Here is a 144,179-nt window from a genome sequence, read left to right as displayed (position 1 = left end):
ATGTTACTGGTCTTATTATGAACAATTCATCCATGCATATTGGCTATTTTATTTAAAAATAATAATAATAATAATTGACCCAATGAAATGGCTTAATGATCACAGTTTTCTGTCCTGTATTTCTTATTGAAACAGGAAGTTTGGGCAGGACATATCAAAGGGCACCTCCCTTTTAAATATTCAGTAGACTTTAGTTTGGGGCAGTGGTGGCTCAGCAGTTAAGGCTCTGGGTTACTGATCAGATGGTTGGGGGTTCAAGCCCCAGCACCACCAAGATGCCACTGTTGGGCCCTTGACCCTATCTGCTCCAGGGGCACTGTATCATGGCCAACCCTGCACTCTGACCCCAGCTTGGCTGGGATATGTGAAAAAAAAAAAAAGAATTTCACTGTATATGTGCAAATGTATAATGTGTGATAAATAAATATAATTATAGTTACGTTAAAGCTATGAACCATGAATTGCTACTTGCTTGTCTGTGTCAAGTGGTATTAGGATGAGGGTCATTCTATTTCTAGAGAGAATTTGATCGAACAAAAACCTGTGTAGTGCAACATGAGTCATCAATATTTTTGTTCCGGTTTTCCTGGAATAGAAAGACTGTAAATTTTAAACGCATATATCTGCTCAGTTAATTTGCTCAACTTTTAGGATTCAAAGCTAATGTGGACTAAAAGCCACAAACTCCCATTTTGATTTTTATATAGGAAATCAAATTTAATTCATTTTTTGCTGAAAATCTTCCCCTCCATTTGTGGTTGATGTACTCTCATTGTATGGAAAAGAGTGACTCCATGTTTCTTCAAAGTATCTCCTTTTTGTTCCAGCAAAAGAAAGAAAATAAGACAGGTTTAAAATTATATGAGGGTGAGTAAATGATGATAGAATTTTCATTTTTGATGAACAAATCATTTAAAACTGTATGTGGCCTTGTTTATTAGTCCCCAATCACAAAAATCAACATGGGTTGTATATACACCACACTGTTCTTTTCTAGTTTGGACTTCACCACCAACAACAATTGTGATTTCAGATGTTCTCCTACCATTCTTTGCCTGCCCATTTAAAAACTCACACAGTCCCCCCACCCCACCCCCCCCAAAAAAAAAAAACATTTACCCTCATGTGCTTCGCAGCTTAGCAGACAGCCCCGAATTTCTGTTTGGAATCAATAGCTACTGTCAATATAATATTTAAGGCCTATTCATGGAGTAACTGGCAAAGAATAAAAGGGCTTCTGCTGCTAGCATCTGCTGGAGAAGGATGTGGTCCTGTGCCTGCTCCTCCTCTCCTGCCTCTGTGCAAATAGCACAACATAGGAGACAGTTGTTTCTGGCTGCCCCTATGCCTATCATGGCTGTCAAGAGAAATCCCATGAATTATGACTCTTCCAGATGTAAGAGATTTCTAAGTTGACTTGAACAGCCTGCGGTTTGTGGTGAGAGACAGACAGAGAGTGAGAGCAAGGAAGAGCACAAATCTGTCATTTTGTACCACGTACGCAAAGACGAAATGGACAATATAGATTAAAAGAAAAGGAAAGAAAAAACACTCAGTGTGATAAATTGTCTTTATATTGTTTCTTAAAATAATTTTATGACAGAATGATAATATTTATATTTTTCTTTCTTTCTTTCCCTGTTCATTAAAGGGATAGTTCACCCAAAAAATAAAAATTATCTCGTCATTTACTCACCCTCATGCCATCCCAGATGTGTATGACTTTCTTCAGCAGAACACAAACAAAGATATTTAGAAGAATATCTCAACTCTGTTGGTCCTCACAATGCAAGGGAATGGTGATCAGAACTTTGTAGCTCCAAAAATCATAAGGAAACATACAAATTATCTATATGACCCCAGTGTATAAATCTATATCTTCAGAAGCAATATAATAGATGTGGATGAGAAACAGAACAATATTTAAGTCCTTTTTAACTCTAAATCTCCACTTTCACTTTAAGTTTCACTTTTACATCTGAAAGTCTCATGTAGTGCCTGTTTAGATTCACTTTCACATCTGAAGGTTAAAGTGGAGAGTTAGAGTAAAAAAGGACATAAATATTGTTGTGTTTCTCACCCACACCTATTATATTGCTTCTGAAGACATGTATTTAAACACTGGAGCCTTATGGATTACTTTTTTGTTTCCTTTATGTGATTTTTTTAGCTACAAAGATCTCACCATTCACTTGCATTGTATGGACCTACAGAGCTGAGATATTTTTCAGAAATCTTTGTTTGTGTTCTGCTGAAGAAAGAAAGTCATACACATCTGGGATGGCATGAAAGTGAGTAAATGGTTAGCGAAAGTTCATTTTTGCATAAACTGTCCCTTTAATTTATACATTTTCAATCAATTTGAGTCTCTTTTAACACACTTAACTTAAATCTAAATATGACTAAAAACTTTGCTGTTTAGTCAGAGGTGCTAATAAAGACTTTTAGTCGGGACAGTTTATTTGAAATTATCAAAGCATTAGGTTCACTAATGTATCAGTTTAAAAATAAAAATCAATAAATGAAACCTTATCTCACTCTCGTTGGAAACACTTCTGGCTGGGTATGTTTTCCTCGCTCTGCTTTTAAATGGTAATGCAGTTTGCCATCACTAACACCTTCTCTGTAATTGCTGATTGCCCTGCTCTGAGCTGAATGCACATATTACATATGCTCCAACTTGACGAGAAGAAGGGAGATAATAAGTACCCTTTTTGTTTGATGTTTCTTTTTCTCTAAGTTTTTAATATAGAAATTGAGGAATATGTGTCTCTCGATGCTTTTAACCTCCCAAGAAAGAAATAAAAAAAATATTCTCCAACTTATTCCCTCACAACCCACACATACACATGCACACTATGATCATTGTAACCTTTACAAGCACCTGGACATTATTATTATTTCTCATACCAACTGCCACACAAGACATTGCTGATCCACCTGTCTCAGTCTGCCTTAAACACTCTTAATGATAGGCTTAACATTGGTTTACCCTCACCGTCTCCATTTCCTGCATGGAAATGAAATGAGTTAAATGAGCTTAGTTAGTACCTGCATGTCTACTTTAACATCTGTGAGCGATTGTAATGTGTTCATCTGATCAGGGATCAGGCTGACACAATCTCGAGCAGGGTCAGAAATTACTGGGGGTTTGGGTCAAAAATGCCCCCCAAATTCAAAATGTGGGGGCCAAAAATACCCCCTTAAAGCTGCACTACTGAAGATTTTTTGGTTAAAAATAAACAAAATGCCATGGGGGTTTGCCCATGTCGCCCATGTCGCCCATGTCGCCCATGCCTAAATCCGCCACTGTTGAGGAGAGTCCCCTGTTCTTTTTGTAAAAACACTTTGAATGTAGTGTCAGAAATTTGAAACTTAATGAAAATAGCATGTAATGATTCCGGCTTTGAACATCTCCGAGTCATGATCACATGCAATGTCCAGGAAAGCTCAAATCTTGAGGTTCATCGGCGCAGAAGAGCAGTGCCGAAACACAAATCGTGTAAAGTTTTAGTCTGCAAATTGCTTGCAATTTTACCTTTCAACCACAGATGTCGCTAGAGAGCACAGAGTTCCTTTGTGCAGCTTTAATGAATTCCTCTTTTTGTTTGTATCATCTGATATATTTTATTCTAGGCCTAGTTAAATCTATTGCCGTTCAAGAATTAGTTGATTCTGATTTAATTTTATAGGTAAAAAAATGAATAATTCAAGTTGAAAATTTCTTTTAATAAATAGATTAAAGTACTTTTCAAAGGGTGACATGTAAATTTTGGGGTGAACAAATCCTTTAAAAACAGCGATGGCAGGGGGGAAGAATGGAATAAAAAGAGAGAGTTTAAGATGGTGGCAAGTAGTGAGAAATGCCATATTGGGAAATGGTGGACATGTTTGACGGGCGATTACTGCTTTCATTAAATCTAAGCTTAATGTAGAATGTCAGTAATCTTCACCTTCATTACAGGTGTCACTTCTGTCATTGTGTGTGTGTGTGTGTGTGTGTGTGTGTGTGTGTGTGTTTGTTTGTTTGTTTTTTTACACCAATAGTAACAAGCATGTTTCTCAGAACTGTTTAATAAACTGTATTTACCAGCAACATATCCTGAAGCTGTGGTAGTAAATCTCTTTGTTTTGTGAATTGGAGAATTACTGATGCACAGCCCTCCATTGGAGCTCAAATCTGGCGTGCCCTTGAAAAACTTAACTAAATCAACTGGATTGTCCACTGGCTCAGCTGTGGAAATGTTTCTGACACTCAGAAATTCAGATCCATTAGCATTCCGATGGCAGCATTAACTTTAAGGCACAATCTGCACTGCTTTCAAGTTGAAATGGGAACCCTGAACTGAAAAGCAGACAGTTTTGTTTAGCATTAGTGGTACTGCCAGAAAACTCACACTCTTCCTCTGGTCTTTCCTTTACACATATCTGCACTTTCTCCACCTCAGATGGCAAAAAAAAAAAAAAACTCTTAAAAATTTTGGAATTTACAAGGTGACAAAAAATGACATTGCATTATAGTTTAAGCATGTGCCTTTGTATTGTTAGAAACTTTCTAAATGGACTTTTGGGAAATTGAGCCAAGACTGCAGGATAAAGAGTCTCCTCGTGTTTCTGAGACATAGACATTTTTTGTTAGTTAACAAAATGTTCCCACAAAAATGATCTTGGTTAAAAAAAAAAAAAACAATCATAAAAATTAAATTAGATAAATCAAGTACTTTCAAAATTATTATTATTAATTTTTTTATTTCTGAAACTAGGTGGATATAATAGAAAAACAGCACAATTCGTGGAAAAATGCTAAATCAATTACACAAATTTTTTCAACCCAGATTCTCACACAAATTGTTTGCCATCTCCTGGCGGTGGTCCTCCTGTCTCTCTTTATTCTTAACTGCGCTTTCATTATCCCACAGTTAATTACAATCTTGCATAATGTGAGATTGACTTCATGGCAACACTTAAGGCTTTCTTTGAACTATTTTCCCCTGCTTATATCCTGTTACTCTGCTTTTCTGATCTGTTAATGAGTCTGAACACAATTAGCCCACCATTTTGACATCTTAATTGCTGCTATTTGATCTCGGAGATCGGGTTACCTCACAGATGCAGCACTTAGCTTGATCTTATAGATTATTGCCCCCGGAAGTTTCTTCCGTTAAATGTAGCGAACAGGTTGAGAAATAGTGAATCTTTAGCCTCCTTATTGCTTTTCGTCTCTTTTCACTTTGTTTAGGATTATCCTGCATGTATTCAACCTCTAGCAGAGTATTCTGGCATTTTTTTGTGTCTTTCGGCTCCTTTTTGGCACCGTCAGAGTTTTGCTTTGTTGTCATGGTGCTGAGCCATCACAGTTGTCTTGGCAACATGTGTCAGTTTTCACAGAGAGTGTACAAATGTCATGCAAGAAAGCAACCATTTGAAATTTAAAGTCTCCGCTGCTAGGAGTTTGCATTCGCTGACATCCGCTTTGCCACATCAGATTTTCGGCACAACTTCCAACTACCATCACCTCTACATAAAATAACACAATGTTAACACAATGATAGTTTTTCTGTCATGGTTGGGACTTTCCATCGATTACTTATGTTTTTATATTGAAAGGATAGTTCACCCCAAAATGAAAATTCTCTCATGATTTATTCACCCACCTGGCATCCCAGATGCATGTGACTTTTTTCTTCTGCAGAACACAAATTTAGGTTTTTAAAATAATATCTAAGCTCTGTATGTCCTCACAATGCAAGTAAATGGGTACCAAAATCCACATAAAGGGAGCATAAAAGTAGTCCATAAGACTCCAGTGGTTAAATCCATGTGTTCAGACATTATATGATAGGTGTGGGTGAGAAACAGATCAATATTTAAGTCATTTTTTTTTTTATTATAAATTCTCCTCCCTGCCCAGTAGGGGGTGATATGCACAAATAACAGAAAGGAGACAGAAGGAGAACGTGAAAGTGAAAGTGAAGTGGAGCTTGACTGAGCAGGGAGGAGAATTTAATAGTAAAAAAAGGACTTAAATATTGATCCGTTTCTCACCCACACCTATCATATTTCTTCTGAAGACATGGATTTAACCACCAGAGTCGTCTGGGTTACTTTTATGATGCCCTTATGTAAATTTTGGAGCTTTAAAGTTTTGACACCCATTCACTTGCATTTTATGGACCTACAGAACTGAGATATTCTTTTAAAAATCTTCATTTGTGTTCAGCAGAAGAAAGAAAGTCATACACATCTGGAATGGCATGAGGGTGAGTAAATGATGAGAGAATTTTCATTTTTGGGTGAACTGTTCCTTTAAGCTAATGATATTTTCTATCCCCTATCCTACCCTACCCCAATGTAACCATCATGCAAACCTTTTTGCATTTTAAGATTTTAAAATCCAGATTCAGTACAAGTTATGATCAACTGACAAAATCTGTAGCATATTGTTTATAACCACAGAAAATTATTTAGACTTGTCCCTTGTTTATTAAAAAAATAAAAATAAAGCAAAAATCAAGGTTACATTAATGCGCATACAATGGAAGTAAAAGGGGGCAAGTCCATAAACATCAAAATACATACTTCCAAAGGTGTATCCACAAGACATTAACATTATACATGTTAACATGATTTTAGTGTGATAAAATGGCTTACAAGATTTACGGCATTACATCATCGTGGCAACAAAGTTAAGTAATACTGGATATAACTTAACACTGATAAGGTTAGTAAAAGATTTTATCACAGTAAAATCATGTTAACACCCAAGTGTCTAATGTTCATGTCATGTGGCTATACTTTTGAAACAATGTGTATTTCCATGTTTATGGACTGGCCCCATTCACTTCCATTGTAAGCTTCTTGCCGTTTCAAGGTTCTTTCCTTTTTTCTTTAAATAAGCAAGCAATTTAAATAATAATAATAATAATTATAATAAAACATTATTTGGTATGTTAACTATGCTCTTTTCTTTGTGGTGACCATTTCAGATTTTACTATCCTTGAACGGACATTGCCCCCCCCCCCCCCCCCCACACACACACCTGTCCTGAAAGTGTGCCATGGTTTATCTACAAATTACTAAAAGTGTTACTACCGTTTTCTCAGTAAATTACTGTTAATTTTTCTTTTCTAATATTCAGAATATTTTTCATTTAATAAGTGCCAAATGTTTATATGAAATGTGTACAGAACCAGCAAAACTAAAAAATCAATTTTGTCAACTTTCTTTTAATTTTTGCTTTTTTGCTTTAAAATTTCAGAAGGTATGTGGCAATGTTTGGCACCCAACCATGATGTAAGTAATTATTTTCAGATTGAAGCCAAGATTCATCGAGCATGTCCAGCTAACGCCTCCACTAAAGAACCGAACATGTAAATATTGCACACCTCCTGCACTTCCTTTCTTCCTTCAACACAAATACAGTGTGGAAACTTTCAAGCAGCCTCACCGATTTTACATACTTTAATGCTTTTTGGTTTATCTCATATTTACAATGTGAATCGGAATTTATTATAAAATAAATTAAAGTTTTTCATCTGAAATGCCACAGGGTTTGTCATGTGTGTGATAGCTTGACTTACTGATTGTGGAGCACGGTGTGCCCAATTTCAAAGAGAAGAGTAGCAGTCGCCATGTAACTTCAGAGAATTCATTTGACTCGGTAAGGCCCTTCATGAGAAACATATGTCTATATACTACTTCAGGTAATGTGATCTGTCTCCTTTTGTAATGAAAGGGACCTGTACTATCCACACACACATGTACATGCTGACACACAAACACACAACCATAAAAGTGTTTCCTCCATACAAAAAGAGAAATAATTTCTATCTTTGCTTTTTGTTCCTCAGTGGGATGAAATCTAGAGAATTTTTTCAGCTCTGCCACTGTTCTCTGTACTCTAGTTGTGTATGTGTGTATTTTTTTGTTTGCTTTGGAGTGGCCTGACACACAGTTAGCTGTCTGCATTGTACACATTTCTATCCGATGTGTCGATGCGGTACAGTGTATCAGAGAAACACTTGTGCTAATTTATCAGCACATGGTGTTGACTGACAATCCATCTGCCCGAAGGCTGTGGGAAATGAAAGGGAGGGATTGAGAGGCAACGTTTGAGAGAAAAAGTAGAGGGTGACAGGTCCGAGGAATGGTGAGAAAAGACATGAGGATGAGTTAGCATGTGGACACTCTCAAGAGGGCGGTTATGTGTTTTTTATTTTTTCTCTCACCCTCATTTCTACCCCCAGAACAACTGGGACAGTGGTCAGTTTACAAGGCCTGATTGAGTTTCAGCACTAGTTCAAAAGAGAGTGGGTCATCTTTTATTTTCAGTGGGGTGCTGTGCTCATAACAAGAAGTGATTGTAAATGATATTTCTGTGTGGTATGCTAACTCATAAATTAGTTTTATATTATCCTAAAGGTGTTTTCGCACACAGTCCTCTTTAAAAGATCCCTCTTTAAAAATCCTGATCCCTTTATTTAGACCAAAAAAAGAGTGAAATTGAACTCAGTTCTCTTTGCATTCACACTTTCTCTGGTCTTGAAAGTGGACTTGAGTCTCATTTTGGTTCATTTTTAGTTGTGACTGGGTCTCAGTCCACTTTCAAGACTCACTATTGTTTTCTAGAATCCCAATCACTACAATTTTATTTTATTTTGTTTTGTTTTAATAATAATAATAATAATAATAATAATAATAATAATAATGTACAATAAAGACATTTCTGTTGCATTCATTTTTTTGTAACTTTTTCAGAAGTTGTGAAGTTAAACCTTTGAGCCTTCATTTTTTGCATAAAACTGAATGAAAATGCTTGAGTACCATCATATTTGGAATTGTGCAAATAAAGTAAACCAAACACAACTTTGAATAGGAATAGGCTTGAATTTAAAACCAAAGTGTAATATGTGAAATGCTTCTGTGGTTATGTAGATGCAGTAGTCCCTTTCTGTGTGTAAATGTTCCTGTGTGTGTGTGTGTGTGTGTGTGTGTGTGTGTGTGTGTGTGTGTGTGTGTGTGTGTGTGTGTGTGTGTGTGTGTGTGTGAAAGTGAGGCAGTGGAGCTTGATACACTCCATGTTTAGAGGTCGAGGTGACAGGATGGCAACCTACTCTGTCATGCTCTCTCTCCCCCTCAGATGTCTGTGCTCTCTCTGTCTCTCTCTCTCTCTCTCTCTCTCTCTCTCTCTCTCTCTCTCTCTCTCTCTCTCTCTCTCTCTCTCTCTCTCTGCTTCTTTGGTCTGTAGAATAGATGCTGGTGAAAGATATAAATCCTGTCTTTTGCATGTGCATCTCTCCTCACCTGTCCCTGCAATTCAAATGAGAAAGGGACAGACAGAGAGGGTTACAGACCGGCTTGCTCTGTTGGCAAAATGCTTTTCCCAGAGCAAACGGTCATATGTCTGAGGAGAACAAAATTGAACTTTTTTATCAAGTGAAACACTTTTGGTGGGTAAAACTTTTTTTAATCTGTTTGTCATTTATCCAGAAAGCAAGTCTCCTCTATGTATTTTTATTATTCGCTTTTTGTGGGGGGATTTTTTGAGGTGAAAATGTGTCACAATACCTTTAAGCCTAAAAAAAAAACAAATAAACAAAAGCAAGCGCAGAGGGAGGCAGGGCGAGAGTGTGTGTACAGGTAAAATATTTGAATCTGTAAATGAGGGAACATGTTGTGACAGTTGATGTTAGATGCAGACTCTCTGTCCTAAAAGGGTGACGACTCTGCTTCATTTGGGTTTCCAAACCCTGTATGATAACATAGAGTGGGATTAAAAAAATGTGCAGGTGAGGCCGCATACAATAGCAGTCCCTGTCACTGCACCCCCTTATTAAGATAAATATTGCGATGGGGGGATTTTCAGCAGCGACTCGGTAAAAGGGACAGACACATTTATCTTCCCTCTGTTGGTGTTTTGGGTTTGTTGGGGAAATAGGTTTAAGTCCCTTTAACTCACCCCAATGTATGGAAATGTATGTGCATTTTTAAAGTGGGAGCTAGATTTATTTTCCCTCTTCACATCCGAGTAGAGAACTGATAGACCAGCAGATGGCATGATAGATGGACATATACATATAGAGACAAACAGACAGCAGCACACATGTGGTCCCTATATAGGCCCCTTCCTTCCTGCAGCATCCCTACCCACCTTTAACATAATCCATATTTTTACATAATGCTGCTCCTCTGGGCCACAGAGATAAAGATTATATAGGCCTGCATATACATGGAAGGAAACTGTTTAATAGGAGAATAAGAAGAGATTCCATCTGTTCATCTTTTTCTCTATCAGTTCGCACAGGAATTGTCAAAGATCTTAAGATCTCTAGGGGTTTACTGCTTTGTATTTTTTTGCCTGTTTTGTTCTCCAAAAAATTAGTAGAAAAACAGAATGCTAATTATTCACCGAAAGTTGATTTTACGTTTGTAATTAAAATCTATTAAACCATTAGGGAGATTCAGAGATCAGACATGTATATTGGGTTTATGTAGATATTGGTATAAATTTGCAAATATTGTTTACCAACTGAAGTCAGAAATATTTTTCAAGTGAATTAATTGGAAACCATTGAAAAGCTATTGTGAGAATAATATTATTGCATTAACATCCAAAATTGATCAACTGAAATCAGAATGCAGTAGTTTAATGGTAATGTACTACAGGCTTTTTACACCACATCTCTTTTAAAATTGTAAAAGCAGTTCTATATTTTCTTTACCCAAAACTAAAAATGTGTTTTTAAAAAAATCTGTCTTTGAAAAATAATATGCCATGTTTTTTTTTTTTTTATTTAATTTGTTTTGTTTGAAAAGCAGGATCATAAAGCAAATATGTTTTCATAGGAAATTCTTGCCACCTTCTAGCTTTGCATTCATTCCTGATGCATCTTGAACAAACTAGTTTAATCTTTTTGCTTACGGTGGGAATTATTTTCTGTTTTATTTATTTATTTGTTGTTTTTCATTTCTAGGCAGATACGTAGATTTGGGTATTGTGTCACAGCTATCCAATTTTCTGCCCTCCATTTCCACTAAAGTAAGACACATGATGTCACAATACATGAACAGTAAGACCAACGGAAAATGCACAGGATTTTTGCTCTCCGTCAGCAAAGATTGACAAAAGAATCACCTTTTCTCCGTTTAGGCTAGGAGGAAATCTGCAACACGGCAGAACAGCCTTCTATAACCAAATGTAGTGCTTTGGATTTGTTTAGCATAAGGTGCACACACGACTTAATCCCTTTTCCAAATGTTTATAGGCTGGTGACAGTGTGGAGGTTTGTGGGTGAACTAGCATCAGTGCGCTCAAAGGTCCTCAGAAATGACCTGCAGTCAGCCAATTGAGGATATCCTTGAACTTGACTGAGGCAGAGATAGGGAGGGAAATGACAGGGCTGGAGAAAAACAAAGGCAGCCCGGGCCTCAGCTACCCAGAGCCTCAGCATCTGCCCCCCTCTGCAGGGTCGGGGGCGAGTCCCCCGGGAAAGAGCTATGGGCTGGGGAACCTCGTAGGTTAAACCAGGGAGGGTGTAGCACAGTCCACCCTCAGCACTCTGTATGTAGAAGGCTAAAGCCACTTCAGGTCTCCCTCCCAACTACATACTGTACACCCACACTTTTAAAGCCATCTGTCCGGCCAAGACCAGCAGAATGTGCTTTTAATAGCCACAGAAAAGGACTGTCAGAACAGCGGCTAATTGGCCATCTAAGAAATCCAAAGGTCTTCCTTGCAAATTGGTGAAAAGCATCTGACCTAAATTGGATAGGACCACTTTAGGCACACTTGTATCCATTTTACAAAAGCTTAAGTTATAGACAAAAAAGAGAATAAAATATGTGTATAATTGTGACTTATTTTAGCAACTGTTACCATGCATGTTTTTGACATGAGTGGAAGGAACTCTAGGTAAAGAATTTCAAGGCAACACATCATATTCTGTGTATTTTATTGTTGCTGAAGCCTCATGTATTTTAATACTGGTAAAGTCCCAGCTGGATTCCAATTAAAAACAGGTTTTCCGCTGCCCTGAGGGAGAACAGCTAATTATTCTGTTGTGATGGAGGGGGGTATATTAGCTATACACACCTAATATACAGAACACTTTCATCTTTTGTGTTCTTTATTCAATTTTAATAGTGTTAGCTCAAAATAATTGCTTAATTAGAGTAAGTGGGTAGAGACAGAATGCTTCTGTCTGTGAGGAGAAACCTGGAACTATAGATGGGCTCTGTGGATTTAATATAGCTAAAGCCTGATAGGCACACTAACCTTGAGAATGTGGAACGCAATTTGCCTTGTTTTGGGGGGAATTGTGGAGTTTGGTTGTGTTGTGTGAGCTAGAGTACCGCCAAAAATCTGGGACCACATTGAAAATCTAGGATTAAAATTTTAATTTAAACCTGGAAGTAAACAAAGTTTACAAAAAAATCAAAACAAAGACATTTGATACACTGACCATGTTAACTCATTTGTTGAAGAACACAAGATGCTCTTTGGAACATCTCAAATCATCAGGTCAACAGGTATTGCACAATTTTTCAATTTAGCTTTTTACTCAAATGGTTATATTGATAATATAATTTGTATTGAAAAAACAGACCTTTTGTGGCCCATAGTTTATCACCATTTAGGTTCCTCCTTTGATGTCATCCATATCTTAATGTATAGAAAATTAATGAAAACTCAAGTAGACATTTCGTAGTCCTAAAACATTTGCCCTATTAAAAAGAATGCTTGCAGATATGAACGTTAGCTTAAAACAGACCATCTGAGATGCAAAAACAGAATAATTGCTTGTCCAGCCAATTGAGTGTTATACAATATGTAATATATAGGTATTTTGCACAGCCTCCAGCCACCAAGATGTTTTCAATTTAGCATGGCTCCCCGATCATGATATCACATTCTTTGAGCTGTTCCAGATCAGGATGGCCACAGCCATCCGAGGTGATCACCTCACCCAACTCAAAGGCTTTCTTAGGGAAGAGTAATTCCACAGTTGCTGAGGTACTGAAAAATCAATCTGCAAAAATACCCCAGGGTCATGTCTTTGGTCGTATGATTTGTGTGAAATGTCGTATATTAAATATAAGTTCGACATTCAGCCACACACTGTAAAAACTGCTCTTTCCCCCACAGCCGCATTTTAGGTCAAAGCAAATGTTCACAAAGGGTACAGAACTCTTACACCATCATTCACACACACCAACACACACTCCATCTTTCCAATCTTAGAATGGGAGGAGGGTAAGGACAAAAAATGACACACAGCTGCATTTCATTTGCAAATGCGAGCAAAACTTTTTCTTTCATTTGCTTTTGCCGATTTTTCTTCCTTCCTCTTTTCCCAAGAACACTTCTCAGGATACAGAGCAATTCGCTCCAAATTGATGTTCTTCCTTTCCCTACACCTCTGTCTTATCTGGTACGGGTTTCATCTGCCATGCAATAAGAAAAGGACAAAGCTTGTAACTAATTCATAAAGTCCAGCCATCTCCTGAGAGGTACCGGAAAGAGAACGCTGTCTCTAGGGATGTCAGAAAGCCAGTCAAGCCAGCAATCCTGCTGTCCATTCGACTCTATGAGATATGACAGAAGAGCTACAAAGCAAGGACAATTGATGTTTTCCTTTTTTTTCTGTTGACGTGTTGTTTGTTTTTGGAGCATGCTTCTTTTTTTTTTTTTTCAGAAAGTTTGCTCGAGGCGATCATAAAAGCCAGTGTTTTGGATGCTGTTGCCATTCTCAAGAAAGTATGTGCAAATCTATTAACCTCATATGCTGAACGTTATATATTAAATATATGTTCAACATTCAGCCACACACAGCAAATGCTTGATAAAGCAATCTGCCTTATATCCCGAATGATTATTTAGTGTTCAGGATGCAAGAGTTAGCTTTTCATATTTGAACCAGGGTAGTTCGGTTTTGTTTGTTGATTTACATAAATATAAATAAACTAATGGATTTGCCCTCAGAGCCTTGGGTTGTAATCGTTGCTAATATCAATTAATTGACTTGCATGCATTTGTCTAAAGCATACAGAAATTGGTAAACATACAGAGGACATTTTACCAATGCAGATCCCCGTGTAATGAGACTTTTCATTGGTCGTAGACAGCAGGCTTGCTGATTTATCAATTTAACCTTGAAGATGTTCTCAAACAGGTATCTACATTCTTGCATTGAGGCTTTGAATACATTCTAAGTGAATACATGCATAGAAAAAGTAAAATTTCAAAGCACAACCCAAACACATTAGCAGACTTTGTTGATGTAGGTGAGGAACAGCGTATCGTTCATATGTGTATGGGAGGAGATGAAACCCATCATCAATTATTTGTTCTAAATTGTATTGCTCCCTACTACTAGTCTTTAATCTTTCATTAGAGCTGCACACAACGTCTAAATTCAAACTAGCTTAATCAATCCCTACGTTGAGGACTTTGATGAGTGTGTTTTGCTGGATTTTGATCCTTCTTTATGCATTTATGAGCATTTTGAGGATGGGGAAAACACAAAAATGCACCAGAGGCATGTGTGTTGTGAGCACATCCAAGAATCCATAATGGATCAGACAAGAAGCTCATTATGAAGATTTGCCTTGGGTCAGCCTCTCGGTAGCACAGGATGGCGAATCTTGAACAATGGTTGGTCTTAAAAGGAAGAAGGATCAAAGGGCCCAAACAGGCCATCACAATCCAATTGAAATGTTTTCTGGGTATCATAAGGAGGTAATGGATGGATGTGCAGTAAACAAAAAGTGGTGGCCATTTTGAATGCAGCCCAAATTATAGTGTGCTGAAGACTAGATGGAAAATTCACATTGCAGACTTTTGCAGTTCTCAGCTGTGCTTTGTGCTCGTCCTTAAACTGGTCATTATAGACACCCAAATGCATTTGGCACACATTCATAATGAGCCTAAAATATATTTTACTCTCTGTTTCAGTCACAGAGATTTGTGCATAATAGGTATAATTTCAATAGTTTGGATGCAATGTGTCCAAAAAAATCTTTTAGAAAATGGCACAGATGCTTTGCTACTCAAAGGAAACATTTAAAGGGATAGTAGAAACAATTCTGAAAAAATTCTGACTTCCTTTCTAACATGGAACATATAAGTAGATGTTTGGCAGTATGTTAATCTCAGTCACCATTTACTGTCATGCATCTTTTGTTCCATACAATGTAAGTGAATGGTGACAGAGGCTGTCATTCTTACTTAAATCTCCTTTTACTGCATGTCCCACAAAAAAAAAAAACAAAAACAAAAAAAAAATAGGGGTTTGGAACAACATGATGGTGAGCAAATTATTTAAAAAATATATTTCTGGGTGAACTATCCCTTTAATGTCATGGTTTGACACTGTCATTTTGTGTCCCATCCAGTGGTGGGATCTCTACCGAAGTAAGATTTCCAGTGCCAGGGGTTTCGGTTAGACTGATGGACAGTGGGGAGGTCATCCTGCCCCCTTCAGCCCCATATTTGTCCACCTCTCACACCAATGATGAACCTGTGCTTATGCATATAGACAGCATGTCAGCCACTTGCAACATCAACCTGTACAATGGCGTTGTAGGACAAGACAGGTACTAGAAGTGTGTTTATGACATGCATTCAAAGAAAGTAGTATATTTGACCTCGTTTCTGCTGTCATAAATGCTTACAAACCTTTTTTCATTTGACAGTCTGAAATTGCTGCAATTAGATATTTTGTTTTTCATATTTGTTCTTCTCTCTGCTTGTAACATTAAAGTAATAGTTCACCCGAGAAACATCTCCTTTTATGCTCCATGGAAGAAATATAGTCATACAGGTTTGGAACGATATGCAGGTGAGTATATGATGACAGAATTTTTATTTTTGGGTGAACTATCCCTTTAATATTAACTCATGTTATTGAAACCCATCCAGTCCAGACCCAGAACTGGAGGACATGATGACTATGTGAGGATAGAGCCTCTAATAGCAGCATCTCAGATGCAATTCTCTGTTCTTACCATACCATTTTGTACAAGTACATCCAGTGCATCTGAGAAAGACTGAGACAATTTCATCCAACTATTATTTCCAGAATCCCATTTTTCAAGAAAAGACTTGACTGCAAAATTTGTGCCTTTTGCTTTATCGTCATTTCTGTTCATGTTCTGATTTATATAGTTATATATACTTACATAGTAAATTTTGCACTATTCTCTATGCAAATCATTATTGTATTTTTGAGGTAGTTAAGACATTACCAGATAAACAAAAGCATTTAAATGGATAGTTCACCCAAAAATGAACATTCTCTCATCACTTACCTACCCTCATGACAACCCAGATGTGTATGACTTTCTTTCTTCAGCAGAACACAAACAAAGATTTTTAGAAGAGTAAATCAGCTCTGTAGGTCCATACAATGCAATTGAATGGTGATCAGATCATTGTAGCACCAAAGATCATATAAAGGAAACATAGAAGTAATCCATAAGACTCCCATGGTTAAATAAAAAGTGAAAGTGAAGATTTAGTGTAAAAATTGACATAAATATTGTTTTATTTCTCACCCACACCTATTATATCGCTTCTGAAGATATGGATTTAAACACTGGAGTCATATGGATTACTTTTATGTTTTCTTTATGTGATTTTTGGAGCCACAAAGGCCTGGTCACCATTCACTTGCATTTTATGGTCCTACAACACTGATATATTTTTCTAAAAATCTTTGTTTGTGTTCTGCTGAAGAAAGAAAGGCATACACATCTGGGATGGCATGAGGGTGAGTAAATGATGAGAGAATTTAAATTTTTGGGTGAACTATCCCTTTAAGGGCCCCATAAACTAAACTAAACTAAAATAAAATAAAATATGAGTATAATAATATGATGATGGTACTCATGTATGATGTCCTAGTTAGGAAAATAAATGCAAAATTAGAGTAATTTTCTAAGCATCACACCAATGACAATGGTGTGAGTAAATGAAATCAAACGAACACAAAATACATCTGTCGGTACCAGTCACATTCGTGGACATTCTAAAAATATTAAATAATTGTCATTTAGGTGATACAGATGAAATTGGATCATTCCTGTTGCTTGTAATTGCTTCTGTTTGTGGGAAGCACACATCTTGCAATATGCATAATTATTACCACTCTTTGGATTTAGTAGCTCTATACTATGTGACCCTGCAAAACACACAGAGAGAGAGAGAGAGAGATTGAGAGAGAGACTCGTCACACTCAGTCATTCCTCCTGTGAAGTGTTGTTCCTCTTTATAGCGGGCCTGAGCACATTGATTTTACTATAGTTTGGCATTACCTGCAGTAACTAATGTGCAGGGGTTTACCCTTTGGAAGCAGCTGGACTCTGCGCATTAATTCGGATCCCCTATTTGAGTACGCAACAGCATATGCCGTCTTTTGTCTATTATCCTTCTCGTCTGTTATTCCCAAATATTGACATCAGCCGTTTTTATTAGCGCTAACCGCTCACTAGCCTCCCAGCCTCATGCACAGCTCTGTTTCCTGCTATTGATTGGCTTCTTCAAGCCAGCAGGTAGCTGTCCTCTTAGGCTGTCCTGAGGAATCACTTCCAATGACTTTATATGCACAATTTACATGGTGCACTTTAAAGAGAATATTATCCTCAATCCAAGTTGTTGCCCCCTTTTCCCCCCAACCTGGTCAATATCCCACAATGCAGTTTTGTGCCTTGTCATGTGCTCGTTATTAAAAACAACAGAAATCGACATTTCAGCAATATGTCTCTCATAAAATGATTGTAGTGCAGACAGGCTGTACCCCTCACGTGTTATTATAACAGAGGGCTTGCGATGTGTTAAATACAATGTGACCAAGCGTCTGAAGTAATCTGTATTTTCAATTACGCTCAAACAGGCAACAGACAACAAAGAAACTTTCATTTTAGAATATGAAGTGAAAATAAAAGGCAGAAAACATTTCAGCTGGCACTGTATAATGTTTAACATGCCAAATATGGCATTTGGTTTTTTTCTTTCCTCTCTGGGGTTTAAACTGGTTCACATTAAAATGTTCAAAGTTTTTTCAGACAAAGGTCAAAAGTATAACATAATTATACTGCAAAACGGAGCTATAGGAAACATTTGCTTCAAATCCAGCTGATTTTAGAATACACTGCCTTCAGCAGTGGAGCAGTATGCATCTTCTGGTCAAAGCAAATTTTATGGAAAGAAACAATTATCATCTGAATGTATATCTTGTTAACGGTATGTCAAATAACAGGCAAGAGTTTGTTTAATTTATTCGGCTTTCATTAACCCCTGTAATTTAGGTTTGTTGAAGCTGGCTCCTGGGGGGAGTTTTGCTTATGGCTGAGTCAGCCAGTGCAAAACACACAAGCCTACCTGTAAAGAGTAGCTGCGGCTTATACCACACACACACACACACACACACACACACATACACACAGCTAAAAGCACTAGTTCAACTACCTTAAATACCTCTCAGCTGTTAGCGAATTTAAAATCAAGCTGGGTGACATGAACAAAATGAGTGGACACCGCAAACAAATAGCAAAGAATGACTTGTAATATCCACAAATGCCAGTGATAACTGTCTTATACGCTTCACCGGACTATCTTAAGAGATTTTTGTTAAAAAAATATTTGCTCTAGTGCTCATAAACAAGTTTCTCATTTCTTGCTCTCCCCTGAGCTGAAATGTAGGCTGTCACAAAAGGTGCATTCATGGAAAAAAAAGAGAAGAATCCCCTCACCCGGATCCTCAGTGGCAGGAGATGAGCTGCTCGGTTCCAGAATGAAATTATTTTTAAATGCAGCTTATACATTTTACATGACCTGTGCTTCTTACTCCTCTCTCTCTCTCTATCTCTCTCTCTCTCTGCTTCCTCTTTTTTCCCTTTGAAGAGCACAAATGGTGGAGTCAGGATGTGAACTGAAAGTTACCCGCTCTGGCCTGCTTGTACTGCATACCCGAGCCCACCTGAAACCCCTGATCTGCTGATTTACCCCTGTAAAACCTGTCCATGGCAGACTGATCAGCCCCCCCTCTCTTGAAAGGACTCAAGGCTGCCCTGCAGAAAAGACAGGACTGGCAGTTGACGCTGCAGACACACTAAGGCAGGTGTGGTAGATGAACGGCTTGTGTGTTTGTGTTGGAATATTGCGATTTGCTTTCTGTGGAGTGTAGCTTGTGCCATTTCTGTTTGTCTAGGGTTCTCAGTCCCGATACCGTGAGTGTGTGTCGTTCTCTCTCTTGCTCATACTCTCTCTCTCCCTACAGTCTCCCACTGAGTGTGTGCGTGCGTGCGTGCATGCGTGCGTGTGTCTGGGCTTTAATGCCAGCAGGATAAAAAGAAGGCTTTGCAGACTAAGGTTTGATGCGCTGTTTGTCTTGGTTTGCTTCTCGCTGAGTATTGTGGGGTGGTTCTTTTGGATTTATCTGCCTTTCCTCTGTTCCCTCCTGTCGAGGGAGGAAGAGGAGACAGAATGCAGTCCTGGGACATTTAATCTTTAGGGAATTTCATGCTAGTTAGTGCTTGTCATCAATGGAGTCATATGTAAAATACTGCTGCAGCTCTTTATTGCTCATTCCAAATGTTTCGGACAAATTCGAGGCCAAATTTCCTTGTCTGTTTCCAAATGTTGTGCAGTTAATGTAATGTGTCACACCGTTATCTGCTTGTTCAGGAGATAAAAATGCTTTCACTCTTGTGGGAGACTTCAAGTAGAAGATTTTGGGGCTTTTGTGCCTTGTATCTGTGACGTTTATACAGAACATATGTGTTCGCGTGTGCGGGTTAGTGTTGTTTACATGTGCCTTCAGTGCGTGTGTAGAATTTCGACTTCTGCAGAATTTCCCCGGATCTCTTTTTGCTGTTTTTGCTGGGGGTTTTTTTTGTTTTGTTTTGTTTTTTTAATGCCATTGAATTTAAGGGAAGTAATCAAACCCATCAGGTCAGTGAGGTCTCAGTCCAGTGACAGGCATACAGACAGGGGCATTCATTTCTAGAGCACAGCTGCTTCCACACCCTGACACACTCTGACACTTCTCCCAAGGTTATTTTTCTCCATTAACCAACATCATATGGAGTTTTGTGCTCCTTGCCACAGTTGCCTTCACCTTGCTCACTGGGGTTCTAAATACAATTATTATTTAAAAAAAATAAATAAATAATAAAAAATGATACACAATTTACAATCATATATAATCAAACTACACAATGATGACTCTAAGACTTTATAGATATTACAGTTTCATTTTTTGTTAATGCATGATTTCCTGTAAAGCTGCTTTGAAGCGATGCATGTTGTGAAAAGCGCTATACAAATAAAAATGACTTGACTTGACTACCGCCTTAGTCCAAACCATACACATTTAAATCCTTGTCCAAACATATTTTAATGTGGTTCATATATTTTTAGGCTAGGTCAGACTGTATGACGTTATTGAAGTTTATGAACTGACAGATGGCTTTTTTCGTTTGAAAAATTATTTATTTGCCTAAATTCATCTTACAGCCAGCACATTAAATAAATTAATCAATGACAAAAAAAATATGTTAATTTAAAACCCCAAAACTGAAGTATAAACACCACAACAACAGTTTAAGAAATTGTTTGCACCATTTCATATTCGTATGAAATTCAATTTAATTTACATAGAAAATCATTTGTTAAATAGAATAATCCCCCCCCCCCCCCTTCTGTTTTGACTCTTAGGCCTTCATAAGTGAGCTTTAATATTTTGACAAGCTGTTCAATCAGATGTTTTAAGAACATTAAATGTGGCAGGCTGTCTGTTCCCCAGGTTTCTATGAAATTGTGTGTATTCTTTCTTTCGTGACCCATTTTCCTTTGTTCTGTGTAAGAATGTAACCAAGACACACATAACCCCTCCTGAATGATGTCGAGAAGGATTAGACCAGGACCGGGCCCTGACAGACATGTTCAGAGAAGAGTGAAAGTCGGCTATTCTAGACTTCCCTTCCACCTCTGTGTTCTATCCGCATGATTATTTTGATTATACGTAGTTATCACCTCATTGTAATCATATTTATTGATCTTGATCTTTTTTTTCTTTTTCATTTTTTGTGCAATTTTACAACTTCGTTGCCATGACGATGTAATGTCAACAAACACTAAAACTACCATAAAATTACAATTTAAACAACTTTACAGCTCAAATAAAACACAAGTTTTAACAGAATAAATAATGCAAGTGCTTTTATAAAATTATAAGCTTCACATTTCTGCCTTTAAACCCTCCAAAAATTGTCCCCATTTACTTCCATAGTAAGTGCCTCACTGTAACCTCAATGTTTGTTTTTGTTTTTTTAGAGAAAAGGAAGCACGAGTCGAAATACATTTTTGTGGTAATCAACAATATGCCATACATGCTGTCAATTGAGCTTTACTTGTATTGAACCCGGAATATTCCTTTTATTGTCCTTTTTTGATTTGTGTGTACAGTGTATTAGTCATTGTATGCTTATTATACACATATTAAATATGTATTTAAATACTTTTGGGAAGCTGACATGTCCTGTTGTGTGTAATGCTATAATCCACCTATACCTCCACCAAAACTTTTTTAAACAGAATTGTGCTATTTATTTATAATTATCATGCATGCACTTTTGATGTCCGCATATTAAATGTGAGACTACATTGAATATTTGTACTTTGTACACACCATAGGATCTTCATTTAAAATGAACTAATGAAGGCAAACTGGTTATTAAAATTAAGCCATAACACCTTAATTGCGCACTTTCCCTTATACATTCATAATCATTTTGACCTAAAAATTGTATCTTGATGTTGATTAAGAAAAAAGCGCATGGATATGTTACGTGTGAGCTATCCATATATTTGTGCGTACATTTACAGTATATGCATGTCAATATGTGTATGTGTCTGTTATTATTATGTGTGTGCATTTGTGAGAGTGTGTGAACGCACAAACGCATGCATACATTAGTGCATGTGCATGTGTAAGCATGCAAGTGCATGTATGAAAAATGTATATGATGCACTCCACTTCCTACAGACAATAGGTTCTCTCTCGCTCAGCTCTCTGTATCCTTTCATCTCTCTCTCTCTCTCTCTCTCCAAGACACAATCTGCACCACAAGCTCTGTTCTGAGCCTGAGCAGGTTGATGTCAGTTTAAAAATGACTGTAATAAAAGTGACCATGAAGATGGATCTTGTGATTTTGCGTTTCTAATCAGTCATCTGTGAAGAGGACTTTTGCTTTGATTCAGCAGTGCCCTGACAGGTCAGATTGATAGTGTACAGGGAATAAAAAAAAGAAGAAGTAGAAGAAGGAGAGGGAGAAGAAAAGTTTATTAACTGTCTTTCCATTAAAGTTGGGAATCTGGCTCTGTGGCCAGTGAGACAGGCACGATTTAAGCAGAAACCTCTCTCAGGTGAGAGGAGAGGGAGTCTCATTGTCCAGGCTCACTCCTCACATGTCTGCACCAGCAGATTAGACTCAAATTATCTCCTCTGCAGCCCTGGTGGTGAGAGAGAGAACCCCCTCACAGTGCAAGTGTGACTGCTTGCATGCATATGGAGCATGAATGTAATCTTATGGCCGGTTAGCAAGACTATGCGAAACAAACACTCACTAACCAAATGCCTCTGCTGCGTCATACAGTGCCATAATCTGCTTCCGTTACCTTGTCGTTGTTGCATGAAAATGAACTATTTAGTAATATTCCTTATTTTAAGCACATTGTGTATTTTTTTCCTCTATGCATATACAGTAAATCCTACTTAATCTACAGGCTAGACACAATTAGGGAAATAAATATTGTAATAAATACGTTTAAACTAAATAATTCTGAAAACATGCATGAAAGACAGCGCTGGCAGGAATAGATGCATCGCAAATTAATTCAAATCGCACAATGTGTTTTGTGCATCTGACATATCATAGGAAGAAATCAAAGCACAGAAACTGCTCGCTTTAGAAACCCCAGCGAAGGCTGTCAGCACCTCCTCAACATCAGAGCTTTCAAACAAAGCTCACGGACGGGTGCTTACCTTATGCATGACAATCCAACGACCTCCTTTAACCAATCCACAGTTACCTTCATATACACCTCCATCGTAAAGAAGAGACACACAGATTTGATCCCAAGTGTCCTCAGTACTGGTACTGGTGAAATATCCAGCCTTTTTCTGAGACACCAAGGAGTCATTCTCAGCTGTCTGACCCACGGGTGCATTTTAAATGTGAAAAAGCTTAGAGAAGCCTGAGAGTCTTCTCCATGGGGTTCAGAGCCCCCAATTCACTGTCCTCACAGCTACATACAATCCTGCTACAACCACCTAGTATAGTAAAGATTTACTAGGAAATATATAAATAATTGGCTTAATTGATGCTACAGGTTTGTTTTGAGCAGTGTTTCTGATGGCAGAAGCTTCAGGCCTGTTAAATATGATGTTACAGGCTATTATCTAAAAATCAATCACAGAGCTTAACTGATTATTGCAATCAATATGCACTTTGTCTGGCTAATCAGTAGATCTGGCACTTAGACATACTGTATGCTAATTGTTTATAAATATGTAATATGGATATTTTCTATTTTCACTGACCTGTTGTGATTTTTGATTTTGGGGTTTAATATCAGTTTCCTCTTGTATAGTATTTAGCTTTTTATTTTAAACATATTTCAGTTACCTTTTACATGGAAATTCAGAAAATTGTGGTCAAAGAGTTCCTTGCTGCAGATGCAGCTCCATTAAGGTGCTCATGCGTAATGTGTCCTGACATTTTGGTTTTGACTGAGTGCATTTAATTGAGTGTGTCATATGGGTGTTACACAACAAGGATAAACATTGGATTTAAATGTGTATGTCTTTGACTATTCAAATGAGTCATTGTTTTGACAGATTAGTTCATTTGTTGGCTAATTGGAATGTAATTTTCTTAAGTATGTTTTTTTGTTTATAGGATTAATTATGAAAATTCACACAAAGAGTTCAACACACACACACACACACACACACACACATGTTGGTGCGGCTATCCTTATGAGGATTCTCCATAGACATAATGATTTTTATACTGTACAAACCTATAGATTATATCCCCTAAACCTAACCCTCACAAAAAACGTTCTGCATTTTTACATTTAAAAAAAAATGTAGTATGTTTTTTAAGTGATTTTAATTATGGCAACACTAGAAATGTCCACATAAACCACATTTATTGCATAATACCCTTGTAATTACCAGTTTGTAACCTAAAACAATTTCCTACCCAAACCCGCCAACACACACACACACACACACACAATTTCTCTTGTTTCTCACAAGGATGAAGCATATACATACATATACACAAACAAATATGAATAATTGTTGTATGTGATTTTGCATTTTAATTCTTTTCATTTTTGTTGTGCTTTCTGACTTTTGTCATCAATCGTTTTTATTTTATTTTATAACACAAGGATAAAAAATAACGTAACATCACATTAATTTACCAATATATACAGTAACTGATAAAAGTGAATTTAACATATGAGTATCAGGCAGTAGGATTTAAAAGTCATATTTTATCACATGTAATCCCAGTAATGTTTTTCCAGTATTGAAACTAAATAGAGTTTGTTCTTTTACAAAAGGAAAATTGAAGCTGCTTGACCAAGTTGACTGTGTTATCATCCAGTTTGGCTGATGGGTTTAGAATCTGCCATGTTGCCATGGTTTTGCTCTCTTGCCTTTCCTGTGCTGACCAAAGGTAACCAGGAAATCCGCTAAATAGAATGCACCACTGTGTATGGGGGAGAAGGCAGTTAATAACCCCTAAAGATGCAGAAGAAAACATCTAGCCATGTTAAAGACTCATTTGAACTGGGAAAGCTGGAAATGCAATTATCTAGCACACAAAAAGACAAATAATTTAATAAAGTTCATAAGAAGGAAAGCATGGTTTCTTCTCTTGTTTAGAGCAATAGACATAACCCAGTGAAATACAATATACACTCTCCTGAACAGGGGCGATGGCTTTAACTGATATGTGTTCTGAATGATTCTGGTTTTAGTGTGTTTAAGTGCAGACTGCTCAGTAGGTGCTCTGGTCCTGAGGGCTTAAACCATGTCATAGCGAGGGTGGCTTTTCAGAAGTAATATTCACCACAAACAGCAGGGCCAGTTATATTTCTTCTAATTAATTAGTTCATTATTGATCATTTTATTGATTATAAAATTTGTATTATAATGATTTTGCATGTAAAACAACAATCCTTTATTAACAATTCTCAGTTTAAAAGTAATAATAATGACTATAATAATAATAATAATAATAATAATAATAATAATATATTAAAAAAGCTCCTTTATGCCCATCCTAACAAAAGAACAAAGAATAGAGGTGCATCCCTAAATTACATATAAAGCGTGCCTTTTATAACGCACTTTTTTTTACACCCAAAATTATTATAAAATTTTAAGAATTTGCCTTTATCTAATAAACAAAGAAGGTGGCTTTACATTAAGGTGCTCAATAGATGGATAATCGATGGATTGCGCTATAGGATAGATAGCTGGAGATGCAACTCCTGCCCGTTTGTCTATTAAAGAGGGATCAACAATGAACACCTCCGCACCACGAGGGGCAAAGGGCCAAGTGGGAGGGGGCAGTGGGGGTGAATGGACTCAAAGAGAGGACCAAGTGGGTCTCTGAGAGTGGAGTTTAGTGCACATTTCCCGAGGAGATCGACCAGCCATCTGAAGTCACTTTTCAACCGACCATTTTCCCCTCTCAAACGTCTCGCTAAATAGTCCACAGTCACTCTCATTGATTTTCTTTATCAAATAAACAGAATGGCACCGCGGGCCGGGCCGCCTCCCTCATCTGTGATCCCGGGACCCATCAGCTGGGAATTTACCACATTTTAACAATCCCCACACAAACATAAGAATGAACATAACTGTTGTCTGTCGTTAAAAATCTATAGTTTCAGCGTAGAACGGCTGATATGCCAGTTATGTTACAATGTTTTTTGCATGATCAGTAACGCTTAAATAGATCATTGATTATTTGATATCTTTATTTAAAACAGAAATTTAGTAAGTAGCGTTTTTATTTTGAACCTTTTTAGTGGCCTAATTGTTTACATTTTATACTATACTTTTGCATCTGGAAATGCTTTTTATTATAAATGTAATCGCTTATTTCTGTTCTCACTGCTCTCTGCCACTTCATTCTGTTTCCCATGAAAGGTGCAAGCCGTGCTGATACCGGTCTCATGTTGTATATGGATTTTCGTTTATATAATCGATCGAAACGTCCCAATACATTGATCGAAAGTCCAGTGTTTTACAAACAAGCATTTGTGAATCTCGATTTTACGTTGGAAGTGATTTTACCATGACGTTGTTTACTGGTCTTTTGGCAAAACGAGCTTTGATTTGTTCTTAAACAATAAAGCAAAGAGAATGACATATTAACAATGAACGCGCAAAGCATTGTGCTCTCCAGTTCTTACTCTGTCAGAAAATAGTAAGAACGATCTAATTGTTCAAATCTTTCTGAATTGCCATCTGAAGATGATTGCGGTATATGAAATTTAAGTTAGATAAGTCCGTGTTGAGGGAGGCAGCACCCAATCCCCAACTTATTTCCCATTTTCTGTCCCAGCATCACCGCGCTCCGCTCTTTTCAATGACAATGTGCCAAATCTAGGCATTTCAAAAGAGTTTCCATATGCTATAAGCGGAGCATCAGAGAGACAGAGGACACCGGGATACCCTTATACCAAAGGTAGGCGCTTTTCTTTTCTTTTCAGCTGGGTTTATAATCAAGAGAATATATTATAGCCTATATGCTAAAGCAAATATAATGGTGTTTATTTTATTTTATTTTATTTAATGTTTTAAAACCGATTGCACATGTAATGTGTCGTTTTATTATAACTACCTTTAAAAGACAAAAGAGACTTGATCGGATACAGATTACGAAGGATTTTGATTTATGGTAGATTTTAAGCCTTTTCTTTTTTGTTGTTTTGGGAGAACTTCTGTTTCCACTGTGGGACATGTATGAAACATATGGGTTTGAAATGTATTTGTCGCTCTGTCCTTTAGGAGAAATCACAACGGAATATATGGACTTTAAAACATTTTTTTCTTGTTACATGGTTGATTATTTAGTGGCTATTCTTTGTTGTTGTTATTGTTTACTCAGTCAAAGTGTGATCGATTTTTGTGAGCACTTTGCCTTGAACTTTATTTATCAAATAATCAAATTTTAAACGACTTTATAGCTAATCAGTTGTGCTTTAAATGCGTGTTAGTTCTGAGTGTTTGACTGTATGTTCATATATACAGATTGTATTTTACTGTCTTCCACCACCTTTATTATTATTATTATTATTATTATTTATGCATGTGTGAGAGATGAGATTTTTGCTGTGTTTTGTTTTGAACTGAGGCTTAGTTCTCTGTTGGTGAAGTATTTTTGGGGGGTTCTGTGTTGTGCGACTATAAAGGGTCAGTTACTGTCAAAACCTAACCTTTCAGACCCCAGAGGGCGCCAGGCGGTTTGGCCAAACCTTTCTTTTCTGGGGCAGGACAGTCATTTACTCATTCAACACGACCAAACAGCCGAAAAAGCAACGTATACCCTCTAGTCATTGTTTGACATAATACGTTTTAAAAAGACAATTATAAGAAATCACAGGTCGCGAATTGTGTGATGATTGCTTTATTGACATTTTACTGAAATCAATATTCATGCAGTTTTTGAAACGTCCCATAGACAACACTTCAAAAATGTCACAAATAAATAAATAAATACAATAAAATAAAATAAAGAGCGAACAACACATTATATTGCTGAATTGCTGAAAACGATGATATTACATTGAAAAAAGATAAAGGAAAAAGAAAAAAGAAAAAAAAACTACAAATGATTGAAGCTTGCCATATTAGTCTACACCACTGGGTAAAATACAATACCTTTTTTTTTTTTTTTTTTAAACACATTGCAAGAAAGTTTTTTTTTTTTTTTTTTTGATTAAATTGATAAGAAAATAATGAGAGATAGAAAGAAAAACAGCAGAAAGTGGAGGGTGGAGGTGTGCAGATTTGAAAGTGCTAAGACTAAGATGAGCACTATCAGCTTTGCAGCTCCGAGGTACTTTTAAGATTTCACAGTGAAAAACAGTTAAAACGAGAGCAAAACTCTGCTATATCTAAGCAAATGTGGCATACAAATGTATCCTTCAAAGTATACTTGCATAAGAGGTGAGACCTTTAAATCAATAGTGTTAAAGTCCTCCGCGGCGCAGCAGCAGATATACGGTCGTCTGTTGAATATATGTGAAATAACCTTTACTCCGGCGCATTTGCTTTGCGTTTATATGAAGGTAAAATCTGAAGCTGGCGGTGTCCTGCTCGTCTGGTTCTTTCTGTTCACTCGTTCATCCAACCGAAACACCACTTGGGTCTGGCAGGAACGATTTCCCCGAGGACTAGAAACAGTGGATCAGGGTTGAAGAAGTAACGCCTCTGTTGACCACCTCTCGCCCATCCTCACCCACTGTATCCAAGACATGCCAATCCAAGGGCTCTTGTTTTACTGCAAACACAGCTCTGGTATAGCATCCTTATCGTGCGGTCCGGAACCAGAGCCCCATTTAATTCAACCCCTTCGATTTTTTTTTTTTTTTTTCATAAAGGAGAGCCGATCTCTTGATTTTCTTCACGATTATCATCTTGTTGGGTCTCCTTTCAATGGCGTCATTTTAAGAAACAACACCAGCAGGTCAATCGGAGTATTTGCATAAGGGTTAAATATGAACTAAATGCCTGATGAGTGCAATATAAGGATGTAAAGTTCATTAGCCATATGGGAAGTCTTTTTTACTTGTATTTTTACAGTAGTGGACTTTAATTCCACCTTGGCCTTTCTGCCCAAAGGAAAGCTTTTGTGTGAAGCCTGTCTAAAGGTGCTATTATCAACACATATTCTGCGAATAATTAATTCCTTTAAATTTACAACAGCATAATATTGTTGTACGCTACACAAAATATAATATTACAAATGATCGGTTTCATCAAACAGCTGATATGTTTTTAGAAGCAAAATAATGTTCGCAAGCTGCACGTTCTATTACAATGCAAAGAAATAACCTAAAGTCATTTTTAAATGCATAAACTTTGAAAAGTTTTGTACCTTAAATCTGGTCAACTATTTTACATTTTAAATGTGTCAAGGGGATATTATTGGGCGATACATGTACACTAATCATGCTCTTTTCATGTTATGTATTTTTTTTATTTACATTGCATTCAGTGTTGTCGACTGAAAGACTGCATTAACAAAAATAGATTTTTTTTTAGTGTTGTGTAGTGTTGTTTATTCATTAAATTACACCCTAATAATGTTGTTAGATATTATTTGTAATGTACACTATAGAATATTCACTACACTGCTAACGGATGTAGCCTAATTGTAATAACGCTGTCCAAATACATATTATAATTGTTTAAAATCTGTACGTTTTCATACATCGAGGCACCTGTGCAGATTTGTTATTTCTTTCTTACAAAAACGCATTTCCCTAAGAAAGCAAAGCTAAAAGTCTGATATTAAGGCCGACTGCATCAAAACAGAATCAAACTGATGTTGTCCTGTAATAACAGCATGATAACGTCCTAGAGTCTCATCCTCTAACAAGATGTCTTAATCATTTATGCATATATTTTATTTGGTAGGAATAACCAGATTTGATCACATGTATAACTTCTTGAAATAACGTAAAATAAATAAATGTTTTTTTTTTTTTTATTATTATTTATAAATATCTCTTATTGTCCCACCAATGGTTCTAGGCCTGTAACAGGATGTCTTGCCCACCGAAAAATATTTCCCCCCTATTAGATCATTTTAAGAATCTGGCCCATACAGCCTATCGGCTCTCCAAGTTGAAACAGCGCGTCATTTGCAATGTGGAGGCTGTTGATCACCTCACTAATTACGTATCTCTCTTTCTGCCTAGCGCTTCCTCTCTCTCCCTCTCTCGCGCACTCACTACCCCCCCCCCCCCCCCCCCCCCGCTCTCTCTCTCTCTCTCTCTCATTCCCAGAGTGCATATCGAGAATAGACACACAAAGACATGCGCACTCAACTTAATCAGCCATTTTTTTAAACAGGGCTAAAACGATAATAATTAGCAGAATAAAGACATATCGGATTTTCATTTCCTTTCCTCCTTTCCCTTACCCCTCCACAACCGAAACTGCAAGGCAGTCGTCGACACATCTTTTACACAACCGGACCCAAAGGATCGACTCATACTCTTTCCCACTATAGCATTTACCTTTTTTCCAATAAAGTTGGCGGATTATTGTTATACATATATATATATATATGTTATTGTTATACATATATATATATATTTATATATATATATATATATAAATATTTATATTTTTTTTTTCTTTCTTTTTTATCATATTTTGTTACCTACTTTCGCTATCATTGGATGTGATTTTCTTCAAAAACGCAAATATCGAGAGAACAAGCGGAGGGGACTGCGGGGGAAGAAAGTAAGTTTTTTTCTTCAACAACTTTTATTGAGTAGTTGGTGTTAAATTTAGGTCGAGTATCGATTTTCTTTCGCGCGAGACCGGCCGAATCTGCGATATTCCACTCTCGGATTACGGCTTTATGTGATATCATTTCGACAAATGTCAGCGTAAACATTTTCCTCTCAGTTTGAAAAACTGTCGTTCTGCTGGACTGTCAGGCGATACACCGTAACAGGCGGTGTTATCACACCGTACCCCCCTAAAGCCTCCTTTCTCCTCCTTTGGAAGTAACCCGTCCTATATGTGAAGTTCCGATATATTTTACGGTGTTATTCGCCGATACTGACTAAACGTGGTCAGCTGTTGTGCACGCCTCAGGAGTTGGATTCGCCTTTTCACAGCAGTCGCTAAACAGCAGGGGTTTCTTACGTTTGAACAAATAGTCTATTATATGACTAAAACAAGAAACCGTGCATTAAATAATAACCATTGCTCAGGTAAGGTAAACATCCCCTACTAAGAAACGAGAAGGGTAATCTACATTTTATCCGCGACGTCGGCGGCTAGACACCACCTCGCTCCGGACCGATGTTTTAAGTAATTATCTTAAGACATACACAAGAAGGTGTAGCCTACAGTTCATCCCGTTTAATTTAATTAGAAGATGCGTCCTGGTACATTTTTACTGTTACCTGCGACGTGTAAAAGAGATTCTCCACGCTGCGGCTCGGATGATGGTAACGATAGGAGGGACTGAACTGTAACCGCAGCCGAGGGTCCCTTCTGCCAGATCCCGGAGTCCTTCATGTCTGTGGCAGACGTAGAAAAATGGAATGAAAAGGACCGAGACGATTCATGTTTTCATCAAAAACCCATTCCGCGTTTAAACTACCTCTGTCGTCTTGCCCGTAAGTTGCCTTGTCTTCTCCCTTCATTCCCTTCATTTTTTTTTTTATTTTTTTTATGAGTGAATTGTCTCCGAGTTTATAGAAGGATACGGTGGGAAGTCGGTAGATTCTTAAAGTTCAGAGTTTTCTTTCTTATTTTTTCCCCTTTTTTGTGTGAAACGTTAACATTGGCATTGAAGAGCGTGGCATGTGTGGTGAGCGCTTGGCTTTTGGGTTGATGGTGTGTGTGAGACAGAGTCTTGGCTCCGATTGGAACGCGACAGTGACAAGGGCATCGATCGCTTCCATTGAGAGCACAGAAGAAAAAAAAAACGCAGGCAGTGGGGAGGCAGAGCACAGAGCCGCGGTGTGTATCGCTGTGTGTCTGCGGTCTCAGCTCTCTATTCCAACAAAATCGCCAGATTTTCACTGCTTGGATCACTGTATTTATAGGATTTAAATTTATTTTGGGGCTTACTCTCTACTGTTGGCAGTATGCGTGCTTGTTTCTTAAATTGAGGGGCTTTTGATTATTTTCTTCATTAGACAAAGTGGATTTGTTTGCTTTTTGTAGTAATGCTATCCTTTGTGGATACCTGGATTTGTGTGCAAATTGGAATTGGATCGGGCATCTGTACAGCTTTTCTCTCTAAGGACAACAATTTTGTGCAACATTTTTGTTTTTATAAATGTAATATTTTTCCACTGTATTATTATAATAATTATTATTATGTTTTTATATTGCATGTAAACAAAGGCACTGCTTTCTGTATTTAAATCATATTAAACTCCTTTTTTTTCTACTCAAATTATTTGTGTTTTTATTAGTGCATAAATGGTTGTGTGTTCCTGTTAGCAATTGTGCTATTTGGCAACAACAGTTAGCTGCAAGAATCATATTTTTAGTATACATTATTATTTAAGGATCAGTTACAGGATGTGTCTACAATCTACAGTCACATAGGGATACAGCAAACTAAGGATGATAAATGTTGTGCAGTTAGTTACCAGTGTATGTCATTGTATTGTTAATTTAAATGCAGTTTAAATTTGTGTTTTTATGCAACGCATGTTTTATGATCGTAAGTGTTAAGTGTTTTGTTTCTTTTTAATATAAGAGTGTTTTTCAGATGTTTTGCCTTTTTGAATCCACATAATTTCATAGAGTGTGCAGATTGATTCCAGGCTGCTCTGAATATTGTGAAGCCAATGAGAGAAGCTTTTAATAACTCTTGAGACTCAGACATGTTCTGCAGTAAGATTGGCTGAGGCTTCTTCTAGGGTTGACAAAGTGTCATTTCCATGAAGCAAAATTGCCTACTGCCTATATGATATTAATGTGCAAATCAATATTTCAGGGATTAAATTTCCCTTCTTCATTTCTTTATGGTTTCTACCTCAATGAGTCTCAAGTCTAATAGAAGAGGCTGGATGATTTAAACTCTGCCTCTGCAGCGTGGCTAGCTACAAGCCTATCACAGCGTTTTGCTGTTCACTACCAAAACTCCTATGGCAACGCGCAGGGGTTGACTGCCACTGCTTTGTGACATTAAGACACCCAATTTGGCTAAAAGGCAGTGAGATGACTGCATGTTTGGGTGAATGCTAATACGTGGTTATCCCAGTATTGATAGTTGTAAAAGAGAAGCCCTGTTCAAATACACACACACTCACATTGGCAAGCCGATGTTTGCATACACATGCACAGACACACAGGCATATGCGCGCACACACAGATACACGCACACACACATGTTGGTGCGGCTATCCATATGAGGATTCTCCATAGACTTAATGATTTTTATACTGTACGAACTATAGATTCTATCCCCTAACCCTAAACCTAACCCTCACAAAAAAACTTAGTTTAGTATTTTTTTAAAGCAATTTGAATTATGGGGACTCTAGAAAGGTCCTCATAAACCACATTTATAGCATAATACCCTTGTCATTACCAGTTTGTTACCTAAAATAATTTCCTCGTAAACCACCCAAACCCACCCACACTCACACACACACACACACACACACACACACAATATATATGCACATATTTTGACAGTGTCCATCATTAAAAATCAAAAGACAATCATCAATGTTGGAATCAGTTTCACCTCATAGATTGCAATAGAACATTTTATTCCTTAAAGGCCTTGTTCGGGGGCAAATAGAAAATACAGTTTCTATTTTAGAATGTGGCAATATGAACCATCTAGAGCATCAAGAGCTTCAATCCATGGGAGCATGGCTTGTTATTACGTTGCAGTCATGGAAATTCATTGTTGGTCAGGAAAGCTGAAAAGGAGCAGGGGAGATTTTTTTTTTCTTTAACCCTGATATTATCATAGTCCTCCGAGCTTTTTGCTGTCTATCATTAGGTTTTGTTTTTTAATTTGTTATTTATCATGCACCATCTGGACTATTCTTTTCAGAGTGGTTTTTTTCCATTTGGTCTGATCTTAAACCTTTGAACAGACCAATTTTATTTCGCCTGCACCGAAGAAAAAAATGTACATGGTGCAGGACAAAGGCCTTTTAAATCTGGCTGCGACTGTAAGATTTCCTTTAAGAGTCCCTGTCTATTACTATTTTAAAAGCTCAGTGTCGTTGGGGTGTTATATTGTCAATCTTTTATTTTATCATTTTCTAACTAAGTGTTTTAAGGTTTGTTGTACACAGACTTTTGAATCTTACCACAAGAATGATTTATGCGATCACAAAAAAAGTCAACACTGCCAGATACTGTAGCTAGTTGCAAAACAGATTATTATGCTCTTATTTGCTGGTGCTTGTTGTGGTTTCCCAAACACAGTGTTTAAAAACCTCCTGTGCATGTGTGTGTGATTGTACTCCTCATGAATGCCATAGACGGCATTGAAAAAATTGTCACATTGTACTTAGAGGAACTGTAGGACTTTTGTTGTCGGCCCAATTGAATCTGGTTCGGAGGATGCAGTACTTGGCCTGGGACGCAGAGCAGTGGGTGGAAAGCTGAGAAGTCAGGAGCTGGCTTAATGTATTAAGGGTGGCCTTTTTGTGTCAGCCCCGAGGCATTTCTGAGGCAGCAAGAGCCTCCCCTGCTTAGAGGCTTTCTGAAGGGTTAAACACTTGGATGGGGTTCAAGCTCCACTGTGCCTAGGGAAAGTGCATGCATGTTTCATGTAATTACTTAATTTTATTAACATATGCAAATTGTTAACTCAAAGGTTTGTTCAACTGGTGGAGATCAGCTGAGCACAAATGGCTCATTGTTTCTGGGACAAATAATGGATTTCGAGTTGGATGGTGGAAACGCATAACCAGCTATCTAATTTAAGTCGTACCATGGCAAAATTTCATTAGTAGCCATGGAGATGGGGTTAATTGTGCTGACTAATGGCCCTGACTACGTTGGCCCCCCAAAACAGAAAAAAACATGCCGATTTACTTAATGCGCCTCACAATAACACTTGTTTAGACATGTTTCCCTTATGTGGGAATTTGCATATGCAAATCCAGGGTCTTCCTGATCCCGTTCGTCATGCCAGGCTGTCGACGAGGAAAGGGAGAGCAAAGGCTGTTGCTGTTTTCACCACAGAATAGACAGCATTATTCAGGCCGACAACATTCTTTCATAATTTGTTTCTGATTAATAGACCAGACTGAGGCCTTTTCTGTTCGGGCTTTTAGCAATGAGAAGGTCAGGTCAGAAAGAGTTTCCACAGCAACTAAAGATCTATTCTTTTCCCTTTGGCTAATTAAATCACATTCTTAAAGCCTTTCCACTTATTTTGAAGGAAGCAGAAGAGGAAAAAAATACTGTCTCAGATAATTTCTAGTTTCCTTCAGCTATAGATGGGGAAAGCCTGGTGCCGTGCTAGTTCTCCTGCAGTAATCCTGTTTTTTGACAGAAATGTAAACTGATATAATTGCTTTTCAGGAAAGGGAATGCAGGGTTCGTACAAGTGTAAAAAGCATCAGAAAAGGATTAGCTTTTTATTTTGCATAATGCACAGCGGCTTTGAATGGGACACTGAATGGTTGACTGAGTGACTTAGATGAAAGCGAGATGGAAACAGTGCCTTCTCTCCCTTTATTTCTAGGCCCTGGTTGTCCCCAAAGATGTTTGACGAGGTCTTGAGACAACAGGCCCGTGCTTCATATTCCTGAAGCCTCCCAAGATGCCTACAGATTTTGTCATCATGTGAAGTAATATGTATGATAATGGCCTCTCTCTCAACTGGTAAATAGCAGCCCCTATGCTTTATTCAGCGGCTTTCAGGCACACTAAGAGAGTATTCTGCAAAGATGAGATTTCTTTTTTTCTTTTGCTTGCTTTTTTCGCAGTGGTCTCAATTTAAACAGTAAAAGGTTTTGATTGTGAATGATAGATATGTGTATACTTCTTTCTAGTTCATGAGAAACATTTCAGTCAAGTGTTTCAAAACTTTTGACCGGTAGTGTATATATATATACCCTTTTGTTGTTTCTAGCAAAACATTCAAATCTTGAACTTTTTTGTGTGTGTGAAAAATGGAAGACTAAATACAGCATTCAAATATTATAGATGAGATGTTTTAGAGGATGGTCTAACTCTTTTTAGTTTTTGTTTTGGAGGGAATGGTTACGTGAGCACTACATGCTTTCAAGATCTCAGTGTTACTGACATCATAACACGAGCTGCCACGATAGTAATTTTCCAGTGTTTTCTTGCATTCTGTAAGGCTTTGATCATCTTTCACTGACCTTTTAGAGACTATAACCCTATATCCTTTCATATGCAAATGTTAAAGGAAAAGGAATTGTAGTTGGGATAAGTGCTCACAGGTTATCATGAACAAAACGATTATTCTTCTTTTCTTTTTGGCCTGTTTTTCTAACAGTTCCAAGGGTGAAAAGGAAGTGTAGCTTTGAGTCAATTGTGAAAGGTGGCGGTGTCACTCTTTTTAACCTCGTCACTAAAGAAAAGGATACACCGTGGATGACGGTTCACGTCTGTGCATTTCAAACAGGGCTCACAGTCAGACATGTCATGCTTTAGCGTCTGATTGGATCAGGCGTGTACTGACAAGCTCAACCAGATTTTGATGTGGGCCCGGTTGCCAAGTGAAACTTGAATGCAGTGGATTGTCCTTTACACCCCCCTGTCCACCCCCACTGTCCCTTCGAGATGTGTTCTCTTCACTCCGCAGCTTGGATGTAGTTAAAACATCTCATCATTTGTAAGGAGGCAAGGAGGCAACTTACACACGATTTCCTCGATGTGTGAGAACACATGACTGATGAGGACACGAACATTTCAAACAATTGTAAGGGTTGTTATGGGAAGGACTTGTTATCGTGAGGAAATGTAATTTTTGTCCTCATTGAGAACTTTCATTTTTGTGCGCAGTTATCTAAATGTTTTTGTTGCTCTTGGTTCTCTGCCATTCAGGATTATATTACTTTTACTGTCAGCTTGTGTCTCATCGGAGAAGGGGATTTTTCCCCTTCTTATTCTCAGGCCTTCTTTGGTTTTGTGACGCCTTCTCTACAGGATATTAAAAAGAGGGAAAAAAGAATATGGAAATCCAACTAAAGCAGCGCTTATGCATCTGTTAGAAAAAAGCAGTGATTTATGGAAATCAACAGGATGGACTGCATGTGTTAAAACATCGGTCTTGTGTTGTGCACAAAATATAAGAGAATCTCTGAGCTTTTTTAAGCAACAATTCAGGTTGGAAAAGACATCTTGTGTATATAAACGTAGCTGTGTTTATTTAATCTGGCAGAATTGTACACCCGCTCCTGGGTTGGCAAGTATGCTGGCCGGGTTGTGACGAAGCAGTCTTTGCGATCCAAGCAAAACTTGTGTTGTGGAGTTTTTGGGTACATGTTTAGTCACCATTGCAGAGGTCCCTGCTTAATGATGTTTTTCAGCTGTGTCTGTTTATTTGCAATGGGTATGTAAAAATAAGTTCATCTTATCTGAAAGGATTTACTGGAGCCGTGAAGAAAAATATTTTCATTTACGGGTACACGTTTGACATTAAGTCTGTCTTACGTTTCAAAGTAGCAAAATATTTTATGCTGGAATCTTCAGGAAGCTGAAATTTTCCTACCATGAGATAATGTAATTTGTGTCTCTATAGATCACAGTATTGCTGTAAAGCAATCGATTGGACGTTAAAGGGTTACCACCTCCTTGACAAAGGATCGTGCCAAGATTTGAAAAGGGATGGTTATGTGAAGTGCCAACTGTGAAGTGATTTGTTTCATGGATGTAACAGTCCAAGTACAGTTATACGTTTTCTCTTCTTAATAGCGAGCAAAGGTCGACCTCAGTGATCACATTCTAAAACCATGTAGATGCACTATTCAGACAGATGTACACTCAGAGAAATCATATGCCAATCATTGCCAATCTAAGGTAATCTAAGCTGGATAACAAGCCCATTAGTCGTAAAGAGAGAGATGAGACCATAATTGAATATGTATGACCACTAGGGCTTTATGTAAACAGATAAATGAGAGCCTGCCCTCATGAATATTCATGCAGCTCATCTGGCCCTGTGATGAGGATATTAACATGGCTGTTCCACCTGTGTGTGTATTATGTGTATGTGAAGTAAAGAGCAGTTTTCCAGACATGACACTGGCCCACTGTTTGTGTTAGTGCAGAGGCTGAGCAAAGCTGCAACAGTCCCCAGAGAAGTATTTGGTTAATACTAGACTTCGCATATCCTGTCTCGCTCTGGTCTGGCATCTGCATTGGAATCATCTTTAATTATTTGCTTTAAAGGGGGTTAGACTTTCCATCAGTGCAGATGAGCGACTGGGACTGAAGGCTGGTTTTGTGTGGGTTCTCAGTGTCCTGGTGTGGGTCATCTGCTCTTTAGTTTTAATGACGAGTAGAAGGAACAAGATTAAATGTGCGACCCGCAGAGCTCGCATCAAAAAAATCGTATCCATAAAATACAAAAAAGACCAAAGTATCACATTTGTCTTGTCCAATTTTTGCTGTATTTTTGGCTTTTGAAGTAACAAAAATGTTCTGCCTCACCTTGTCCTCTTTAGAAATGTATTTTAGTTTTACGGAGACAATAGGCTGCCCAGCTTGCATACCCTTAACAGTTTAAGTTATGGACGATTAAAGAAAGTATTGAAAGTGTAATAAAAAAGATCTATGGAAACGGTTTGAAAAAACCATTATGTAAAATTGGGGTCCTTTGGGGTTTTTCATATAAAATCAAATCAGAGACCTTTGCAAAGACCAAGTGATGCATGCAAACGATGGAATGGAGAGCTGTTAAATCTGATGAAGAATGGGGGGAGACAGGCTTAAAGATTATTTGAAAAAGCAAAGATTATTTTCCATTAATGCCATAGTCTGTGAGGTTTGTTGAAACAAATGTATATGTGCCATTTCATGTGCTTGCATCTGGACTTTGTATTTCAAAACACTCCCTTACCACAGCTTTATGCTTATTACTGCATGGCATTTGATAGCAAAACAAATAATTCTTTCCCCTGACTGTTACTATTCAGAGCTGTTGGTATAATGTGTTTTATTTGCTTTAATTAGTTGGCAGTTATGCTGATCTAGAGCTTGTTTTCTCTTTTATGTTGTCATTGACCTTAAAATACCCCCAGTGTCTTGTTGAGGACTTAGTGATCTGAAAAGCATAACGTGTGTGTGGCCTCACTTATGCAGCGCTCTGATAATGTTGCAGCCGGGCCAAACTGACCCATATAGGCTTTCAAATGGCAAAAGTGGCAATAATCACAGACTCTTTTAATATTTCTCTTCATTAGCGCTGCTTACATATACTTTTCGGTCTCTTGCCCTTTTCATCTAAGAAATAAAAAATGTTTGGCTCTCTTATACCATGCAATTAAATTAATGATTTTTTAATGAGTTAAAAAAAGGATTAATCATTTTAGTATGTGTGTCATTTTGTCTGTTGATTGCAGGGAGCGCTCCCAGACTGCCAGATTCGTTGAAATTAACTTTGAAAATTGAATCGGTAGTTTGCGTGACATTCTGTTTATTTGATAAAGGAATATTGCAGCCCTAATTTCGACTCATTCTAATTACATCTGACAGTTGTTTGTTTGGAATGAAATCCAATTAAAGTGTACACTTTTCAAGCGGAATACTCTGGTTCCTTTCTTAAAGAAATAATGACCCCATGATGGCACTGAAAACAAATGTTTTTTTGTGGTCATAGAGGGGTAAACTCGCAACAGCTGTCAGAACAGAGTTTGTTTAAAACGTTTGTTTAAATGCACGCAGGGATACCTGGCCTGTGATTATGTTTATAATACTAGATAATTACAGGACCGAGAAGCTGGATGTATCGTCTTTACTGAGCAGCTTGAACTTTAAACTTTTATTGTTACTCAGGGAAAATGACAGCACATAAAGGTCAAAATCTGTGAATGAAAAATGGGCTCTAGTTGGAAATGGCGACTGTTTACCACTCCTGGCCTACACGTTCGAGTGTCAAAACATTCATCAGCTTAAAGTTAGTTAAGAGGGGAAGACCATTGAAATATAACACCTGTCCAACAGGCTTAATGGGGTATATTTTTAGACACATGTGTTTAATTTCTGCTTGTTTTTTCAGAGGTGTAATATGTCTGGCCAGTGTTTTTGTGTTTATGTGTGTATTTACTACTCTCACAATAGGGTATCTATAATGGTACCTACTTATGTCTAGACTATAGAGGCTATGTTCTTACAGGCCTTAATTACAAACATAGCAAATAAATAAAGCATTTGATTGGTTCATTTGAAGCACTAATAAGTTAGTACCACTTTTTCAGACAACATCTCAAGGATTGTCTTGTATGGTTTTTAATTTCACTTTATATATTCCCTTTATTTCTTTTTTTATTTTGGATTGTATTGGAAGTGAGCAGTGCCAAACAGATGTGCGTAAAACTGCAATTTATGTAACTGTTAAGCACTTTCATATTGAATGTATTGTACTCCACAAGAACATGTTTGACCAGTAGATTAATATTTATTTAGCACAGGGAAATCAAGGGATTAGTTAGTCATCATTTTAACTCTAATCCTGCTCTGCAAAAACTAGAGAAATAGGGTGATTACTGAACACTGACTGGCAAAGCTACAATTAGATTCTCTGCTTTCTTGTTGAGAATAAAAAAAAAAAAAAACAGAGACACACACAAAGAAAAAGCTCAAACTTTTTCCCCTCCTGCGAAAAAAAGCAGAAAGCAAACATATTCGCGCTTGTGCGGACAGCAGAAAGATCACGAGATGAATTTATGTCAAGCCAGTGAATCAGAGAAAACGACTTTTTATTTTAGTCAGTGCCTCTTTTGAGAAATGTGCGTATAGCCTTTGTGTCTACAGATTTCAGAGTCTCTGAGTGTGTTTACTCATTTTTTTTTCTGTCAGCATCTGTGCATGTTTTCATTTGTTTGTGTGTCATTTGTATACTGTGTGAGTGTGGAAACAATACATCTGCTTTATTAATTAAGCCATAAGACTTGCCAGGGGAATTGGCAAAGTTAGGGTTAGTATATACAGTTTGCAAGTATAATGAACTTATTTGCATCTGGGTTATTTCTCTTTGCAAAATACAAACAACAATGATGGCTGATGTGTCTCAGGTGGGAAGGCATGCATTGTTTTAATTACACCCCTCTCTGTGACACTCTCTAACCCGATCTGAGTTAAAATGCAGTTAACTGGTGAAGTTAACTTTGCAAAGCTGTCCACTGAGTGCAGATCGGCAGCAAAGGAGAGGTGGAGTTAAAGGGATGATCTGCCATCACGTGGACATGGGCACCAGAGAGAAAAGATGCGAAACCAGATGTGGGGTGAAAAAAAGGCTAAAGAGGAAGACTAGTGGGGAACCTGCCAGCATACGTTCCCCTCCCCCCACCCCTTCTCTTTTTCACAGTTGAAAAAGAATGTTAATGATTTTTTTGGCCCCCCTGTCCCACCCCCCCTGCACTCCTCCAGAGACACAGCCTCATTGTTTGTTGCGAGGACCTTTTCTTTCAAACTTAATTACCTTCTCCCCTTTTTGGTGACTTGGACTGAAAGTTTGCACTGTGTCAGGAGAGGTCGTCACACATTCTTTTTACGGTACTTTTCATTAATCCTGGGTGTGCAGGCATTTCTCTCTGTGCTGGGAAGGTAGGGGAGGGCAATGGAAGAGCCTCCGCACGATCCGCAGGAAGCTTAAAGCTGGTTAATGCAGTATAATAGTCTGGACATAGACTGGCCTTTGTTTGTGCGGTTCATTTCGAATCAGGCGTAATTAACTCCAGAGGGTTTCCAGATTGCCAGCAAAGAGAAACTGCAGCCTTCTCTGCTTTGAATTGAAGAAAGACATTAGCTATGTAGATTATGTTTCTTTTTGATACTGGCCGTTCTGTTAAAAGTTTTCAAATGGGAGAGGGAGTTGTATAAACCCAAGCAAGACCAAGGCATAGCATACTCTTTTTTTTTTTCTTCTTCTTCTTCTTCTTCTTCTTCTTCTTCTTCTTCTTCCCATTTAAAGGGTCTTAAGCAAAATCAAAGTAACTTCTCTCCAGGACTTTTTAGTTTAAATTTCAAATCTATCTATGATACTTTTTTGGCTCTTGAACTTCTTTTTTCTCAAACCTTTAAAGATTCGTGAGTTTCACAGTTAAAAGAATTCTCTTCTCAAAATTAAGAATTTTTGTACTTTGAATTGTGTGATTCCAGGTAATTTGTCCAACAAGATTCCACAGCTAAATAGATGTTGTTTTGCTGATGTGGATTTGCCACACCCGGCAGTAATGATATGGTGTGTATTGAAAATGAGGCCTTTAAATGTGGTTATGGCACAGGGGAGAACTCCTCTCCTGCCTCTACTGTTACACCTCTGGGCATTGACAGGGTTGGGAAAAGCCTTTGTGAAAAAAGGGTCATGCAAAACTACTTTTATTCTACTCTCTTTCTCCCTCTTCCCGCTTTTTGGACTTAAACAAGAAAGAATTAGGCCTCCCGATGTCCTCGGAGGCCAGAGAAGCTCTTGATGTTTGTATAATACCACTTTGATGGATTTTTCATCAGTACTTTCTACATGGCAACAAATAAACAAGTATAATTAGACTTGTGAAGGCCCATTCATGGCTTTGTTAGGATTAGATATATGTGCAGTTTGCATGCTGTGACTCTCCTTTGTCTTTCCCTAACTCACTATGACATTTTGATCGAGGATTTTTTTTGTTGAGAAAAGCCCTGGCAGAGACTGGGGTGACCTTTCCTAAATCAAATTTAATTCAGAGATGTTGTACTTATTTTTCCTTTTATTTGTCCTGTCGTAGTCCAGTTGCACTACAATAAACTACACACATTTGCTTGCTAAGGTTTAACATTTGTCTACATCCCCCCCCCCCCCCCAAAAAAAAAAGAAAAAAGAAAGAAAGCCTTAAATAGGAAAACTGTTTAGGGTAGAAAGGGTGAGTGAAATTCTTTTTCTTAGGGGGGGTGTGGGTTGGATCTGGGGGGAGTCTCCTGGCTCTTTTTCCCAAGAACTCTACACTCTGGCAAACATAGCATTCCTACTCTATTATTCTTGTCTCTTGATCAGATCACATTCTTTTTAATCACTTCACAGGCAGAGTCTTTGCAGAGCACCAAGAGAAATGCAGAGACAGTCTTAATTAAAAAACAGAGGTAGAAACACTGTTTGCCATCTTTTTTTTCGAATGGCAACGGGAGCCATTTCCATGCAATGAGATCTGTCCTCGTTTTGAGAGAGCGCTCTACCGGTTACAAGAAAAATATCTTAGTATTTGTTTTCTTTTTTCTGTAGTTTTTGTCTAGTAGACTGAATAGAAGGGAGAAAGTAAGACAAGAGAGAAAAGCTGTTTCACAGTTGAGTTACAACATGTTGGAGGAATCATAGAATAGTTTATAGATTTGGTGCACATTGCTCAAAAAGGTGTTAACAGGGGAAAAAAGCAGACAAAAGAACATTGAGCCCCTTTTTAAGGAAATGTATGTACTTTAGACTAGCTTCTTTCTTCTAGGGTGGATAGAGAGTATGTTAACTATTGAGATTGTCTTTTCTGTTACTGCTTTGAAGAGATGCCTGCTTGTAATTCTTTAAAAAGATGGCCAATGATGTAAAACAGTCATTCTTATGGGTTCGTCAGACATCTTGAGTGCTTGAAGATGTCTTGATAAACACAGTGACTTGCTGTAGTAAACAGTGATTTTTCAAGAAGAAATTGTTGGTCACATTTAAGTTGCCAGGCTTCACCGCTGATTGTCAATGAAATGTCGTCTGATGTGGAATATCAATATGAAAGCTGGAGGTGCTCTCAGTATCCCTGTATACTTGCCTCGTATCAAAACAAGCGTAGCTCTGAGCTGTTTAGCTCTTTTGTGGCTTGCTTTATAATTCATAACCATGTAATGATTCACGTGCATAGCCAAAAATTTTAAGACATATGCATATCCAGAGGAGGCATCTCACAGCACTTCAACTGTCAAGGAATACATAATTAATTTCAAACTGTGCTTTTTATGTCTGGGCCCACATTACACTCTAAGGCACAAAATATTTGCATAAATTAAATTTTAAAGGACGTTTCTGCCATGTAAAAATATGAAGAAAAAAAATAAATAAATAAGTAAGCTGGCAGAATAATTACATCTTCCATAATGTATTTGATACGTTTTAAAGGCTGAATCCTGACAGAAACAAATTACAGACAGCCGCTGACAAGGTAGACACATGAGGGGTAGTGTGTGTGTGTTTGTGAAGGTTGCTAGTTTTATGATGTGCGGTGGATTTTGTGTTAAATTCGCTGGAATGTTGTGTGCGGCTCACACACTCACCCAGCTCCAACAGGCCCTAAAGGCACAGCTGCTGGCTTTGTGATGTGCCTTGTGATCTTACACCAGGAGATGCAGAAATTATCACTGGAGAACATTGTAATCTAGCCCTCACTTCACTGCCAAACGTGTGTTTTTGGAGATGCAGATTCCTCTCGCCTTGCATAAATGACCCCCCTGTCCCACTTCTCCACTTCACACACACACCTTTTTCTTTTTAGTGTTTTCAGTGTTTGTGTTAAGCTAATGGTAATAGGTGGTCATTTTGCACTAATTACCAAGCAAATTTGCTCTCGGAGCATTTAGGATTTCAGGTCTTTATTTTCACAGCAGTCCATTGTGCAAATAACCCACAACTGTTCATCACAAAATTGTATTTTCTGTTTATTAATTAGGTAGTGTATCCTGTATTTTGTAGTAGATGTGATTATTCTTATTCTATATATCTCTGTTTTCCCTAGCAGGCTTGCTGCCAATATTACACTTGATTTGAGTATAGGAAAAAACAGAATTTATATCATTCACTTGTCTAATAACCAAAAGATCTCCTCTGCAAATGTATTTAGCCAGCAGTTGTTTTAAATTAATCCCCAAATCGCTTTGTATTGCAGCAAAAGGTATCTCATGAATTTTTTTTTTTTTTTTTTTTTTTTTTTTGCACATAGCTAGGTGGAGAATGCATGGCTTTAATTGGTGTTTAACTTTGAATCATCTTTCACCCTCATTCACATTTGGAAGAAAATGTGCTTTTCAAATTGCATCTTGTTCAATAACCTATTATCAGATTTCCTTTATTCTTGAGAATAATTAGAAAGTAAAGCATGGCGCAGGAGACAGGGCAACAGTTTTTAAATTCTGAACCCGTCTTGAGTGTATCTCATTTAAATTGAAAGCACAGCAGTTGTGAACCCGTCATTATTGGCCTTTACCACAAATCTGGTACCTACCTGTTTTGCACACACTGCTATCACCCTGTAATGCTGGAAATTTGGAGCATCTGGGTTTCTAGCTAGTTTCTTAACAGGCCTCACTCGCCGACACTATACATGGTAGATGGATTCCACTCTGTTTTAATATCCAGGCCTATGTGTCGAGTCCCAGTCTTGGAATCTGCATTACCAGTTGGGGAAATAAATTGTCTCTGGTCCCATAATGGCAGAGAAGAAATATGATTGAAGGGTTTACATAAGCAAGGTGTGCATATGATTTGTGAAAGGCAGAAGAGACCCTGATTGAGACAGGAATGGTTGGGAGATGGGAAGCCATCCAGGAAAGATAACATTGCAGTGGTATTTCAAATGGTTTGATTTATGTGCTAGGATTTTTTTGTGAATTGCCAATGATAAAAAGATGAAAAACAAAGAGAGAGAGAGAGAGAGAGAGAGAGAGAGAGAGAGAAAAGAAAGACATTGCAAGATGGCTTTCGTGGGATGACTGGACTGGGTGTGCTAAATATTTATTTGAGTTTGGGGTGATTGTCAGAGAGGCCAAAGTGTGGGTTAGAATTTGGATGGCTACTTAATCAGGGTTTGTTAGATACCTGCTGGGGAATCTTTAAGAGGGAATATTTAGAGTATGCTGATTTACTGAGTAACAGAGGAACCAAAGAGATACTGCCTCTTTCTGCCAAAGTGATCATGATTTGAAATTGGTAGGCTGTCTCACTTGTCTTTACTTATTGTAATTATGTTGCAGTAATAAAGAGGCTCACAGACACTTTTGTGTGGATTGATTTTGACTGCATTGGCTGTTCTAGTTGTTAAAAGCTTATATTAAAAGTGTCTATTATTTTAGTGTATTTCCTAAATTTGTTTTCTAAGAAACATGTATTTAAATGTTTTTTTATTATTTTTTTTTATTTATGCAGGTCCCTAACAGGCTGGATGAAATGAGATCCCCATGTAGCGATTACCATGGAAACTCGTGACTCCCCTTCTCTCTCAAGGCAGGAAAATGGGCAGCAGATTTCAAAGCTACGTCAGACGACACATCTTGATAATGAGGTGCCAGAGAAAGTCCCTGGGATGGAGCCTGACAAGGAAAACAGCCCTACGGACGACAACCTGAGGACGGAGGAGAGCCGGAGAGAGATTGTATTGGGACTGAGCACAGAGAATGCAGTAGGTGCTGCCACTAAAGAAATTCCCTGCAACGAATGTGCCACTTCATTCTCGAGTTTACAAAAATACATGGAACACCACTGCCCAAACGCTCGCCTTCCTCTTCTGAAGGATGAAAATGAGAGTGAGGTCAGTGACCTCGAGGACAGCGATGTCGAGAACCTGACAGGAGACATAGTTTACCAGCCCGATGGCTCAGCTTTTATTCTTGAGGACTCCAAAGAAGGTGGCCAGAACGCCCAGTCGGGGGTCAAAAGCCTCTTTTCCCCAGCACTGTTTTCAAACTACCAAATTGATGCTGGGGAAAAGACTGAGCAGTCTGCCACAGCCCCCATGTCCTTTTATCCACAAGTGGTCAATACCTTTCACATTGCTTCATCCCTCGGGAAACCATTTATCGCCAATCAGTCTTTCCCAAATACCTCAGCATTAGCAGGAGATGGTCCTGTGTTGCACAGTTTCCGTGTCTACGATCTCCGACACAAGAGTGAAAAAGACTATCTTACCATTGATGGCTCAGCCAAAAACTCCTGTGTGTCCAAAGATGTTCCAAACAATGTGGACTTGTCTAAATTTGATGGGTGCATTAGTGATGGGAAAAGAAAACCTATTCTGATGTGTTTCTTGTGCAAATTGTCTTTTGGTTATAGTAGGTCATTTGTAACCCATGCTGTGCATGATCATCGGATGACCCTCAATGAGCAGGAGCAGAAGCTCCTTAGTAATAAATATGTCTCTGCCATCATACAGGGCATTGGTAAAGACAAAGAACCTCTTATAAGCTTTCTGGAACCAAAAAAAAACAATTCTGTGTTACCCCACTTTTCTACTGCAAACTTCATGGGCCCTGATCCAGGCATTTGCAGCCTGTGGAATACCTTTCACATGGACAATGGTGATTCCCTGCAGGCTGGTTTTGCCTTCCTGAAAGGAAGTGCCAGTTTGGCATCTTCTGCAGACCAGTCACCCAGGAGTGCCCAGATGCCAAAGGCTGAACTGAACCTTGGGGACGTGGTCACCTCGGCACTTAAGTCCCCCGTTAGCTCCGCGTCTCTCCAGCACTCTTCGCCCGGGGCTGGGTGCAGGGATCAGGAGAGCAACTGTGAACGGCAGAAGGACATTAGCACTTTGCATGCGAATGGCGAGCTCCCCATCAAAAGTGAGCCCAGAGATGTCACTGATGCTGAGGAGGATGATGACATGTATTCAAATGAGCTTGATGATGATGGTGTTGGTGAACTAGGGGATAATACCAGTAGCAAAGATTTCTCTCTCTTAAACCAAAGCATTTCTCCTTTATCGTCCAATGTGCTAAAATTTACTGAAAGGGGCACTACTTCCTCTGTGACTGTCGCCAATGACCTAGAGAAGACAAAGCAAGCTGCTGCCATTTTGGACTACAGCAATGATTCTACTAGTGGAGCCAGCAAAGATGGCTGTGACTCCAATGGCGGCAGAGATGGCACACCACCATCTCTTCCTCTTGACCTAATGCGACGGGACGATGAGAGCCCAGGCCCACTGCACCAGCATGCTGCCACGCCCAGCACCCCTGGCACCCCCGGCCCAGGAGAGGGCTCTCCTGGAAGCGGGATCGAATGCCCCAAATGTGACACTGTCTTAGGTTCCTCTCGTTCACTCGGTGGTCATATGACCATGATGCACTCACGGAACTCCTGCAAGACGCTAAAATGCCCTAAATGCAATTGGCACTACAAGTACCAGCAGACCCTGGATGCCCACATGAAGGAGAAGCACCCAGAGTCTGGAGGCTCTTGTGTTTATTGTCGCACGGGTCAGCCTCACCCTCGACTAGCTCGAGGCGAGAGCTACACCTGTGGCTACAAACCTTTCCGCTGTGAGGTGTGCAACTACTCTACAACTACCAAAGGCAACCTTAGCATACACATGCAGTCAGACAAGCACCTCAACAATGTGCAGACACTGCAGAATGGAGGAACGGAAGCCATCTACAACCACACCGCTCCTGTCTCGAACACCAGCCTGAGTGGATGTGGCACGCCCTCGCCATCCAAACCAAAACAGAAGCCCACGTGGCGATGCGAGGTCTGCGACTATGAGACCAACGTAGCACGCAACTTGCGCATTCACATGACAAGCGAGAAACACATGCACAACATGATGCTTCTACAGCAGAACATGAAGCAGATCCAGCACAACCTACATCTGGGCTTGGCACCAGCTGAGGCAGAGCTCTACCAGTACTACCTGGCCCAGAACATCGGCCTCAGTGGGATGAAACTAGAGAACCCTTCAGACCCACAGATGATGATCAGCCCATTCCAGCTTGACCCTAGCACTGCCGCAGCTCTGGCTCCTGGTCATGGTGAGTAGTTTTCTCTTGGACATGCTTGTCACTCACTTTCTTTTGTTCTCTCTCTCTCACACTGGCTCTCATCTTTTCACTCCTGCCATTATTATATCCTGTTCTCAACCAGTTGTATGATTTTTTTAGAAATATTATGAGCTGCTGAGTTAGAATTATTCTTAACATCTCTTTCCTAATTTTTAAAGTCAGCTTAATACTCTGCTCTATCCAGAAAAAAATTATAATCTAAACATGGACTATAAAGAGCAGATTGCCCGTAGGCTCTGTGTTATTACAATGCCCCAACACACAACACTAGCAGCAGAAACTTTACTCTCACTAAGTTGGCTCAGAACAAATACATCCTCCCTGTATCTGTTTTTGAAAACTTATACCCTTGTGCATTCAACCCATGGATATTTACCTCCATACTAAATATAGGCTGACACATATACATTGGCATGTCAAGAAATATTGTTTCCAGAAATAACATTGCCTTTTATCCAACAGGCAACTTAACTTAGAAATGTTGTGTCTAACAAAATGCTGTATTTGTACCTTGACTTGATCTTGTGTAATTATTAAATTAAAAGCTTTTTACCAGTAGGTTGAGGGTATGGAAAATTATCTATCTCACTTGTAAAAGTACAGAGATCAAAGCACTAAAAAACAATTAGCTGACCTTTTTTTATTATTATTATTTTACTATTAAGGCAGGATCTTTTTATATCACGTCTTTAAAGAAAGAACAAAAAAGTGTGAAAACTCTGGATACAAACTCTGGAATGCCTGGTAGGAGTAATTAAAGCTATCTGATGAGGGAGTTTAGAAATTGAAAGGGATGATTGTAATTGATCCCGATTCAGTCCTATTATAGCTTTTTATAGTTAAGGTTTATTAAAAGCCACACACCTTACTGGGGCTTTATTTGATTAAATCCTTTTGTATGGGTGCCCTGCACCAGTCTCTCAGCTCTTTTTAAATTTTATTTAATAAAAAACTATTTTCTCTTTTTCTCCTCCCTGTGACTCTCTGCCCCACCTCTTCCCTTCTCCCTCTCTCTCTCCCTGTGTCTTTCTTTCTCTCTCTCTGCCCCTGCAGTAAATAATGAGCTGCCTGCCGAGCTGTGTCTTGCGAGTGGTCAGCTAATGGGTGATGACCTGTCCATCCTCTCTGCTGGGGAGCTGTCACCTTGCATCAGTGACCCGCTGCTGAAACTCTTCCAGTGTGCAGTGTGCAACAAATTCAGCTCCGACAGCCTGGAGGCCCTGAGCGGGCACGTGACGGCCGAACGATCACTTCCGGAAGAGGAGTGGAGGGCTGTGATGGGAGATGTCTACCAATGCAAGCTGTGCAACTACAACACGCAGCTCAAGGCTAATTTCCAACTCCACTGCAAGACCGACAAGCACATGCAGAAGTATCAGCTGGTGGCCCACATCAAGGAAGGTGGCAAAGCCAACCAGTGGCGTCTCAAGTGCATTGCCATTGGCAATCCTGTGCACCTGAAGTGCAACGCCTGCGACTACTACAGCAACAGTGTGGAGAAGCTGAGATTGCATGCGACCAACCAGAGGCACGAAGCTGCTCTGAAAGTCTACAAGGTCAGTACTGCTTTACTTTATATCATAATGTGTCATGACACACATTCCTAATTCTGTATGTTCTTTGTGTCAAATTTGTATTCAGTTTGTTTTATCTTACATGTATTGCATTCTACAGTATCTATTTCTTCACTATTTAAAAATGTTAATTGGATAGAAGAGACAGCTGAGATGGACAGCTGATTCAGTAAAAAGATTGTAAACAAAGAACATTTGTTTTCTCGCACCTTGGTTTTATTATGGTGTCAGATGTCATTAGGGCAGCTGTAAATTTGATTTGCCCTTCCATGCTCGCCCTTTTCCCAGTTTCCCTCTGTCTCTTTCCTGAAAAGATTCTAAAGACAGGAATATGCCAGTCAGCCTGTTTACATGATGCCTTTCAGAAATCAAACTTAATTGAATTTATGTCAGAAATATCAATATTTTTAACAGTGAAGTTGGCTGGTGTTGTAGCGGTTCACTGAATTTTCACCACCGAGAAAAGCTGCTCTGTCATCTAGCAAGCAACAACAAACATCATGTGAACAGCTGACAATTTCTGAATGTGTGACTGTGTGTGTTTTTGAATGTTTTTCACATGCATGTGTAAGAATGGGAGAATGTCTCGGTTGTTTTTAAATCACCCTGTGTTTAGTAGTTTTGTAATGCGCACAAGTCATGTTTAGATGTTCCAGACATTCTTATTTTGATTTCCGGGTCATATTTTGTTCCTTTGTTCCAGGCCTGGGGCAGATAACTGATCCACAGTGATGGGGCGGAGGGGGGTTGAACAGAGGCCACTGCAGCCTCATCCTGTTCTTAAGTGCATTTGGGTGTTGACTTACTGGACTGGTGTGATTGCCTGAAACAATAATACTAACATCCTGAAATCATAGACCAGCATCACATCCCAGACACATTAGTGGACTCCTCTGGATAAACTGTATTAACTTAATGAGGATCTATTGACCAGCATTAGTCACTTTTGAATTGTGTGTGCTCGTAAGCCAGTCTCGGTTGTTTATTTAGAAAAGTGAATTTAGCAGCTGACAATGGCGAGACTGCATGCAAATTTGGCAGACCTGCAATGATAACAATAATAAAAACAACTCATTACTTTGACCCATATTAATGTGTGATCGTTCCGAGAGGCTTTTTAAAAGGAATGAACAACTATCTTACACTGTGGACTCCACTATAAAGATTAGAATAGAACCAAAATACTTAAAGCCCTCCAAGAATAATAAATGATACATTTCTCCTTCTTAAAAGAAAGAGACTTTGAACAGCTCCATGTTATTAATGTATTCAGACAGTGTTAGAAATACGGAGCAAGTAACCAAACAACAAAGAACAAATCCTCCAACGGGTGAAGTCAGCATGAGGCAAATGAAGGGCTAAAAGAATTGCATGTGGTATTTGGAGGCCTGGCATTATAGACACAGTCCATGGGAATGTTTTGAAATCCTTAGCAGTTTAGAAAGGGGTGGGGGGTCAAGGGGCTTGGCTAATTCTCTAAGCAAATAAAAAAGCTCCATGGCAACAAAGAGCATTTTGAATCATGTTGAAAGACAATTAGATTAAAGATTAGAAGGTGAGAAAGGCCTAGCTTAGCTATTATCTTAGTAAGTCTTGCCCTTACGTATTTGTTTGATCACGTGCACGTGTGAATGGGTCATTGCCTAATTGATTATTGAGATGATTGTATCTGTTCAATCTGTAAACCAATTTGAAACGTTCAATTGAAGTTAACCTGTATTTTTAGATTACATTATTTTCCCAAACTAAGAAACATATTTTATGCTTACACAGTCCTCAGTTCTTTTCTAGAACAGCAGGTGGCTTTTTGGGAATATGTAGGATTAAAATTGTGTTGAAATTTCAGGTTAATTCAACGGTAAATCCTGAACCAGCGTGACAATTGTGTAGCTTCCTTTGAAGCTTGAAAGTGAATGATCTTGTCAAAGAGAGAGAGAGAGAGAGAGAGAGAGAGAGAGAGAGAGAGAGAGATAATCTAATGAAATCTGTTGTTTGTAGGGCTTTTATATGAACTGCCCTTAAGTTCTTGTGAAGGTAAAAAATATTAGCGCTCAAATGGACAGATTGTTTTTAGCTCACACTTTAAAAAGTCTCAGAACAGGTGATAGCGCTCAATTTTGATTGAGAGAGAGGGGTGTCCATTTGACACAGAGGGGGTGAGGGGGTTCGGTCTGGCTCTCTCATCTCCTTGCACCCCCACCTTTACCCACGGAGAGAGGGAAATCTGTTCTGCAGATGCAGCTTCTAATGCTTTTGGCAGAAATGAGGCCATTTCACTCATGTATATTTGGTAGTAAATGTTGTGAGAAAAAAAAAAGAAAAGGAAAAAAAAGGTTTCTTTATTTGACCAGAAAAACACCTTGTCTTTAATGTTTTGAAGGTGAAAGGGTAGCATACTAAAGAACAAAGTATTGATGACCTTTCCATATGAGTATGGAACATAAGTATTTTTATGACCAAAAATGATTGAGGAGACAAACAAAAAGCATATTCAGTATTTTTATTGCAGCTTTGTTCCTATGATTTTCAGAGAAAATACAGATTGCAGATTTTGCAGACTTTAAGAAAAGACCTAAATTACATTAGCAGTGCAATGTTTCGTTCTTCTCAAAGAGTACTGTGTGTAAATGTTCAAAAAGCTTCACATTAGAGGCCGAGGACATGGCTTCAGAGGTTTTAAAGCTCCCAAGCCCACACCTTAAACAGCCTTACATTTTTTTTCACCATTATGAAATAATACTGCTATTAAAATAAATACAGTGGACATACTTGGCTTCTAATTGTGTTTGGCTTTACCTTATAGTAATGATGTATTGTCGTGGTACAATTATCATTAATAAACACTCAATAAACGCAGATATTGCAGAGTGTAAATCTGTCAAGGCCATTCGAAGGCGGCGTAACACTTGATTAAGAAATGGTGAGAAATGTGTGTTGCTCCAAAGAGCCGATTTGCGCTGGGCACTCGGGTCATTTGAAGCCAAGAATGTTCATGGTCAGTGTGTTAGAAAGCCTGCAGAAACGCAAATAATGACCCGCACCTGTTCACCAGGTGGTCCTCACATATTGCTCCTCTTCTTTCTCCTACTCTCTCTCCTTTCCCATCTCTCTGTTTCCTTCTTTCTTTATACTTCCTCTCTCTGGAGGCTTGTGTGCAGAACACAAGGATGTCCAGTGTCTATCCCCCAGTTGCACGTCAGGAGCTATGAATTGCTTAATTACAACAGCCAGTCCCCTCCCAGGGCATTTGTCATCAGTCAAGCAGAATTTTCTGTCTGTCTAGAGTCCAACACCATTTCCATATTTCTATTTTCCTCCTCCTCTTTTTCTCCTTTTCTCTTTTCTCCCCGTTTAGAGCCACATAGGCATAATGCACCTCTCTCTGGTGGAAGTAGGCGGGGAGATGGAGCCTCTGTGACTGGCTTTACTTGGCCTTGTCCCCAGGGAGAGACAGATAGCCCATCTCATTATCCATGATATGAATGGCAACACCATTGGTCGGGGCAGGGAAATGAGAGGGGAAATTAAAAGAGGGGGCCAGCAAAAGGAGGGAGGAGGAGAGAATGTGAGAGAGATGAGACTGGAATTTCAGATTTATCAAAAACGTGTTTTTTCCCCAACCCTTTTTAAAAAATTTTCCCCAAACTCCTTTTTTCCCTGTTTATGCTTTTATTCTCATTCAGAAGGTCAGCATATCCTCCTCATCTCTTTCTTTCTCCTTCCTTTTCTCTTCCTCTTCTCTCAGTCTGTCTTTCAAAACCAAAATGGCAGCCGGTTGATGGGCACATTATTATGTTGGTGGTTATAGCACATTCATTACTGAAGGTCAGCCTCTCTTCGTATTTGAAAATCAAATGCCCCATATATATGCAGCTCAAATTATTGTCTGTCATTTCACACGATCTGATAGTAAAATGGACAGGAGATTGAGTTGAGGGTATTTGCATAAAAAGCCATTGTGGTATAGAAGAACAGAGAGGATCCATTAAGCAAGCAACCTTCCGATTGCATCATCATCATTGTTGTCAGTTAGCACACATTATTATTATTATTATTATTATTATTATTTGCCAATTATAATTAAAAGAGACAGTAGAGATGGAGAAGGAAAGGATTGGGACAAGGCACAGGCCTGTATCTCCCACACCTCTATCTCCCACATGAGCACCATGATCTTCTAGGTCACAGTTCTGACTCTGTGAAGTGCCTTAAAAATATGTAATTTTGACTGGTTTGGATTGTCTTTGACATCTAGTAAGTAGTAATTTTTTGACTGACATAAACATCTATATATTTTATTAGAGTATATATTTGTATCATTTTGCTTCTAGGATCTTTAAAATTTGACACTACACTGCATAATAGGCTGTGTCAATTCTTCAAACATTGAAAAAAAAATAGATAGAAAGACCAAAAGAAATAGAAAAAGCAGACATTGCCTGGTCTCAGCTGTTTGTAAACAAGAGCGGGACCGCCGCATTGCTGAAGGACTTTGCTCGGGTCCAAACAGCATTATATCAGCTTCACTTTACAAATGCAAACAAAACCACAGCCTCACAAATGCATCAGTTTATCCACTTACTCTCTGCAGGCATAAAAGTATGTCAGCACTCTCTCAGCCTACCGCTCTGACCCAACAGAGGGGCCAGATTATTCAGACGCTCTCGTCTTTCACCTGCACGTGGATTACAATGGGAATCTTTCAGGGGAGGGTGTGAGGGGGAAGGGGTATAATTAAAGCATACAGACAGATGAGTGTGGGTGCAAACACAAAGCTTAGGCTTCAGCTAGGCCCTGCTGTCATTAATCCTCATAGATATTAATAGGTATTTCTCCCATCGTGCCCTCCCCACTTGTAAGCAGATGGTCATCTCCACACCGGCCCTGCAGAACTAACGTTTGCTGATGGACAACTTACAGCATTGTGTTAAAGTGTGGCGCCCCAGACACCCCTCTCTGGTTGGATCTCTCCTGCTTTCTTTTTTCCTTCCTGTTTTCTTTCTTTCTTTCTTTCCTGTTAGATGGGTGGGGGCCACCATACGAGGATGCTCTGATATTAATAACCAGATGTGATCTTCCTGTTAGCCCTGGCTCAGAGTTGCCGGCCAGGTCAGCCCATTTGTCTGTGTGCAGGCACTGTGAAGTCTATTGAGGCTGACAGGTATGGGAACCGTAGCAGGGGAAACAAGACTTACAGAGCCCCAAAAGGGAGCATGGCACTCCCAGGAACAAAGAGTGGCAGGAGTTTGTCATTTTTAACCACTTTTCTTTCTTTCCTCTTTCTTTTTTTTTTATCCTTTTTTCACTGCTCCCCCTCTACCCATCCATTTCTCATGGGATTTGGGCCCAGCTGAACAAAGGATGACTCACAGTTCTCTGATAAGGCCAGCCGTGGAAGGACTTGAATTGCAATAATATGATATTCTTGGTGAAATAGCTGGCTGAAGGTAATTAGCTGTGTTTTAACTCTCCAGACAGATGGAGAGCAAACATATGACTTTGTCTGGAAAGCATTATTGAACAATAAATGTATGCCTGAACATCACATGTTCTCTTGAGGTCTTGCCTGTAACTCAGTGGAGATTTTTCTTTCAATGCTAACCTTTATTTTCACAGTCATTTTATTTAAGAGTACACGTGCAGCCAACGATCATGCTTTAAAAAATTTAAAAATAGAATCCAGAAAATTATTAGGGCTGGTCAACAATTAATGGCAAAGAGAGAGTTGCAGAAAGGATTGGAATTAAGATCAATATTGATGTGCATCTTTTAATAAGAGCCCCGGCCATGAACAGATGCCCGAGTGAAGACAGAGCTGCAGTCATGGTTGGCAGTTTTTGCTCACATTAACAGACCTGAATGCAAGAAAGCATTCCTCAAGTAATTGATTTTAAACATTAGGTGCTCACTGAATAGATAAGTAGAGTGTGATATTCGATTACAGAGCAAATAACTCATTTAACCTCCTGTTCTTTCCTGGCCAGGATTTCCAACACAATACGATTTACCTCCCCTTAGGTTCAGCAGGATTAGACCGCTACTTGTAATCCTTAATGCTTTGAAATAGACCTGATAGAAGTCCCACTCACTTGTTTGAGATCATGCCCATTATTTTTTTTCCCACATTATTTGAATTAACTCATTGAATTATTATTTTTATAATTATTTGAAATGCTTAAAAGCATTTGCGTGACATCCAGATGACCAGTTTTTTAACATATATTGTACTTATACATTTTGTACTTCTGTATTCGAATACTGACTTCTTTTTCCTCTAACATCCTCTTTATATAATGCTTCACTGAATGCAGGAATCATAATGGTTCACCTTAAGGTGCGGTGTGATTGAAAAGAAACTGCCTATTTTTTGTGATTCTCTGGAGGAGAACAAAGGCACACATTTCAGTAATCTTCAAAGTGGCCAGTGGTATGTCGAGTGGACCGTGGAATGCAGACTATGGCTTGGGCTTTTCAGCGAAAAAACAATGGCTTTCCTTTTATAAGTGATAACTACATAAACTGTGGTTGAAACATTAGCTGTATCAGTCAAATCGACTTACAATACCACAGTTCAAAATTGGGGTTCCTGAAGCCATGATGTGAATTTATATGTTTATATGCATTAGAAGTAGGTATATTTGTGTGTGTGTATGTTTGTGTATCTGTCTATATAATATTCATATACATACATACCATGTACACGTGTGTGGGGGTGTGTTTGTACATACCCCCGTCTTCTCTCGATGTGTGGGTAGGTGGGTGGGTAAGGGTGTTATTTACTTAAACTCTTTTGATAGAGCATAGGTTAAAAGCATTTGCCCCTACAGACTCGAACCCTGAAGATTTTCTTTGGGAATGTGCAAAGTGTTTGGCTAAGAAATGGGCCCATTTAGGAGTGAGAGTAGGCAAGAGGCAGGGCTCTTTAAACATCTCCTCTTGATGATCTCTGCTCTCTCTTCCTACCCCCATCCCCTCTCTCTCTTGCCCTCCCTCCTATAATAGGATGCAAATCAGGGACCCTCCTCTATGTTGTTTTGGAAGGGTAGAAGGCAGATGGAACATAAAAGGGTTTAATGCTTAAAAGTATGAATAGGGAGAGCACACAGTAGTGAGCTGGGCTTTGATTCGCTCTTAACAGATACACAAGGTGGGAGTGTTTCATCTTTGCATGGGCTCATTTTAACAGAAAGATTTCAGCCAGGAGACCATGCATCATAATTATTTGGAATGCCACAGTCTCGTACTGAACTCATTGAGGGTCATGCTTGGATCATCCATCCCACCTGAGACTGTGAGCTCATAACTCTTTGTTTACATTGCTGCACATTAAAAACATATGCTGGGATTTGGGGGAAGGGTTTGATATATAAAAACGGTCTTATATTTTACTTAAGTGTAGATTATTGAAGACACCTACTAGCTGGTATTATGAAGCTTGAAATGCTCGTTTGTTTATTAATTGTTGTGCTGTACATAGTCATTCCTTTTCTAGACACTAAAAACACTTTACAAAGCATCTCAAATAAGCATCTAAAAAATAAAGGCATATGAATTATAGTGTATGATGGAAAAAATCCATACAATTCGAACACTCAATTTTAAAGAGATAGTTTACCCAAAAATGCACACAAAAGGAGATGTTTGGCAGAGTCTTGGCCTCAGTCACCATTCACTTTCACTGTGTCTTTCTTTACAATGAAAGTGAATGGTGACTGAGACCAACATAATGCCTTACGTTAGTCACAACCAGCATGAGGGTGTTATTATGAGTTAGTGATGTCAGAATTTTCATTTTTTGGTGGAGCTATCCCTTTAAATCGACTAAATGAGTAGCCTAATTTCAGGCCACACCAGTACGCTCAGTTGTGGAAAACCTGATCGTGATATTGCAGCATTAAGATGGTGCAGCCTCTGGTCTTTTTCACTTCCTGCTTGAGACAAGCAAAACCTTTAAGGGTAATAGTGAGGTCTGTGGATTTAATTGGAGAGAAGTGTCCAGGCGACAGATTTTAAATCACCATAATATAAATACACCTCCATTTTCTTAGGGAGTTTGCTTTCTTTTAAGGCAATTTGAGAAACAGACGAACACTCGTGCCTGTCTTGGCAGTAGGAAGGATTAGAGGAGTAAAGATTAAGGACTTCTTCTTAATCTTCCATATCAACTACAGCGGTTAGAGGTTAGAGTACATGCAAATGGAATTTTCAGATGATCCTGCTTCATGTTTCAGTCCGGTTGTTCTGTTTAGAGATACAAGAGAATCTATTATTCAGTTACCAGTCATAAGCAAGAGGATGTCATCATCATAGCCATTTAATTTGTCTCAATCAGCAATTTTGAGCATCAAATAATAGGCATGGTCCAACATTCAATCCTGTCTAGGCAGAGAGCTGACTAGGTTTTAAAACATTATAAACATTTTATTCAAACTTTCAAACACTTAGTATGCCCTCAAAAAAAGGAGGGCACCTCACAAGGGTTTAAAATAATAAAAAAATCAAATTAAAAGTTTAAACATTTAAAAATGCTGTTTAGGTTGGGAACATACTAGGTTTTGAAACACAGCCTCTTTATTTTTCTGTTTATCTTTGTGTGATGCAGAGTGGAAGTGGAGTTCTACATTAGAATATACTCAATCACATTAATGAGCATTAAAAACAAAGGATTACATGTGCTAATTCTGTGGTATTTGTCTGGAGGTCTTTACAGTGCAGTAGAGACCTCTGGTTGACCTTTGACACAGTCAGACATGTGATCAGGGAATGCAGTTGCATGCCAGTCTCACTTTTTTTTCTTTGCTTCACACAGAGAGTGGTAACATGACAAGTGATGGCGTAGTCTCCTGTGCTTTCAAGCCTCTAGTGTCCTAAGGTTCCATTCACTCTTATTTATTTCCTTCTGTCATATAGGAACATTATTGCAAGTATAATGATATATATCAGATCAACAACATTAGCACCACATGGAAATATTTATCTCCATATGTTCCCCTTCATCTGTTTACCGTTCGACAAGGAATTTGTGAAGCTATGGCATGATTGGTTCCCAATGCACTGAGCACTGTTTACTTTAATAGTGAGTCGACAGGATTTGGCACTATCAGCAATCAATGAAATATTGCATTGCAGATCAATCCACATATTAAAATGCTGTTAAAACACATTTCTCACAGTCATACACACAGACATTGACATGATTAATATGAATGTAAATGTACATGAGAGGGAAAAAAATATTTCCAAAGAAACACACACGCTCACAGAAGTTCTTTTAAGACTTTCCGCTAACCAGCTGTCAATTTGTAGATTTATGTGTTTTTAGTGGATTTCTGTTTAGACAATGCTTGGCTAACCAACATTTACATGAACTATTCCAAAGTCATGGCACCGACTAGCATAAGCCTGCATCAACATATTGAAGGGTGATTTGAGAGCGTTGAAGTTGTAATGTTCTTCCTTGTTGTTCTCTGACTACGCAGTACATTGTAGCTCCTACTCAGAAACAATGTCCTACACTTGTCCTGGAAAAATGGGCGCGTCGCCCCAGACCGGTCCTGCTGGTCCGAGAGCTATTACAGTTAATGAGAGGCTGTGGATAGATGCTGCAGTAGTCGTGGTTTTAGTCATTTTGGAGGGACCCCAGGGTGTGTCCCGCTCTTCTTACTGCGGCTCCAAAAGCCACCTCAGATGAGAGAGTCCTGGTGAAAGACACATTGTGCTAATTCACTTATTTAACTTGGCATCCATTTGCAAGGATGATTATTATTATTATATGACCTAAGCAGCTAACCATACTCCATGCGCTGGCGGAATGTCCTAAACCATAATTACATATGATGAACCAGACGGAGTCTGAGAAAAAAATAAATAGGCGAGGTACTTTGGGGCTCTTTGATGCATTCCTTTGGATTTGTTGAGGTAGGGGAAGAAAAAAAGTAGAAAGGAGATAGTTTTTCAGGCTTGTTTTGTGCCTGTAGTGGAGAAAACGGTGGCCTTGTGCGAGATCTCTTAATGGAATGCAGGGGGCATACCTCAGTCACAAGAATTTCACTCGGGTTGCCCACTCCTACAGTACCCATGATATAACATTGCATTTATGTCTCCAGGCTCAATAGTGCTTACTGGTAACATGTGTTTGTACAGCATCAGCATTGATGGGATCATATACCTGGCTGGCTTCCAAGTAAGGCTGGAATGTGTTTAAAATGGTTTGAGGAACAAAACAAGCTTTTGTTTATTTTCTTTTTTTCGTTTTCAGAGCCCCCAGAGTTACATAAAAACTGGTGCTTCTTCGAAAGCACACAAACAAGAAAACTTCAGATTGAAAAAATAGTACAGTGTAAGTTTTTATTTTTGCCACACATTTTTATTAAAATGTGGTAGTGAAAGCTTCCAGTGCAATTATAAAACATCTTATTATACCTTTGTGTTCATTTGTTTTTTTTATTTGATTTTTTTATCGCTAATGACAACAGAAAAATGGTTGCATGGAATGCCCTAATTTGTCTTTATTTAAGGGCAAGATATTTGTCTCTATTCTTCATTTTAACCCTTCCTTTTTTGTCTTAGTCATCCTACTTGAATAGAGCGAATAAAAATCCAGAATGAAACATGAAACTTTGAAACTTTATTCTGAATGCCACTAATGAGTCTGTTTTGTCACTATAGGCAGTACAAACGAAACCAGGCTCCTACTTCCAACAGCAGATGGGCAGAAGGGAAGGCAAAGAAAGGTGTTTTGTAATCATTGAAGTCATAAATAAATAAATAAGTCTTATCAGGTTGGGGGAAAAAACACGCTCCCTGGGAATTGGGGCCTAGTTTGACAGGTGAAGGGTAGTCCCTGGTGCTTTGATTTGCATTGTTTTGGTAGCATGGTACGATGGTGTCTTTGCGTTAGAGTTGCCTGGCTAATGCTTGATACGGTCCTGAGAGCCCAGAGAGTGAGAGGTGGGTGTTCCTCCTCAGACCCCTGTGCCCGTTCAGATGGATTTGCTCTTTGACATACCAAGGGGCACCCAGAGACAACAAGTTAGCTAAAATGATTAGACCACATGGGGTTTCAACTCTTGGTTGTTCGCCAAATGCTAATCTAGAACAATTATCCATCAAAGGCAAGAGCGCTCCGCTATAATGTCATAGATAGCCTCTTCACCACCTACAACAACAGCACTTGGAGCGTTGTCATAGATTTTGCCCTGTGTTTGACAGAACCACTGCAAGATTTATTCTGCAGATCTACTAAACCAAGCAGAGGTGAGAGAAACCAAAGTCTTCATCGTTTATGTATTTATTTTGGTAATAAATAGGCCTTCTTTTCCTTGCTTGCAGCATCCTGATTTTTGGTGGGCAGAATCTGCTGCATGATGCTACAAACATGTTGAACTTTGCAGGTAGTATATAACAGCTTGTGAGTCTGGCAGGACTAAAAATGGTAAGCTTAAACCTAATAAATCAGAAACCCCAGGCTAGAGCCTCTGAACAGCTTGCACCAGTGCCACAGGGTCTATAAAAGAAAGAAGAAAAATACATGATTTCAATATAGGTCTTAATCAAACAAAGCAAGAATGCTGATAGTGAATAAATAAATATTTTCTGAAGCTGTGCACAGTTTCTCTGCCTGATGCTTTAAACATTAGACATGTCTGCTTGTATTTTATTAGGATCATGAAAATGAATACTCAGCCGTGATTCAGAATAATTTAAGGTCAGCCCTGTTCACATGCAGCACAAATCTGTTTAATATGTGTATGAAAAAAGGAAGTAAGGGAGTCTGCTAAAACTGGATAAAACACAAAATATGAATAAATGCAATAAAAGGATGGGAATGCACCTTCAACAATAGGGAGCCAGTAGCCTTCAAGCAAATACTAGTTTATTAGCGATACTTATTCATCCTAATAAGGTTTAGTCATCCTCCAGAAAAACTAATTATATTGCCGTTTTCTTAGAAACCTTCTTAATAGTGCCGGGCTGAAATGTTATGTGTTCTGTTTTGCTAACACAACAACTACTACTAAAAATCTATTTATGATTCAAAGGTTGCGCAGACCTGCAGACATCAGGAAAACTAGAAGAATTCAGAAAGGTTCTGAGCAATAATTGATTTGAAGAATAAATTAAGATCCTGGATTTTGAGCAAATTGTCCAGTTGGATTCTGTTTAATTTATGGCCTGTACTGTTACATGTAGCAGTTGTCTAAGAGCAGCAGGTTTTGGAGAGCTTTATATGCCAATTGCACAGGGTTCGAGTCTGTTTAGGACACAGGGAGGGAGTTCTTACAAATAACCTCGCATGTCTTCGGAGGACTTCCTTTTCGAAAGAAACAAAGATAGCTGTAATTAATGACCCTGAATCTGTGCCAAAAAAGCTTTCCTCTGACAACTTCAACTTAATTAAAGCTTGAGACGTTTCAATGGCCACTGAGAGCCCCTTATGAAGCCCTGTCCTGCAGACTCGTGAGAAAATTCTGCCGAGTTTATGAAAGAAAAGATGTGTGTTACCACTGGTGCCATGACTCTAATCCCTGACAGTCCAAGAATCTATTTAGTGAAAAGGGTTTTCTTTTTAGCCTGCTCACACCTGCAGGCACACTGGAACTTTCTTCAGGATTGGAGAAGGCAGTTTTTTGTGTTCTAGCGGAAGATCAGATAATGGAGGCCTCACTCAAGCTTTTGTTTTTGTGCATTGTTCATTAGTCTGGGAGTACTGTAGGCACACTTGATATGCTTGGCTTGCCTGGGGAATAGTGAGGGGGTGTTTGTTGGATGGGGGGGCTTTGTGCAAATGTGTATGTGTTAGTCGGATGGGAGGCCTAGCGGCTCTCTTATGGCCTTGCATGGTGAACCGCTGCACAATTTTAATGCAAAACTTTAGCCCAAATTAAAGTGCATAATTGTCAGGCAGGGCTGAATGCAGGAGCCCTGCTGTTTGAAACACATTAGAGCTGAATAGAACAATGTGTATAGCTGGACAGTTCGGATTTCACCCACAAAGCACTGTTTTAAATACTCGCTTTCCCCTTCTGTGTCCAGTCTCTGCTTGGAGTCCCTTGTCAGAATTAACAAGCTTAGGATGTCCCACCAACTCAGTGTGTGAGCATGTGTGTGTGTTGTTGTGTATTTGTGTGTGACTGTCCCTAAAAAGACCAATCCTGTTTGAACTTTGTCAGAGGCAGAGGGGTAAGGAGGCTGTTCACCTCATTCATATTCGTACCAGTTGACCCACTGGAAACCAGAAAGCCAAGAGAAATAAGGCATTTAGATGCAGTTTAATAGGTGTTAAAAGTGGTGGAATTAGCATGAGAATGTAGCCAGGATTTCGTCTTGGGTTTAACACTCATTTGTGTGTGTGCGTGTTTTGGGCTAGGAGATACGGCGAAAAAAAATTATATCTCGATACTTTTAAGCCTTTTGTTGATATTTATATACATACACTGATCAGCCACAACATTAAAACCACCTGCCTAATATTGTGTATGTCCCCCTCGTGCCGCCAAATCAGCGCCAACCCTCATCTCAGAATAGCTTTCTGAGATGCTATTCTCCTCACCATAATTGTACAGAGCGGTGATCTGAGGTACCGTAGACTTTGTCAATTCGAACCAGTCTGGCCATTCTCTGTTGACCTCTCTCATCAACAAGGCATTTCCATCTGCAGAACTGCCACTCACTGGATGTTTTTTGTTTTTGGCACCATTCAGAGTAAATTCTAGAGTCTGTTGAAAATGTCTGTGAAAATCCAGGAGATCAGCAGTTACAGAAATGCTCAAACCAGCCCGTCTGGCACCAACAATCATCCATGCGATTATCTAATCAGGCAATTGTGTGGCAGTAGTGCATAAAATCATGCAGATATGGGTCAGGAGCTTCAGTTAATGTTCACATCAACCATCAGAATGGGGAAAAAATTTGATCTCAGTGATTTGGACCATGGCATGATTGTTGGTGCCAGATGGGCTAAATAGATATATTAGGGCTGTGAATCGATTAATTTTTTTTAAACAAATTGCAATTAATCACAATTAAATTATGGTACATGATACATTACAACAAACATTAAAACAATCATAATAAATATATTTAATTTATACTTTGTCTTAAAAGTATTTGCAAGAAATTGGTTAGTCATCATTTATTTTAAATAAAATGTACATGTTCAAATGTTCAGGTTTTTTTCTTTTTTGTGGATAGAGTTAATAAGACACAATTTTACAGGTATTAATCTTTTATACAAGTATACGTATACATGACATAAAATCAATGGACATGCCAACATTTTTGGGTGATGATGCAAACAGATTGTTGAATCAGAATTTTATATTGATTCATTGAAACAGACAGTTTGAACTGATTCACTAAAATTCATCTTTGCAACTTAACGAAACGTAACAATTCTAACTTAATCATTTTTGCTAATCAAGTTTAAACCAGAGATGCTATTAAAACATCTCTATCTTCATCCTTTCATAACGCTCCATGTACTAGTCATGAGATATAAAATAAAAAGCAGATTAAAATCATATCAACATGTAATATTTTCTCTATGTTGCCAGCAAAATCATATTTATTCAATATATAGCTATGCCTTAGTGTGCTTTTAACGAATCATTGTAATCTGTCTTTTAAACATTAGCAACATGGTGGCAGTAAAACCACTTTGTTTCCTTAAGTCACTGAGATTCACACACACACACACACACACTCACACTCACACGCACACACATACACAGTGGGGCCTAGAGAACAGGAGTCTTTGTGTCAGTAGAGAATCAGAAAGAGAGAGAGGCCACGCGGGGGTTCATCTTCCACTGTTGCCTGCTAATACATCACAGGCCTTCATATTCCTCTCCATACACACACAAACCAGCATGTGAGTATTTAAACTAAATAAACATGAATATGTGTGTGTCAGTACATGTTTAATTTGTTTCACAGTACTCCATAGGCTTTTATGTATTGGACTGAGTCAGAGTTGCTTCTCTCCTATTGAATGAAGCCGCAGACCTCTGGTAATTTTATTGTCGAGACCAGGTAGATTTGTTTTCTTATCTTTATCGCTGCACAGATAGTAAATTACCCCCACCAGATCCCATCTCCTTTCATCCCCTTATCCCTTTCTAAAGTTGCACAGTCCAGAATTAAAGTTAAGCTAAACTTTTTGTCGTGGTAAATTACTCCTATGTCCTCGATTACATGATGCCAGGCAGAGACACGTTGGCTTGAATCCCCTCTGCACCTCTCTCTCTCTCTCTCTCTCTCTCTCTCTCTCTCTCTCTCTCTCTCTCTCTCTGTCTTTCCTTATCGGGCAGCCCCTCTAAAGCACCCGGCTTTGACAATCTCTCTTTGTTATCAGTATTTATGTTTGGAACAAAGCTGGAAGGAATGCATTTCATGTTGGGAGATTATTACGGGGGAAAGGAAGTATCTGTTTCATGTAGGTGCTGTCTCAGGCCGGGAAACAAACGACGGCTGTAATTTTATGTGAAGCGTATAGCCCCTAATGACTTTTTCCCCTCTCTCTTTCTTTCTCCCTCCCATTCCATCTGTGCTTCCACCTCCTCCCCTCCCACAGCACTTGCAAAAACAAGAGAGTGTGTGTAACTCGGAGTCCTGCTACTACTACTGTGCGTTGTGTGAGTACTCCAGCCGAGCCAAGCTGAACTTGCTGCAGCACCTCCGATCAGTCAAGCACCAGCAGAGCGAGGGGCTCCGCAAATTGCAGTTGCACCAGCAGGGCCTTCCTCCCGACGAAGACAACCTCGCTGATATTTACTTTGTCAAGGACTGTCCTCCGAACGAATCTGGTGAGTGCACCGTTTTGCCCTCTCCATACATCTTCCTCCTCCTCATCTTCATCCCTCCCTTAAACCCCAGTCCACACGGTTGTCTGCCACCCTTCTTCAAACCCTGAGCACATCTTCTCCCGATGTAAATCATGCCAGCTGCCTAATCGTCCTAAAATGAACATGTTGTTCCCATTAAGAGCCTTCTTTTTATATCAGTACAACGCTCTGTACGCAGTGACATCTTTAGCAGGCATGCAGAAGGTTATGAAACTCTACCTTGGGAGGATCTCAGAGTGAAATTCTTCCCCCTGGAGTGAGCTTTAATTTCCTTTTTCATAACCAAAGCAATTTGGCTTTCATTTAAAAGTTTTGGAGCTGCCAGGAGCTAATAAATGTAACAGGACTGTAAAACATTCGGAGACACACAAAAGAAGGAAAAAAGATTAATAGTTTTATTTGAGAGCGACCTGTAATTTAAAACAGAAGACAAAGTCAGCATCCATTGTATAATAATGCCTATGTTAATGCCGCACAACGAAATTAACGCTTAACTTGTTTTTGCTTTGCCTGACCTGGCTGAGGGAAACGACTAACACGTATTGAATGGCATTCCAAAGCCGAATTAATCTCTGTTCCCCAAAGTGTCCTGTTTATACATGAACTCCAGAACAAGATGGGATTAAATGGAGAACAATATGTGAAACTCCAGCTCTTAAACTACCAATATTGGAAATAAACTAGTGTGTTTTACATTTGGCATTAATTATATCTGGATCAAAGGTGCTTCAGAGTCTGGGTGCACCAAAAAGGCCCAGTTAGATAAATAATTATTTTGCATGTTGGTGCAGCTATCATTATGAGGACTCTCCATAGATATAATGATTTTTATACTGTACAAACTATAGATTCTATCCCCTAACCCTAACCCTACTCTTAAACCTAACCCTCACAAAAAACTTTCTGCATTTTTACATTTTCAATAAAACATTGTTAAGCGATTTAAATTATGGGAACACTAGAAATGTCCTCATAAACCACATTTATAACATAATATCCTTGTAATTACCAGTTTGTAACCTAAAAAAAAGTCCTCGTAAACCACTTAAACCTGCCCACACACACACACACACACACACACACACACACACACACACACACACACACACACACACACACACAAATACCCTCCCCAAATCCCATCCCAGAACCTTGTGCTTTATCTTTGCAATTGAATGTACTGTATTATTGTTACCATTAAATGCACTAAAAATCTTTTGTATGCCACAGAGTAAATTTTCAAGGGAAAGCATCATGTGTTATTTGAAGCCTTCTCCAAAGATTTGTGCTCTGAGATGCCGTGCTTTTTAACAGATTGCATTATTTTTTGGACTGCATTTGTTCATGAGCCGCTTCTAAACAGTTTATCATGTATATTTCTCAATGGCATACTTTAAAATGTTCAAGAGTGATCCGAAGGTGAATTTCTCAACTTCCCACCTTCCCCTCATAGCTCATGCCTTTTTATTTACCCCAGTCCTTCAGAACTGTGCAAATGTATATAAACTAACAGACTCATTCAGAATTTATGCCTAGCATTTAACGACCATACTTTGTTTCACATTTTTACAAATGTCAAACTTTAGACAAAGCAGAGGAGGGGATGGACTGTAGACAGAGTACATTATGGAAGAGATAAACCTGTTAGCTTTGTTTTGGTGCTCAATACAGACTTTAGAGCAGCTGTCCCCACTTGTGTGAAGCTAATGTTTTGATTACACAAAACTACACTTGGTTCAGTTAAGGAGTAACTAGCTTTAATAGGTCTAAGGTTTGAGCAAAGTGCGTAGGGGGGTTAGGGGTGGCGTTTAAAATTTTTACAGCTCCAGATCTTAGTAGGAGAGAGATTTTTCAGGTAATTTAACCCCATAATCCCAGTGTTTGAAGTGCATTCAAACTGGTCAAACACCAGTAATGTTAAGGAAATGTATCACTGGCACCAGATAAATTGTAGCTCATTTTGGTTAATTGTTCCAACTGGAAACGCAACTGTAAGCAGTAAAAAAAAAAAAAAAAAAAAAAAAAAAAAAAAAATATATATATATATATATATATATATATATATATATATATATATATATATTTCCAAATGCCAGCAGAGGAGGGAGGGAAGGATAAATTGTCGGTGGGAGTCTGCCCTCCCCGTGACATAGTGCCCACTGCATTCTCAGGACCGGGCCTGGTGCCTGTGTGTATGTGATGGTAATAATTTGTGTCTCTGTTCCAGAGAAAGGTCCTGGAGTAAGCAACATTTCAGCCCTTGCTGAATTACAGCTATATGTTAAAGGGGTTGGTAGGTTTTCATGGGTATAACGCATTAGTTTAGCATTTTCTGGTCATTAGTCAGTTTCATGAAGAGAGAGAGAGAGAGAGAGAGAGAGAGAGAGAGAGAGAGAGAAAGATTTATTTATGCTGACCTGTATCTTTCTTTTAAAACCAGCTCCATGGCAACTTGCCAAATAATTATAGAACCATTTGGGAATAAAGGTTAGAATGCCATTGACTTCATGTACATGTGAATGGATTTTGTTAAACAATTTTGATGCCATTTTTAAGGTGTAATTAAAGGGAGATTTTGTGGTGCTTAGAGTGGTAAATAAAGGAGAAATGCATTAGTGGCAAAAGTCTCACTCAGCAAACTACAGCCATGCACAGAGCCACAGCGTAGCACAAGGGCCATATATCTACTTATTGTTTAATTCTAGAACAAAAGCACACAAGCTGGAAGAGTTTGCTCTGCAAAATTTGCCAGTGTTATTTTGTTGATATTAACAGAATTCATAAAATTATTGTGCTGCTAATATTGCTGCTGTTTCTTGAAAATAATATTTACGCAGAAAATAGCAGAAAACACTCCTTCAGTCCCTTCCTGCTGTTTAGGCTTAAAATAAAATGCATACATCTGTGATGCATGAAATCGTATACTTCGGTCTTTGCACAATCCAGACAAACTTACATTTTCTGTCTGCTGCTGGTGCATAATAATGAATCCGACCTCTACAGCCCAATTCCCTAAATTAGCCAAATGAGACCAACTATGTCAGAGCTCTCCAAGTCAGCCCCAGTGCAGTCCAGTAATATTCCCTCCTAAAGAGACTATTTGAGCCTATCCTCCCTGAGAATCAGACTACCAAGACTCCCAGGGCGACCGTAATTCCCTGTGCTCTGGACCCAGAAGGCTCATCATTTACACAAGGTAAACATCGTGAAGCTGAGAAATTGGAAAGACAGTTGGGTTGTGTGGTTAAGCGAGCTCACATTTTACACAGATAAAACGTGTAAAACACAACAAACTAAGCCGAAGGGTTTGTCTTGATTAGCCGTTTTTTTTTTTTTCTTTTTTTTTTTACTTCTAAATTATATTTGCGGTGGTTGTAGCTATATCAGTATTCTTCCATTCCAAAAGAACTATGTCCTCTGCTTTTCTCATAAAGCTGAATCAATATCTTAAATAAGGCTAATTATATTAATATTATATATATTATATTGAATGACTGTGTATTTCTATTGCAATATTTCTATATAAATATTTAATGCACATTGATATTCTTTATAAAAAGGTTCAGTAACAGTAAAAATGCCTTTGTTTGTGTTTGTTTGTGTTTTGTTCCTCCTTAAAGAAAAAAAGAAAAGAAAGGACTGTAATTGTGTGCGTGTGGAGTGGGACCTATTTCCCTGGCTTGTTGCTTGGCCTGTAAAATGTCTGATGGGCTTGTTGATGCATAAAGGGCTTTTTTGCATCCTTGGTTTGCTTCTCAATTTTGTCATGGGTCTAGGAGAGGAGATGGGATCTTATGGAGGTAATTATTTCTGAGAGTCTACCCGCCACACTTACCCCCCTCCCTTCACATGTATTAAAACTAGGCAAGAAGAGGAGACCTTTGTCTGGCTGGGGCTTAAACAAAAGGCCTAGCTGACTTTGGAGATGAACTAGTCTTTAAATGCTGCTGCCGGATGAGAGCTTAGAGAGCCTTGTATGTCCGCCTCTTTTGTTTCTTCTGAGTGAAAATGCTTCAGGACGTACCAGAGCCAAATTACCACCAATGCAGTGCAAACCATTTTCATGGCAGCTGTAGGCCAACAACTACACTAATGGATGTGCTCTCTCTATTTATTATTATTTTTGTGTGTGTGTGTGAGAGTCCATGTGTTAGTACACGTATTTGTGAGATCGTCAGAAAAAAGAAAGACGCGTTTTGTTTTAGACTAATGCAAACATATTAACAAAGAGGACTGCATGCTTTTGTTCGGTTACACTCTGAATACAATTCTCAGAACTGCTCTTTGTTTTTCCTGTGGTCGCATTCTCTACCGCCTGCGTTTTAGTGCAGTGATATTATACTTTAACGGTTTACTTTAAAAAAAAAAAAAAAAAAAAAAAAAGGGCACACAAGCAATTATAACAGTTACATTTCAAAATCTCCTCCCTGGACAGTGTTTCACAGGGTTTGTGGCCATAATTTGTAGCCATTACATAAACTGAAATGGGAAAGCAGTGAAGTGAAAGATTATGACATACAGCCAAATCAGTCTCATCATTCTGTTAGCCATGGGTGATGTACTAATGCAAGGCCATCCATTTTTCTTTGATTCCTTACACTAAGCATGAGGCACAGAGGCATCCCCATTCCACAGAGATGGGCCTGGCTGCAGGAATACAAGCCTGCAGTCTTTTTTCACAATCTTTTTTTTCCTGCAATCATACCTGAGGACATTTATATAAAATATATATAACTTCAAACAGACCAGGCAGAAAAATGACAGAAGTTGCTTGGATCCAATTCAGACATTTCATCTGATTGTTTTTAGTGATGTTCGTGAAAATTGGCGCAAGACAAATATACAGTAATTTGAATATACTGTATATTTTGTTTTTTTTTTAAATTATTTTTTAGTATAAAAATAATTTGTTAAATCAGCAGTGCCATGTTGTCAACAACTCGTGATCTCAAAGAAACCAAGGCTCACTTCTTTATGGAAATTAGGCCATCCCCCATGAAACTAAATACTCTTTACACTAGCAATGTCCACCAAGAGAGGCTTTTTGTTGATGGACGTAAATTGTCTCAGGAGATCCATAGCCCGACCCAGCGTTTATATTGCTGTATCATTAAATGCAGACAATACTCAATGCTTGAATTTTTAATTTTTTTTCTCATATCATAATAACTCAGTTATGCATATGCGTGTAATTATTTTTGCAAAGAGTAGTGATTTTACCAGAAAAGCTCAAAACCATTTTTCACATGGCAGGCACTCAAGATTGAGTCATTTCTGAACAATTCTGTCCAATGCTATCATAATAATTCTGCGGTTTCTGTGTGCAAGAAAGTCCTAAATTATTTTTGAAAATAGCCGGTTAGTGTTTTTTGAAAAGACATGTTCTAGGACTGTCGTCCTCGGTTGTTTTTCTTTCAATAAGATCCTCCTGTGCAAAGGAGTGATTCAAATGCTTAAGTGTTACCTCAAGTTTTCACAGTCTGTTGTGGCCAGCGACAGTTAAAATTAACAAAAATTGCAATGATTATTCGCATTCACATACCTGACTTTAAACCATTTATGACACACAGCCAAGGGATGTTTTCTTTGCATAGTAATATGTATTAATTTGTTCCATAGGGACTTATTATTTATTTATTCTCTGTGGCTTTGTAAATGGCAGGTAGTAAACATGCCGGAATATGATGCCTTAAGAAAATCCTGACAGTTTTGATTTGCATACACTTGAAAAAGTAGGTCCTCTATTGTTCATAGCAAACAACACAAATAAGCCCTGCATAGTGAGCAGGTGACTAAAAGTAGCATATTTTAGTTAATATATGGTATGGCTGACAAAGGTGTAACGTGACAGTGTAAGGAGACTTGATCTGGTCTAAATTCAAACAGGGAACGGAAAATTGCTCTGCAACTCCCTCATTGTGTGGTGACTCTACTGACACTGACCATAGGAGATAGTACAATGCTCTTTGTCACAGGGCATTAAGGGAAACAAGGCATTGTCAAAGCTTGAAGGACGTCACAAAGACAGACAGCATAGAGCTCTGATAAAGCAGCAATTAACTAATTGCCTCAAGCAGTGCAACAGCAGACTAGTGTTATTATTAATGTGTGATTATATGGGTGGATCTCTGCTCACACACATACACTTCCACTGGGTTACACTTGTGATGAGACTGCAAAGGTGTGACGTGTGTGGGTTTGTGTCCAACACCCTTGTCATTAGCTATCATTTCTGGGAGAGCGCTGGGCCCTGAATCCCTTCACTTCTGATTAGGGCACTGGCCATTGATGACTGGACCGTCAAGGTAAAGTTAGTGACCCCATCCTCCCCAGTGCATCTTGCCTGCAAGTAATTAGTCTTGACTCCAACCATCACCCCTCCAACCATCATTTCTTCTCCCTCCCTCTCTCACTCTGCCTTCCCCCTCCCCCACTCTCACTGTCTCTCTCTTTCTTTTACTCCTCTGACCTTGCATCCTCTCTCATTCATTTGAGATAAGATCTTATGTGTGTGGGATTTGTGTGTATAGGTTTATTACATATCACACACACACACACACACACACACACACACACACACATACAGTACATACATAAACATATTAGGGATGCACCGATCCGATACCTGGATCAGTATCGGTTCCGATACTGACGTTTTTAAACGGATCGGGTATCGGTCTGACAAGCCCTATCCAAATCCAATACTGATGTTAGTCATGTTCGTTACTGTCAAGCTCCAAAAATGACATAAAAGAACCATAAAAACACCATTAAAGTTATTTATATGACTTGTGCATTTTATTCAAAGCCACTTAAAGACATGCGATATCTCTTGTGAATCGCAATAGGCTGTGTTTAATAAGTAAATAGTATTTTATATTTTATAGTAATATAGTATGCACGCGCAGTGCTAGCACGTTGTGAGTGGTGCTGCTCTGTTGACACATAAGCGCACGCAGCCCTGGGTGATTCACTCGCGGCTATTTTTAGCCTTCACGGTGTGCAATATTTGAGCGCTGCTCACGAACAACATCTCAGATGTAGATGCTCAATAGTTCGGTTAACTTATAATATGCATTTAGAATGGCACTGGAGGTGCATTTTACCAGAATTTGAATAAGAAGCGAATTGAACTACTGTGAACTTGCCTACAAACAGATACATACAGGACATCCTGGAGAGTTTAGAAAGTCAAAAGGTTTAAAAAGTGCATGATTTAAATATTTTACTGTTGTATTTAAAATTTAAATTAAAAGTCAATAAAAATAATATTAATAACAATTTATTATTATTATTATTATTATTATTGTCATAATTAGTATTTGTTCATAATTTATAACAATATTTAAGTTGAGTGGGTTCCAAAAAATAACTGTGTGAATGAAAAGTGGACTGATGTCTTACAACTAAATTGAACAAAAAAAGAGATCTGAATCCTTTAAAGTCCAGATGCAAGTTGAAACATTTTTGAAAAAAGAAAAGAAAAATAGGCAAAAATAAAACACTGGTTTCTTTTCTACTGAAGACTTGAAGACTGGAATTACTGTTAATTTTGCTGCTACATTATCCAGTATACTAGTTAATAATAAAGTGTTTCTTAATAAGCTATACATTTACTGAAATAATGTGTTGTTAGAGGTTTGTGTTACTTTACATATTAAAGAGTACTCCCAATTAGTTCCACACAATAATGTAAAGATATTCTAAACTGATTATGCAAAAAACAACAACACTGGTATCGTCTTGGGATCGGTATCGGCTGATACTGAGATTTCCGATATCGGAATCGGATCGGAAGAGAAAAAGTGGTATCGGTGCATCCCTAAAACATATACATATTCATGTCTGAGACCACATTGATAATCTGGTATTCAAAATAAAATTAAAATCTGGAACAATATATATATATATATATATATATATATATATATATATATATATATATATATATATATATATATATATATATATATATATATATATATATATATATATATATATATATATATATATATATATATATAATTTGTAACTGTGCAAGGCTTTTGAAACCCCACTGTCTGCTTATATATTCACCTGTTTTATCAACTGATTTATTTTCACATTTTTGGATCCAATTGGGATCTCTCAGTTTTAGCGTACTTAGTGCATTGGTGGTTTATCTTAGATAATCTATTTATTTTATTATTTCTCTCTACTGCTCCCTCTCTCTTTTCTCTGAGAGAGATTGCTTATTTTTTCCCCTTTTCCCAGTCTGGACAAAACTGTTGCTTTACCAAATGTTGTACTCTGTGTATTCTCTGAATGTAGAATACACAGAGACTTAAAAACAACATGAAACTGCATTTGGAATGCATTCAGCTCCTGTATTGTCACATATTTCCGAGTAAAACGGAAGGTATTATTCAGGTGGGAAAATGTGTTATCGGTTATCAGATATATTATTTGTTAGTATTATTTCCCCCACCCACACAGCCTTGATTATTTAATTGGAAGAGAAATGTTGTTTCAGATTTGTAGAAAGTAAATTTGATGAAAGATTATTTATTCCATTAGAATTACATGCACAGATAAACTGTGCACAATTTGGATGTTTATTATGAAAGTACATATTGTCAGTTTTGATTTCATGTTATTTCATGCTATGTTTAATACTAGAGGTAGATTCAGACAACTCTGTTTCAAACCAAAGGAAATATGCTCATATTAGCCTGCTTTTTCCCCATCTTTCTTTTCCATGTCTGATTCCTGCACTGATGAGTAACTCTCTTTAATAGGCTGCCATTATGCAGGCAGAGAGGGAAGTTGACTGGGAAGTGCTCCTAGCTATTGCTGCATTTGAACCCTGTTAATATATGCAAATTAAAAGGAGTCGGGCCCTGGGATTGGTCCTGTTTTAAATAAAACGTGAATCTGATCAAGGCAATCTGCAGATGGGGTGTTATCAGAGAGAGCAGCGGCTGATGATTCCTCGCCTGTGTCTCTCTATTCCATCATACTGCACTGCATTAAAGAGACATGATTCATCAAGTACAGGCACTAGTATTTTATGAAATTTCCCTCTCCAGGGCAAAAGCTTTTTTCCTTAATCAGAAGACAGTGGGCTTGTTTAAGTAGAGTGCTCCACTCCGCGGTCATGCTGGATTTTCATTTGTTTGTGTGGAGATATGGCATCTGGAGCAGGTGCGCGTGTGGACGTGTGTGTGTCCCATTATGTTTTATGGTGCATAAACTTTATATGTGCACCTAACAGTGACTGTATTAGCGAAGTTTACTTCTGAATAGAGTGACTTTACTCTTCACAGTTATTATTTCTGATGGGAATTAAATGTTTTTCACAGACTCTTAGGAGATTTGAAGAACCGACAATAGGTAGCGATAAGTAATGTCATTGGGGCAAAGGTCTGTTGATTGTTCCGTGGCTATGTCTAGTTGTGCAAAAGAAAGTCTGTGGCATATGCATAATGCGTTGGGGGAAAAAAACCTGATGATTTTTGAGCCCATTTATAGCTTTTCAGCCCTAGTAATTACAACCAAGGATACCTGAAACAAGGGTCCCCTCCAGGGCTCAACCATTCCTTTGTGTGCAAGTGCAGGGGTTAAAACAGCAGAAAAATGTGGGTATTTTTCTTTCATTAGCTGCTGCTAAGAAATATCTTCTTCTGTGGACACCCTCTCACAAGCCAATTAACTTGGTTTGAATAATTCATCATTCAGGGGTGACTCTGGTCCAGAAAGGAACAAACTGATAATAAGCCAGATCCCAATGTACAGCAAAGTAGGACAGCATAGACACCTAGATGTAAACCTTCCGTACGCATGAATGAGCTGTGCCAGAGAAGGTCATTTTCTCTTTCATTGTCACATGATTGTATGTCTGATAATGCCACATACCATTCACATTGATTCTCTCTGCTATAAACACCTCATGCCTCTATCAGCTCACTTTCCCATGACCTGTTGCTGAATACTGCACAATACAGTCAATTCATTAGGGCTTCTTCTCCACCACCACATATTTCAGCTACAGTGCTGCTCTAAGAATCACACCATTCTTCCTAGAAGCCATTTGCGTATGACTTAATTAGTCATAATTTTGAATGAACAGCCTGCTGCGGTCAGTTGATCGGAGCGAGAGAAGATGGAGGGATGAGAAAACGAATGGATTGATGTGGCGTGAGTCTGTCTGACATTCCTGTGTGGGAGAATCATCTAACAGCTGAAGCTCGTAATCCAGCCCTGTTGATAGAAAATAAAATAGTCATCTCTCGGCCCCTCTGGCCGTGTGCCATAGACAGGTCTTCTTGCTTCGAGAAGCAAGCTGCATTAAAGAGCCCATGAAATCACTATTTTCCAGTACTGACATATTTCCTATTGAAGCAGGACGTTTGGCCTAGATATATTGAAAGGTTTTTTAAATAGTCAGTAGCCTTTAGCTTATGTCATAGCTGTGAACAGTGATTTACTACTTGGGTTTCAGGTGCTATTAGTAGGAGAGACATTCTTATTCTAGAGCATTTGATTAGACAAAAAGTATGTGTTGTGCAGGATGAGTCATCAATATATATTTTGTCCATTTTCTAAGAAGAAAAAACGTTTAATTTTGTCAACTTTTAGAAGTACACATACTGTATAAATGGATAATAGCTAATAGACATGGACTAAAATCCACAAACCGGCAATTTTGATTTCATGGGGTCTTTAAAAGATACTGGCCATCTTTCTCATATCCTCCATGTTTTTTGCCCCTTCCTTCTCTTCCTTGGCCCCACCCATCTGGAAAAGCTATTAAGGCATTGTCTTGAGCTTGTCAGATCATGGCCAGGCAGAGGGGAAATATTCTATCTGAGTGGCACATTTTCTTCAAGTGCTACAATTAGGAGTGTCAGCATGCGGCTACAGTCCTGTCTGACTGCGAGGGGACAGCGGGGGGAATGGTAGGGCGTGTGACCGAACAGACACAGCTGGATCCGAGTAGCCCTGCTCTCCCTGATATAGCAACTACACTATGTTTGATAAAGGAAAACAGACATTTCGTGCAGAAACTCCTGTGAGTAGAGAGCCAATGAGACGCTCTCGTGGGTCAAGTGCTGTATTTGCATTTTGATGGGATGTTATCGAGTAATTAATGCACTAGTCAGAATGTATTACCCCAGCAGTGAAATGAAAGGTTCATTATCAAATCGCCCTCACTCCAGGAATAGGTATTTCTCCAGGCGTTTGCCTCTGACATGTTGTTCTTCTCTCTCTCTCTCTCTCTCTCTCTCTCTCACACACACACACACACACACACACACACACACACACACACACACACACACACAGGTGAACAGTGGTTCTTAATAAGGGCATTCACTTTGGAAAGCTCATCATACCAAATGTACACATCAGGGCCTTGCCTCCTTGTCACTTTAATTGCTACTGGAGGTTCTTAACAAGCCAATCTTCATCAGCCAATGCCAAGTTATGAATAACTGGGGGTATCAGAGGAATTCATGCTAATAAAAGCAACCCAATTTATAAAAATAGAGTGCATTGTTTACAAAGCACACAGCGAGAGCTCTCCACTTTCAGATTATCCATTAGAGTATGATGAAACAGAGAATTGGTCACACAGACTCGCTGAATATTTGCCTCCCAATATATAACAGAATATTACTATTATATACTATGATACGCATCTGAGTGCATATTACAACTAAATATTTACTTGAATGCTCTGGCTAAAAGTACATCACAACTGTATATATACAGTATTACGAACAGGCGTATATGTACACCTAATGTGTACATGTACCAGAGCCGATTGTATACCATTACTGACTATATAGTACACCTCTAATTCTTCTGTTGCCTCACTTATTTGCCCCCCTTTCTCAGCCCAGCAGCGTACAAGGAAAATGTAAGTGTGCTATGAGATTAAAGGCTGAAATCAGGGCCTTGTGAGCAATCAATTCCCAAGAACATACTTTCATCTTCCATTCTTTCACCCTAATGCTAACGGTTTCATGTCACAACATTGTTGTTGCTTTTATCATCCTATAATAACTGTCCAATGGAAATAAGAGAGGGATATAGGGAGAAAAAGAGGCTAAGAGAGGCCTGCTCTTTCTCTGCCATCACTGTAAATTTACACAAGCCCGTTTGCTGTCACTGGAACAGTTATTTTTATATTAGCGGCCTTTTCGTTGATCTGGGCCTAAACCCAGATATATCCCACCCAGACATTTATAGTCATTGTTCTGTTTTCCATAATGAAATCAAACATTGTATCCTGCCTCTCATGTTATTTTGAGGCTAATGGCGCAGCGACTGCAAGTGGGGTGTCTTTGCGTGCCAAGTGCCGCCCTGCCTCACATTTATCTGTGCTGGGGACAAAATGGCAACTGGGTAGGAGCTGACAGGCTCACAAATCCCTGTCTTCCACTCAGCCGGCTTGTCCGTCAGCAGGGCATCAACGGCACCAAACTGCAATCCATCTTGCGGCCAATCAGCAGGTCTCACACGCCAATGAATCCGAGCCTTTTGTTCCCACTTGGGCTGAAAGGAATGAGAAGGTAGACCATGGAAAAGCAGAGCAATTTTCTGCTATTTAAACTTGGAGAGATGGTGCTCTTTGGGAAGTATGTGTGTTTGTGTGTGTGTATAAAAGGTGTTTGGAGAGGAAGGGAGTTTGTATGGAGTCACTGGCTGAGATTTTTAGATTTAGGCATGCATCGAATTGGGGGGGTGAGATAATCAGCGATTTGAAATTGAAACCTGTCGGCTAGTCGATGCTGTCCCTTACCCCAGCACCACACACACACACAAGTTTCATCGTACTCAAACCGACCTTTCTTTCCCATTATATGTGGTTACCAATAGCAAACTCTTTATAACATCCACTAAAATCTAAGAAATGTCCCTAACCACCATGTATAATCAAGTTTCAGAGCAACAAGTAATATGTGCATTGGCAACATTTGCTTTTAACTGGCTGGTATACTAGTGGGTTTGTCCCTGTTCCACAATTCTCAATATTATATGGATATGGAGCCAAGAGTAAGATAGGAAATATAGAGTCCTTTAGTAGAGAGAGCAAAGCAAAAGAGGCAGAGGAGGGATAGGATTATTGGCTGACACACAGATGTTTGTATAATTGCCTCAAAAACAATGGCAGAGTTAATTACCTAAAACGAGATGAATAGTAGAACATATGCAGTGGCATCTTCCCTGTAGCTATGTCAACAAAGCCACTAAGAGGGGCCCTTATGATGTCATGTTGTATTATTTTAATTACTATGTATTATTGTTATTTGCGTTTACTTGATATTTTTTTCTTTTACCCCAGGTTACAAAATGTTATATGTATGCTCATTATTAATCTAATTTATTTGCTTGTCAAGCAAGCCTTGTGTCGCCTCACTTCCTGCCTCCAGTGACAATTGCAAACAGTAGCCTCCTTTTAAAGGTATAATCACCCTTCTCTTCTAATTAGGGGAAGAATGTGTGCTAGATACAAAGGGCTCTGTGAGGATGCTGCCCGAGCAAGCGATAACCGTGCCTCGCCGGAGCCTGATTTGGGAACAGCTGTAAAGAGGCAGTATCTGACATTAGATTAAGGGAGGTTATTTGTGATGGGGGAGTTTCTCAGGTTACATTCCTTAAAGGGAAGTTGCTGGCCGGCTGGCACCCTGTCTTCATTTCACAAGACTAGTAAAGTGAGCAAGGCCCTCTCGTATTATTCAGACTGGCAGACTGATCTAAGCTCAGCTCGATAGCACTAAACCATGCTCATGCTCCAAAGATTTGTCTTACAAAACCTTGAAAACTGCTCTGAACATCCATACATTGATTTTTGTTGGCGGGGATCTCTGGGGCTTTCATGTAGAGGCAGGATCCATGCTGGGATGAGGAGAGGGCTTCCCCCTTTGCCAGAGTGTTCCTGGAGTGCTGGGGGGATTCTGTTTCAATAACGCGGCTGAAATAATTTGAAACACATGGGGCCACTAAAGCCTCGGCACCCTGTTATGTTAAAACTTAATATCCACACACACTTTAAAGGTTAGTTTACTAAAAAACAATTTTTTTTTTTAAACTGTCATCATTTACTCACCCTCGTGTTGTTACAGACCAGTATGACTTACCTTCCTTCCATGGAACACAAAAGGTGATGTTAGGCAGAATGTTAGCCTCAAGTCACTATTCATTTTTAATTGCATGGACAAAAGATGCAATGAAAGTGAGTGGTGACTGAGGTTAAATTTTTGTTGTTGTTGTTGAAATATGCCTTTAAACAACTCTTTATGTACTTACTATATATATATATATATATATATATATATATATAAATCTAGTAAATAAAAGCATAATTATAGGAAAAACAAAAAGGTTTCCAAAACTGAATTGTGCAGTACACCTGCATTTTGACAAATTTAAGGCTTAAACGCCACTATTCCACTTCCTGTTAACATATAAGAAGATCTGCTTCTCTTTCCCTCAATCTCTCTTTCTCTTGGTCCCTTTTTGTGTCTTTCTGTCTCATTCTGCCTCTCCACTGCCACTACTAATTCCTGTGCCTTTGATGTGATGAGGAAGTGTTAAATCAAAGTGAGGCCTAATTACATACCATGGGACTGGCTGGTTGTAAGGCATTGTTCATATTGTAAGAAGGGTGAGTAAGAGTGAGATTGCGTGTAAAAGGAGGGGTCCACACACATTTGTGTGTGTGCATATCTCTGGCTGGCAGCTGCCAGCATGTGTGCCACCTGCCATACATCTCTCCATTAGTATAATCACTCTCTAGCAAATGGCAATAATAGTGTCATGCACCTCAGTGTAATTGCCGCTGTCATAATATGTGCCTGACGATTGTGTTTCCTGACTTGACATGAAGGGAACGGAGATCTCCAGTGCCACTTTCACACTGAAGTGCCTTTGATCTGAGACCCAGGAACAAGGTGGAGCAAGAACATTATTTGAAAGCACCGCCGTGTCAAATGCAAATCAGAGAGGATTGCATGCCGTTATCGCGTAATATGATGTATCGCTGCTTTTTGTTAATATCACAGAAGTTTATAGGTTGTGATCACAGGCGTTATTAGAACTGCAAACATGCATGTGTGGATTGTTGCTGGTAGAAATAAATACTTCTCTCTTTGTACTCTACTCCATATAGCATGTGAGCGTTGTTTTCCATGTGGCTTATGCTTAACATGACACTTAGGTCTGGATACTTGTTTGCTCCATTCCAAACAAAACTGGCTATTAAAGAAGGCAGAGGAAAATAAGCCCTTCTCGTGGGAGAGAAGAGGATGAGAAATTGCAGGCTTTTCCTACTCTAATGTTTTACGTAATTAGCCCACTCACATTTTCCTTTAAGGGACAGCTAAGGCAAGCAAATGAATAGCTAATGATTGCAGTGTCCATGGGCAGTAAAGTCCAAGCGTGAGTGACAGCCGCCGTAGCCATTGTGACGAGCTCAGGGCCCTAATTGGGCTGGGGTCTGTAGAAGGAAGAAAATGGAAGACTCGAGAAGCAATGAGGGAGGGGGTTGTGGGTAAAATGCACAAACAGCAGACAAGCTAAATAGGAGTTCTAACAGATTGCATGCATGGCTTGCTGACACCTCATTGCACCTAACATCACTATATTTTGCAAGGGTGGCAAAAATTATACATTTACTAAGATGGCGCATGCATGTATTTTTCTCTTTCTAGACGGTTCTAGTGTGGTTGTGGTTAGCCACCCTTTTGTTTAATGCATGACAGTGAAATCAGGCAGTCTGCGAAAGCAGGACCGGCTCTTCTTGTTTGTGTTTTTGATGGATGGAGTTACAGTTTTCAACAAGTTTTTATATTTAATTAATTTCATGTCTCCACTTAGTATTCCATGCATTGACATTCAAGGATGGTGGTCTTCAAGGGTTGCTCCTGCACAGGTGGATGATAAATTCTGAGCAATCCCTCCCCTAATCGTTCAGAGCAGGAGGAAAACACACAGCCTTTTTAAAGCATCTGTGTCTTAAACTGTCATTGATTAAATGTTAACTGATATACTCCGGTTGGCAATCTTGTTAGAGCTTCCAGTAGCCAAGATAGACAGTTTAGAGTCCCGGCTGATCAATATTACAGATAAAGATTTCATCCATCAATGAGCTCCCAAAACAAAAGGTGTCTGTTACCTGATTAGGCTGGCCAGAAACTCTCTCCCCCTCCGGACTGCCGACACAGCACAAGGAGTTCCATTCGATCGGCTACAAACATGGAGCCCATGTAATTACAGCGCCGAACAGTTCCGCAGATAACATGCCTTTGACTTAGCTCCGGATAAAGGTTAATCTCCCTCTGCCTGTCCGGTGAGATGGGTCTGGGCTTTATATATTTATTTAATTCCTCCACTAAAGCCAGGGCCAAGAGCTGTTAGTATGGTGCCTGGGAGGAAAGAGTTAGAACCTCCCGCATACCAATGCCAGCGCAAATGACCGAATCGATAGCAGAATGGCCGCTGCTGTTTAAGAGTATCAATAAATGTTCCCTTATTTTCTCCTCAATGGATAAGTGTTGTAGTTAAAAGTCCAACAGATGTCTTAATTGAAAGTTAATTTTAAATCAATGAAGGGAGTCATTTAAATATTGATTGCACTCTTTTGACTCAAATTGTAACTATACAGCCCCAACCCTGCATAATTCCCCCATCATTCCTCTTAGCCTCATTTTGAAGCAACTTTGTTAAAATTCAATCAATAAGCCACAATTAGTATGTTGTGAAACAGCCATTGACACTTCCTAAAGGCCTATGGGGTATATTTCATTGTCTTTTCTGGCACAGATATAGTATGGCCTTAATTAAAAAGTACATTTGTGGAGTTTTAAATGTATTACATCACCATAAAACTTAACAATATCTGTAACATGGCTCTCTAAAGCAAAAACACATAGAAAATGTTCCTCTCATGAGTGAAGGTACATAATTGCAGGTTCGAAGCCATTAAAGAGACAAAGCACATGCTTATGGGCCCCAAATGCAGAGCATCAGCTGTACTTCTGATTATTTTCTATCAGACAAATGAGGGGAAGAACGACAGGCTCTGGAAAAAAAATAAAAGGGTAAGAGAGAGAGAGAGAGAGAGAGAGAGAGAGAGAGAGAGAGAGAGAGAGAGAGAGAGAGAGAGAGAGAGAGAGAGAGAGAGAGAGAGAGAGAGAGAGAGAGAGAGAGAGAGAGAGAGAGAGAGAGAGAGAGAGAGAGAGAGAGAACAGGGAACATTGTCAGAGGCCTCTGTCTATCAGGGTAATCTTATTTATTTAAAGCATATGTCTGCTGGTACTCCTTTGTCAGGGTATATTAGGGGGCAATGCAGCCCATATGACATTGTTTAGTGAGTAATGAAATGGACATTTTTTGCATGTTTTTATAGAGTTGGAAGGGAGCGGACAGGCTCATTCATTTCCCTCAGTGGATGCCATCTCCCAGCCATTGCCAGAGAATGCCCCACTTCCTTTCTCCTTGAGCTGCACAGCTATTGTCAACCCTGTTTCCATTAAGAGATTTGACCAAGATTTTGTCTAAGCAGTCTAATTACATGCGGCCACTGAGAATTTTTGTTCCCTTTGTCTTCTTTTCTCTCGTGAAAAAATCTTAACAATTTTCCAGATGACACATATCCCTGCTGGCCAATCGGAGGAGTGATCAAGTTTTGATCAAACGGCATCTATTGTTATGGGGACTACCAATGTTACCGCTAAATGACCTCCACTGTTTTGATTAAGTTCTTATAATGTGTTTAAGAAAATTATTTATCATTTGTCAGTTTGATTATTTCCAGTCCATGCTTTTCCCCTTTTTCGTTTCTTCCTTTCTCCATTCTCTCTTCTCAAAGGATGATGCAGCTTTGTATATATATTTGAAGAATTTGCATGTACGCCAGAACACAATTTCAGTCATCTGTGTCTCCTCAATATTGCGGTCAGGTATGGCCAAGTCTTTCTTGGTTTTCCAGAGCAGACCTGCACAGGGGTGACAGATAGGTCTTATTTGTCTGATAGAGTTGAGCAAGAAAATAGATCTAGAGCTGGTTACTTCATTAGGTTCTCTCATTGATTGAACCTCCTGCTGAAGTGATGCTGCAGCCTGCTCTGATAACTGCTGGTAATAGAACAAAATGAATTCTTATCACATAGATTGGAAAGGCCATTAAACCTGGCCCCCAGTGCTTTTCAAACGTCACAGACAGGAAGCCGTGTGGTGCGCAGGAGAGAAAAAAACCTTGCTATGCTCTGTCTGAACCAAGGTCATGTTGACGGCCGTGTGTGAAATTTTCTGCTCTTCTGGCTCCCGTGTAGATGAAACGGCTACCCGGGCAGATGTTTATAATCATGTCTTGAATAAATATTGGATGGATAATAATAAAAAAGGAGGGACGTGAGGAAAAGAGAAGGGAAGAAAATGGAGATTGGAGGGAGGGTGAAAATGAGCACGATTCTGTTTGTTTTTTTGTACTTGTTTTTTCGAATACTAAAGTAAGCCCGGCCATGGTGCCTCCTCATGCCCTGGTTGATATTTTCTGGATGCCACAGGTGATCTGAATGGCACAGACACAAAAATTTATTTTGTGTATGATGCAGGTGTTTAAGGGTTTGTCTTCAGAAACCTTTGAAGATGCATTCTTTAAAAGATTTAATGCTAGTTATTTGAAACCATTAATATCCTTCATGCAGGCAGTGCGGATACAGACGTCTGCAAAAACAAAGGTGGAAAATTTTTGTTGGTGCAGCAAAAGGAGAAGCTTTAATCTTCATCATGTTTATTCATTTGATGGAGGTGATTAATGGTTATGAGTGCATCATACATCCTGTGCACATTACGGAGAAGATGGAAGTATAAGAGAACTTTCTTGGATGAAAGTAAATGTGATCACTAAGAAAATTCTCTCAAGAGCTGCTGATATATACATTTCCTCAGTTTTCCTGCAGTAGAAATGTACTTGCTTTAGAAAAAGACATCAGATGTGATGAAATTAAATAACAGGGTTTGAATTTATCACCTTGTGGTTGCAATGAAATAAAGTAAAAATGTAATATGCTTTTCCTTGTGCCAAAGTAAAATGATAAGTACATCTTTTTTGTCCATATCTGAAATCAGGATAGAAGGAATAAAGGTTTTAAAAACAATCAATGATGTGTTTGGTCAAAATACTACATAAAAATATGTGCTGCATTAGTATCAAACAATTGCCAAAGAGCTGTCATTATCCATGGTTTGAGATTGTGCTTAATGTTTTTATAAGTGTGTTGTTTACAATGAAATTCAAAATTAATATTACAGTTTTTCTCAATTGCTATGGCTCAATTCTCGAATGAGAATTCTCTGAAGTTCAGATCTCTGAACAGTTAGTTTCTTGTTCACACCAGATTTAAATTTTTTATTCATTTAAGCAAATTGCACATGTTTTGGCACATGTGTGCAAAAGAGTAAGTACAATTGTCTACAATTTGCACAATAACTAAATGCACATGGCTTGCTGATCAAAACTGATGAGTTGATTCTTAGTGAAACTGTCATACTCTTCACAACTTCTAAACATTTTTTCATCATGTGAGTCATCACATGCAAAATGATCCATTCAATTATCAAAATCTGGCAGACATACATGTATATTCCATAAATATCTATGACATGGAATGTTTTTTCATTGTTGCAGATTTTTATTTTTTATTTTTGCATGGATGTCATTTTGTTGCAATTTTCTGTTCACTATTTATGACTTTACATGTAAGAAATGTGTAAAAATGGACATGCAAATGTCCATTTTCTGTTAACATGTAACACATTGCTACAAAAATAAATTTACTGTATACATACAAATGTTCATATCCTTTTTCTGTGTTATACAGTATTGTACAGTATTGACTTTTCCCAGTAAAATCTTACCTACTGTTGGAATCGGTATCTACAGTTTTTCTCGATTGCTTAAACACATTTGTCCACTCTGACATCACATTTTCAAAACAGTTAACACACAGGCTAAAACTGAAGCTCACTGGCCAAAATGACTAATTTTGTTTGCAAAATGCTCTAACACTCACGAAACATTAAAACCATGCAACAAAAGCAAATATTTCCATCAAACACCACAACTTGTAGTCAAATTAATATATTCTTTCAATCAGTCTACACAATGGACAACAAAATACAAAATACAGCTATCAATATGAAATATATGATACTTTTCAAACTCAGAAATGCTGAATACTGTAAAAAAATAAGCAACCAAAGGAAACTTACAAAATAAAGAGTTGAAATACTCCACATTTTGTCCATTCGTTCCTGACGATTATGCCACAGGTTCTCATCAACATCGCATTGGATGTTTTCCCTTGCAATGCACCGAGGGAAATACCTCCTTGCATGGCGTATCCATCCCTGGCAGTCCTCTGCACCTATTGCCAGGCAACCAGCATTCATTACCTCCAGGAGGGACATCTGCTCATATGGCCGGTGATCATACACCTTCCATCTCCAAGCAGAGAAGAACTTCTCAATTGGGTTCAGAAAAGGAGAGCATGCAGGGAGGAATTGTATCATCATACGGAGCTGTGCTGCAAACCATTCTTTCACAAGGCGAGAGTGGTGGAAGGCAACATTGTCCCAAATGATGACATACAGAGTCATGCCAGGCCTCAACAGCCCTCTCTCTTCGGGTGTAACCAGTCTTTCATTCAGTGCATCAAGAAATGTGATGAGGCGTTCTGTATTGTATGGGCCGATAGTTGGTATGTGGCAACGGACACCATTATTGGAGATGGCAGCACACATGGTGATATTGGCGCCCCTCTGACCTGGCACTGTAACAGTGGCCCTCTGCCCAATGATGTTCCTCCCGCATCTCCTCATTTTACAGAGGTTGAAGCCGGCTTCATCCACATAAATTAATTTGTGATGTGCCCCTTCAGCTTCAAGCTCCATTATTCTCTAAGAAAAAAGCAAATTCATAAAGCAAATTATTCCAGTTGCATGTAACTGTATGGTATAACAAGGCATTACAATAACAAATCCGTACCTGCACATACTGGAATCTTGCCTGCTTCACGAAGTCAGAGTTTCTTTGGAATGGAACTCTGTACAGCTGCTTCATTCTGACATGGTTTCATTTAAGGACTCTATCAATAGTTGCCAAACTCACACTGTTGATATTTCTAAATGCTCCCTGATCTGCAATTACTGCTGCCTGGATTTCACGCAGTCCGATCACATTGTTTGCCATGACCATATCTACAATGGCAGCCTCCTGTTCAACACTAAAGATCTTTCCTCTGCCACCAATGTGTGGTAGTGTGTGGAATCTAAAAAGTAAAAGCAAAAAGCATGTCACAATTGACATTATGACAGTCACATAAATGGAATTGATGGAACATCTGCTTTACTGTAGACACAATTTGTTCTGCCAACAGGGCAATACAGTAAAGCTGAAATACACAATGGTATACAGTAACCTTGTGACTTACCTGTTCTCATTCCGAAAAAGCCTGACAATGATGCCACAGTGCTCCAACTCCGAATGGGCTGGACCCTTTGTCCAGCATCTCTAAAGGACAAGCCATGATTGATGACATGGTCAATAATTGTTGCCCGAATTTCATTTGAAACTTGAGCTCTATTTTCTCCTCTTGCTGCGGCTCGTCCACCACACATGCAAACTCCTCTTCCTTGGGCTCCTCTGCCATGGCCTCTTACTCTCCTTCCGTGCCTTTGGCCTCTTTGATCCATGCTTGCAAATAGCAACACAAAGGTGGCATCTTTTATAGATGGATGAGGACTGATTGCTGATGGAAGATTTGTGCAAACGAGTTTCACACAGGTGCATTAGAGATTCATAATTATGTAAGTACTTTCTATCAGCTGTGAATAGATGTTTTCCTTTTGTTCAACACAGTTAATCCCATAGAGTTTGGGGTCTTTCAATGAGATCTGTGGTAACTGTTTTGACAAAGGGTGTGAAAAATGTGTGAAACAAATGAAAAAGTGTTAAGACATTGGCAAGAGAAGACTTCAGCTATGCTAAGAAGGTGCTGATGAAGATAAAGTGGATCCCAGTTTCATTAAGTGTGTCTTAGCAAATGAGAAAAACTGTAAAAAGCTCAGTGTGATACACAATAGCATTCAGCTAGACAAAACTGACATTCTTGAATAGTACAGTAAGCAGTCAGTGTCAACAAAAAAGTTTGTATATAACAAACATTTTCAGGGTTGACTGGCATGGTGAAAAAACATCTAAACATTTTGACCAGTACGGCTCACAGGATGACAAAAACAACTTTTCATTTTGGTGGCATTGGCCAATTTACTGACACAATAATTAGGTTTTGAAGCATGAATTAAATGTTTTGGGTGAGTTACTACATTTTGCAGACATGCAACAGAGTTGTGATGTCCCATAAAACAGTTGTGACAATTTCACTTACAGTTTAGAGAATGTTACGACTGTTTCAAGAAATGAGCCAAAGCGATTGAGAAAAACTGTAAAAAAAAAAAAAAAAAAGCCCAACAATCTTCTCTCTCTCTCTCTCTCTCTCTCTCTCTCTCTCTCTCTCTCTCTCAAAAAAGGCTTTATTCTTGGAATCATGATTTGAAAATTTATTTTTTTTGCCTCTAAATCCTTATACTTAGAACTCTGAATTTTAGGTTAATACCCGAGATACTTGGACATCTCCACAGCAATGCCATCAGCATTTGAATATGTCTGAATGTGTAGAACAGCTTTCCTCTGTCTGAGCTCTGCACCCAGCAGCAGCACCATGAAGGGAGACAGGCCCACTCTCTGCGTGGATGTTTAGTATTTTAGACATGGTACATTAACGGCATCTGGTTAAGATCTAAATGCTTGTTAAATACACTGAAATTTGGAAAAAGATGTTGCTGGAAAGGGGAGAAAAAAAAGGTTTGGGTAGGGGGATGGTGGATCAACAAGTCTGTAAAGCTTATTATCCTGAAAGTATTACAACTGGCCCTTAACAAAGTAGTACAGGGATTCGAGTTTCAAAGATTCCTTTAAAATGGAGTGGCCCAAATGAAAACCATGGGGGTAAAGAATGTGACATCATGAAAACCTCAGAGCCAACCTGTGGTGTGCAGAGAAATTAGTGTTCCTTACACCTCAACAAGAGAAGACAGTCCAGAGATTATAAAAAATAAACAGATTGCATTTTTGCAACCGCTGAGATCAGAAGAAATTTAACACATAACTACCATAAAAATAACAGTAATATTGATAATTACAGTATGTATGTTTGATTTCTTTTTTAATAACCCCACCATCTTAGGTCATAGCCTCGCTTCCTTAACAAGATTCTTTGTTATTTTTTTGTGGAGAACCATAAATAAACAATAAGTCTATAGTGGAGATGGGGGACAAATTTTAATGAGCACAATCATTTTTGGGGTATCTACGGCTGTGTGCGGTGGGTGTCTCTTTTACTAGCCAGATAAAGACCAAACTGAGGTGTTATAGCACCCGAGAGAAGAGAAAAGGTTTGGCTTGCCCTCCACCTCCTTCATTACACTCTTTCCATCAGACTGGCCTTAATGAAAAGAAAGTGTCCACCATCGCATTTATACATTTCCACAAACAATACTCCTAACAGAGCAGCTCAAGATTGGGTACTTTGTTTTAGTTATGGTAGTTGTGTAAGGGGTCTGTGTGTATTTTGATGAGGCCAAAACACACCATTGCTATAATTGTGATGCCTCCTTGACCCTGATCTTCCCACATCAGAGTAGGTCTCACAGAGACTCAGATTGGTGAACAGAGAGCTGTCGGAGATGTGTGGTTGATGTGTTTGTGGGTTTGCTTGAAAGGGATGGCGGGGGCAGTAAAAGTTTTCTATGGCTCTGCTGTTTGTGATTAAGTTTGATGGGCAGAGAGTCTGCAGACCCCCCCGTTACGTTGCCTCTGTAAAGCATTCAGATTACTCAAACTATTGCCAGGGTCAGGCGCAGGGCAGACACTGCTATGATGTATAGGAGAGCATGTTTGGGAGTTTCTCTCACGCTTGAAATGCATACCAGAAAAACTGCAGAACACTCTATGAAAAGACAAGGAAGAGAGAGAGAAGGACAGTGGAAGGAAAGAGAAAAAATACTGTCTGATGAGACCCAGATGATAGCAACCCATCCTTTTTTCCCCTTGTTCCTTCTGTTACTACCTTCATAATTCGCCCTCTTCTTTTTCGTGACACTCCATGTTTTATTAATGCATTCCACGATTGCCTTAAAAATGTGTTGCCCCCTCGAGGTAGAGACACTCACTAGCACTTTGACACTTCATTTCCCAGCTAGAGGGACTGGGTCAGTAAATCTAAGCAACTGAAGAGAGCGCCTCATGCTGAGGATGAATGTTAGAGGAGGAGGGTGGGGGGATGAAAGGGGAGGTGCCACAAGCTTGCCCTGTACCCTAAGGGTGTGACATTGTGCTATGGTGTTTGTGTATGTATGTGTGTGTGAGTGTGTCTCTGTGTTTGTGTGTCTCCTTTATTAACCAACCTGAAATATGGTCATGATCACAGACTTCCAGCTGGTCCTCACCTCCCCACCCCCCAACCTGGAGTCGCACATATTCTCATCTGCCTACTTTCTCTCTCTCTCTCTCTCTCTCTCTCTCTCTCTCTGATTAGCCTTCTGACACTGGCTTAAGCTCAAACACCCTCTCCTTCCCCCCACAATCACCACTCACCCTTTCTTGCCTGCAGCCCTACCTTGACTGCCTCTCTGAATCATATGACAGAGGGGAGGAGAGGCACAAAGAGCAGGAGACACATTTTTGTGATCCTGTTGTACATTAATATGGGTAGTTTCAGCAGTGTCCAGCAGTGTGACATGCCATAATATAAAACTATTTTAAACAAAAGTTTTTGCAGGTACTATACATGCAGTTTTTAACTGAAACTAAATTGAATATTTGTGCTTTTAAAAATCCATTTGACATAATGCAGGACTGTTTAAAATGTGAATGCAATAAAACTAGTGAATGCAAAAAGGTAATTAAAACAGAGAGATAATTAAAACAGTGAGATAGATAGATAGATAGATAGATAGATAGATAGATAGATAGATAGACAGATAGACAGACAGAGACAGATAGACAGATAGATAGATAGATAGATAGATAGATAGATAGACAGACAGACAGACAGAGACAGATAGATAGATAGATAGATAGATAGATAGATAGATAGATAGACAGACAGACAGAGACAGATAGATAGACAGATAGATAGATAGATAGATAGATAGATAGATAGATAGATAGATAGATAGATGTGCACATACATACACACATATACTGAGACAGTGTCTTTGTTGCAGGACATATTAAAGCACACCGTCACCGCATGTGTGCCAAAATAGCAATTTTTGCAGCCGGCTGCCAGCAGTGACAGGAGATATTTCATCCTGTTGTCAGAATATTATTAATAAAACATCAGGACTAGAGTGCAGAACAATTTTTCCTTTCAATCACTCCCAGCATCTGCCATGAAAATTTCGTGCTGTATATAATTTCCACTTGCACTTAAAACGTCGGTGCCAGCGCAGTGTGGGGAATTTTAAAGGGTTAATTATATCATGTATCCACAGAGTCGGGGCCCCTCTGCTTACCAAACAATGACTTGAGTGATTGTATGCAAATGTGCTGGTGACCTTTTCGCCTCCCCATGGTCAATTTATATGGTTATTAAGGTTTTATAAAATGGATGAGCACAGCACTTTGAGCGCCATTTTCCTGCCTCATGTTGCCCTAATTTATTTAATTTCTCACGGGGTCTTCCAAAATATGTTTATTTTTGTTCCACTCTCTCTCTCTTTCTCTCGCCCTCCATTTTTCTTTCTTCCCCCTGTCATGTACCATGTGATGGAAGCTGCATGGGGTGGAGGGGGAGAGACAGGAGTGGTTATCTGGCATTACTCAGCCTGCTAAAAATTCATTAAAATGTGACATCAGCGCAGTGAGAGACAAATGCTCTCTGGATGAAAGGGAACAGTAGGCCTTTCAGGGATTAGAGGCACACGGCCTCGACCTATCACCTAACAGCATAAATAGATTAATCCACTGGCAGTGCTGCAAAGATACACAGAATTATTAAACAGGGGGTGGTGGTTGTGGTAGTTGATCCTACAGAAAAATGTCCATGTAATCTGCCCAGCACTAACAATCTGGAGAGGTGTGTGATGTGGACTCCAGAAGACAATTCATATTTCAGAATGCCCTGTGATTAATAAAGCCTGACAGATCCACTACACCAATCAGAAACACAGATTAATGTGATATATTTTTTGTTTGTAGACATGCTTGCCATTTTTTGTTGTTTTACTCAAAGTTGAAGTGTGAAATTATTATTATTTTTTTTAATACCTCCTCCTATCTGATATTAATTTACAAAAACAAATGTAAGCCATCTGTAGGTTCATTTCTAAAAATGGTCATGCTTTCAAACATTGCTCTGTTTGTCTGAGAATCCCAACCAGCCAAAAACAGCAATATTGGCTTAACCAATGGCGTGAAATCTGTCTGTCGTTATTTTTGCAATTCCATTTGCTGTTGCTAAAGGCACAGAAATTACACACTTCACATTTAAAGTGTTGAGGTGCCAGTTATCTGTGGCATGGGCTTGGTTTCAGAGCTGATTCATATGGAGTCGCGTAACCTCTAGTGGGTAACAGAGTGCCCTTCCTGTGTTCAGTTGTAGAAGAACCAGGTGAAGACAGCGAAGAATCCCCACGAGCCTCCTCTCTGGCTGCGGCCGAGGACAAAGACTCGAGCAAGAGGGACACCATAGAAGGCAAGACGACAGACAAGGACCCCAGTAAGACCTTTAGTTTTGGTCTTTTTTCCTGGTACCCTCTCTCCTACCTTGTTTAGTCACTAATCCTCTCTGTAACACACAAACACATTCTACTCCTACTTGCTTTGCTGCTATGCACACCCTCAGTTCTTTTCCATCCCCAACAGTGGGGCTTTTCTTGCTAATAATTGCTGCATGTGAATGCTATCAATAGCCTCCCGGTGACCCATTTTAATCATAGCCATCTGATGGCAGAGATGTAGATAAGGCAAAGAATATTTCGCAATGACCAATAAGATTATTTTTTAATCAAATCAGTTTGCATGCTTGTAACTTTTAAGCGCCTTTCATTAATCTTTGCTGTTCTTGCGATTCCTCAGATGACATATTCATTTTCTGTAAGCATAGGATTATATAACCTTTTTTGTGAAAAAATTGCACACTTTTAACCCTTAAAGGGATAGTTCACACAGAAATTAAAATTCTGTCATCGTTCACATCCTCTTCTTTCTTCCATGGAACAAAAAAGAAGGCAGCATGTTTGTCTTAGACACCTTTTATTTTCATTGTATAATTTTTTTCCAAACAATGAAAGTGAATGTTGACTGAGGCTGTAATTTACCCTCACATCTCTTTGAAAAAAAGAAATGAATACCGGTTTGGAACAACATTAGGTTGAGTAAATAATGACAGAATTTTAATTTTTGAGTGTACAATCCCTTTAATGTTTTCTTTGCTGTGGTGTGATTCAGGCAACACACCACCTAATAGAGCTCATTGTCCTCAGTGGAGAATTACTGTGGATCTGCATGCATAAACATCTGACTGGTGACATATTATCAAGTGCAACAGTCCTTACAAAACAGCGTTGTGTTGAGATCAGGAAACAGCCCCTGGAGCTAGCATCTGGCATCACTACCTATGGCTCAGTTATATTTGATTTGCCAAATAAGAATTCATATGTGCTTTTTTATGTATGAGATGGAAATATATGGTCGAAATGGATATTACATTAGACGTCTTTTCATGCACACCATACCTAGCTACATAATGTTGGGTTCAATGGAGCAGAGGAAATGCTGAAACAGGACAGAGCCTATTAGTTTAGCCCGTCATTTATCTTTTATCCTTATAGCCATGACAGGCTTGTCTGAGGCAGCTCTTACTCAATGCATTTACATGACCTATTACATGCGGCATAATTTAACATTGTGGTCGGGATGCAGATCTCATTTACACTAGCATTTATGTTAACTTTTACAATGCAATAGTTTCCTAATAATTTCCTGTTTTTAAGGCTGCAACATTTAAAGGGATAGTTTACCCAAAATTTTAAATTCTATCATCATTTACTCACCCCTGTGTGACTGTCTTTCTTCCGTGGAACACAAAATGATGCAGGTATGAAAAAAGATGCAGTGAAAGTGAATGTGCCTGAGACTAGCACATGGCCTAACATCTCCTTTTGTGTTCCACAGAAGGAAGGAAGGCATATTGGTTTGGATCAACATGAAGATGAGTAAATTATTCTTTTTTGTGAAAACTATCCCTTTAAATTGATATTATATCGTCCCCAAATGGCTGATGTTTTGATTTTTTTTTTTACTCCATTACTTTAGTGTGACGATACAGTTTGAATGGGTAGCAAATGGATTTTAGGGGTTGCTCTGTTGAACCCATATGTCAGATGTTTTTTTGTTTGTTTGTTTGTTTTTATCTAAAAACTAAATCCTTAATGTGGTTTGGAATAGAAAACACCAGGCTCCTGCATATTAAAGATTTTGCATAGAGATACTCACAATATTTAGCAGTTCATCTTCACAGGCAAGATCTTTCAAAACAGCCCATTTTACCCCTCATCCTCATTTACTTTGTCATTTTAATCTAGCGTCACTGTGGATTAATTATAATCCAAATTGCATTCTCCATGCAAATGTCCTAATCTGGATCAAATCCTGATTACTTTGTGCACTGTTTATATGTTACATGGAAGCAGGTCATTGTGTTGGCTTTAGGGTAAAGAGATAATTCTAAAAACTCAAGCAAAGATGAAAATTAGCTGTCATTATTGCTGAGAACATTTTCTGCATACCTGCCAGAAATAAGAAAGGTCATTGTTCACAATGCCCATTTTTTAAATCAGTTTTAAAATAATGCAGCTGAATTAAATCAAATGCAAGACAGATACAATTCTGCATATTTAAAGTTATCATTTCCATTTGAAACATTATATGCATGTTTCCAGCTTTAAAATGAGCATTTATTCAATTGCTGTCTTTCTAGATATTGGATTAAAATAAATTAAAAGTATTTGCATATTTCATTGAAAGCCTAGAGCTCTGAATTCTGACTTAATCAATTCAGTGAGTCCTGTAGGATTTGCCAAATATGACATCCATCGTTTTTACGCCTCGTCTGATGTGCGATGACAAAGCTGATGGACTCTGATTCTTTTTGCGAGAGCAGAGAGAAAGCAGGGCTCCACTGTGCAAGCTTAAAATTCACAGTGTGGTAAATGTTATCTGCTGAACTGTAGGTCACACTAATGCGTAACCTTAACCTCGTGTCCTTGTAAATCACTAAATTTCTCGGAGCATCCCAGGGTCCTGCTTTATTTATTGCCCTGTCACCTCGGCCAGACTGGCTGAACTGAAGAACAGTAAATTGAATAGTAAATTTATGACACCTATATCAAGCAAGTCCTGTGTGATTGGCATTTGCAGGCGAAAGAAATGTTGAAATAAAATAGTTTGTCATATAAGAACTTATTAATGTTTTAAAGAGAAGTATCTTGCAGTTCTTTCAAACTGAGGCCAGCAGCTATTGCTGTTTTTGTTAATGTAAAATTTTGGTTGTGTTAGATGACACTTTGAGACATGAAATGGAGAAAACTAAGTGTTGAAAATTAACAGGACTCAAAATGGCCTCTCTGTGTGCGAGGAAGATAGGAAGATCATATTAGTGACATATCTGTTGTTTCTCCTTTAGAGAAACAGTTTGCTTAAATTATCAAAGGTGTTACAAGTTTGTGTAGGTTGCATGATTTTAAAAAATCCCATTGACAGTTGTAAATAAAGATGGGTGGCCAGTCTGTGGCCCTGGTCCCTGTAATGCAAACAGCTTGAATGTCATAAATCACAGTTTGATTTATCTAATCAAGCAAGGTCCTGCTTCTCAAAGACATTTGTCATTTGGATGGGAAAGGGGGGCTGTGTGTCACAATTATTTTCTCTGTTGCTTCATTGCACTGTGTGTGTGTCTGAAGACAAAGAAAATGGGCAGTCTCATTTAGTGTGAGATACAGACTACACAAAGAGCATTGCCATTGGTTCCTCACACAATTCTACAGGCAGATAAAGACTATTGTGTGCAGGTATTATCAAATGTTTTAATAAAAATATATTCAAAAATCCATCATTAGAATATTTAAATAGTTCATTTAGCTGATAATTCTGCAAAGCCTTAACCACAGCAGAACTGCAGCATGTGTTTGGAGATAATAAACTGTGCAAAGGCATTTCTCACTATTTTTATTCCTTTTCTATGACAGTAACATGTCACTTTGCAATGCTCTTTAAATCTTTATGAAAGCAGAGTGCTGATTAGGAAAATAAATCATAAAGATGGATACTTATGTTGTGCAAATCAGCCCCCAGACCATATATTTACATTGAATATGATGGCAATCAATGTAAGGGCCTCATTGCGAAATGTATTTGCACCCAGTTGTCCAGGAGTTGGCTTTCCACCTGGGAAATAATTTAGTTGCAGATTGACTGGAAGATGGCGAAAATTGAAAGTTAAAATTAGAAATCCTAATAATAAACAGAGGGGGGAGAAAAAAAAGGTCAGATGATGTGGTACAGCAATGAGATTGGGGAGCCTTGCAAATGAGTTTTTCTGTTTGTCATGAAATGCATGTGACCACCCCCCCCCCCCCCAACCCAACGCAGCAGGGATATCAAGGCCAGCAGAGAAGAAAAGATTACCTAGCTATTTGAGACTGCAGACCTTACTCTGATGCTCTTCGAAATTTGTATTGTGCCCTTGTGGTCCCCCCCCAAACCCCCACCTGTCACTTTTTTTGACAGGCTAATATGTCAGGCTCCTGATGTGTAAGACTGCAATAAAATAAGCTGAATACCTTGTAATGCAAGGAATTAAAATGCATGCAACACGCAGCATATATTGAAATATATTTTAAACAAATAAAGAGCCGACTCACATACTGTTTATTTCAACATCTTTTTTTTTCACAATGTATTTTCAGTGCCTGCTTTGATTCATAAGAGTAATACACACATTTAGCTTAGAGTGACAAGATTAGAGTGAAGAACAGCAAGCTCAGTTTCTTTGTGCCCTGCTTATTCAGCAGGTAGATGAGTTGCATTGACTGAGGAGGCTGGGACACTGTCTGTATCTGAGGATACGGGTTAATGAAAGATTTATCACTCTGTGCAGCATACTCTAAATACAACTGGGGGCTGATTTGCTGAATTGAGCTCAGCTGAAATGGAAATAACATGGCAACCCCCTCTAATACAGAGTGTGAGGCATGGATATTCAGGGGGAAGCTGGGGAAGGTGATTTGTCTGTCTATACCCCCAAATGAACTGCATAGTAGTATTGTGACCTGCCATGCAATAACAATGAATTTGAACCTATTTATTTGCAAAGATCATACCAGAAATTATTTTGTGAATATAGATTTTTGTTAGGTACTCTAGTGTTCATGATTAAAATCAAAACATGCATTTTATGGGTATTGTAATTCAATTTTAACTTTAATAGATACTTTTATTTTGAGAATTTTGGAACAAATTTTTAAAATATTATATTCTTTTCTTTTGCAAAATAACCTTTTCACATTACTTGAGTCCCCCAGTATCCTGCATTCTTAACAACAAGCCTATGTTACCAAAATATGGATTCTTATTAAAGTGAGGGTCATTGTACTTCTGTCAGGAGATTTTCGGAATCAGGAGTCCAGAATAAGCATGTGACAGAATGTATCCTGTCTGTTTGTTCACAGGAATTAATACTCTGGCTAAGGAAGCCCTGGGGACTGCTACAGCAGGGAAGCGGTCGCTTCAGCAGGAGAAAGAAAATGACACTCCACCCAAGAGGCCTAAATCTGCTGAAGAGAAGACACTGTCCAATGAGCAGGTTAGTTACTTTGATCTGTTTACAAAAGTAGGACTTCATAATGAGACTGATTGTGGCCTGGATGAGGTTCAATTCTGTGTTTTATTCTTTCTTAATTATATAAAAAGGAAGTATATTAATTAAAATAATGTATTAAATTATATTTAGACCCTGAGTGGGAGAGGGCTTTCTGAACTGTTTCTGAAAGGGTTAAGACAGGTAGTGAGAGGTTTTAATTTAAAAGTACTCCTTGTAATGAAAAGTAGGCAAAATCTGAAATGGTTCATGTTAACATCCGTTGTAATCTTCTGATTCGAAATTCCAGCCATTTTTTAATTTTTAATATTTATTTATTTATTTTATTTTTTTAGTTACTTAAAATGAAGACTTAGTGAATAAAAGCAAAAATTAGGTCTGATAAGCATTTTTGGGAATCCTACTTGTTTTGTTTGGAATTTGCTTGATTTTCCTGAGGGATCGTCTTGTAATTTACAGCACAATCTCTCATGTGAAGTGTTTCAGATCAAAACTATAAAGTATGGCAATGTTATGAAATATGTTATGATATGACATCTTTCAGGTGCAGCAGTGCCCATACTGTAACTACAGTAACAAGGATGCAAACCGTTTACAGCTGCACATCATGTCTCAGCATTCCATGCAGCCTGTCATAAGCTGCCCTCTATGTCAGGATGTCCTCAGCAACAAGATTCATTTGCAGCTGCATCTTACTCACCTGCACAGTGTGGCTCCAGATTGTGTGGAGAAGTTGCTTATGACAGTATGTACAGTATGTATATTCCATGAAATGACTGGTGTTAAAAACAGAAGTTTTGAAAAAGATCATTTGAAAGTACCTCTATCTCTACTTGTTTTCAAGCTTAGCATTTTGAATAAATCTTTTAGTCTGTTAATTGTTTATGTGGTTATACCTATTTTGTTTTTCTTTTAGGTTAATTTTAATCAGTTTTGGGACTGATATAACATAGTTTTATATATTTTCCTCTCAGGTTGCAGGACCAGATGTTACAGTGCCCAATAATTATTTGATGCCTGTATCATTACAAGACAAAGTCCTATCTTTGATTGATTCTTCAGCTGTTATCCCAGAGGGATCTGGAAAACCCCTGGGTAAGCACATTATGCAGCCACAATGTCATCTGAAATGTATGAACCACATTACAGAGGATTCTTTAGAAAATTCAAAACAAAAATATTTTATAATCAAAATTCCTTAGAAGAATTCTGAACTCTCTCCTCTTTCTGAATTTCAACAGGAAGCAACTCGAAGGATTTGAAAAGCAGCACAGACCAAGACAAAAGTGAGGTTGAACTTGCTAATGAGGAACTCAAGCCACCAAAGGAGGCTGCTGAGGCCCCTGATTGGAAGAAAGCCAGTGGGCAGGACAGGAAGAGCCCAGACTGCCTGCAGGAGCATCTTACCGATCTGCAGAAGCGCCAGCAGCTCTCAGTCTCTGATCGCCATGTCTACAAATACCGCTGTAACCATTGCAGCCTGGCTTTCAAGACTATGCAGAAGCTTGAGATACATTCCCAGTACCACGCCATTCGTGCAGCCACCATGTGCAGCCTGTGCCAGCGCAGCTTCAGGACATTCCTTGCCCTTCGAAAGCATCTGGAGACTGGTCACCCTGAGCTGAGTGATGCCGAAGTGCAACAGCTCTGTGGTAACCTGCCTCTAAATGGTGACATTGCTGAGAGTGAGATGAGGGCTCTGGAAGAGGCACAAGCTTTTGAGCATGAACTAGACAAAGATGAGGAGCTTGACCAAGAGGGGAAGGCCAGTCCCACTGGAAGTGACGGCAGCTCTTTGCTTGATGACATGGGCTCAGAGCCTAAGCGGACCTTGCCTTTTAGGAAAGGTCCAAATTTCACCATGGAAAAGTTTTTAGACCCCTCGCGTCCATACAAATGCACAGTCTGCAAGGAGTCCTTCACCCAAAAGAACATTCTCCTTGTTCACTATAATTCTGTTTCACATTTGCATAAGCTAAAGAAAGTTATCCAAGAGGCCTCAAGCCCAGTTCCACAGGAGGCCAGCAACAATGTTGACAACAAACCATACAAATGCAATATATGTAACGTTGCTTATAGCCAAAGCTCAACCCTGGAGATTCACATAAGGTCTGTACTTCATCAGACAAAAGCCAGAACCGCTAAAATAGAGACTAGCTCTTGTACCAGTGGTGGTAGCAGTGGAAGTACTTCAGCCAAAAGCCCTGTTCCACTCAATCAGGGCAACACAGATTCTGAAAGTTCACCAGTATCATCTAACAAAGAAAACACTGTAGATGCCAAAGAAGTTACCATGAAACAAACTACTGATCATATCTCTGTGCAGCCCACCCTCCCACCTGCCCAATCACCAGCACAGCTTCAGATGCAGCTGCAACATGAGCTGCAACAGCAAGCTGCATTCTTTCAGCCCCAGTTTTTGAATCCAGCATTTTTCCCCCACTTCCCAATGACACCAGAAGCCCTGCTGCAGTTTCAGCAGCCCCAGTTCCTCTTCCCATTCTACATCCCTGGTGCTGAATTTAACATAAGTCCTGAGCTTGCATTGCATTCAGCTGCATTTGGCATGCCTGGCATGACAGGATCATTCCTAGAAGATCTCAAGCAGCAGATGCAGCAGCAACATCAGCTGGGCCAACAACAACAGCTTCAGCTCTCTCAGCAGCAGACTCAACAGCAGGCCTCCCAGTCTCAGATGCAGCAATATCAGCAAAAAGCTCAGCAGCAGAACCAAAAGACTAAAACTGAGTCCAACCACATTGCTCTGTCTGAGATTCAGATGTCCAGAGAAGCTGAAGAGCACCTAGAGAATCAGGAGAGCAAAGCAAAACAGGATATAGCTAATGATACTGACAGTGCAAAAGATACTAAAGATTCTAGAAAGCCTACATTTTCAGAACCTCTCGTTCCTCCACCACGCATCATCTCAGGGGCTAGAGGTAATGCTGCTAAAGTGCTATTGGAGAACTTTGGCTTTGAACTGGTCATTCAGTATAATGAGAATAGACAGAAAAGCCAGAAAAAGAACAGGGAGGAAGAGTTGACTGACAAACTGGAATGTGGGCTGTGTGGAAAGTTCTTTTCTAACATGCTGATTCTCAAAAGCCATCAGGAACATGTGCACGGGCAGTTCTTTCCATATGTGGAGCTAGAGAAGTTTGCACAGCAATACAGGGAGGCATATGACAAGTTGTACCCCATAAACCCAGCATCTCCAGAAACTCCTCCACCACCTCCACCCCCACCTCCTCCTCCCCCTCCTGCTCCAGTGACTACTCTCCCTGCCGCTACCTCTGTAGGGAAATCACAGACATCATCTCCAGCACCTCTGCAGGCTCCTCAGCCACCACCACCACCTCCCCCTCCACCACCACTACCACCTCCACAACCCACAGCACCTCCTCAAGTGCAGCTCCCTGTTTCTCTCGACTTGCCAATTTTCCCACCACTTATGATGCAATCAATGCAGCACCCTGGGCTACCACCACAGCTTGCGCTGCAGCTTCCAACAATGGACTCTTTATCTTCTGACCTCACACAGTTATGTCAACAACAACTGGGACTGGATCCAAACTTCCTGCAGCAGTCTCAGTTCAAGCGTCCTCGCACAAGAATCACGGATGATCAGCTAAAAATCCTTCGTGCTCACTTTGACATCAATAATTCTCCCAACGAAGAGCAGATTCAAGAAATGGCCGACAAATCTGGCCTTCCGCAGAAAGTCATAAAGCATTGGTTCCGCAATACACTCTTCAAAGAGCGTCAAAGAAGCAAAGACTCTCCTTACAATTTCAACATTCCACCCATGACCACACTGGAAGATTTCAGACTTGAATCCCAAGTAAACATGCTGGAGTACTACAGAACTGATGCTACAGCGAACAAACGGTCATCGAGGACACGCTTCACAGATTATCAACTACGAGTACTCCAAGACTTCTTTGATACCAATGCTTACCCTAAAGATGATGAAATTGAGCAGCTTTCCACTGTACTCAACCTGCCAACACGAGTGATTGTGGTGTGGTTCCAAAATGCCCGTCAGAAGGCCAGAAAAAGTTATGAGAACCAAGCAGATACAAAAGACAGTGAAAAGAAAGAACTGACAAATGAACGATACATCAGGACGAGCAACATGCAGTACCAGTGTAAGAAATGCAGTGTGATTTTCCCCCGAATTTTTGACCTCATTACTCACCAAAAGAAACAATGCTACAAAGATGAGGATGATGAAGGTGGAGATGAAAACTACTCTGAGGATTTAGCAGAAAACAGTGAGCAGTGCTCAGCAAGGCCAGCAGAACCAGCAAAACACCCTTATGTAACGGCAAGCAGCTCTGGCTCCAGTTCTCCCTTAATGCCTTCCCCTCGACCTGATGTAGGGAAAACCTCACCGAAACATGAACTCCTCCATGAAAAACCCAAATTGGGAGATATTGCCCAAATGCAAACAGCCAAGAGCTTGAGTGATCTAAAATCTTCCAAGGCCTCAACCCCACAGCCTCCTCCACAGAAAGTATCTCAACCTCACATGTCAAGATCCCATTCCCAGCCCCAGTCTACAACTGTCCCTTCAAGTCCTCTCTCCATTGCACTGTCTTCTCTTAACAATAGCCTTCCCCCACAGATGTTACAGTACCACTGTGATCAGTGCAAAATCGCTTTCCCAACAGTAGAGCTGTGGCAGGAGCACCAGCACATACATTTTCTGGCTGCCCAAAACCAATTTCTGCACTCACAGTTTTTAGAAAGGCCACTGGATATGCCCTATATGATCTTTGACCCAAATAACCCTCTTATGACTGGTCAACTCCTGTCTGGAGCCCTGTCACAGATGCCGACTCCAAGCAACTCTGGCCTTGCCTCTGCTGTTAGCTCTAACTCTATGAAACGTAAATTAGATGAAAAAGATGATGGGCATCATGAAAAAGATGGTCTTAACAGTGGTGAAGATCAGCACAGAGATAAACGTCTTAGGACTACCATTACTCCAGAGCAACTTGAGATCCTCTACGATAAGTATTTACTAGATTCAAACCCAACACGAAAGATGTTAGATCACATTGCTCGTGAAGTCGGTCTAAAGAAAAGAGTTGTTCAAGTCTGGTTTCAGAACACCCGAGCAAGAGAGAGGAAAGGACATTTTAGAGCAGTTGGGCCTTCCCAAACTCACAAAAAGTGCCCCTTCTGCAGGGCATTGTTCAAGGCCAAGTCAGCTCTTGATAGCCACATTCGTTCAAGGCACTGGCATGAGGCTAAACAGGCAGGTTTTAGTTTGCCCCCAAGTCCAATGATGCCACAAGATGATGAAGGTCAAAGCCTTTATAAGTACAATTTCTCTGACTATATACAGATGACCACAAAGACTGAAACAAATGAAAGTGAGCCCCCAACAGCATCCTCCACTCCAGTTAAACCTTCTGAGATGCCACTAAAAAACTTATTGAACTTATCATCCTTAAAAGCAGAAAATATTGATGAACTTGAGGGGCTTAACATGAGTTCCGCAGAAGCCTCTTTTGATGGTAACAAAATTGACTATGATGAGACCTCCTCAATTAACACAGCTGTAAGTGATGTTACAACTGGTGACGAGACTAATAATGAAGTTGAGAATCTTACAATTAATGGGATTGAGAAAATGGTTGAGAGCAAAATGAACCAAGCACAAACCTCTGAGACAAATGAGGATAGATTTCCTTTCAACATGGTTAGTCCAGTGCTAAGTTTCTCTGGCAAAGATAGTGATTACTTCAATTTCAGAGATGATGACCTAGATGAAAATGCAGACAAGAGTGAGACTTCGAGTTTGGCTGATCCAAGTTCACCCAGTCCATTTGGAGGTTCCAATCCCTTCAAGTCAGTAAAGGCAGGTGGAGAGAGACCAGGCCACAAGCGTTTTAGAACTCAAATGAGCAACCTACAGCTTAAAGTTCTCAAGGCTTGCTTCAGTGACTACCGCACACCTACTATGCAAGAGTGTGAAATGCTGGGCAATGAAATAAGACTCCCAAAACGTGTCGTGCAGGTTTGGTTCCAGAATGCCCGTGCAAAAGAAAAGAAATTTAAAATAAACATTGGAAAGCCATTCATGATAAGCCAAGGTTCCCCAGATGGGCCAAGGCCTGAGTGTACTTTATGTGGAGTGAAGTATACAGCCAGACTTTCAATTCGTGATCATATCTTCTCAAAGCAACACATTGCAAAAGTGCAGGAAACACTGGGCAATCAGGTTGATCGAGAAAAAGACTATCTTGCACCTACCACTGTCCGCCAGCTTATGGCCCAACAAGAACTTGACCGTTTGAAGAAGGCAACCGATGTACTCAGCTTGCCAGCCCAGCAGCAACCTGCAATGGACAATAATGCACTTCATGGACTTAGCCTGCCAACTGCCTACCCAGGAATATCTAGTCTACCACCAGTGCTTCTTCCTGGTGTTAATGGGCCATCCTCTCTTCCAGGTTTCCCACCAAATACCCCTGGTGAGTTAGTATGACGAAAACACAGAGTGTAGTACCTTTATGAACAATTTATACATTAAATGCACATAATGCTACTGTCTCATATGTTTCTTTCTGCTGTTGAGGACTGTGACTGTCACTGATACATTGAAATTAGGAGTTATTTAATGCATGCATTCACTGCAACAGTGTGGAACACTTTACTTTGAGGGGAAAAAATGCTTTCATGTTTGTGTTTTTTTTTATTTTTTTTTATTTGTTCATGTTTTTATCATTTTTAAATAATGTGCTTGTGGCTGTTTTGATTCATAAGTGTTTGTCATTGGGAGAGCCCCAAAAATCTTTTCTTGTAAAGTGTAGGAGTGATTCTGTAGTAAAATATGTCAATATTGTCTATACCACTGTATTTCAGCTTTAGCGTCTCCTGGTGCTGGCATGCTTGGGTTCCCTACTCCAGCCACCCCTTCTCCTGCCATGTCTCTCAGCAGTACCCCAACCAAGACTCTTCTTCAGACACCTCCTCCTGCTCCTCCTCCTCCACCCCCCGCACTTCCTCTTCCTTCCACTCCTTTGGCAGCAAATCAGACTGAGCAGCACATAAAAGAGTCTGAAAAAGACAAGAAGTTAGAGAAGACCAAGGTCAACAAAGAAGCTGACACTGCCCGCCCCGAAACCCCAGTTGTGAAGAAAAGGGAAAAGCCCTCACCGCCACTCTCGATGATAGGAAAATTGGGAAGTGAGGCTTCAATGGACCCAGCACAACTGCAAGCACTTCAGAATGCTATCGCTGGTGACCCAGGCTCCTTCTTAGGGGGACAGTTCTTGCCTTATTTCATCCCTGGCTTTGCATCTTGCTTCTCACCCCAACTTCCTGGCGGAGTACAGGGGGGTTATTTCCCTCCTCTCTGTGGAATGGAGAACCTGTTCCCCTATGGCCCTGCTATGCCGCAGGCTATTGCAGGGCTTTCTCCAACTGCCTTGTTGCAGCAGTACCATCAGTACCAGCAGTCCCTCCAGGATTCCTTACAGAAGCAGCAGCAACAGCAGCAAAAGCTAAATGAACAGCAGCAGAAAACACCACTTACGAAGTCACGGGGTGCACAGAGCAACTTTGTCAAACCAAAAGAGGCTACCGAAACTAAGGATGATAAAGGCTCTTCAAAAGAAAGCACAAATGAAGAACCCCCAACAAATACCAAAAGTTCAGGCTTTCCAGATGCGTTTATTGTTCCATCCATCAAACATGAGTTTATATGCAGAAAGTGCCAGATGATTTTTGCTGATGAAGACTCAGCAGCTCGCCATCAGAAATCCTTCTGTTACTTCGGTCACCCTTTTATCGATCCACAAGAGACAGTGCTTCGTAAGGCAGTGAGCAAGTATAATTGCGTAGCCTGCAATGTGTCTGTCAGTGGGAACGAAGCACTTGGCCAACACCTTCAGTCGAGCTTGCACAAAGAGAAAACAATCAAACAAGCAATGAGAAATGCCAAAGAGCATGCTAGATTATTACCTCACTCAGTCTGCTCCCCTTGTCCTAACACCACATCTACCTCGCAGTCTGCAGCTTCTTCTAATAACACCTTGCCTCATCTCTCTCACTTGTCCATGAAGTCCTGGCCAAATATTCTTTTCCAGGCATCAGCCAGGAAAGCTGCTTCCTGCCCATCTGCTTCTCCTCCTCCCCTTTCCTTGCCTTCAACGGTTACCTCAACTTCGTGCAGCACCTCAGGGGCTCAAACCTCACTACCCACCGAAAGTTGTTCAGACGAGTCTGACAGTGAGTTAAGCCAGAAGCTGGATGACTTAGATAACACGTTGGAAGTCAAGGCTAAGGCGACCTCCGGCCTAGATGGCAATTACAGTAGTATCAGAATGGATATGTTCAGTGTGTAGGAGTGAAAAACGGATCTCTTGCTTAAAAAAAAAAGACTTTTAACCGCAGTTCCAAAGTTTCTCTAACCCAAAAAATTACAGTACCAAAAGATTGACTCAGGATTGTTTTTCCCATATTGATATGCTGGCAAGATATTGATTGATTTTTGTTATGGACAGAACTGTTGCAGATGCTTGACTGAGCTTATATTGTATACAAAAACATGTAATAGGAAAACTTTCACAAGTTCTTTTGGAGCTTGATTCAAGCCAAAAATTCTCATGATAGCAAATTGCACCTCAGCTGGATTGATTTCCAAATGCTAGCATGTACTGTATGGGATAATGATCCAGAACTTTCAAAGAGAATTTCTCTTAGTTTAGTTAGGTGTAATTCAGTAGCTTTAAATTCTCAGGTCAGTACATAACATTTCTCATTTGTTGAAACAGCGAAGAAGCCTGCTTATAAATGGCTTTTACCAAAACATGTCAAGCTTTATTGGAGGCATTTCCTTGATGTGTGTAGTGTACCAAGAGACAATATAACTGTTACAGGACAGCGTGCATATCCTTTTAGTTTGCCCTACAAAAAGAGTATGGTTTTACCACTGAGGGAATTTAGAAAGGTGAAGCCTGTGTTTGCCAGTTTGGATTGCCACAAGCTGTATTTATATACAACACCCTTTTTTCTTTTTTCTTGTAGAATATACTAATGATCTGTGCCAACTCTTACCTTACCTTTCTTTTACCTCTCATCACACCCTTTTCTTAAGAGGTAATAATTCTAGTTTTGATAGACTCTTGAAGATTATGTGAATAGGACATTTTTCATTTGTGAATTACTATACTGTTACAGTACTTGCTTGTGTCTGGACTACAGTGCACTTATTTTTATTATTATTATGATTGTTATTATATATATATATATATATATATATATATATATATATATATATATATATATATATTTTTTTTTTTTTTTTTTTTTTTTTTTTTTGAGGTAGACCATGTCTTAATTTAATAGATATTGGTTTTCAGTGTTTGTTTGTTTGTTTGTCTGTCTATTTGTTTTAATTAGTATTTGTGTCTAGTTCAGCAGCAGATTGGTCCACATTTGTTAGAAATTTGACACCTAACAATCCAGAGACATTTAACAATTGGTGCATCCATGAAAGTAGTACTGTATACTTGAAATTGTAAAAGTGCAAGTTGGATAGAATATGGTATGAACATTTGCTTCATTTAAACAAGAAAGCTGCTTTTAAAAAAGGGGGACAAAACATGTTTTATAAAAATGAAAATATTTTTTCCTGTACTTGTAGGACTGAAAACAGTGTTACCCCTGTACACTGCCATATAGTGGATAGGCTGTTTCTTCCATTGTACTCTGGGCACTTCTGTTAATTTCATGCAAATAGACCATTTTCCATCATATTTAGTGATATGTGGGTACAAAATATTATCTTACAATGTTATGCTGCTACGGTGTAATGTTTTTGTCTTTATTTTTGTCAGATTTTTATTTTTTTTATTTTATTTCTTGCCATACATTTTCAGCTTTCTACTAGGCAGAGTACTGATTCATGAATTACATTGCTTTACTGTTTTTGTTTTCTTTCTTTTTTTCTTTCTTTCTTTTTTTTTTTTTTTTGGCTGTGTAACTTAAAGAATGTGAACGCTGTCAAGGGTGTTTAATTTTTTTACGAATCACTTTCTGTTTGGAGACAGTTGGACAATGTGATTCATTCCAAAGTAACAGAAGGCTTAAGGTATGAAAGTAAAAGGCTTGTGAACAAAGAAAGCTAAGTTGTTGTACATATTCGTAGTTGGCTGTGCATGGTACAAATTTATTAATATGAAGAAATGCAAAAATGTATTGCTTTTGGTATTCCTATTCTGAGATGAACAAGTAGCATGTAATGCAACTGTTTGACAGGTTAAATCAAATCATGCTTAAAAATAGTTTCAAACAATGAAATTAAGTAACATTTCACTTACTTTTAATTGCTGTACAGGTGATTTTATTTTTCATTAAAGGTAAAATCACACAGTTCTCCTTTTTTGTGGACTTTTTAATGTTCTTATTTGGATTTTTAATATTTTAATGCTTATTTTAATCCTGAAGACACTTTTTGATTGTGTTTCACAAGAGACATCTTGGCCTCCTAAGGTGCAATCCTGCCTCTGTCCAAAACCTGAGCGACTGTCCTGATTCCAAAGGCTTTTAGAACTCTGCTTTTGCCTTTCTCTAAATGTGGAACAGCATTTCAAGACTGAGCTGTCAGCTAGCACCATGCGCTAAGGTGTTAGCCTGGACCAGAATGCTTCCCACACAAAGGACTGGTAAAGTGAAAAAAAAAAAAAAAAAAAAAGGATGGTCCAATAATGTAATTGTACATAATTGTTGCAACTGCACAGCAGCCAAAAAAAAAAAAAAAAAAAAAAAAAGAAAAAAAAAACCTTTCTATGGATGGATAGTGTCAAGCATAGGAGGACAACCTTCTAAAGGTTGAAATTGGGATTGTTCTTCTGGATATCAAAGGGATGCTCAAGGCGTAATCATATTCTACACAATACGTACTTTCAACGCCTGGGTAACATAGGAAATGCACCCCAAGGTTTTAATAAAAAAGATGCCCCTATGGCTAAAACTTTAAATAAACTAAACCAAAAATGTTATTGATGTTTTATATATAGAGAGTAGTCTCATTAGTTTTTGTTACTGTAATGTTTGAGGTCTCAGCTGTACCGTATTACGGTAATAACATGGTTTTGAAACTTTTTTTATTTTGTCACAGACCTGTTGTCATAGTTGAAATGACATTTATTGTAGATGGTATTTGAATAACGTCTTCTGGAAATAGTTCATCAAGTATGTTTGTTGCTCATTGTTGTGATACATTAAAAACTGTATCTGCAAACCATTTCTGGACCTGGTATATTGTCTTTGTTTCTCTCCTGTTACGCCAACATCCCTCACAGTCAGTATCGTTACATAACATTGTATTTAAAATAGCAATATTACAAGTAAAAGATGTACTGTAAATCAATGAGCCTCCACTTCACATCTATCCATTACATCCTTAAGGCTTATACTTCTGTGTCGAACCTACGGCGTAGGCTCCGCATAGTGGCCAACACATTTGGTTTGCATTTATAGTTCTGAGTTGGTGTGTCTCTATTCTTTGCTCATACTCATACTGCCAGTGAAGTAGAGGCAGAGATCACATTATCCCTAAATCCATACTGAGAAGAACACTTTTAATTTCACATGGTATGCCTTTACATGCTATTTGGTTGTAATCTGGCTTTATCCAGAAGCAATGGATTATCTCTAGAAGTGTCAATCCTTCAGCAGGTATTTGTCTAAGCTTCTCCACTGGAAGAGATAATGCATATATAATGGATAATTCGTAGATCTACCAAGCAAATCATCTAACCGTGAAAGGGGTTTGAAGTTAAAGGACTACAGGTACTTTTGTTTTAATCCCTAGTCATTTTTAATCAAACACACACACAGCAAAAAATATAATTGCAGTTAATTGCTTGCTGTATAAATAGTTAAATTTTTATTTAAAATGAATCAGACAATCTTTGACTGCACCAATTTTCTGCAGCCACCCTCAGATTAGTCCAATGTTTGGAACACCATCTTTCATCCAAGAGTTCCCCTTCACAATCCAACTCCAGGCCAGCCTTTCCCACTTCTGTGACTAGTAAACTATTCTACAAAGCCAAGGCATTTAGCCCAGTTTGGACAGAGCTAATATCTTTGACTGGAGTCATAATCCCTTTGCTCAGCACATCCAAATCATTATTTGCATATTTGCCCATTTATTTGTATTCTGACAGAAGTTTCTCACAAATCTATTTTGCCTCCCAGTGCAATCCATAAAGGGATCTGTGGACACTTGGATATTATTTCTGTTATTTTTCCTGTATCTTACCACTCCATAGTGTGAGGATCACAGTATTCAGTGATTTGATAGGGTTTATCCTTTGGAAGAACAATAGCAAAAGGCATTTCAGTTCTGCCCTCTCTCCACACCTTCTGTCTAACTTTCCACAGTTGTTTGATGACATTTAAGACTCAGGGACCTATCCCAGTAGCTCTGTATGTATCCTGTGTCACGTGATATTGGTGGATTGTTGTATTGTTTTGCTCCGTGAGAGGACATCTGATGTTAATCCACAGACTGTCACCTGTCCTTATAAATGGTTTTCATTACACTTCATCATCACTTTAGGGACTGGTTTTCATATTTCAGAGGGCATTCACTGTCAGTTCATAAAGAGAGTTCACCAACATATACTATAATTATTTACTAACCATCATGTTGTTCCAAACTAGTATGCAGGAGTGTCATAATGGGGGGGGGGTGAGAGGGTTTAGGACATTCTAATGTCCCTGGACAGACAGAGGGCCCAGCAGAACCCCCAAAATTTTAGACATTGAGTGGTTTGTCCCAAAAGCGCCTTTAAGCGATAAAATGCTAACCATTTGTTTGGCGTGGTGCATCCTTTCGCTGGACATGTCATAAACCAGGCTTGACTGGATCGTGCAGTGTGCTAAACAGCATGGCACAGACCACAAAACCTGAATGAAAACATTAATTTTCTACTTTAAAGTACTATGGAGAAAGTCTAACATCTCATAAGACCCACCATTCTAAACAGCACAGATGAGGAAAAGACGAAAAAACATAATGTTTGTCATTACTGTAGAAACAGGTATGATTTCACAGAAATGTTATAGATTCTTGTTCAAACTGTAGAAGAGGAAGGAGAATTCTACTTAGTTTTATTAAAAGAAAGGCAGTTTTAATTATATATTTTAAATGTTTTGGCTACTGTTTTTTCCCCCCATAACAAATGTTATAGTTTGTTTTATAGAAACCATAGTTACACTGACCTATTCAATAATAAGCCATCCATGGTCAAACCTGTGGTAATTCTTACCTTTGGTAATTCTTACAAATTCTTATAATACTGTTTCTACCTGTATATATTAATTTATTGTATTATTATTTCTATAAAATGCATTGTTATTTTAATGAACTTTTTAAACTCACTTGTTTCTTTTTATTGTCTCTTATTGAATGTGTAATCATGCTTATGTTCACGTTTATTAATAATGATAACTTAAAAAAAAAAAAAAAAAAAAAAACCATGTTGTACATGTTGCAATAAGATATGGGGCCCAGAGAGCAAAGTTGTCAGGGGGCCCAAAAATCCTTACAGCTAGTAAGCTCCTGCTAGTATGAGCTTCTTTCATCTGTGGAAAATAAACATAGCTAAGCAGAATGTTATCCTCAGTCACCATTCACTTACAAGGTACTGACAACATGAACAGACAACATGTTTTGAACAACATGAGGGTGAGAGAATGGTGACAGAATAAAGTTTTTTGATTGAATTATCCCTTTTATAGTCTGATAGATGGAATATTAAATAATAAACAAAATCTGTAATTATTTAAATGTTTAACTGTCATTTAAATTTCTTCAACTTGGAATTTCTTGGAAAAATCGTATCATCCAAACAGATAATTAAAGCTATCCTTATGGGATGCTTGTCATAGTACTTACTTACGCAGTCAAAAAGATGATGCACAGCTTGTGTGTTGTATGCTGATGTTTATTGACACATTTATGGTTGAAATTTTCTCAAACCATTTGTCAGGTCTGGGGACAGTAAACTGAATAAAAAGTGATTGGATCTTTGTCTCTCTTGTCACTGAAATCTCAAGTGTGGAATTTTAATTCCTGTATTTGGTCTCTGCACTCACGTCTGTCATTTTAAACAGACTCAGCTATAGTTAAATTCTGCACATGGGAATGTATCATTGCTGCATGATCTCTAATTTACAGTTCCAAATATTATATATATATATATTTCATGAAAATATAGCTGTTTTTATTATTTTTTATTTTTTATTTGCTGTGACTGCCATAATAACAATGCACAATGCCATGTTCTGAGAAAACAATGGCAGCACAATTAGCATAATTTTCTATAGAAAATATGAGGCTTACCAAACGATACATGCATTACACACACACACACAAAGAAGCAAAGCACATAAACACATTTATATAAATTGCATTTTTAAATTATCTGAATTCCAGTTATTCATTTTAATATCCACGTTCTTGGCAGTTTCTTTCTTACCAAGGTAACTTACAGCTTTATTATTATTATTATTATTAAACAGTCTCTCAGATGATTAAAAAACAAATCATTCCACATTCAGGGTTTTTCCCTATTCTTGTTCCTGTGTTTGTTGGTTTGCTTGATGTTTTGTGTTTGCGGATTTCTATTTTCAGTCCTTCTTTAATCTTTTCTCTTTCTTTTTAATCTCTTTCTCTCTTGCTCTCACCACTTATCATAAGAGCTATTTTAGAGTTTGTTCTTTGATTCATAAACACTGTTCTGCACACCTGCGCTTCATTTACCATGCTGCACCTGAGCGATCCCACCAGATGTGTGTGCATTCACATATTTGACAGAATTGCTAATAATTTATGCTGCTCTGACTTTAGAGGCCTTGTATTAATAGAGCAATACTGGATTTGTGACAGGCATAGATCAGTTCCCTAATTCCTTTTATTTTTTTTATTTTTTTTTTATAATTATGAGTCATAGTTACTGTCTAGGTGCACTTTGTATTGATTTTAAAAGGTGTGTTAAACTCCAAAACCCTACTTTCTAATACGATTTTGATGGGACTGTAAAAAATTAATAAAATAAGTGTCACTAAAATCACCACAGAACTAAAAGTTCCCTATCTGTCACTCACTCGACGTTGTGTCGATGTAGTGACACTAGGGGTCACACTTGGGAGCCTTAAACTCCTCTGATCTTTGAAAATAGGCCAATGGGAATTGGCGAGTGGAATTAGCATGCCACTCCCCCGGACATACGGGTATAAAAGGAGCTGGTACGCAAACACTCATTCAGATTTTCTCTTCGGAGCTGAGCGGTTCTATTCATTGAAGCTGAATTCATCCATGAGTTCATTCACCTTATCTGCTGGATTTTACGGCACATTTCAGCGGCTTCTCCCCCACTGCACCCATGGATTGCAGAGAACGCCCCTGGGCGCTTCGGCAGAATAACAAAAATAGTATATTCTAAAAAGAGTATATTTTCATTCTAAATGAGCGGCACACATGGAAAATCTTTTTAAAGATACATTTCCCTTTGTGTGTTATTCGGGCAGGCGATGTCCACCCTGGTGGTCCAGGAGCGCCACCTTTGGCTCAACCTGGTCGAGATGAGAGAGGCCGACAAGGCACAGTTCCTTGACGCCCCCATCTCCCAAGTTGGCCTATTCGGCAACACCGTCGAGGACTTTGCCCAGCAGTTCTCGGCGGTGAAGCAGCAGACGGAGGCCATCCAACACATCCTGCCCCAGCACGGCTCAAGACCCCGCACCCCGTCTGCTCATCGCCAAGGGCGTCCTCCTGCAGTACTCAGTACCGGAGCCTGCCGCAGGAAGCAGACACCACCCGTCTCACGGCCAGCCGCCAAGAACCCTAGGAAGGCTTCGAAGCGCCCCTGAGACGGGTGACCCAGGGATGAGGAGATCCGCTTCTACGGAGCTGGTAGACAGACCACTCCATCCCCCGGTGGAGGGCTGGGAGGAGAATATTTTGTTTCATTTTTCGCCGCATGCCCAAGAGGCTGTGGTACCTAAAACTTCAACAAAAGAGTGGTTTCCTTGTTCTCTGGGTCACATGTCAGGTGTGCACAGCCGTCGTCACGACCGCCGTCCACCGTCCAATTTTTGCAGGTTTGGTGCTCCAGCGGCGGACCCCCCGCCCCTGCACGCCCAGCTGTGGCACAAACACGCCCAGACCGGGTTGGCTCCGACGGACTGTGGGGACGATGTTCCTTCACCCCCTCCTTGACCAATCTTATGGTGGGTATCAGTAGCCAGGTAAGTGCTTCGATGTCCCTGGACTCAGCACGGCCACGGGGCTCGAGCCACCACGATGTGGTGCCTCAGGCTCCGCCCCGCCGTGAGGCCCCACCTGCCGGTACGTCTGACGTGATTATCCCCTTGGTCCCCTCGCCCGGAGTTTGGACGCGTGGCTTGCGTTTTCCAACCCGTCGCAATGGCTGACCCGGACCATCCAACTCGGCTACACGATTCAGTTCGGCAGGTGCCCGCCCAGGTTCAGCGGCGTCCGCTTCACCTCGGTGAAGGGCGAGAGTGCCGCTACCTTCCGTGCAGAGATCGCAACCCTTCTGCGCAAGGGCGTGATAGAGCCTGTCCCCCCAGCCGAGATGAAGAAAGGGTTTTACAGCCCTTACTTCATCGTACCGAAGAAAGGCGGTGGGTTGTGGCCAATCTTGGACCTGCGAGTTCTGAACCGGGCCTTGCACAGACTCCCGTTGAAGATGCAAAAACGCATTTTAGGGAGCATCCGGCATCAAGATTGGTTTGCGGCAGTAGACCTGAAGGACGCGTACTTCCATGTCTTGGTTTTATCTCGAAACAGACCCTTCCTGCGGTTTGATTTCGAAGGCCGGGCGTACCAGTACAAGGTCCTCCCCTTCGGCCTTTCCTTTTTCCCTCGCGTCTTCACGAAGGTCGCAGAGGCAGCCCTTGCCCCGCTAAGGGAAGTGGGTGTCCGCATACTCAACTACCTCGATGACTGGCTGATCCTAGCTCACTCTCGAGAGTTACTGTGCACACACAGGGACCTGGTGCTCAGGCACCTCAGCCGTCTAGGGCTTCGGGTCAACTGGGAAAAAAGCAAGCTCTCCCTGGTTCAGAGCAACTCTTTTCTCAGCTTGGAGTTGGACTCAGTCTCAAAGACGGCGCACCTCACAAACAAGCATGCACAGTCGGTGCTGAACTGTCTGAAGGCGTTCGGACAGAAGACAGCGGTTCCACTGAAACTTTTTCAGAGGCTCCTGGGGCATATGGCATCCTCTGTGGTTACCACACCGCTCGGGTTGATGCATATGAGACCGCTTCAGCACTGGCTTCAGACTCGAGTCCCAAAATGGGCATGGCACCGCGGGACACATCGCATGGTCGTCACGCTGATCTGTTGCCGCCTCTTCAGCCCTTGGAATGACCTAGCATTTCTACGGGCAGGGGTTCCCCTAGAGCAGGTCTCCAGGAGTGTCGAGGTCACGACAGACACCTACAAGATGGGCTGGGGCGCCGTATGCAACGGGCACACAGCCGCCGGCTCCTGGACTGGCCCGTGGCTGCGTTGGCACATCAACTGCCTCGAGTTGTTGACAGTACTGCTCGCCTTGCGGAGGTTCCGGCCGTTGATCCAGGGCAAACACACGTGTTGGTCTGGACGGACAACATGGCTATGGAAGCGTACATCAACTGTCAAGGCGGTCTACAGTCCCGTTGCATGTCACAACTCGCCCGCCGTCTGCTCCTCTGGAGTCAGCAGCGCCTCAAGTCGCTACGAGTCACTCACATCGCAGGTAACCTCAACACCGCAGCGGACGTGCTGTCACGACAGGTTACGCTCAGGGGAGAGGGGAGACTCCACCCCCAAGTGGTCCAGTTGATCTGGAGTTGATTCAGTCAAGCAAAGGTAGACCTGTTTGCTTCCCGGGAATGCTCCCACTGCCTGCTTTAGTACGCCCTGACTGAGGCACCCCTCGGTATAGACGCACTGGCACACGCGTTTCCCCCAGTGAGCCTACTTGCCAGACCCTGTGCAAGGTCAGGGAGGATGAGGAGCAGGTCGTCCTAGTAGCACCCTACTGGCCCACCCAGACGTGGTTCTCGGACTTCACACTCCTCACGACAGCCCCCCCACTGGCGAATTCCCCTGAGGAAGGACCTTCTTTCTCAGGGACAGGGCACCATCTGGCACCCGTGACCAGACCTCTGGAATCTCTACGTCTGGCCCTTGAACAGGATGCGGAAGACCTAAGTGGCCTACCACCCGCAGTGGTAGACATGATCACTCAGGCTAGGGCTCCCTCTATGAGGCGCCTGTATGCTTTGAAGTGGCGTCTGTTCGCTAAGTGGTGTTCTTCCCGACGAGAAGACCCCCAGAGATGCGCAGTCAGATCGGTGCTTTCCTTCCTGCAGGAGAAGCTGGAGGGGTGGCTGTCCCCCTCCACCTTGAAGGTGTATGCTATAGTGGCACACCATGACACAGTGGACAATAAGTCCTTAGGGAAGAACGACCTGATCATCAGGTTCCTGAGAGGTGCTAGGAGGTTGAATCCCTCCAGACCGCATTTCATACCCTCATGGGACCTCTCTGTAGTCCTTCAGGGTCTACGGGTAGCCCCCTTTGAGGGGAGTCAGCTGAGCTTAAGGCACTCTCTTTGAAGACTGCCCTCTTGACTGCGCTCACTTCCATCAAGAGGGTAGGGGAACTGCAGGCGTTCTCTCTCAGTGAAATGTGCCTGGAGTACGGTCCGGGCTACTCTCGCTTGATCCTGAGACCCCATTTAGGGATCAGGTGGTGAACCTGCAAGCGCTGCCCCAGGAGGAGGCAGACCCAGCTTTGGCATCGCTGTGTCCGGTGCGTGCTTTACGCATCTATTTGGATCGCACGCAGAGTTTCGAGCAGCACTTTGTCTGCTTTAGTGGACAGTGGAAAGGAAGCACTGTGTCCAAACAGAGGATCGCCCACTGGGTCATTGACACCAACATGTTGGCATATCACGCTCAGGACGTGCCGCCCCCCCGTGGCGCTACGAGCCCACTCTACTAGGAGTGTAGCGGCCTCCTGGGCCCTGACCAGTGACGCCTCTTTGGCAGACATCTGCAGAGCAGCGGGCTGGGCGACACCCAACACCTTTATGAGGTTCTATAATCTCTGGGTTGAGCCGGTTTCGTTCCGTGTGTTGTCAGGTCTGAACAGGTAAGTTCCGGGACAGCTGGCCAGGTGTACAGCTTGTGTATAGTGCCTTTCCCCTCCCATGAGGTGAAGACGTGCACCTTTGCTCCCAGTCGTGTTCACAAGTTGTGTTCCCTGGATGATTTTCCTCCCTAGCCCTGTGGCAGATGAGTTTGTGGAGAAACTCAGTGACGGCCCAGTACATGTGCTAACTAAGCCCTGTACAGGGGTAGGTGCTCCATATGTGCTGGTTACCCATAGGTGACCCCATGTGATATATCTTCCGCTAAATCGTTTCCCTGTCGGTAAACTGCATCTTCCTTGGGCAGTGGCCTCTCTGCCCCCGGTCACCATGCTTGTAGAAACTCCTTCCCCCTCGGGTAGGATCTACTAGGCGTACTTCCGACAAGACTCGTTAAGACCATGTGACGCATTTCCACTCAAAATACTCCCCCCCTCCCCCCCTTCTCTGGGCGGGGTGTGGTCTCCGCAGTGTCTTCCCCTTGGGAGTGACACCCCCCCGACGCAGACATTTATGGCCCCCAGTCGGTTAACAAATTCCACTCTTTTTAGGGAGAAAAAAGAGGAAAAGAGGCCATGGCTGGGCTAGCCTGTCCCTATTTGTTGGGCAGTTGACTTGTTCCCGAAGGACCGTTTGATGCTCATAAGAGCGTTGGGGGAGGTTACATGACGGCCTGTCGAGCTGGCTATGAGGCACACAGAGGTCTGCTCGTCTCGCACCACTAGTCCACTTAACACAGTTCAGTAGTCGTGGCGTTTTGTATAGGGACCCCTAGTGTCACTACATCAACACAACGTCGAGTGAGTGACAGATAGGGAACATCCTGGTTACTTTCATAACCTCCGTTCCCTGATGGAGGGAATGAGACGTTGTGTCCCTCTTGCCACAACACTGAACTACCCGCTGAAATGGCTGGGACCTTGTCTCGGTTCCTCAGCACAAAACCTGAATGAGTGGTTGCATACCAGCTCCATTTATACCCGTATGTCCAGGGGAGTGGCATGCAAATTCCACTTGCCAATTCCCACTGGCCCTTTTTCAAAGATCAGAGGTGTTTAGGGCTCCCAAGAGTGACCCCTAGTGTCACTACATTGACACTATGTCTCGTTCGCTCCATCAGGGAACAGAGGTTACGAAAGTAACCAGGACGTTAACCTTAAAAGAATAATACACCCAAAAATGTAATCTTTTACTCACCCTCATGTCATTACAATCCCATATGGCTTCGGATATGAAATGATATACGATCTGAAATGTAAGAAATTATTAAGTGAAAATCTTGATATGCGCATATGGCCTGATAGAGTTCCTGTGCTTGTGTCATGTCCTAATCCTATTATTTCCCCACTCTCTTAACAATACTTCCCGTCGCTCTACGTTGTCCGATCCCATAATGGCAAGAAGCCCATAATAAACACAGGTGATAAGAGAGACCACATCAAGACTTACTTCTAGCATGGTTTAATATCTGAGATTTCAAACTTCAATACAATACTGAATATAACATAAAATATAAATTGAGGAAAGAAAAAAGTAACCTCAAGAATTATTCCATTCTGTGAGTGAAATAAGTTCCTAACATCACCAGTATCCATGTACGCAATGTGCTCAACAAACACAACTGTATAAGGAATGAGAGTGTAAGGAGACCTGGGAGCTATCTAAATAAGCCAGAGAGTTACACCTCTGAAACAAATGATTGCAAAAAGATGCTGTTTCGAACCCGCTGGGACTTCCCAGGCAGATTGTTCTGTTATGTTTTCCGATATACTCAGAAAACCACACCTCCCAGATGGCTTGAGATGAAGGTTGGTAGACACTATTGCTTAAGACAGATAAAACTAGTTGTATGATACCATCCCTCACAGAGAAATGTCTTATTTACTTCTCCCAAACAAAACAATATTTCTCTGCTGATGTTCAATGTATTTTAGTTGAGGCCATACATCTAAAGAAACCCTGTGAATTGTTGAACACCTGAGGCATTGACAACATTTGAAGAACAGCACTCAGTTTTGTAGATTTCATATAACAAAAGAAAAGCATCATTTTGTATTATTTATAAATGATTTATGTATTTCTTGGTATTATGTTTAAAGATCCGTTTTTGTCATAAAACTGCCTGTTTTGTGCTCCAGCCTACATTTTTTTTTCCTCAAAGTAAAACTCTTGCTTTTAGGAGCTCTTAAGATTGCTAAATAGGAAAACGTCCTTTATAACTTTCGGCTTTAATGTTTGTAAAATCAACAAATAGTCATGGGTATTTTAGCTTGGGGAGTGCATTCTTTGAACAGGCTGAGATAGCAGATGCTTTTTTTTTAAACCCATCGAACCTAAGGTGTATTTGAATTTCACAAAATATGTGCAGTATGCATAGAAAATCTTTAAGATGCAAAAACAAATGTCTAACCTAAATATATACAGTACCAGACATTATTATTTACTAGATTTATTCTGAGAATTTTGTTTACAGACATTGCTTGTTATGTTTATGTGTGTGTATATATGATGCCACTATAATATAGCAACATGATCACACGAGAAGTCAGCAGATAAAGTAAAAAACAAAACAAAACAAAACAAAACAACAAAACAAAAAAAACTACGCATTTATACAATTTAATGCACATTTATACACATGTTGGATTAAAAAAATAGTATATACAAGAAAATGTGATTGCAAAAATGTGTGCCTTTATAGTAAAGCAAGTATAAAATAAGTAAAAAAGGAAGCATTTGTTGATTACACTATTACATGTCATCATTAACTCACTCTCATGTCATTCAAAACTAGTATGATTTTCTTCCGTGGAGCATGAAAGGATATGTTTTGCAGAATGTTAGGGACTGGCAGCGTAAATGGGTTAGTTTACTCAAAAATGAAAATTCTCTCATCATTTCCTCACACTCATGCCATCCCAGATGTGTGACTTTATTTTTTCTGCTGAACACAAACAAAGATTTTTAGAAGAATATCTCAGCTCTGTAGGTCCATACAATGCAAGTGAATAGTGGCAAGAAATATGAAGCTCCAAAAAGGACAAAAAGGCAGTATAAATTTAATTCATATGACTCCAGTGGTCTAATCCGTGTCTTCTGGAGTGATATGATAGGTGTGGGTGAGAAGCAGATCAATATTCAAGTCCTTTTTTACTCTAAATTCTCCTTCCTGCCTAGTAGGTAGTGATGTGCATGAAGACTGCAAATAGCCAAAAACAAAAGAACAAGAATGTGAAAGAGAAGATTTATAGTAAAAAAACATAATACAAAATAAAGAGACTTTATATTTATCTGTTTCTCACCCAAACCTATCACATTGCTTCTAAAGACATATTTAACCACTGTTAAATGGATTACTTTTGTATGGATTTCTTTTATGCTGCCTTAATGTGCTTTTTGGACCTTTAAATTTCTTGCCACTATTCACTTGCATTGACTGTACCTACAGAGCTGAGATGTTCTTCTAAAAAATTTTGTTTGTATTCTGTAAAATAAATACAATCGTACACATCTGGGATGGCATGAGGGTGAGTAAATGATGAGAGAATCTAATTTTTAGGGGGAAATTTTCCTTTAAGTCACCATTCAATTTTATTCATACAGTTAAAGTGAATGGTGACTGAGGCTGTCATTTTCCTAACATTTTCTTACATGTTCCACAAAAGAAAGTCATACGGGTTTGGAACAACATGAGGGTGAGTGAATTATGGCAGAACTTAAATTTTTGGAGAGTACTATCCCTTTGATTTACAGTGTAGCATTCACTGTTTTCCAATATTTATTTATGCCTTCAGTTGTAAGGGACAGTAGTAACCTCTTGAAAGTCTCTTTGGTCATAAAGTGTATGCTAAGAGCAATACTGTAAATATAAATGTAAAATAGTTTGGATTTGCTTTTCTTCTCAGTGTCTACTCAAGGGAAGTACAGCCAAAGCCCAAATCCTTCTTTTATTTTACTTCCAACGCACGTACCACTGGGACTGCCATGAATTGCATAATTCAATATTTGTATTTAATTGTTTCTTACACTGGAAACAACACTATGGCAACCACAGTAAACATGTCATCTTTCATAACACTTTAAATCCATTTTAAAACGTATTTAAGCAGAGGCCTGATTTTTTATGAGCGCTTGGTCATTTTTGGAAATAGAGCTGATATTATAAGTGAATAAGGTAACAGTGAATAAGAGTCCTGGTCTGATATCTTGGTTGTTCTGTACCTAACCCCTGAGAGAGAATACAGTGAAGATGCAATGTACCAATATACAATGAAGGTGCATGGGGAACAGGGACAATCATGGTCACCATTTACTTTCATTGTATGGGGAAGAGCAGCATTGACTTTCTGCAAGATAGCTTGTTTTGTTTTAATCGCTAGAAAAAGAGTCATATGGATGTGGAACAACGTAAGGGTGAGTAAATTATTCAGATTATTAATTTTTTGGTGAACCATCCCTTTAACAGAAGACCTGCTAGATTACACTATTGACTTTTGGGTTAGGTAACTAATGGTCTTTGTGCTTTACTACAGTAATCAAAATGTCATTGTCACAAATGATGATTTTTTTTTTTTTTTTTTCACTTATCTGTTTAATTGTTTCTCTAGGAATAATTTAAATAATTCATTGAAAGATGTTTAGCTAGCCAACATCCTATCTCTCAGTCTTAGTAAATTCACAAAACATTTCAGCATTATGCATATTCAGACTCTGAAATGAAAATCAGAGCCCAATGTGCATGCACTGACTTCTTCTGGTGCAATGTTATTCATTTATTCATTGCGAAGTTGTTGAACAAGAGGACAACCATTGTGTTCTAGAATAGCTGTTGTGTATTTTGGCATCACATGTCTGACTGCATATTTACCAAAAGCACAGCCATATGTAAATTACAAACCAGTGCATCACACATGCATCTGTGCTAAACAAAAGGCCTTCTGATTTCCAAACATGGGACCTGGATTACAAACATTTTCCGCTCTAAACTGTTTACAGCTCAAAGGGGCTTGTCAGATCTGTAATACAGGGCGAATACAGGGCGATTACAGGGCGCTTTGAATGATCAGGTCTGCTGAACTCAAGTGAAGTCATTAGTTGGTATGGACATTTTGCCACACTTTTTTTTTTTAGCTTACTCATGCATGAGTATGCCATAGTAGGCTATGCATTTTTGTTTACAGCCATCATTGCAGGCAACCTTTTTTAAATAGTTCACCCATCAATGAAAGTTCTGACATCATTAACTCACCCTCATGTTTTTCCAAACCCACATTACTTTCTTTCTTCCATGAAACACAGTATTGGGGTTGTAACAGTTATTTAAATATATATATATATATATATATATATATATATATATATATATATATATATATATATATATATATATATACAGTATATATATATATATATATATATATATATATATATATATATATATATATATATATATATATAACCATTTTGGTTACTCATGAAACTAGTGTTTGCTGAGAATTCCTAATTGTTTCAGACAGTTCATTGAATGCTTGGCAGCCAATAGTAATGTTATATGTAAGTTAGCTTCCTGATCTCCCTGCTCCCTGAGATAAGAGAGTGTGAATCTCTAGTGCGAGTCCTCCAGTATTCACTTGATAACACCGAGCAGAGCACAAAACTTATAAGGTATATTTGAATTCTACAGAGAATGCTGTACTCTAAAGGGCTATTTGAGGATGTCAAACATCTGAAAAGACAACCTCGACATTTTAAACAGCACTGATGAAGAAAAGAGTAGACAACACTGTACCATGCATTTCAAACTACACATCATCACCCTTACTAAAATCTATTACGTTTTAACTGTGCTAACCAGTTCTCGAAGTGGGCCGGTACTCACTTGAACACTGTACCGTCAATTATGCGCAATCCTTTTCACAGTAACAGGGTATGCTTGTGAAGTGCCGGTACTCTTCTCTTCCTTCTACACAAGACTGTCTGCCCTGTGAACTAGACTAGGTAATATACTGTAATCTTCTGCATATTTTTTAAGAGCTTTTTCTGGAACCGTACATACAAATATGAACTGACTGAATCACCAAACCACCGATCACACTTCACTTGTTTTTAAAGCAGGCTACGTTTTACGGTAGACATAATGTAGCCTATTCTAGTTTGACAAAGATGTGGGGATATCTTGTTTATTTGCAACTATCTCAAACAAAGTTTTTAAATACCTGTGATAAATCTAAGTTCGTGGGTGATGGAGGAGTCAGGAGACAGTGAACTGTTGAGGTGCGTCTTTATTGCACACACACACATAAACAAAAATAGGCTCTCAGTAGCTGACTCAAATATAAATGCAGTCTCTTAATATGGCGCTGCCAGACACGCACACACCACTTCCTTCGGCCACTTTCTCTCCCCCTCTGATGCTCTGGCGTGGCTTATCAGGTCTCCCTCCACCATCACTGTAATGAGAGACAAGTGTTAGAGTAATTACAACCCAGGTGACGAGCCTTACCACTTTCCCTCTTCCGCAGACAGACACATGACCATGTCCCCCCATGCCACATACCTCCACTGCCGACTCAGGCCGGGGCAACATCCGGCCTGCCCACTCCCACCCCATCTCTGGAGAGAAAGTCAGCCACAACCATCTATGCCCCCGGTCTGTGGATCACCTTGAATTTAAAGGGCTGAAGAGCCAGGTACCAACGGGTGATTCACACATCAGTATCCTTCATGTGGTGGAGCCATTGCAGAGGAGAGTGATTGGAACAGAGGGTGAAGGCCTGCCCCAGCAGGTAGTAGCAGAGTGTAAGAACAGCCCACTTAATCGCAAGACACTCCTTCTCGATGGTACTGTACTTTGTCTCCCTGAAGGAGAGCTTGCGACTAATAAACAGTAATGGCCATTTCTCCCCTCCCACCTCCTGCAAGAGCACCGCCCCCAGCCCCCTGTCAGATATATCCATCTGCAAAATAAAGGGGAGAGAGGAGTCAGGAGCATGTAAAAGCGTCACCCCACAAAGTGCAGCCTTTACCTTAAGGAAAGCCTGTCGGCACGACTCTGTCCACTGGATTGGATCGGGAGCCCCCTTTTTAGTAAGGTCAGTCAGCGGGCTGGTGACATCAAAATAACTAGACACAAACCTCCGGTAGTAGCCGGCTAGCCCAAAAAACTGCATCCACAGGTTTTATTAACCTGTGGACGCACCTGCCCGTGACCCAAGTGGAACCCCACATACCTAACTTCCACCTGCCCAATTGCGCACTTCTTCGGGTTGGCCGTGAGTCCCGCCTGTCGCAGTGCTCTCAGGACAGCCCTCAGATGTTGCATATGCCACCACCAGTCATTATTATAAATGCTAATATTGTCTAGATATGCAGCAGCATATGCCGTATGCGGTCTGAGGATCTTGTCCATGAGACGCTGAAACGTGGCTGGGGCTCTGAACAAATCAAACAGAAGTGCACGAATTGGTGTAATCCGAACGGTGTGGAAAAAGCCGTTTTTTCTCTGGATACTGGAGTTAAAGGGATCTGCCAATAACCCTTTGTTAAGTCCAGCGTCGAGTAAAATTGAGCCGCACCCAACCGATCGAGTAACTCGTCAATTCGCGGCATTGGATAAGCATCAAATTTGGACACCACGTTCACTTTCCGGTAGTCAACACAGAACCGGACTGAGCCATTGCTCTTTGGTACCAGAACTACCGGGCTGGCCCAATTGCTGTGCGACTCTTGTATTACACCCATTTCAAGCATTGCCTCTAATTCTTCCTGAACAATCTTTTTCTTGTGTTCAGAAAGATGATAGGGGTGACTACGAACCACCAACCCCCGGAGTGGTCTCAATGTGGTGCTCTACAAGGTTCGTGCGACTGGGAAGGGGTGAAAACACTTCCGTGAATTCCGTTTGATGTGCCCCTCCCCTATCTGTTCGCCTAACCTCGTAATCGAGATCTCCAACTCGTCGTGTGATCTCAAAGGTCCTTGCCACTTGGCAAATAATTTGGAGCTCGAAGTGGGCAGCAATACAAGCACTTTATCTCCCTGTGTGAATTTGTGTAGTCGAATGCCCCTGTCGTACAGTCAGCATTGACGTTCTTGCGCTTGGAGCAAATTCTCCTGTGTTACCTGCCCCAAAGTGTGGAGTTTTGCTCTAAGGTCAAGAAGGTATTGAATTTGGTTTTAGATATTCGAAAGTCCTTCCTCCCAAGCTTCTCATATGACATTGAGCACACAGTGCGTCTGATGCCCATACAGTAGCTCGAATGGGGAAAACCCTGTAGAGGCATGCGGGACCTCTCGTACTGCAAACAACAGGGGTTCAAGCCACTTATCCCAATTTTTAGTGTCTTCATGTACGAACTTACGAATCATGTTTTTCAAGGTCTTATTAAATCGTTCGACCAACCCATCGGTTTGCAGATGATAAAAGCTGGTGCAAATCAATTTAATGCCTAATAATTCGTACAGTTCGCATAGTGTACGTGACATGAATGTTGTGCCTTGGTCAGTGAGGATTTCCTTTGAAATCCCCACTTGGGAGATAATTTTGAAGAGTGCCTCCACAACACTACATGCTGAGATGTTGCGTAGAGGCATTGCTGCCGGACATCGTGTTGCATAGTCCACCAGAACTAATACAAAGCTATGGCCGTGTGCAGTCCACTCTAATGGCCCGACAAGGTCCATGCCAATTCTCTCAAAGGGGACCTCGATCAACGGCAAAAGGCACAATGGCATTTTTGGGGTGGCCAGTGGATTCACCAACTGACATTCATGGCACGCCGCACACATTTGCATACGTCACCATGAATGCCCAGCCAAAAGAAACGGGCCATTATATGGTTCAAAGTTTTTCCGTGGCCTAAGTGGCCAGCTATTGGGTTATAGTGAGCCGCCTGGAAGAGTGTTTCCCGACGGCTCTTTGGTACTAATAGCTGAGTTGTATTTTCTTTGGTCTGAGTGTCCTGCTTCACTCGATGCAACCGCTCTTTAATAATAGAAAAGTATGGATATGTGAGCGCAACATTAGGCTGGAGCTGTTGACCATCAATTACTTTCACCTGGTCTCATCACGCGACTGCTCGCGACTGCTCCAGAGGGAAATTCCCTCAGGGAAGCCCCTGAGAATGGGAATTCCCTCATCTGCATCATCATGATGCAGGGCAGATGTCGACGGCCCTGGCACCACCTTCTCAGCCATAGCGTCTCACGTCACTCAGTGCGACACCACTTTGCAGGACCCATCCACACACATTACTCTCAATACATTTTTAAAACCAGGCCAATTGGTTCCCAGAATTAGTGGATGGGTGAGGAGGGAATTAACCTCGACTCTATGCCTTTTTCCCCTGAATCGTATCTCAATGGTAACCACCAGATACTTGTGAATGTCACCATGCACACACCTCACCCTCACCTGTTTATTCTTACCCAATGCCCCGCCTTGCACCAAGCATTGGTGGATAGAGGTTTGGGAACAACCCAAATCCACCAAAGCTTGATGTGTATCCCCTTTTACTCTTACCAGTATCCAATATGCCCTTGCCTGATCGGGGGCGGCCTGCGAAGCATCGGGGATCCAGAACAGTGTCCCCATCTCCATCACCAGACATCGATCCTGGCAGTGCCTAGCTTCCCCACAGCTCCATCAGATCAGCTCAGGCTTTCCTTCCACACTCATGGGGGCGGTCTCACCAACATGGGGTGGGGGAGAGAGCGGAGGGAGACGGGAGAGTAGGAGGGACAGACAAGGGGAGGAGTCCCCTGGACTGGGGATGAGGTTTGAGTGGGGCTGGGCGGGACTGGGATGGACAGGAGGGGAAGGGGGGGAGTGAGACACAGGGGGTGGAGAGAAAGAAGAGGGAGAAGAAAAACTGCTTCGCTGCCTCATGGAAACACCGCCATGTAGTCCTCTGCCAACTGGACGGCCTCCTCGGACTCACTGGGATATTCCTTGAGGAAGCTGGGAGATGAACTGCTCCAGTACCACAAGATCAATGATGTCCAAGGCGCTGCGGCAGGCATCCCGGAGCTGTTGGGCAAAAGTGAATGGGCGGCTGTGCTTCCCGAAGCTCAGGGATCTAAAGAGCTGATGACTCTGCTCAGGGCTATGACCAACCTGTTGCTGGATGGCTGCGCCTTCCCGGAGAGTAAGGGCAATAAGCGGGCCACCCACTGGTCGGGAGGCCAGTTACATACCTCTGCAGTCTTCTCAAATAAATTGAAGAAGGCCTCCGGGTTGTCATCTGGCCCATCTTCATCAGGGCCACAGGTGGGGTGGGCTCCGGGGAGGTCGCAGCGCCAGCCTCCTCTCTGGCGATCAGGCTCCGGAGCACCTGCCAGTACAGGACTTGCAAATGCTGTTCCTGCTCCAGGCATACCTCCAAGAGGGCTTGATGCTGATTTTGTTGGATGCTGGAAAGGGTCTTGAAAACTTTACCCAACAGTGAGGACTCCATAACGGTGGTCTCCTCCAAAGCCGGGTTTTCGGCACCACTGTGATAAATCTAAGTTCTTGGGCGATGGAGGAGTCGAACAGTTGAGGTGCGTCTTTATTGCATACACACATAAACAAAAATAGGCTCTCAGTAGCTGACTCAAATATAAATGCAGCCCCTAATATGGTGCTGGCAGACACGCACACACCACTTCCTTCGGCCACTCTCTCTCCCCCTCTGACGCTCTGGCGTGCCTTATCAGGTCTCCCTCTGCAATCACTATAATGAGAGACAAGTGTTAGAGTAAGAACAACCCAGGTGACAAGCCTACCACTTTCCCTCTTCCGCAGACAGACACATGACCATGCCCCCCATGCCACAATACCTTTAAAAGATACAATGCCACAAACCTTTCAGGTTCTTTATCATTATCATGTTTTTTAGTTAATATTCTGAATTATATTCTGAATGTAATATTCAGAATCTGAATTTTCCAAAATGCTGCTTAATAAAGCCTTAATTTATTTCCTTTAAAAATGTAATACATTCAGTCTTAATCTGTTTAGTTGCTTTCTTGAAAATATAACATAAGAAACAGTTTTAATGTTAAATTAAATAATTGCGTTTACTGTTAAAATATATATATATATATATATATTATAATTTACAGTTAATAATGTTTAATATTCTATTTATTTATTTTATCAGTCCTTAAATAGGCTACACACAAAACTGAAATACACATTCCATGACAATACATATTTTCAGTATCTTCTTTATTGTCACAAAATAAAAGAATCCTCGACAATAAGGTAAGGCTAAGTAAGAAATACTTTTGCTTTAACAGCTCTCAAAAGAAAAACTCCATACAACTATGCAGAACCCTATCTTCAATGTTACATAATTTTTTTTCACATGCACTTTTCTTAAAGAGACAGTAACCACATTTGCAATGTCCATAACAGTTTTTAGAGACTACATTAGAGACTACAATAAAAAAATAAATAAAAAAAATACACTTAAATCGAATATTATATACTACATAATATACTATACAGTATATAGGCTGCTGAACATTACAGTTCAATATATAGAACACCAAGACATTTTTACATTTTGTTTTTGAAAGAAAGGAGTGCTTCTCAGGTGCTGTTCCGGTTCTGTTCACCATGTTCGCATTATATTGGTCAAGAATTACAGTAAAGAAATGTTTCTTTTTGGCCATTTTTAAAACCTAAATTTTACCTGCAAGTGTAAAGCGACTTTAAAGAAATGCAAGTGTGCACAATACCTCATTGAGTAATTTCAACTGTTCTAATAATAATAATAATAAAACTAAATATTGAGTACCAAATTAGCACGTTTAAATTATTTCTTAAGGTTTAGATGTATATTATTCAGTAGATTTATAATGACTGCAGGAAATGGGGCTTTGTCATCAACTAAAAACTGAATTGAGTATACAGCATTTACTTAATATAATTTTATTATATTAAGTATTATATTATATATATTTTTATATTATATAATTACCTAATATAATATAATTTCCATGTAATTTGTAAAGTAATTACTTAAGCAGTTTTTCAGCAAACCACTTATTTACTCTTACTTGAGTCATATTTCAGTACTTCAGTTGAAAAACTTCTACTCAAGTTAAGATTTTCAGAACTCTTTCCACCACTGAATTGAAACTGAAATTGAATACTTTGGCTGTAGCAATGAGTCCTGGGCCCACTGACTGTATATTGCTTTGGGCACCTTACCTATTTAAAAAAAAAAAAAAAAAATACATTTTCTAATTTTTTGTGGGTCCTCTGGACCTTTGGGCCCCTAGAATCATTACCATCTTTCACCCCACTAGCTACGGCCCTGGTAGCAACACATTAAGTTCAGATGTTAAACACACAAGGGAGAAAAACATTATGACACATTTTATAGAAAAACAGCACAATGCATAAACATACAGTTAAAAATGGCACCTGTTATTCAATGTGGTACAAGCATTAATATTATATATTTTAAATAATATATATTAAAAACACACTTTACAAGAGCGAATTAAACAGGCTGATGGCATCAGTAGTCTGTAACTGAAAGTGCTCCGATAACATACAATGATATCAAATAGATGGGTGGAGTTGTCCATAATACTCAGAATTTTAGACACCATCCTCCTCTCTGTCACTACCTTCAGTGAATCCAGATTAGTCCCCAGGACAGACCTTTCCTTCCTCAGCAGTTTATTTAACCTGTAGGCATCTGCCCCTTTGATGCTGTTTCCCCAGCAAACCACTGAATAAAAAAGGGCATAGCTACTACAGACTGAAAGAACATGTTCATCATGGTTATCGTCTTTCTGCTTTCTGTTTTCTTCAGCACTTTAGAGCTAAAGAATCAAGAGTAAAGCCAAAGTGTATTTTGAATAGGTTTATATTATACAATTTTAAATATGTGGGAACTGGAACTGATTGATGCCCAAAAGTATATACTTAGCAAGTATTTATATATACCCTCAGTATTTAGATGCCTTCTCTATGATCTATGATTTTGTAGCTGGCAGAACTGATCTTGAGGTTTCTTTGGTAAATAATGGTATGGGCCCACACTCTGAATTAATTTTTATTGGTTTTAGACTGCTGCTTTAAAAAAATAAAAAAATAAATAACTCTGAGCTGCACTTCAGATTTCAGTGTTTTGAATGAGTTACGGTGTCCTCTGTATAATATAGCAGTGTCATCAATTCAGAAAAAAGTGGCACAGGAAATCAAAATAACTAACAGTTCATTGTATCCAGTTAGCAACAAAGAAGGAAGAAAGTAGTGAAATAGAAAAAAAGAGAAAAAATTATCTATGAAGTTAAAACATTTAATGCCAAATGATGCTCAGAATGAGGATAAAACTGAATACATATCAGCAAAGTGACACCAACTGGACAAATGTACTTCCATACAGCTAGAACACTTAACATTGCATGTCTGAAGTAATTCCTCTGGCCTTCCAATTTGCATATTTATATGAAATTGTGGTATCATGCAGTGTTGAAAAAAACTATATATAAAATATACAAAGCAGACTTGCATATTTATGTGAAAATATGAACTTGGAAACAGCACAATTTATGATATCACGTTGCCATGACAGCAGCATGTGACGTTTATTGATGGCTGGCTGAAAAAATGGAACCTGTGGACATACAGATAGATGTGTTTCAAGAATACTAAAAGCAGAAGTAGAAGAAAAGAAGAAAAACACAAAGCAGTGCATGAATAACATATATAGGTCTTATTATCATCCATGTGGTAACTTGCACACACAAGAGCAGATACATTCACATTCAGTATGAATTAATTAATTTTGCAATTAAGGTTTGGCCCAACTCAAGGACGAAGGAACAGTATTTCTCTAGAGAGAATTGCTTTATATTTCTGCATAACCAAGACTACACCATAGTTACTGAATGGAAAACATGCCTGGTCCTTGCCAAACCTCTGTGTGGCAAGGGCGTGGTTGAGTGTCTGTACAGGGAGAAGGGAAGCGGTAAGGATTCATCCCTGGGTGACAATTAGGTCTAACAGCTGTTTCTTGTTGCAGTAATTCGGGAAGAAAGCCATCATGCAACGGGTCGGCCACAGCCCTGAGCAACATCGACAGCACTTCCGCTCGCTGACACTGAGCGAGCGCAGACACCCGTTTGCATTTGTCCAACAGCTCCGTGATGCCTACCGGAAGTGGATGCTGGCGGAGGAGTGCGACGCTGTGTGAGTCGTCGATCTGGTGGTGCTGGAGAAGTTCGTCCTTCATCTGCCGACCGGAACAGCAGAATTGGCCGTCCAGCTGGCTGAGGACCATATGGCAGCGTACCCGGGGGGCGGAGCAACCCTCGGTTTCTCTCTTCACTCTCTGTTTCCCCCTTGCTTTCCCTCTACCCCGCCCTCCCCGTGTCTGGTCCCCTGTGGGACGTTTACTCCAAAAATGGCTCCTTGGTCACGGGGGTTTGTCCAGCTGGTGGTTCCCCCTGTCTCTTCTCACACTTCCTCCCAGGTTAGTGAATCTGCTGCTGCAGGTGCGGGCTTAAAGTCTGGGCCGGCTTGTTGGAGTTGTGGGGAGCCGGGGCACTTCCAGGACCAATGCCCAATGATGGAACTGGGAGTATTGGTCCAGGTCTCCGACACCCTACGGGCTGCCCCTGATCGAGCTGGGACGTACCACATACATGTGAGTATCAGGGGAAGTACATATCAAGCCTTGGTGGATACCAGGTGAAAAAACCACTATCCACCAATGTTTGGTTCAATATGAGGCTTTGGGCATGGGTGGAAGGTGAAGGTGAGGTGTGTGCACAGGGATATACAAAGTTACCCTATAGTGACAGTCACTATTCAATTTCGGGGCTGTGGTTAATTCCTGCCTCACCCATTCACTAATTTTGGGAACTAATTGGCTGGCATTTACTTCTTTATTGAGGGGAATGTGTGTGGATGGGTCCTGCGACAAAGCGTATCGGTGTGTGGTGTGTGACTCGCTGGCTGGGGAGGCAGAGCCAGGGCTGTCTATGTCAGCTCCACGTCAGGATGACATAAGGGAAGGGGAAGTCTCGGCTTCCCCAGCCCTTAGAAGATTCCCTGCTGGGGATTTCCCTCTGGAGCAGTCGTGAGACGAGACCCTTAGACACGCCTTTGTTCAAGTGAAAGTGATTGATGGTCAATGTCTCCAGCCAGATGTTGCACTCACTTATCCGTACTTTTCAATTATTAGAGATTGGTTGTATCGAGTGACGCGGGACGCTCAGACAAAAGAAGATACAGAAGCGCTGTCGGGAAATGCTATTCCAGACGGCTCATCATAATCCAATGGCAGGTCAATTAGGGTGAGAAAAAAACTCTAAACCATGTAATGGCCCATTTCTATTGGCCCGGCATTCACGGGGATATTCGCAGGTGCTGTGCAGCATGCCGTGAATGTCAGTTGGTGAATCCACTGGCCACCTCAAGAGCGCCATTGCACCCTCTATCATTAATCGAGGTCCCCATTGAGAGAACTGGCATGGACCTCGTTGGGGCATTAGAACGGATGGCATGCGGTCAGCGCTTTGTGTTAGTCCTGGTGGATTACGCAATGCGATATCTGGAAGCAGTGCCTTTGCGCAACATCTCAGCACAGAGTGTTGTGGAGGCACTCTTCAGAATTATCTGTGGGGATTCCAAAAGATATCCTCACTGATCAAGGCACTACTTTTATGTCATGTTCACTAGGCGAGCTATATGAATTGTTGGGTGTTAACTCGATTCGTACCAGTGTTTACCACCCACAAACAGATGGGTTGGTGGAACGATTTAATAAAACCCTGAAAAATATTATTTGTAAGTTCATGCACGAGGACGCTAGGAATTGGAATAAGTGGCTCGAACCCCTATTATTTGTAGTTTGAGAGGTTCCGCAAGCCTCCACAGGGCCCCCGTTCGAGCTACTGTATGGGCATCGACCGCGCGGCGTGCTCGACGTAATGCTGGAAGCTTGGGAGGAGGGACCTTCAAATAGTAAAAACGAAATTCAGTACGTTCTTGATCTAAGAGCAAAACTCCACACTTTGGGTCAACTAACACAGGAGAATTTGCTCCAAGCTCAAGAACGCCAAAGCCGGCTGTATGATAGGGGAGCTCGGCTATGGGAATTTGCACTGGGAGACAAAGTTCTTGTCCCAACCACGAGCTCCAAATTACTCACCAAGTGGCAAGGGCCCTTTGAGGTCACACGACAAGTGGGAGATCTCGATTATGAGGTAAAACGAACAGATAGAGGTGACGAATGTCAAATATACCATCTCAACCTCCTGAAATAATGGAGGGAGGCTGTCCCTGTGACATTGGCAATGGTGGTTCTGAAGAGGACGGAGCTCGGGCCGGGGGTGAACTTAAAAACCAATCATCTCACCCTGGTCACTTGTGGGGACCACCTATCACCATCTCAACTCAAAGACATGGCTAAGTTGCAGCCTCTACCTGGTCGTACAAGCCTCATACAGCACCACATCGAGACTACACCCAGGGTAGTGGTACATACTCGTCCCTACCAACTTCCCGAGCATAAGAAAAAAGTGGTTTGAGAAGAATTGGATGCAATGTGGGAGATGGGAGTAATAGAAGAATCCCACAGTGACTGGTCCAGCCCATTAGTGTTGGTTCCTAAGAGCGATGGTTCTGTGTGGATTATCTAAAGGTAAACGTGATGTCTAAATTTGATGCATATCCAATGCCTCGTATTGATGAACTGCTCGATCGGTTAGACACAGCACGTTTTTATTCAACATTGGATTTGACAAAGGGCTATTGGCAAATCCCCTTAACCCAAATGTCCCATGAGAAAACGGCCTTCTCCACACCATTCAGCTTACACCAATTCGTGATGCTTCCGTTCAGTTTGTTTGGGGCTCCGGCTATGTCACAGCGGCTCATGGACCGAGTCCTCAGACCGTACGGTGCTTATGCAACATCTGCAGGCTGTCCTGAGATCATTGAGACGAGCGGGGCTCACGGCAAACCTGAAGAAATGCACAATTGGGCAGGTGGAGGTATGGTATCTGGGCTTCCACTTGGGCCATGGGAAGGTGCAGCCCTAAATTGATAAAACCACAGCGATTGCAGCCTCCTTGAGACCTAAGACCAAAAAGGAGGTAAGACAGTTCCTGCCTGGATATTATAGTAGGTTTGTACCTAACTATTCGGCTGACACCAGCTCGTTGACTGGTCTTACTAAAAAGGCAGCACCAGATCCGGTCCAGTGGACGGATGGCTCCCTGGCCTGAGTTGGGCGGTGGGGGTGTGTGGAGAGTGCGTGGTTGAGTGTCCATCCAGGGAGAGGGGAAGCGGTAAGGATTCATCCCTGGGTGACAATTAGGTCTAACAGCTGTTTCTTGTTGCAGTAATTCAGGGCAGAGTGATAAGAGGAGTGTACGCCAGAGCCCAAGGAGAGAGAGAGAGTGCTACAGAGCTAAAGCCTGCATGAGAGTGTTTACAAGCTTTATAGAGTGTATTTTGAGTTAATAAAAGAGTGTGACGTTACCTGAACCCTGCTTCCTCATTCCCACAATGACCAGTCCTGTTACACTCTGCTATTGTCATTTTCAAATATTCATTGTCAGGACTACCTGGTGTCAACGAGAAGATATCATGTAATAGTGGTACTCCGTCTTTCTCAGCTACTGAGCTGGTGGAGAAGCATGGTACTTCACCAGCACTGCATTACAATTGAATAGGTGAAAATAACTATTAAAATGCAAAAATACCAGACGTGCGACCATCTCATGGTAAAGTCGAGTCTTTGTGATGAAGCACACGCAAATGGCACAGGAAAGATGGTGTGGCGTTGTAGGCTTGGCTGGGTGGATGCCTATAAATCACCATGGGGTAAAGGGTTTTTAATGCAGCACTCTGCGCTCACTGCCTCCATTTTCTGTCACAGCACAGTAAAAGATGAGAGGCCCTGGGGGAATACCAGCCCCAGAGATGCTCTGAGCGGAGCTGTAGGTCATGCTGTGTGCCTCTCAATGGATAAATACATAAATGCATGCAGTGAAGGCATAAACACTGCTTTGAGATATAAATGTACACGTTTCAATAACCACAAATATATTTTCTTAATCAGTATTTTTGTCTTGTTTTCCAATAAAAAGTAATCTAAACATCCGTAAAACAATGATACGTTTACTTGAGAAGCAAAATTGTGTAAGATATAGACTTATTTTCAGAGAATGTTTTTTGAATGATTATTTTTATCCTGCTGGCATTCTTTTTCTTGTTTTCAGCATAAACCTCAATACATTTAGTTAGATTTATGCATAAAACAAGAAAAAATAATAATTCAAAAATATTTTATGAAAACAAGTTTTAATATCTCATGCTATTTTGCTTCACAAGTAAATGTATCTTGATGTTAGGATGTTTAGATTGAAAACCAGACCAAAATGCTGATTAGGAAAAAAAATTTTGCAGTGAATTTATTTATTAATTTATGCATTTATTTTGAGGAATTATTTAATGATCTAATTAATTATCTGCACCCTACAACACAGAGGGGAAAAGAAACATTATGATGTGCACTGCATTTCTGCAAAGGAAACATGTCCTTCATTTCATATTTACATATTTCTAATTTATTCGTGATGTTGCAGTTCACAAATGGTCCTGTTGTAAATTAGTGTGTGTATGACATTTGTTCAAACTGAACAAATACAATGCAGATTCCTTAAATGTAGAATCTTTAAAATCAATCAGAATACAGCTTAAATAGAACAAAGAATAATTTCCAGTATATATTTGGTTCAAGCAGAAAGTATAAGCAGTAAGGATCATGCGGGATTCCAAACTGGTGCAGAGCCACAGCTGTTATGAATGCAAATCAATCAGTTGGGGCATATAGGGAGGGCAATCGGTCCTCATACAAGCGCAGTGTCACCAGTCTGTTAAAGACTAGTCCCTGCTTTGATGACTGAAAGATTTATTGCAGTTGACTTTCATTTTGCTGTTTTGACATTGACCTCTGGAAAACACTACCTTTGGTGGATTAAAAAAAGCATAGAAAGGTATGTATTTCATTGGTTAATAGAAGTGCCTTGGTCTCCAGCATAAACAATATGTGGAATTTTCTAATATCGGATCACACATGCACAGTTTCTGAAACAAGCATTTGAACTATTTCCTCCATGCTGCATTCTAACATTTCTTTTTTTGTTCAGTAAACAATGGAGGAAAATAAGATGATGTGAGAGCAGATGGGCAGGACACAGTTCACAGTATTTGTGCTGTAAAAATAAACCATAACATACATGGAAAATCAATTCTCCTCTTTCTCCTGCTGATCAGTACTTCCATTTTGGGGCATTTGCAAAAAAAAAAATAAATAAAAAAAATTGTGTTTAGCTGAGGTTAATTTTTGCAGATGTGTCTGGTTCTCTGATTTCCAGCTGAAGTTTACAGACAGACAATATTTTTTGCAGTATGGTTTCCATGGAAACATGGAAATTGATTTTCTTGGCCAGCTACATAGAAATGAACATCTGTATATTGTCATTACCTTTCGTGTGATTTGCACATTAGACGTTTTTAGCATGCATCTTATAAACAATACAATTTGCTCTCCTTGGCTGTTCTTACCATGTACTGAATATATATATATATATATATATATATATATATATAAGTGAAACTAGGCATTATTTCACATTACCATCATTCCCTTTTAAACAGTATTATGCTTCATTTTTGTCACATGACCTCATGTTGCACGAGTGACGGTGAGTTTTAATCTTTGAATTAACAATGGTTATTTTGCATTTTTAACTCGGTTTTGTGTAAAAATAACTTAATTCTTGGCAGTCTGAAAAAAGAGCTGTTAACCATTTTGTCTTTAATTCATTACACTGGAAATGGATGGCCAAGTAAAGTGCATTTCACTGTGACACAGTATTGCATACAGTGTACTTTGTATAGGTCATCAGGGTATTCTATAGTATGTATACAGAAAACTTGCATCCTCTGCACAATGTACTTTCTCTATACTGCAGAAATCTACAGTATATTAGCATACTATATATACAATTTGAATAACACTTTACAGTAAGTTTCCATTTATTAACGTTAACAAAGAGTTAACAAATTAACAATACTTTTACAGCATTATATATTGTATACTAATACATTTTTTTAATCAAAAGTTGTATTTGTTAACATTAGTTAATGCACTATGAACTAACAAATGAACAATAGTATTTTTTATTAACCAACATTAACAAAGATTAAACGCTGTAAAATAAAAAATAAAAAAAATATATATATATATATATATATTATTAATTGTTTGTTCACAATATCTAATTGACTAATTAATATAAACAAAAGGAACATTATTGTAAAGTGTTACCAAAATATTAACCTTTTGATATTTTTATATCAAATATATAACAATTTTAACAGTCTGAGAAACTGTATTACAAGACAACATCTGGTAAAGAAAGTATCAATCTCTAGTCTACCAAGTATAATTCCCTGTAAAATTCCCGTGAGATGGGATAACTGTCATTAGGGCACAAGTTAAACATTTTTAGATGGCTGCATGCTACATTTTTCCACGTGCAAGGTTTCAATCAAACTTGCTATTTGATTATCAAAATTTTCAAAGCACTTTCGATTCGTCTTAAGCCACAGGAAATTCAAGGGGAAGGATCTGGAAGGATGTCTGCAGATTATTTTCAATTTTGTGCAGTAGACATCAATGAGAGGCCTGCTCAGACTTTAGCTGAAACCCACCTCACCTCGGGCTCATTACAGCGCAGACTGGCCCATAATCCCCCTTAATTCCTTGTTGTCATTCATTCTCTCTTTAAGCCACTCTAGTCCGGCACAACCAATGAGTGGAGGGCCTGTGGAGGCACACAGGTATTGGCTTTTCCTCCCAGGTATGCAGTCTGTCTTTGTAGTTCTCCACAGGAGTCAGCGAAGCTATCACTTACCGTGCCAAACTCATTCCCTCCACCTTAGACGTTACCAGCAGATAATGTCAGTGCCAGACTTGCATTAATTAGCATCGGCCCGGAATTGAGAAGCCCTGTGACACAGAGAGATGGAGAAGACCTAAGTGTAACCCTTCTATGGGATTTATGATGATTCTTCAATGCATTAGTTCAATTATGCATTTTAAAGGTATCCTGTAACGCAAAAAGCAGTGGGTGTCGATATCTATATAATATCTTTTTTTTCTCATTGATTCCCTACATTCCTGGTTTGGAGTACAAATGCCTTCAACAGTGAAGAAACATAGATATTTGGCCACTGACGATAAGTTTGTCCAGAAGCTGTTACATTAGCTTTTTAACTATGAACATTAGATGATCACATTTAGTGAGGAATCTAGAGCGTATGGCAAGACGTCAACGAAATGCTTTAAGCATTTTATCTCGGATGTATTATTTTATGTTTTCTTTTCGCCTTTTCTTAACTCACACATGGACACACAAACTAGCTCCCATACATTGTATTTAAACCCAGATATCTAACATTCAAAGAGCATGTCTTTCAGTTCACTGTAAACTACTATTTAATTAAGCAAAGAATGGCTACAAAGGCTAAGTACTGGTATTACGCAGACTAAAAGCGCTTTAATTCTAAACCTGTTAATCTGAGAAATCGATGCCTGACATCAAAGGATCAAGAATGTATAATTTTGTAATGAGCAGGAACAGTGAACGTGAACGGTGATTGGTGAATTCTGCCTGACATCTTTTGTGTTCCATGGATGAAAGTCCTACAGGTTTAAATCGACGTGAGTGTGAGTAAATGACAGAATTTTCATTTTTGATTGAACTATCCCTTTAATTCATTGGTTACACTTTATAATAAGATTCCATGTGTTAACATAAGTGCATTAGGCATCATGAGCATACAATGAACAGTATTTTTTTTATTTTTTTTACAGCATTTATTAATCTTTGTTATCATTAGTTAATAAAAATAAATATTTTCATTGTTAATTCATGTTAGTTCATAGTGCATTTACTAATGTTAACAAATATACAACTTTTGATTAAAAAATAAATAAAAAATAGGTCATACTTTATATTAGGTGGCCTTAACTACTATGTACTAACATTAAATACATACAAGACTATGTATTTACTGTGTAACTACATGTTGTTCTTTAAAATTCCCTCATTTGCTGCTACTGAGGTTGAGGTACGGGTAGATTTAGGAGTAAGTGTAGGGTTAAAGTTAACAGTGTAACTGCAAATGTAATGAAATGCACGTACTTTAAATGTAATTACAATGCAACAACATGTATATACATAATAAGTGCATTGTATCAAATGGTTAAGTACATAATAGTTAAGGCCACCTAAAATAACGTGGGCCCAAAAATTATTAGTATATGCTGAAATTAACATTAACTAAGATTAATAAAATCTGTAAAAGTATTGTTCATTGTTAGTTCATGTTAACTAAAGTTGTTAACTAATTTTAACAAATGGAACCTTATTGTAAAGTGTTACCAATTCATAAGTTTAGATAACACATTAACATGAACCAAATGTCAAAATAATCTAGGGTCATATGAGTGCTTGCTTTAAATTTCATTAATCTTTTCTTGGTGCAGCTATATAAAAAATATCATACAATAATCTTGTGTATCTGGTGAGATAAAAACGTTTTACGAGATAATGTTCTGAATGCTTTTGATCCTAAAACGCTTGTTTATTTCTGAAATAAACCAACTCTAAGGGACAGATGTTAAATGCTTGGACCCGATCTATGCGTAAAAAAACAGAACCATATGTTGTGTACATTTTAAATAGGCAACCATTACTGGAGGACATTTCCAAAACAGTGGCGGCTAATTCCTTTAATCCTTTGAAAAACAAAAACAAAACAAAGGTTATAAATATATGGTTTCACATTCAAACATCTTTTGAACATTTGTTAACCCAGAGCATGTGTAAACTAGGATAGCATTGCATTTAGTAAGAGCTACACTTCTTGGTGGTCCTGTGTATTTGACCATACATGAATAAACTTACAAGAGGGCAGATGTGTGCCACTTTCCCAGTTGTAAATTCTGTCACAGTAAACTTCAGCACAGCACTTACAAAATCCAGCAAAACACAGGACCCATCATGCCCAGAGAACTGACTAATAGCCTTCATAATGGGCAGTTAAGGCAATATGGTAGTGGTGATGGGGGTGGGATATGTTAAGAGTTTCCAGCAGGCCTTAGTCCATTTGGGTTTGTTTGGCCTGAGGCATGGCTCACTGGAGAGAGTTAACAGCAGAATAAATAACAATTTTTTCAGTCATTATTACGCTTAGTGCATAATATGCCTGAAACTTGCATTGGTCCTACTCGGGTTTGTTCCAGTTTACTGGTGTCTTAAGAAGGGCCAAGGAGATTATGACGGGATGTCTGTCAATCTGCATCCAACCCAACCACCCCCCTGGTGCTATCATGGCCTCTCCTTGATCTTGTGCAAATTTCTCACTTCATAGGGGATGAGGGGAATTGGATCGTGCAGGCAGTCGAGCAAAGGGCTGTTTTGATGTTTATTCATTTGCTCGGCACTCCATCCAAGAATGCAGAAAAGTGGACCTCTGATACACAGTTTCGATCAAACTTTAATGAGGATGAATAAATTAGTGACACAAATGATGTTGTTTTAGAATTTTACATCAAGTTTGTCTCTAGTCAGTCTTTGTACAAAATTCTGCATATTTCATGGCGACAAATACTCTCATTTCAGAAAAAGGCACGAGCCGTATGCTTTCATCAACCAATCTCTGTGATACACTCAAACGTTCAACTTGAAATACACATACAGAGGGAAAACTTGAGATCAAGTCAATCAGCAGTCTGTTTGAGGCATAGTCTTCCTCTGGGAACTCAACTCTGATGCAACACAGTCATCTCTATCTGAAGTCTGACTGGCTCTATAGTCCCTGTTTCTGCACCACATTTAGGGCAGGTGAAGTAGATGTCTGCGATGGTGTGGCTCTTGAGGCAGTAATAGCAGAAAACATGGTTGCAGCCGATGGAATGAGGCATGGTGGGCCACTCCCCGCAAATGGCACACACTGTGCAGTAGGTCTCCTCCAAACAGTCTCCACCTTTCAGCTCATTCAGAGGGGAGAACAGGGAAGAGACACTGGCCTTCAGTTTCCACACATTAATGAGAGGAAGTAGGAAGATGAGGAACTCTGCAAAGCCATGCCACAAAAGCTCTCGGTTCAGGTACTGGAAGTTGATGTCCCGTGGTCCTTGAGGTCGGCTGAAGACAGGTTGCACTCCCAACAACCTTTCTGTCAGAGTAGGAAAGGTGCCTTTCTGTAGGAAAATAAGGAAGTTGACCAGGCTGGCCACTTTGGTGAGGCCTGAGAAGATGTCAAGTGCTTTACGGGCTTTGTGCATATTGGACTCTGCAGGGTGGCTGAGGAACAAGCTATGAGAGCGTTCTTTGAGCCACTTTTCACCTACAGTTAGAAGAGCAAACCAGAGCTTCTGTTGTCGACTCATGGGCCTGTACTTTTGGCCCGAGATCAAAGCGTTCTTGTACCGGATGTTGAGCAGTGACTGGCCCACAGTGGTGCTGTTGGAGTAGACTGTGAACCTCCACAAGAGAAGCTGGAGAAGGGCCTTCAGTTCTGGTTCCACAGGGGTTAAGAGCCCAGGTTTGAAATGCAGGAAACATTGGGTGAACTGTGACCAAACAAGCTGTTCCAGTGCACCATCCAGTTCAAAAGCATCCAGCTGACTGATTCTCAAAACCCGAGATAAATGGCTTGGGCCGGCCTCTGCGAAAGGCTTGTCAACTCCAGCTCCAGCTACAAGCAGAAGAAGTGAATAGTTATGCATTTTTGCATTTCAGTTGAAATCACTTTTCACATGTAAAACCCATCCTAAATTCCCTTTTAGCTGTGCAGGGCAGAGGCACAGTAGGTCTTATGCTGTTCCCTCTCGAGATTCAGTTGGAGGACAAATCACATCACAGGAGATTATCCCAACAGCACAGGCTTGGAAAGGCGGTAAACATCCGCAATGTGGAACTACTTTACTTTGACGGCTTTTATATGGGATCTAAGAACTGTGACGTTTGGCAATTTTTCATGGAATGCTTTTGTATCAGGCCGAGTTTATCGCTTTAAATGCAATGGTTAAAAAATGAGAGCCAGGGGCCATGGTGACCACTTCTTAGCCCTCGGTGTATCAGAGGACGGGATTTGGACAATATCTGCAATAAACTAGCTTATAGAAATCTCGGGAAACGTCTAAAAATCTTTCTTATTTCAGGTCAGATTCAACTGTGCCCAATGCATTTCACCTGTTTATGACATAAAGAAAAAAATAAAAATATGATAAAGAATGAACGTGAAACAGAAAATAAAACGCAACGGCATTTTGATAAACTAAATGAATGATTACTTTTTAAAAAAACTGTCGGGGACTGTAGCGATGTATCCTTTCTTAATGCGGTCAAACACTCGACCTTAACTTCTGATCATATGTTACATACTGTGTATGTGCAGGCCTACTAGCCGAAGAAAAAAAAAAAGGGGGTACTCGGCCAGGTGAGACAAATCAAATCAGCAGGCCACTCTGAGGATACAGCTTTTCCATGTTCTCGTCATACGCTTTTATTGAGCAGTTTACAAGTTATGAATATGTTTTATTTGAGAACATAATATTGACAGCAAACTATCAATAGTAATGTGACTATTGTCAAGGGCCTGTCAATAGTAATGTAATTATGATTTAGAGGATCACACAGATGTTAGCTCGGGCAAGTAACGTCTTATAGGCCTATCAATATCAGGATTACTATTGACATGCTTTCTCAGACTCAAAGTACTTGCCAAATATATAACAACAAGACACTTTTGTCAATGTCGCTGCCTATAAAAATTAAGCACTTGAATGTACAGGCTTTAACCGGAGATCTGAAAATCTACGTTTCTTATGTAATCTGCCAAATTCGTAATCAATGGCTGTGTTTACCTCTATTGTAATCAGAAGACCTGGCCTTCACAGAGCGCTGTGATTCATACAAATTCACTGAACATTACACGTTTACTATGGGGTTCACTTGTGGATTGTCACAAGGAAAAAATGCAACTGTAAATTGCCAAAGAGAATATAGTCTGGTAAAAAAAAAAAAAAAAAAAAAAAAAAAAAAAAGGTCTTTTTTTTTTTTTTTTGTCTTCATATACAGTATATATACACACACAAAAAAAAAATTGTCCATTTGTAAACTGATTTATCTTAGGACATTTCAATGGTGACACTTTTCAACATTAATTGACGCAAGAGTTAAAATTATTATTTTTTTACAGCATTTATCATGGTTATTGTTAATTTCTATATGTACTAATACATTTAATTAAAATAATTAAATAAAAATTTGTATATGCTAATATCTGTTGATGCATTAACATGAATAATAGTATATTTATAATTTACCGAGTTTAATTAATGCTGAAAAAAATTGGTCATGGTTAGTTCATGATACCAAATGCATTAACTAATGTTAACGTATACAACATTATTGCAGTGTTACCATTTAAAAAGTATATGGCTACTTTGTTATTTATGATGTGAAATCAACCCAACTGCAACAAATAAGCTACATTTCCTAGAAAATGGAGCCCATCTTCTGTCTGTAAAATGGATGGGGAACACGCATATAAAAGGTTATATCGGCCGAGTCAAGCAGCATTAAATGACAAATGCCTGACACCACCACGGGCTATAAAACATGTTCTCCTGAGGCAACCCACTGGAGGCTCAGGCTTGCAGTTCTGCAACTGATAAGCTGGGTCACAGAGTCACCTTGGGCTTAAGCATTACA

The 144,179-nt window shown here is 39.7% G+C and overlaps 2 protein-coding genes across 3 annotated transcripts in view; one reads left to right on the top strand and one right to left on the bottom strand.

The window, feature by feature from the left end:
* The first annotated feature begins 31,335 nt into the window (after positions 1-31,335).
* LOC127434608 (zinc finger homeobox protein 4-like) lies at positions 31,336-107,381 on the top strand. The gene is made up of 10 exons (XM_051687449.1): positions 31,336-31,460; positions 46,121-48,720; positions 49,804-50,306; positions 65,899-66,130; positions 92,881-93,003; positions 98,015-98,148; positions 98,708-98,908; positions 99,138-99,258; positions 99,405-104,648; positions 105,040-107,381. Exons 2-10 carry the CDS (start codon positions 46,167-46,169, stop codon positions 106,521-106,523), a joined length of 10,596 nt encoding a protein of 3,531 aa, XP_051543409.1. The 5' UTR covers positions 31,336-31,460; positions 46,121-46,166; the 3' UTR covers positions 106,524-107,381.
* Positions 107,382-138,419: 31,038 nt separating this feature from the next.
* The window catches only part of LOC127434566 (peroxisome biogenesis factor 2-like), a 20,078-nt gene continuing 14,318 nt past the window's right edge, over positions 138,420-144,179 (bottom strand). For both annotated transcript variants that reach the window (XM_051687378.1, XM_051687379.1), the window contains one exon: positions 138,420-142,158. In XM_051687378.1, the coding sequence (XP_051543338.1) occupies positions 141,221-142,158 (938 nt within the window). In that variant the 3' untranslated portion in view covers positions 138,420-141,220. The remainder of the gene's footprint in view (positions 142,159-144,179) is intronic.

Source organism: Myxocyprinus asiaticus, chromosome 44 (genome assembly GCF_019703515.2).
Source record: "Myxocyprinus asiaticus isolate MX2 ecotype Aquarium Trade chromosome 44, UBuf_Myxa_2, whole genome shotgun sequence".
Classification (NCBI taxonomy): domain Eukaryota; kingdom Metazoa; phylum Chordata; class Actinopteri; order Cypriniformes; family Catostomidae; genus Myxocyprinus; species Myxocyprinus asiaticus.
This window is presented reverse-complemented; position numbering and strand designations above follow the sequence as displayed.

Excerpts from the sequence above, each read along its gene's own strand:
- LOC127434608 (XM_051687449.1), top strand. The coding sequence starts at position 46,167 with ATGGAAACTCGTGACTCCCCTTCTCTCTCAAGGCAGGAAAATGGGCAG. Across the intron at positions 66,131-92,880 it reads CTGTCCTCCGAACGAATCTG|TTGTAGAAGAACCAGGTGAA; the intron begins GTGAGTGCACCG and ends TCCTGTGTTCAG. Across the intron at positions 104,649-105,039 it reads TTTCCCACCAAATACCCCTG|CTTTAGCGTCTCCTGGTGCT; the intron begins GTGAGTTAGTAT and ends ACTGTATTTCAG.